The sequence below is a fragment of the Phalacrocorax aristotelis genome, chromosome 1, assembly GCF_949628215.1.
Source record: "Phalacrocorax aristotelis chromosome 1, bGulAri2.1, whole genome shotgun sequence".
Classification (NCBI taxonomy): domain Eukaryota; kingdom Metazoa; phylum Chordata; class Aves; order Suliformes; family Phalacrocoracidae; genus Phalacrocorax; species Phalacrocorax aristotelis.
Genome location: NC_134276.1, coordinates 76163014 through 76292436, shown reverse-complemented (window position 1 = coordinate 76292436; position 129423 = coordinate 76163014). Strand labels below are relative to the sequence as shown.

Here is a 129423-nt window from a genome sequence, read left to right as displayed (position 1 = left end):
ACCTCAGGAAGTAAGTGAAACTGCCAAAACAGAAGCAAAACGGCTTTCATGATGAGAGTTTTAGGTAAGGTACAAGATGGCACATCTTTCAGACCAACTAGCAGGTCTTACAGAAAACAAGAGTTTCAGCACTGTTTCTCTTTTACTGTTCTATAGTGCACAGAAAGGTAACCATCAGGTTGTGAAGTGTGCTTTTATATTATTATGTCCAGGTAGAACAAAAGCTTACTGGTGATCTTGGGACTAGTGTGCATTCTCTGTTTAGCTACTGAGGAAATCTCATTGCCGATGACATTTTGCAAAGACTAGAGAGAATCCAATCAAACCAACTCTGCCTTGGTAGCATGTGTGGCAAGATGCCAAGTTGGCACCAGGTGATCTGTAACACTTTGTAAGACAAGTGCTGTCATTGCAGTCCAGCATGCAAGTTACTCATGCTCTGTTTACTGATGAGATAAAGAAAAAAAAGCACAAGAATCAAGTGGTAGTCTACTTGTGCAAGGCAAAGCACCAATTTTATTACCTTTCTCTTTTGTATCAGCATTTCTGCATCATGAGCATGTGTGGGAAGCGCATGCTTTGGCAAGCAAGTACCCAGAATGGCCTCACTCAAAACCTCTTGCAAGGGTCCACAGAACAACACTCTTTCTTGAAGGATGCAGCTACTACAGGTATGTTTCATGTTACTAGTGTTTCTCCCACAAGCCAAGGAAAACTTAGGATACACTTACCTGTGATTTTCACCTTGAGCTCAGAACGCAGAATTGGTTGTGCCTGTCTTTCAGAGAGCTTCTGTGAATGTTGGGCTATGCACTTACCTTTTGTTGTTCTGATTGCTGCTCTGTAGAGGAATTGAAAGAGTCTTGCTAGAGGGTAATGCTGAGACTTTTGTGTCTACTCAGCTTCTGTAATTCTTGAAACTGGACCCTAGAAATTCTCAGAACAGAACTATTTTTGGAACCCCAAGTCCCAGCACTGGAGAAGCTGGGTGATGTTATAACTCTTCCAGTGAATTACGACACAGAAAACTGGGCTGGTATAAAAGCCTTAATTTATTGTCAAGTAAATTTCCTTAATTATGAAAATTTTTCATCTGGATTGGAAAAGTTAAAACCTTCATTATTTATACAGAGTAAACTATATGCTATCACTTTCAGATAGGCAATTTAACTAACTATATGGAATGTATAACTTAATGAAAGTTCACAAAATGCCCAAAATCACCTCTGCAGAGGATCTGGGATACTACATATGCATCCCAGTCTTGTCATTCAGAGTCTCATAACCAGGATTTGACCTAGACGAGGATGTTTTCACCAAACCAGTCAACTTGAAGATGAAATTCAAAGATTTGCATTTAGTCTTCTTCATAGCTAATGTTAAGAAAGAATATTGCTGTTATAGTCAAGAAATTGATAATCAAAACAATCTTTCATTAATTTTTATTTTAGTTTTTCTGGCTTAATCTATTTTAAATTTATCACCTATTGTGTGAGGTATCATAGAATGTCCTGAGTTGGAAGGGACCTGCAAGGATCATCGAGTACAACTCCTGTGTCTGCACAAGACAACCCCAAACTCACACCATATCTCTGAGGGCACTGTCCAAATGATTCTTCAATGCTGTCAGGCTTGGCACCATGACTGCCTCCCCAGGGAGCCTGTTCCAGTGCTCCACCACCCTCTGGGTGAAGAACCTTTTCCTAATATCCAACCTAAACCTCCCCTGGCACATCTTCCTGCCATTCCCTTGGGTCCTATCATTGGTCGCCAGAGAGAAGAGATCAGCACCTGCCCCTCCTCTTCCCCTTGTGAGGAAGCTGCAGACCGCGATTAGGTCTCCCCTCAGCCTCCTCTTCTCCAGGCTGAGCAAACCAAGGGACTTTAGCTGCTCCTTGTACATCTTTGCCTCTAAAGCCTTCACCAACTTCGTGCCCTCCTCTGGACACCCTCTAGTAGCTTTATATCCTTAATGTACTGTGGAGCCCAAAACTGCGCACAAGTACTCGAGGTGAGGCTGCACCAGCGCAGAGCAGAGTGGGACAATCCCCTCCCTTGACCAGCTGCAATGCAGTGCTTGATGCACCCCAGGACACGGTTGGCCCTTTTTGTTGCCAGGGCACACTGTTGGCTCATGTTCAACTTGCCGTCAATGAGAACCCCCAGATCCCTCCCCACGGGGCTGCTCTCCAGCCTCTCATTCCCCAGTCTGTATGTACCTCCAGTGTTGCTATGCCCCAGGTGAAAAATTCAGGACCTGCTCTTTTTAAACTTCATACATTTGGTGAGTACTGGCCCTAAGATAGATCCCTGTGGAACCCTGCTAGTGAGTGACCTCCAGCCTGCTGTAAACATGTTTACTATAACCCTTTGAGCCTGACTGGTCAGCCAATTGCTCACCCATTGTGAGCAGTTGTTTGTTCATGTGAGCATGTGTTTATCCAGCTGTTTGCTGGGCATTTTGTCCAGGAGGACACTGTGAGAGACAGTATCAAAAGCTTGGCTGAAATCCAAAAAGATCTCATCAACCGGCTTCCTTTGGTCAACCAGGTGGGAAACCTTGTCATAGAAAGGAATTAAGTTTGTTAAGCAGGACTTTCCCCTCATGAACCCGTGCTGGCTGGGACCAATGACTGTGTTGTCTTTCAGGTGTTTGTCAATAACTCCCAGAATAATCTTCTCCATAATTTTACCTGGCACAGAAGTGAGACTGATGGGCCTGCAGTTACTGGGGTCATCCCGGTTGCCCTCTTGAAGACTGGGACAATGTTTGCCAGCTTCCAGTCAACTGGGACCCCTCCAGATTCCCATGAGCATTGAAAAAATCAGAGGGAGAGGTCTCTCTATGACATCAGCCAGCTCTGTAAGTGCCCTTGGATGAATCCCATCAGGCCCTATTGATTTATAGGGAGACAGATGGAAGAGGAAGTCCCACACAAGGTCGGGGTTGATTGGGAGTTTATCATTCCCACAGTCATGGTGCTCTAGCCCAGGGCTCTGGGGGTCCCTGAGCCCACCATCGGTGTTGAAGACCAAGGTGAAGAAAGCATTAATGGTCTCTGCCTTGTTTGTGAGGTGCCCATGCTCATCAAGCAATGGACCAATGTTATTTCTGGCCTTCCTTTTGCCACTAACGTATTTTAAAAAGCCCTTTTTATTGTCCCTCACAGTACTGGCCAGCTTCAACCCTAATTGAGAGTTGGCCACACAAATTTCTACCCTGCAGTAGCGGACAGCATCTCTGTAGTCCTCCCATGTTGCCTGACCTTACTTCCACTGGCCATATGCTTTCCTTTTTAATCTTATCCTAGAAGACAACCCTTTGTCAGCCAAGCCAGACTTTGCCTCACCTGTTTGACTTCCTACACTTTGGGACTGCCCGCTCCTGCACTCTTAGGAAGTGGTACTTAAAAAGTGACCAGCGCTGATGGAGCAGAGCACCTTCAAAAGCTTTTCCCCAGGAGACCTTACAAAGCAGTTCCCTGAGCAACCTGAAGTCTGCTTTCCTCATGTCCAGAGTTGAGGACTTGCTGGCAGTTTTCCTCCTGTCACTATAGATTCTAAACTTGACTGTTTCATGGTCACTGTGGCCAAGGCAGCCACCAATCACCACCCATGAGACCCTCTCTGTTAATAAGCAAAAGATCAAAGAAGGCACCTTTCCTGGCTGGTTGCCTCAGTTTCTGTACCAAGAAGTTAATGTCCGTATAGTTTAGGAATTTTCTGGACCTGTTTGTCCCAGCTGCGTGGTATTCCCATTTGACATAGATGTCAGAGTTGGGGGTAGCCTTGGCTGCAGTGACCATGAGATGGTCAAGTTTAGGATACTGCGAGGTAGAAGCAGGGCTACAAGTCGGGTTACAACCTTGGACTTCAAGAGGGCCAGCTTTGGCCTCTTCAAAGACCTACTAGGAGGAATCCCATGGGTTAGGGCTCTGGAAGGCAGGGGGGGCCAAGAGAGCTGGACAGTATTCAAAGACCACTTCCTCCGAGCTCAAGATCGGTGCATCCCCAGGAGGAAGAAGTCAGGCAGAGGAGACAGGAGGCCCACAGGGATGAGCAAAGAGCTGCTAGAGAAACTCAAATGGAAGAGGGAGGTTCACAGTATGTGGAAAAAGGGACCGGCCACTTGGGAGGAATATAGGAACATTGTCAGGGTACGCAGAGATGCAACGAGGAAGGCCAAGGCCCACTTGGTATTAGATCTGGCAAGGCATGTCAAAGATAACAAGAAGGGCTTCTTTAAATGCATCAGCAGTAAAAGGAAGACTGGGGACACAGCGGTCCCACTGCTGAACAAGGAAGGGGCCCTAGTAATGCAGGATGCAGAGAAGGCAGAGTTACTGAACGCCTTCTTTGCCTCGGTCTTTACTGCTGAGGCTGGCCCTCAGGCATCTCAACACCCAGAGGAGAGAGGACAAATCTGGAGAAAGGAAGACTAACCATCGGTTGAGGAGGATTGGGTCAGAGGTCACCTATGTAAAGTGAATCCTTGCAAATGCATGGGCCCCGATGGGATGCACCCACGAGTGCTGAGGGAGCTGGCAGATGTTGTTGCTGAGCCACTCTCCATCATCTTTGAAAGGGCATGGAGGACAGGAGAGGTGCCGGAGGACTGGAGAAAGCAAATGTCACTCCAATCGTCAAAAAGGGCAAGAAGGAGGACCTGGGGAACTATAGACCAGTCAGCCTCACCTCCATCCCCGGAGAGGTGATGGAGCAGTTCATTCTGGAGCCATCTCCAGGCATGTAGAGGACAAGAAGGGTATCAGAAACAGTCAACATGGATTCACCAAGGGGAGATCGTGCTTGACCAACCTGATACCCTTCTATGATGGCATGGCTGGCTGGGTCGACGAAGGGAGAGCAGTGGATGTTGTCTACCTTGACTTCAGTAAGGCATTCAACACTGTCTCCCATAGCCTCCTCACAGGCAAGCTAAGGAAGTGTGGGGTGGATGAGGGGACAGTGAGGTGGGTAGAGAACTGGCTCAACAACAGAGCTCAGAGGGTCGTGATCAGTGGAGCAGAGTCTGGATGGAGGCCTGTCACTAGCGGTGCTCCCCAGGGGTCTGTGCTGGGTCCAGTCCTGTTCAACATATTCATCAATGACCTGCATGATGGGATAGAGTGTAACCTCAGCAAGTTTGCTGATTAAACGAAGCTGGGAGGAGTGGCTGATACACCAGAAGGCTGTGATGGCATCCAACGAGACCTGGACAGGCTGGAGAGCTGGGCTGAGGGGAACCTGATGAAATTCAACAAGAGCAAGTGTCCTGCACCTGGGGAGGAACAACCCTGGGCACCGGCACAGGCTGGGGGCTGAACTACTGGAAAGCGGCTCTGTTGAGAAGGACCTGGGAGTGCTGGTGGACAGCTGGCTGACCCTGAGCCAGCACTGTGCCCTTGTGGCCAACAAGGCCAATGGTATCCTGGGATGCATTAAAAGGAATGTGGCCAGCAGGTCGAGAGAGGTTGTCCTCCCCCTCTACTCTGCCCTAGTGAGACCACATTTGGAGTACTGTGTCCAGTTCTGGACCCCCAGTTTAAGGACAGTGAACTGCTTGAGCAAGTCCAGCAGAGAGCTACCAAGATGATTAGGGGACTGGAGCACCTCCCTTATGAGGAAAGGCTGAGAGGCTTGGTTTAGTTTAGCCTGGAGAAGAGAAGGCTGAGGGGAGATTTCATAAATACCTACAAATATCTAAAGGGTGGGTGTCAGGATGATGGGACTATGCTCTTTTCAATAGTGCCCAATGACAGGACAAGGGTGAATGGGCACAAGCTGGAACACAGGATGTTCCGCTTAAATTTGAGGAAAAAAATTCTTTACTCTGAGGGTGACAGAGCATTGGAACAGGCTGTCCAGAGAGGTTGGGGAGTCTCCTTCCTGGAGACATTCTAAACCCACCTGGATGCTGTCCTGTGCCCCCTGCTCTGGGTGTGCCTGCTCATGCAGGGGTGTTGGACAAGGTGATCTCCAGAGGTGCCTTCCAACTCCTGCCATTCTGTGATTCTGTGACATCTGGCAAGTTGAAGTCCCATATAATGACAATGGCAGATGATTTAGAGGCATACCTTAGTTCCATAAAGAATAACTCTTCAGTGTCATCATCCTTGCTGGGTGACCACCAATAGCAGATTTCCACGACCACACCCTCTTCATTTGTCTGTCCTTTAATCCTTACCCAGAAGATCTCAACTGTGCCATCACCAACTGCAAGGTATACGCATTCCAGCTCCTCCACTACATACAATGCCACCCCACCCCAGCCTCGCCTGCCTATTCCTCCTGAAGAGCCTGTAACATTCCAACATGTCAGACCAGTCGCAGGACTCATCCCACGAGGTTTCAGTTATGCCAATGATGTAATATCTCTGGGACTGCGCTAAGGTTTCTAGCTTCTCTTGCTTGTTCCTCATACTGCATGCATTTCTGTAGAAACACTTCAAGCGCAGTTCATTGTGCCCAGTGCCATGTGGAGCAGTCTGAAGAATCTCACTAACATGCAGCTCCTGAAACTTTGGCATGCCATCCCATTGTTCATCACTGACTAGCTTAGTATTGTCCCTTTCCCCCTTCCAATCCAGTTTAAAGCTGTCAATCAGCCCTGCTAACTCCTAAGCAAAATCTCTTTTCCCCTTCTGAGAAAGGTGTATCCTGTCAGATGACAGTAGACCTTCTGATTAATAGACCATCCCATGATAGAAAAACGCAAAGTTGCGCTGATGACACGAGCCTCAGAACCATGTGTTGATCAGCTGGACCTGCCTGTTCCATTCAGTATTCTTTCCTGCTACTGAAAGGATCAAAGAAAATACTACCTGAGCACCTGAACCTTCAACCAACCATGCCAAGGCTCTGAAATCTGTTTTGATTGCCTTTGGGCTTCTTTTTGCTACTTCTTCTCTGCTGACATGAAGAACCTATAGTGGGTAATAGTCTGAGGACCTTAGCAGACTAAGGAGTTTTCTAGTGAAATCTTTTACCCTGGCCCCAGGGAGGCATCAGACTTCCCTGTGGGATGCGTCCAGACAACATATCTGAGCCTCAGTTCCCCTCTGAAGGGAGTCACCTATGACAACTCCCCTTCTTTTTTTCTTAACATGAGTGGTTGTGAGATGGGGGTTGGCTGCCTAGACAACCCCTCCACATCATCACTTCTCTGCCTGTCCAGGGCCTCATACCTGTTGTGTACAGGCACTGGGGAAGGTAAGGCAGGCTGAGAGTGGATTCTTCTGCCGCCCTGAGCAGTAACCTGTTTCCATTCTCCCCCAGCCTCCTGGGTCTCCTCCTTCTGCCTGGTGGTGAGGGGGTAGGGGGTCCTTTGTCTCTTGTGCCACGGTTGGCTGGTGCACCTGTCTCAGGGATAGTAAAGTACTGTTCTACTAGTCAATCTCCTTCTCTGACTCCCTGATACTCCTCAGCCTGGACACCTCCTCCCAAAGCTCTGTCACCAGGCTGAGCATCTCCTTTACTTGGGCACATCTCCCACAGGTGAGCTCACTGCTGCCATCAGATACTGACCTGAAAGTCAGGCATGCCCTACAGCCTGGGACCTGTATGGCTGCATGTTCCCTTGCAAGCTCTGTTTGGGCGGCTGCATCAGTTCTTGCAGCTGGAGGGGCCACGAGGGATGCTGAGGGCACAGCATTTTGCAGGGCAGATACCATGGCTCCTGCTGTCCCTGCCTCCTTGCAAGTGTGTTGCAGTCTGTTTGAATTGGCAGGGCCCTCCCTGCGTGTCCTGCCTGCACAAACTGCCACAGCACGCCCTGGCTGATGCACCATCAGAAGAAGAAAGCAAGTGATATTAGCAACTTGGATATGGCTTAGAATTGATTTTTGTGTATTTGTTTTTTTTTTTTTTTTTAATTCAACCTACAAATATACAAGTCTGTGCAGTAAAGCTGCCTGAGCCTCAAGCTGGCTTCAGGGCCAGTCACGTTTTCTGTAGAACACAAGCACTGCCTTCACCTTTGTACCCAACTAAGCTACGCTTAATATCTTACAAGGAGAGTCTATACCCTTCCAAGAAACAGGGCTAGGAACCTATTGGTTGAATTTGGTTCAAATCTGCAAATACCACCAGGTTTCCTCAAACTAGAGAATTGGCTGTTTTTGTCCAAAACCCTTCTTTTCCTTTATTTGTGGCATACGGTCAAAGTTATTTTGTTTTCTAATGAATACGACACTCTAAGACTGTAGCAATGAGATTTGTTTAAACCTTTTACTCCTTCTGTTTTGCACCTTAGAAGGAAAGGGGAAATTGCAGACAAGTGCAGCTGATGATATGCTGACGTCACATGGCAAGGGAAGTGTAAGCATAAGTTTGCTACATATAAATTTGTCCATAACAGTGCAGAGCTCCCTACACCTAGCATATCTTGTGATAGGGCTATCCAGTATCTACATTAGATAACCCTATCATGGATATTACACAACTTGGAAGCTGAAAGCTCAGCTGGAAGCTGAAGCTCAGCTCCTCACTGTGCAGCGGTGACTGGTCCCAGCATTTGTTTTGATTTCAGTTTACAAGAAGAAGTAACTTTTCTCCCCATTTCCTTTACTTTTGTTATCTAGCTTGTCTCTGATACTAGGCTACCATCATGTGGCCACTTCGAGAACCTTCCCAAGTAACAGAAACGAAGACTCAGTTACTCAGTTACTCAGTCTGGAAAACAGCAAGGTACTGCCTGTGTACAAGACAAAGGCCACATGTAGCTTTCACAGGTCTTAATTTTTGCTTCTCAATTGCACTCAGCCATCCCTTACTTAGACACTCTGTCCTTTCATTTGTGTCTGTTTTTTCTGCTTTCATTCTTCCCCCTGGAATACTGAACAAAACATACCCTAATTTCAGAAGGAACAGGTGCAAATTCTTCTCTAAGTAGCAGCATTGGGCCACTCCATGCATTAAACTCTAAGATATAGGTTTATCTATACTGGGCATTTCTGCCCATGCATTCCAAAGTCAGAGTTTCAAATCAACCCTATATAAAACATTTCTGTAAAGCCTTTGATATGGTCCCCCACAACATTCTTGCCTCTATATTGGAGAGATATCGGTTTGACAGATGGACTGTTAGGTGGCTATGGAACTAGCTGGATAGGCACATTGAAAGACTTTCACTTTCAATGGCTCAATGTCCAAGTGGAAGCCAGTAATGAGTGTTCTCCCTTGAAGGGCCGTACTGGGACCAGTACTATCTGACATCTCCAGCAGAAGCATAGACAGTGGAATTGAGTGCACCGTCAGCAAGTTAGCAGATGACACCAAGCTGAGTGGTGCAGCTGATTCGCTTGAGGGAAGGGATGCCATCCAGAGGGACCTGACAGGCTTGAGGAGTGGACCCACGCGAACTTCATGAAGTTCAACAAGGCCAAGTACAGGTCCTGCACCTGGGCTGGGGCAATCCCCAGTCTTAATACAGAGATGGGGGATGAATGGATTGAAAGCAGCCTTGCAGAGAAGGACTTGAGAGCATTGGTGGATGAAAAATTGCACTTGAGCTGACGATGTGTGCTTGCAGCCCAGAAAGCGAACCGTATCCTGGGCTCTCATGAGATCCCACCTGGAGTACTCTGTCAAGCTCTGGGGTCCCCAGCACAAGAAAGTCATGGACCTGTTGGAGGGAGTGCAGAGGAGGACCACAGGAATGATCAGGGAGATGGAACACCTCTCCTCTGAGAAAGGCTGAGAGAGTAAGGGCTGTTCAGCCTGGAGAAGAGCAGGTTTTGGGGAGACCTTATTGCAGCCTTTCAATATATAAAGGGGGTTTACACAAAAGATGGAAAGAGACTTTTTACCAGGGCCTGTAGTGACAGGACAAGGGACACTGGTTTTACACTGAAAGACAGTAGATTTGTACTGTACGTAAGGAAGGAATTTTTTATGATGAGGGTGGTAGGACACTGGAGCAGGTTGCCCAGAGAAGGTGTGGATGCTCCTTCACTGGAAGTGTTCAAGGTGAAGCTGAATAGGTCTTTGAGCAACCTGATCTCATGAAAGATGTCCCTGCTCATGGCAGGGGGTTGGGACTAGATGATCTTTAAGGTCCCTTCCAACTCAAAGCATTCTGTGATTCTTTGATTGTAGTAAACACTCTCCAAAGCTCATGCTCCTGAGCTATTATTTCAGGCTGTGAATCAAAGCAGACAAGTATGGAAACACTTGATGCTATAGTTTTGCAGGTATCAGGGTAGGAACAGAGACCTCCAGGTCAAACACAAGACTATACTGTGGAGCGAAACTATGTACCAAATAACTGGACTAAATTTTTTCATGTAGTAATGGAAATAGTATTTAAAAAGAGACGACATACTTACTATATTCATTGCAAATGGACTTGGAGTCTGTTTGAGCTCTTCATCAGGAAATAACCTATGTGAGAGTCTACTACGTTTTAAATATAAATCCAGTCTCCAATAAAACGGGATGTTTATTGTGATGTTAAAATTTCACCTTAGCCTTTTTCTCCTTGTACAATGAATTTGTTAAAAAGTGGGAAAATTGAGATAGTTTAGACAAAGAATTTTAGCTACAGACATTGTTAACCCCTGGTCCTGTTTTGTTTTTTTTTTTTTTTTTTCTTTTTCTTTTTGCCAGAATTAAAGCTCTTAAACCTTTTTACCAAAACATAAGTTCTGTTAACAAAGTTTATATACTGACAAGGAATTCAGCAAATTCAATGCTGAATTTACAGGCAGGCTGACGGACCAGACTAAATTATGCTTTTGTTTACAGTCATTTTATGCATCGTAGCTCCATACAGTGAATGTTAAATAAGACTTCAAGGATGAGATTAATTTGTGAAATGTAGATTAAAAACTGCATATTGTAGTCATTTATGATTTAGTTACATAACTGTGCTCACTTCATGCTCTGTGAAGAGAAATGGATACTTTCTGGGTGAAAATGAACAGGGTGAGGGGAATGTTGTTTTGTCAGAGTATTTTTCTTTTCGTCAACAATAATGATAGCTGAACCTGATTTGTGCAGATATAAGTATCATCTGTACTGAAAAGACATTTCTTCATTTCAGAATTCCTTTGCCTTTTAAGTTGCAATGACAATCATCTGATTATTCCCAGAAAGATGATATGCATCAGTCTGAAACTGTGGTTATACAGCAATAACATAAGTACTTTCAGTTCTTTCCCATCTACTCATCATTACACTCTAACTCACAGAGAATTGTGCTCAGGTTCTTTGGTCATTTCCAGTCTAGGCTCTGCTGAGCATTGTGTGAAAAAATATTAAGGAAGCAAACTAATGGTGTTCTTCCTTTGCCTTTCTGTATTTCTTAATAAACATGGGCTTATCGTGTTCTAATCATTACTTTCTAGCGAGATTTTTCATTAAAGCAGTTTTCTTCTGAGAAGTACCTAATTCGTTATTCTGTTGTTCAAGTTTGTATGGTATACTATATAAGCTAGTTCTGCTTTTCTTTTTCCTTTCAAGTCTTTTAACATCTATGTACCTTCTATTTTTCAAGTTGGTGTAGTTTCTGCCTTTGAGGTATTCAGAAAAGGTACAGTATTTTTTAAAACCCTAAATATTAAATAGCTGTTAGTACCCTTTCCACGCATATGGGGTAGTCTCTCTGTTACAGCAACAGGTTTTAGCTGTAAAGCAGCACACACTGAGCTGTTGACCCAGTGAGAGTCCCTCAGCCTCTCTAATATGCACTTTGCTGTATCATCCATGGGATACTTTTTCAACAAGACATAAATGGGTACAGTGTAGGTAGTAAGTTCTTTAAGGAGACCTTGGTGGTTTCTATGGCACTTCAGTTCAGGGAGCTGTTGGGACCCATTCTGGTAGCCTAGTGTATGAGCATCTTTAACACACCTGGTGATGGTGATATGCTCAGCAGAGGCAGGATACCCATAGTGCTCTTCAAGACATAATTGCTCGGTGACTCTCCTGTGCTTCAAACTCCGACAATCCCCTCTTACCACACAGCCTTTGTTTTAGTGATAATGCTTATTTAGTCCAAATCACATGCAAAGACCAACTGAAAAGGCCTAGTGTCAAACCCCGACACCCTGAACACTTCTGGCAGTAGTCTCTACAGGAGGTGTGTCTGAATGTAATACTTGTATAGAAAAGTTGAAATGACCAGCCATGTGAAAAACAAAGACAACAAATCTCCTCCAAAGATTAGGTTACAATCTTAAAACAGTAAAGTGTTCTGCATTATCATTTCTAAACCCATAAATCTTCCCATAACATGTACAACGTTAAACATTCCCAGACTATTTTTTTAATAGAAAAGATCCTAGGCCTGGCTGCAGTCCATCTTCATCATAGTGACACATCTTTCTCAGACTTAACGACCTTCTCTACTGACCTGTTGATGATATTTTTTCTTGATTTGGCTAATCTTTCTGTTCAAACACGACATGTCAAAAACCCAGCCACGTAGTCATAGGTCTGATCTAATAGGAGATGATCAATGTTAGTCTTCCACCCAGCAGAAGGGCTGGATTTGGAAGAAAAGCACCTCTTCAGCAATTTCTCCTGCAGGTATTGAAAAGTCTAGGTGAGGTGAGGTGAGGTAAGGTAAAAGTATGTACACTGGCTGCAAACACCATCTGCTTCTGTAGCACTATATTGTCTAAATCAGTTAAAAGTTATATTTTGGTGCAATATTGTGGTGGGTTAGCTTTGGCTAACACTCCCCGTACTTAGTGGGACAGGGGGAGAAAATAGGACAAAACCAGCAATGAGAGCTCATGGGTTGAGATAAGGACAGGGAGATTGCTTACCATGTGCCGCTGGGGGCAAAATAGAATTTAATTTGGAAAATTAACCTGCATTTATTGCCAAATAAAATAGATACAGGTAGTGAGAAATAAAAAAAAAGACAAATATTAAGACAATACCTGCCACCCCTGCCCAGGCTTCACCTCACTTCTCCACTTTACACTTCTCTACCTTCCCAAGAGGCTCAGGGGGGATGGGGACTGGAGGGATATGATCAATACATGAATGGTTCATCTCCACTGCTCCTTCCTCCTCACGCTTGTTCCCTGTTCCAGTACAGGTCCTCCATGGGCTGCAATGAATCTTTGCTCCATGATGGAGCATCTCCAACTCCTCCTCCTCCAGCCTTCCTCAACTTTTCTCTTTTTGCTCCATCCCCCTCTCTCTTGACAGCATTTTTTCCACCTTTCTTCAATAAGTTTTTCCAGAGGTACCACCACCTTGGTTGCTGGGTTCAGCCGTGTCCTGCTGTGGGTCTGTTGGAGCTGGCTGGAATAGCAACCACACAGCCCCTGATGTCTTCTCACGGGGGCCACCCCTGCAGTCCTGGCCACACCTGTCACCATATCTGGCTACCTACACCCAATGCATATTAAAATAAGTTTCTAGTGCTTTCCTTTTTCTTCCTAAAATGAACAGAACAGTGAATTAAAATTGAGCTAGAGCTCAACAGCACTTTTTCTGGGGCATGTGCTGGTTTTGTCTGGGATGGAGTTAATTCTCTTCACTGTAGCTGGTAAAGTGCCGATGGTGCCATCAGCACCATCTGATGCTTCAGTTGGTGTTAAGTAGCGACTCAGTGTCACTAAGTCGTGCCTGTAGTAGTCAGGGTCCTTCCCAGCTTCTCGTGCTCTGCCAGGTGGGCAGGGGGCCAGGAGGGGCGGGGCCACAGCCAAGACAGCTGACCCTGACTGGCCAAGGGGATGTTCATTCCATACCAAGTGATGCCATGACCAGTACATTAACTGGGGCAGTCAGCATGTGGGGTGATGGTTATGACTCAGCGACTGGCAGTGTTGGAGTGGTGAGCAGCTGTGTAAAGTGCTGTTTGTTTTGGTTGTTCATTCCCCCTGTCCTGGGTTTTGCCTCTCTTTTGTTATTTTCCTTTTCATTGAATTATTGTTGTTGTTATTTTATTTTTATTATTAAACTGTTCTTATCTCAACCCATGAGCTTTCTCACTTTTACCCTTCTGATTCTCTCCCCCATCCTCCTGGTGGGGGAGTGAGTGAGCAGCTGGGTGGGGCTGAGCTGCTGGCTAAACCACAACAGATGTCACCTGTGTATAGTCATTCTCACCAGCAAAACAGTTACAGGTCAAAATATGCAGGGACATTTCTTGCTCCTTAACTTAAATACTATGCTTATCAGAAAAAGTGACCCAGTCAAGACAGGTTACTAGCAATTTCAGGAGAAGATGAAGTGTTGAACAGTCTTCATGTGATGTATCCAGAAGAGGGTTTGGTTTAAGCATGGGTCTATTTTCCCAAAGCTGAGATCCTAATAGATATCTACAGGTCAATTGTTATTAGAAAAGTTGTTCCAAGCCCATAGAGTGGGTGTAATCTCTAATGTTAACCATATAAAAATTGTATCAAAGTCTGATCCAGAGTCTCACCTAAGAGGGTGAAAGCCTGAATTATAAAGGGGAAAATTCATTTGCTCTGCCTTATGGGATGAGATTAAACCTGTAATAGGCACCTAAATCATGACAAGCTCATTAATCTTTAACCTCTGTGAGGGCAACCCAAGGTTATAGGCCCAAACTTGAGGATATTTGTCAGATACCTAAATAATGGCAGATTAATTCTTATCTTCGTGATGCTGAGATAGATCTCTGCACAGTGCTGCAGATGGATCCTCTGCTGGTACTGGTAGTTTCAGTGATGAGGTTACCTACTACAAGCTAGCTCTATCATGTTTGCTCAGTGTTTATTCATCTTCCCCTTAGGTTTTTTCCAGCTATTGGAACACTTACGGTGATTGTTCAGAAATAAACCTCTGCTGACCTAAGGAACAACTGCTTAAAAGGAAGAAACGCATTTAGCCACATACACTTGTCAGATGAAACGAAATGGAAGTGGCTAAATTAATGTGACTCAGCCTAACACAGGGAGCAGTTTAACAGAGTGATGACAACCCTAGCTCAGCTGGGCAAACTTTGAGTCCTCTTGTGTCAAGAGAGCTGATACTGCTTACGTGATCAAGTGCACTAGTAAGTGTTAGAAAAGGAAATAGTGCCTGAACTGAACAGGGATCTGACTGATTTACTGATCACTCAGTAAGCTCAGCTGGTCTGGTTGCACTAAGGGAGGCGAGATCTGGGGGAAAAGGACAAGTAACATCGGACTGAGTGCAGGAGAGGATTTGGAAACATTAGGCAAGCTTGATCAATAGTGGAAGCTAAAGCTTTGAGAGATCACCTCAGACTGAGAAGCATGTCTCTTTGGGACTCTCCAGCATGCTAAATGGGGAATTACCTAAGCTTCGCAGTTGGAAATAGCACCGTAGAGGACTATATCCTCTCATCTTCTCCGTCAGAAAAGTGTGTGCCTTTCCTGTAGGACTGAAGGAGTGAATTACAGGTGGACTGCAGCAGCTGTGAACCTCTGCAAAAGGTAGGTCCCAACACCGTTCCTTTTTTAAACTTCAGGCAAGGTTCATTCTCTCAAATTCTTCCCAGAGGCAGAAACCCTCAGCTCCTCCTCTGTCAAGGAAGTCAGGGCTGTGCTAGAGCAGCCCTCCTCTGACAGGTTTTAACCCAGCTTCTCTGCCACATCCTTTGTTTTCTATCCAGTAATCCTCAAGGAAAAAACTTATAGTTTAGTGAGAAAAATCAAGTACTCTCCAATGGGAAACGGCAAAAAAACCCTGAACTCTCAAATTTTTTTCAGGCTAAGTTGTAGATTTCAGAAGGCTCGTCTTATAAAACTTTCTAAAATTTAGAATACATCAGATTTGTTAAATATCTAATATTCTAAGATTTTATCAAAATATTTCCTGATTATTATTTTTTTTTTTACCAAAGACAAATAACAGTGCCTGTAGATAAGTCAATCTTTTTGGTGAAAATAGAGTTGTTTCAAAGAGCTTGTGTAATGGTTGCTCCAAGACGAGCTATGGCAGTGCTTCAGAAGTGTCATGATGAACAGATGCAGCTCACTGTCTTTCAGTGTGATTTCTTGCTTAGTGTGTTCTCACTGATATGAGACTGAGAGACCACAAGAATGCCGTAGAAAAATTTTTGTTGATGAGCTCCAGATTAGTAATAAGAATATAGAAGCCTGAACAAGCACAAATATCAATGTTGTTCAATATTTAAAAGTGCTGAGCAGAGTGCCTAGAAACATATCTTTACTACAGAATGAATTTTTGAAAATATCTCTAGGTGAAGTGACCAATGACAATGATTTTGTTAGACGGTTTAATTGTAAAGAGGTTGACGTGTTTGGAACCGAGATTAGCAAAAGCTATTTCACAAAAAAGATATTTATTTACTTGCATTTGGCAGATGGATAGACATTTTCCCTCTGCCTGTCTCTAGTGAATTTTATATCATCAGACTGTTCAGAAATACGTCAGTTTTCCCTCAGCTGAGTGGTAAATGCTGCTCTTCACTACTGAGATCTTGGGCAACTAGAGTCTGGTAGGGGTGGAGTGCCACAAGGGTGAGAAAGTTCTTCTAAAAATGATGTCTGTAACAGGTGGATAAACATTTTTCCCCTCCAGATTTGGCTGTGCAAAGGACATGGGTATGCTTGTCTTCACTGAGCATATCACTTGCACATATATCTTGTCTTTCTTGGCTAAGCAAAGACTGCCCCATGGCTGCACCAGAAGACTCCTTATCAGATACTGGTTTGTGAGTTGAAAGAATCAGGTAGAGGATGCAGAAGGCAGCACTTTACAAAATCTTCAGTGATGTAGACAGGAAGCAGTCTTTTAATAACAATTTGTGAATCAATAGAAGCTTTGCCAGAGCCAGTCCTAGCTCTTAATGGTGGAAGAATGAAAATTAAGACTTGAAGTTTAAAGATGTTTTAAGGCAAGGATTTTTTTTTTGAGCGCCTGAATTATTTTCTGCATACCAACTGGGAAGAAAAATTAAATTAACCATTTTGAAGGACATTCTTAAATGAATTGTGCAGAGGAAGCATGGAGAGAAATTAACGGTGCTCCATTAAAGGAATAAAAGAAATGGTTTTTATTCAGAGGCCATTGCTTTTTTCAATCTGCCCATTTTTAAAGGTTTTATCGAAACGGGGAGAAGGGATTGCATTTATAACAGTTTTAGGGGTCTGAAATTCAATTGTAATGACCAGAGATCTAACCAATGCAGCTAACAAATTGATTTATTAGATTTATTGTATGGGTCTACCTGAAGGTGAGATGAGTCTTCTCCTCCCTGCCCAGCCCCTTCTCTCTCTCTGCAGTTCCCTCATTACTTTAGCTTGATCTCCATTAGCTGTAATAGAAACCTGGACAACTACCTCCTTGTAGATGCCAGTTTGCAGGTGTCTGAATCCTAGTCCTATATTGTAGAAAACCAAACCAAGGATTAATCCCATCCCCAGACCTCTGACAGAGAAAAATAATAATTAAGCATGCATTTTAAGACCTTCCCCACCTGCCTCCTCCCAGCAGGATCTGTTCCCTCATTCGTTCTCTGTCCATACACACACCCATGGGAACGGAGTATGGGTCTAGCAGGAAGATACTCTAGATTGATGCAGTCGGTTAGTAGCTCAGTTTCATCCTGTTGGCTGGGAATGATGAGTGATAAACAGGATTAAAGAAGGAGGCAATGGAGGTGGTCTCTGCCTGCTTGAGATACACAATGATATACATGGATCTTAGTAGTTCCAATACAGAAATGGGCACATCACACACCTGTGACCACGCAGAGTTGCTGTTTAAAGCACAAGAGCCATCTAACGATTCAAACTGACTCTAAGAGCTAAGCATAAATAAAGCCTAACATGACATGAGTAGTTTGCCTCTTATTTGATTCCTTAAGTCTGTGGCTGATAAAGTATATACATTAAGTATTCCCTTGTCAGTGCTTGAATATCCAATCAGGAATATTTGCATAAATCATCAATCAGATGCCAATATATATGCTCTTGATTGCCTAGGAATTTTCCCTGTGTTAGGCTATGTTTCACCAGTTCCCTTGAAAGAAGGGTAATGATTATGAACTATAGCTTATCTTTTATAATGCAGCAGGCTCTCTTCCTAGAAATATTCAGTATGCATATCTATTGTTTTCATGCTGAAAGATAAATCATTATTTCAAGCCTTAGTCTCTTAGGCTGCTTGTCGTCACAATTATTATGATTCATCACTGATCTTACCATCACCCCAGAGGAATTTGTACGAGTAATGAGATATCAGCTTCTGATCAGTGTTCTGAATTTTTCTGTGTAGTTCACAAAGTTTAAAATGGAAATTTCTAGTGTTAATTCCTAGTAATTTCAGCTATTTGGTGTGATTTGGAAAACTTGTAAAATATCTTCATGCCTCAGTTCCTCTCTCAGAAAAGGTTAAGGCTCTGTTTTTTCCCATCTTTTCCCCTCCTTTCTCTCACCCGTTAAAAGTAGTTCATATCCTATGGTATGTGTTAAATAGGTCTGGTTTAGTCTAATGGACTTGGAATCACAATCCTATCAGCACTACCTTTTAAATTCAAACCTTTCACTGATTAGCTGAGAACAAGCATGTCTATATAGTGTTTATATGGCACTCCTTTATAGGCCTCATTCCCACCCTTGATGCAAAGTCAGCATACCCTACAGTATACCCCAAACCTGCACATTGTCATCTGATAAATCTCTGCATATAGGATTTGACTGTAATTGATATTAACCTCTACAGATGTAGAAAAACAGAGAAACTAGAACAGACATTGTATCTGAAATTTACTTGCACTGTCAACAGATGGCTATTTGTTTTAGCTGATAATTTTTGGAAAGTAAAGTGACATCTTCTCCAAGAAACTGCCTTCTCTGGCAAGCCTTTTTATATGCATACGTAAGCATCTATCTAGTTTGAAAAGTGTTACAAAAGTAATCCACAACAAAAAAAAAGTTATATTTTGAGACTGCAGGTGCAGAGTAGAAGGCCACCTGGACAAAAGTAATCCCTATCATGTGAAACAAAAACATGAGATCAGCTTCAAAACAGGATTAAGAGACCCAAATGGTGGTAATTTAGTCATTGCAGTAGAAAACTATGATGTCAAAGCTTCCTTCTGCTAACAAGCACACATCACTTTCAGGGCACTTTCTTTACCTTACTGATATCCTCCAAGCCTGCCTTACTACCCCTTTCCAGTGAAACATTTAATTTTAAGCAGACCAGATCTCTGAAACTTCATTTTGACATCAGTGCAAAGCAAAAGATGAGATTTTTCCACTCTTCCTCTCTTGATGTAAACAAAGGTGGAACTAAAGACCACCCCAAATGCCCCCAGCACATGATTACAAATACCGCTTGTGTTAACACAAAGACTTTGAGGGAATGTGGGAAGGGAAAACCTGTGTCCTTTAGTTACGTGCATGGGACTTCACTGGAACTAGCTGAACATAGGGTTCAGATGACTATGAAAAAAATGGCTGCTAAATACTGACCTTTGCTTAGTGTGCTGGTATTATGGAGTGCAAGCAGTCCTTTATTTTTACAGGCAACTAAACCCTGGGTGAAGTACTGCACAGTGTGATGGATTTGGGGATATTTTTAATTATGCGACACATCATTTTGATCAGTTCAAATCCATATGTTGTCCCAACACAGCACTTTGATAAACTGGAACCACTATTCAGTTCAGTGTGAGAGTTTACTAAGGATGTTGAAAAGTGTTGAATTCCTGCCATTCTTGCTTCTCTGAATAAATTTACAGTGTGTGGAAAAAAAATAGTCCTTGAAGTTGTAGCTTTTTTCTTTTTCTTCTTTAATTATTTTAAATTATAAGAAAACTGCAGAAAATGTACCACCAGGTAATGAATGGCTTTCCTCTCAGGTCAGCAATGGTAGTATTTTATTGAGGTATGAAAATAGGAACAAACATGCTGCAATTACTAATGTGCTACTATCAATTAAATGTAGAAACTGCTCTTAAACCAGAAAAATTTATATGTTTTGCTAATAAGCAGAAGATACAACGGGAAAATAAGTTTTCTACATTTTAAAAATGAATTACTGGGCCTGTGGTCAGGTTTGCTACGACTACCATCGGATTTGAGATTTTAAATCCCAACCTTCTCATTTAAATACAACATATTTCTTAATACAGTTGAAGTTCTCATGAATCATTAACCTCCCTCCATGTAGTCCATTGTTAAAAAACTACAGGGGTCTTGTACACACCCACCTTCAGCTAATGTCTGAACAACATTCAAAACAGAGGTAAAGGCTGTTGGTTAGGTTTTATATTATATAACTGCATTATGTAGTGCTATTGATAAATTAATACATGGACTAAAATACATGCTTTTTTTCTCATATTGAGGCGGAACATCCTGTGTTCCAGCTTGTGCCCATTCACCCTTGTCCTGTCATTGGGCACTATTGAAAAGAGCATAGTCCCATCATCCTGACACCCACCTTTTAGATATTTGTAGGTATTTATGAAATCTCCCCTCAGCCTTCTCTTCTCCAGGCTAAACTAAACCAAGCCTCTCAGCCTTTCCTCATAAGGGAGGTGCTCCAGTCCCCTAATCATCTTGGTAGCTCTCTGCTGGACTTGCTCAAGCAGTTCACTGTCCTTAAACTGGGGGTCCAGAACTGGACACAGTACTCCAAATGTGGTCTCACTAGGGCAGAGTAGAGGGGGAGGACAACCTCTCTCGACCTGCTGGCCACATTCCTTTTAATGCATCCCAGGATACCATTGGCCTTGTTGGCCACAAGGGCACAGTGCTGGCTCAGGGTCAGCCAGCTGTCCACCAGCACTCCCAGGTCCTTCTCAACAGAGCCGCTTTCCAGTAGTTCAGCCCCCAGCCTGTGCCGGTGCCCAGGGTTGTTCCTCCCCAGGTGCAGGACACTTGCTCTTGTTGAATTTCATCAGGTTCCCCTCAGCCCAGCTCTCCAGCCTGTCCAGGTCTCGTTGGATGCCATCACAGCCTTCTGGTGTATCAGCCACTCCTCCCAGCTTCGTTTAATCAGCAAACTTGCTGAGGTTACACTCTATCCCATCATGCAGGTCATTGATGAATATGTTGAACAGGACTGGACCCAGCACAGACCCCTGGGGAGCACCGCTAGTGACAGGCCTCCATCCAGACTCTGCTCCACTGATCACGACCCTCTGAGCTCTGTTGTTGAGCCAGTTCTCTACCCACCTCACTGTCCCCTCATCCACCCCACACTTCCTTAGCTTGCCTGTGAGGAGGCTATGGGAGACAGTGTTGAATGCCTTACTGAAGTCAAGGTAGACAACATCCACTGCTCTCCCTTCGTCGACCCAGCCAGCCATGCCATCATAGAAGGGTATCAGGTTGGTCAAGCACGATCTCCCCTTGGTGAATCCATGTTGACTGTTTCTGATACCCTTCTTGTCCTCTACATGCCTGGAGATGGCTCCAGAATGAACTGCTCCATCACCTCTCCGGGGATGGAGGTGAGGCTGACTGGTCTATAGTTCCCCAGGTCCTCCTTCTTGCCCTTTTTGACGATTGGAGTGACATTTGCTTTCTCCAGTCCTCCGGCACCTCTCCTGTCCTCCATGCCCTTTCAAAGATGATGGAGAGTGGCTCAGCAACAACATCTGCCAGCTCCCTCAGCACTCGTGGGTGCATCCCATCGGGGCCCATGCATTTGCAAGGATTCACTTTACATAGGTGACCTCTGACCCAATCCTCCTCAACCGATGGTTAGTCTTCCTTTCTCCAGATTTGTCCTCTCTCCTCTGGGTGTTGAGATGCCTGAGGGCCAGCCTCAGCAGTAAAGACCGAGGCAAAGAAGGCGTTCAGTAACTCTGCCTTCTCTGCATCCTGCATTACTAGGGCCCCTTCCTTGTTCAGCAGTGGGACCGCTGTGTCCCCAGTCTTCCTTTTACTGCTGATGCATTTAAAGAAGCCCTTCTTGTTATCTTTGACATGCCTTGCCAGATCTAATACCAAGTGGGCCTTGGCCTTCCTCGTTGCATCTCTGCGTACCCTGACAATGTTCCTATATTCCTCCCAAGTGGCCGGTCCCTTTTTCCACATACTGTGAACCTCCCTCTTCCATTTGAGTTTCTCTAGCAGCTCTTTGCTCATCCCTGTGGGCCTCCTGTCTCCTCTGCCTGACTTCTTCCTCCTGGGGATGCACCGATCTTGAGCTCGGAGGAAGTGGTCTTTGAATACTGTCCAGCTCTCTTGGCCCCCCCTGCCTTCCAGAGCCCTAACCCATGGGATTCCTCCTAGTAGGTCTTTGAAGAGGCCAAAGCTGGCCCTCTTGAAGTCCAAGGTTGTAACCCGACTTGTAGCCCTGCTTCTACCTCGCAGTATCCTAAACTTGACCATCTCATGGTCACTGCAGCCAAGGCTACCCACAAGATTAACTTATTGAATCTATGTATAAGGCAAATATGGATATGAAGCAGTCACCGTAATTCACAGCAAAAATATATTATTTAAAGAAAGGGGCACATGGTGTATACCCAAGATGAAAACCAGCAATTTTTAAGGCTTTAATAGTAAGAAGCTGAAACGTTCCATTGCGCTTTTGTATGACATCTTTTTGGTTGGGTTATTTTTTTAGTTGTTTGGGGGTTTTAACATGTACTTTTATCATACATACTGAAAGAATAAAAATGGTTCTATACTTAACTGTAACAACTCTGTCTGGGATGATGGTGAAGATCTTTACATCTCTGTCACTTCACCCAGGAAGCCATCAAAGCAAAGCAGGGAGGTGGGATCCATTCTTTGTTAGTATTTCTCTGCTCTGTGCCCAGTAGCTAAAGATGGAGAAAAGCAAAGCGAAGAGCTGGTTTCTATGCTCTAGGGAGGAGTGCACCAGTTAGTAAATGAAAGAAAACCATTACACAAGCTCTTTGAAACAACTCTATTTTCACCAAAAAGATTGACTTATCTACAGGCACTGTTATTTGTCTTTGGTAAAAAAAAAATAATAATCAGGAAATATTTTGATAAAATCTTAGAATATTAGATATTTAACAAATCTGATGTATTCTAAATTTTAGAAAGTTTTATAAGACGAGCCTTCTGAAATCTACAACTTAGCCTGAAAAAAATTTGAGAGTTCAGGGTTTTTTTGCCGTTTCCCATTGGAGAGTACTTGATTTTTCTCACTAAACTATAAGTTTTTTCCTTGAGGATTACTGGATAGAAAACAAAGGATGTGGCAGAGAAGCTGGGTTAAAACCTGTCAGAGGAGGGCTGCTCTAGCACAGCCCTGACTTCCTTGACAGAGGAGGAGCTGAGGGTTTCTGCCTCTGGGAAGAATTTGAGAGAATGAACCTTGCCTGAAGTTTAAAAAAGGAACGGTGTTGGGACCTACCTTTTGCAGAGGTTCACAGCTGCTGCAGTCCACCTGTAATTCACTCCTTCAGTCCTACAGGAAAGGCACACACTTTTCTGACGGAGAAGATGAGAGGATATAGTCCTCTACGGTGCTATTTCCAACTGCGAAGCTTAGGTAATTCCCCATTTAGCATGCTGGAGAGTCCCAAAGAGACATGCTTCTCAGTCTGAGGTGATCTCTCAAAGCTTTAGCTTCCACTATTGATCAAGCTTGCCTAATGTTTCCAAATCCTCTCCTGCACTCAGTCCGATGTTACTTGTCCTTTTCCCCCAGATCTCGCCTCCCTTAGTGCAACCAGACCAGCTGAGCTTACTGAGTGATCAGTAAATCAGTCAGATCCCTGTTCAGTTCAGGCACTATTTCCTTTTCTAACACTTACTAGTGCACTTGATCACGTAAGCAGTATCAGCTCTCTTGACACAAGAGGACTCAAAGTTTGCCCAGCTGAGCTAGGGTTGTCATCACTCTGTTAAACTGCTCCCTGTGTTAGGCTGAGTCACATTAATTTAGCCACTTCCATTTCGTTTCATCTGACAAGTGTATGTGGCTAAATGCGTTTCTTCCTTTTAAGCAGTTGTTCCTTAGGTCAGCAGAGGTTTATTTCTGAACAATCACCGTAAGTGTTCCAATAGCTGGAAAAAACCTAAGGGGAAGATGAATAAACACTGAGCAAACATGATAGAGCTAGCTTGTAGTAGGTAACCTCATCACTGAAACTACCAGTACCAGCAGAGGATCCATCTGCAGCACTGTGCAGAGATCTATCTCAGCATCACGAAGATAAGAATTAATCTGCCATTATTTAGGTATCTGACAAATATCCTCAAGTTTGGGCCTATAACCTTGGGTTGCCCTCACAGAGGTTAAAGATTAATGAGCTTGTCATGATTTAGGTGCCTATTACAGGTTTAATCTCATCCCATAAGGCAGAGCAAATGAATTTTCCCCTTTATAATTCAGGCTTTCACCCTCTTAGGTGAGACTCTGGATCAGACTTTGATACAATTTTTATATGGTTAACATTAGAGATTACACCCACTCTATGGGCTTGGAACAACTTTTCTAATAACAATTGACCTGTAGATATCTATTAGGATCTCAGCTTTGGGAAAATAGACCCATGCTTAAACCAAACCCTCTTCTGGATACATCACATGAAGACTGTTCAACACTTCATCTTCTCCTGAAATTGCTAGTAACCTGTCTTGACTGGGTCACTTTTTCTGATAAGCATAGTATTTAAGTTAAGGAGCAAGAAATGTCCCTGCATATTTTGACCTGTAACTGTTTTGCTGGTGAGAATGACTATACACAGGTGACATCTGTTGTGGTTTAGCCAGCAGCTCAGCCCCACCCAGCTGCTCACTCACTCCCCCACCAGGAGGATGGGGGAGAGAATCAGAAGGGTAAAAGTGAGAAAGCTCATGGGTTGAGATAAGAACAGTTTAATAATAAAAATAAAATAACAACAACAATAATTCAATGAAAAGGAAAATAACAAAAGAGAGGCAAAACCCAGGACAGGGGGAATGAACAACCAAAACAAACAGCACTTTACACAGCTGCTCACCACTCCAACACTGCCAGTCGCTGAGTCATAACCATCACCCCACATGCTGACTGCCCCAGTTAATGTACTGGTCATGGCATCACTTGGTATGGAATGAACATCCCCTTGGCCAGTCAGGGTCAGCTGTCTTGGCTGTGGCCCCGCCCCTCCTGGCCCCCTGCCCACCTGGCAGAGCACGAGAAGCTGGGAAGGACCCTGACTACTACAGGCACGACTTAGTGACACTGAGTCGCTACTTAACACCAACTGAAGCATCAGATGGTGCTGATGGCACCATCGGCACTTTACCAGCTACAGTGAAGAGAATTAACTCCATCCCAGACAAAACCAGCACATGCCCCAGAAAAAGTGCTGTTGAGCTCTAGCTCAATTTTAATTCACTGTTCTGTTCATTTTAGGAAGAAAAAGGAAAGCACTAGAAACTTATTTTAATATGCATTGGGTGTAGGTAGCCAGATATGGTGACAGGTGTGGCCAGGACTGCAGGGGTGGCCCCCGTGAGAAGACATCAGGGGCTGTGTGGTTGCTATTCCAGCCAGCTCCAACAGACCCACAGCAGGACACGGCTGAACCCAGCAACCAAGGTGGTGGTACCTCTGGAAAAACTTATTGAAGAAAGGTGGAAAAAATGCTGTCAAGAGAGAGGGGGATGGAGCAAAAAGAGAAAAGTTGAGGAAGGCTGGAGGAGGAGGAGTTGGAGATGCTCCATCATGGAGCAAAGATTCATTGCAGCCCATGGAGGACCTGTACTGGAACAGGGAACAAGCGTGAGGAGGAAGGAGCAGTGGAGATGAACCATTCATGTATTGATCATATCCCTCCAGTCCCCATCCCCCCTGACCCTCTTGGGAAGGTAGAGAAGTGTAAAGTGGAGAAGTGAGGTGAAGCCTGGGCAGGGGTGGCAGGTATTGTCTTAATATTTGTCTTTTTTTTTATTTCTCACTACCTGTATCTATTTTATTTGGCAATAAATGCAGGTTAATTTTCCAAATTAAATTCTATTTTGCCCCCAGCGGCACATGGTAAGCAATCTCCCTGTCCTTATCTCAACCCATGAGCTCTCATTGCTGGTTTTGTCCTATTTTCTCCCCCTGTCCCACTAAGTACGGGGAGTGTTAGCCAAAGCTAACCCACCACAATATTGCACCAAAATATAACTTTTAACTGATTTAGACAATATAGTGCTACAGAAGCAGATGGTGTTTGCAGCCAGTGTACATACTTTTACCTTACCTCACCTCACCTCACCTAGACTTTTCAATACCTGCAGGAGAAATTGCTGAAGAGGTGCTTTTCTTCCAAATCCAGCCCTTCTGCTGGGTGGAAGACTAACATTGATCATCTCCTATTAGATCAGACCTATGACTACGTGGCTGGGTTTTTGACATGTCGTGTTTGAACAGAAAGATTAGCCAAATCAAGAAAAAATATCATCAACAGGTCAGTAGAGAAGGTCGTTAAGTCTGAGAAAGATGTGTCACTATGATGAAGATGGACTGCAGCCAGGCCTAGGATCTTTTCTATTAAAAAAATAGTCTGGGAATGTTTAACGTTGTACATGTTATGGGAAGATTTATGGGTTTAGAAATGATAATGCAGAACACTTTACTGTTTTAAGATTGTAACCTAATCTTTGGAGGAGATTTGTTGTCTTTGTTTTTCACATGGCTGGTCATTTCAACTTTTCTATACAAGTATTACATTCAGACACACCTCCTGTAGAGACTACTGCCAGAAGTGTTCAGGGTGTCGGGGTTTGACACTAGGCCTTTTCAGTTGGTCTTTGCATGTGATTTGGACTAAATAAGCATTATCACTAAAACAAAGGCTGTGTGGTAAGAGGGGATTGTCGGAGTTTGAAGCACAGGAGAGTCACCGAGCAATTATGTCTTGAAGAGCACTATGGGTATCCTGCCTCTGCTGAGCATATCACCATCACCAGGTGTGTTAAAGATGCTCATACACTAGGCTACCAGAATGGGTCCCAACAGCTCCCTGAACTGAAGTGCCATAGAAACCACCAAGGTCTCCTTAAAGAACTTACTACCTACACTGTACCCATTTATGTCTTGTTGAAAAAGTATCCCATGGATGATACAGCAAAGTGCATATTAGAGAGGCTGAGGGACTCTCACTGGGTCAACAGCTCAGTGTGTGCTGCTTTACAGCTAAAACCTGTTGCTGTAACAGAGAGACTACCCCATATGCGTGGAAAGGGTACTAACAGCTATTTAATATTTAGGGTTTTAAAAAATACTGTACCTTTTCTGAATACCTCAAAGGCAGAAACTACACCAACTTGAAAAATAGAAGGTACATAGATGTTAAAAGACTTGAAAGGAAAAAGAAAAGCAGAACTAGCTTATATAGTATACCATACAAACTTGAACAACAGAATAACGAATTAGGTACTTCTCAGAAGAAAACTGCTTTAATGAAAAATCTCGCTAGAAAGTAATGATTAGAACACGATAAGCCCATGTTTATTAAGAAATACAGAAAGGCAAAGGAAGAACACCATTAGTTTGCTTCCTTAATATTTTTTCACACAATGCTCAGCAGAGCCTAGACTGGAAATGACCAAAGAACCTGAGCACAATTCTCTGTGAGTTAGAGTGTAATGATGAGTAGATGGGAAAGAACTGAAAGTACTTATGTTATTGCTGTATAACCACAGTTTCAGACTGATGCATATCATCTTTCTGGGAATAATCAGATGATTGTCATTGCAACTTAAAAGGCAAAGGAATTCTGAAATGAAGAAATGTCTTTTCAGTACAGATGATACTTATATCTGCACAAATCAGGTTCAGCTATCATTATTGTTGACGAAAAGAAAAATACTCTGACAAAACAACATTCCCCTCACCCTGTTCATTTTCACCCAGAAAGTATCCATTTCTCTTCACAGAGCATGAAGTGAGCACAGTTATGTAACTAAATCATAAATGACTACAATATGCAGTTTTTAATCTACATTTCACAAATTAATCTCATCCTTGAAGTCTTATTTAACATTCACTGTATGGAGCTACGATGCATAAAATGACTGTAAACAAAAGCATAATTTAGTCTGGTCCGTCAGCCTGCCTGTAAATTCAGCATTGAATTTGCTGAATTCCTTGTCAGTATATAAACTTTGTTAACAGAACTTATGTTTTGGTAAAAAGGTTTAAGAGCTTTAATTCTGGCAAAAAGAAAAAGAAAAAAAAAAAAAAAAAACAAAACAGGACCAGGGGTTAACAATGTCTGTAGCTAAAATTCTTTGTCTAAACTATCTCAATTTTCCCACTTTTTAACAAATTCATTGTACAAGGAGAAAAAGGCTAAGGTGAAATTTTAACATCACAATAAACATCCCGTTTTATTGGAGACTGGATTTATATTTAAAACGTAGTAGACTCTCACATAGGTTATTTCCTGATGAAGAGCTCAAACAGACTCCAAGTCCATTTGCAATGAATATAGTAAGTATGTCGTCTCTTTTTAAATACTATTTCCATTACTACATGAAAAAATTTAGTCCAGTTATTTGGTACATAGTTTCGCTCCACAGTATAGTCTTGTGTTTGACCTGGAGGTCTCTGTTCCTACCCTGATACCTGCAAAACTATAGCATCAAGTGTTTCCATACTTGTCTGCTTTGATTCACAGCCTGAAATAATAGCTCAGGAGCATGAGCTTTGGAGAGTGTTTACTACAATCAAAGAATCACAGAATGCTTTGAGTTGGAAGGGACCTTAAAGATCATCTAGTCCCAACCCCCTGCCATGAGCAGGGACATCTTTCATGAGATCAGGTTGCTCAAAGACCTATTCAGCTTCACCTTGAACACTTCCAGTGAAGGAGCATCCACACCTTCTCTGGGCAACCTGCTCCAGTGTCCTACCACCCTCATCATAAAAAATTCCTTCCTTACGTACAGTACAAATCTACTGTCTTTCAGTGTAAAACCAGTGTCCCTTGTCCTGTCACTACAGGCCCTGGTAAAAAGTCTCTTTCCATCTTTTGTGTAAACCCCCTTTATATATTGAAAGGCTGCAATAAGGTCTCCCCAAAACCTGCTCTTCTCCAGGCTGAACAGCCCTTACTCTCTCAGCCTTTCTCAGAGGAGAGGTGTTCCATCTCCCTGATCATTCCTGTGGTCCTCCTCTGCACTCCCTCCAACAGGTCCATGACTTTCTTGTGCTGGGGACCCCAGAGCTTGACAGAGTACTCCAGGTGGGATCTCATGAGAGCCCAGGATACGGTTCGCTTTCTGGGCTGCAAGCACACATCGTCAGCTCAAGTGCAATTTTTCATCCACCAATGCTCTCAAGTCCTTCTCTGCAAGGCTGCTTTCAATCCATTCATCCCCCATCTCTGTATTAAGACTGGGGATTGCCCCAGCCCAGGTGCAGGACCTGTACTTGGCCTTGTTGAACTTCATGAAGTTCGCGTGGGTCCACTCCTCAAGCCTGTCAGGTCCCTCTGGATGGCATCCCTTCCCTCAAGCGAATCAGCTGCACCACTCAGCTTGGTGTCATCTGCTAACTTGCTGACGGTGCACTCAATTCCACTGTCTATGCTTCTGCTGGAGATGTCAGATAGTACTGGTCCCAGTACGGCCCTTCAAGGGAGAACACTCATTACTGGCTTCCACTTGGACATTGAGCCATTGAAAGTGAAAGTCTTTCAATGTGCCTATCCAGCTAGTTCCATAGCCACCTAACAGTCCATCTGTCAAACCGATATCTCTCCAATATAGAGGCAAGAATGTTGTGGGGGACCATATCAAAGGCTTTACAGAAATGTTTTATATAGGGTTGATTTGAAACTCTGACTTTGGAATGCATGGGCAGAAATGCCCAGTATAGATAAACCTATATCTTAGAGTTTAATGCATGGAGTGGCCCAATGCTGCTACTTAGAGAAGAATTTGCACCTGTTCCTTCTGAAATTAGGGTATGTTTTGTTCAGTATTCCAGGGGGAAGAATGAAAGCAGAAAAAACAGACACAAATGAAAGGACAGAGTGTCTAAGTAAGGGATGGCTGAGTGCAATTGAGAAGCAAAAATTAAGACCTGTGAAAGCTACATGTGGCCTTTGTCTTGTACACAGGCAGTACCTTGCTGTTTTCCAGACTGAGTAACTGAGTAACTGAGTCTTCGTTTCTGTTACTTGGGAAGGTTCTCGAAGTGGCCACATGATGGTAGCCTAGTATCAGAGACAAGCTAGATAACAAAAGTAAAGGAAATGGGGAGAAAAGTTACTTCTTCTTGTAAACTGAAATCAAAACAAATGCTGGGACCAGTCACCGCTGCACAGTGAGGAGCTGAGCTTCAGCTTCCAGCTGAGCTTTCAGCTTCCAAGTTGTGTAATATCCATGATAGGGTTATCTAATGTAGATACTGGATAGCCCTATCACAAGATATGCTAGGTGTAGGGAGCTCTGCACTGTTATGGACAAATTTATATGTAGCAAACTTATGCTTACACTTCCCTTGCCATGTGACGTCAGCATATCATCAGCTGCACTTGTCTGCAATTTCCCCTTTCCTTCTAAGGTGCAAAACAGAAGGAGTAAAAGGTTTAAACAAATCTCATTGCTACAGTCTTAGAGTGTCGTATTCATTAGAAAACAAAATAACTTTGACCGTATGCCACAAATAAAGGAAAAGAAGGGTTTTGGACAAAAACAGCCAATTCTCTAGTTTGAGGAAACCTGGTGGTATTTGCAGATTTGAACCAAATTCAACCAATAGGTTCCTAGCCCTGTTTCTTGGAAGGGTATAGACTCTCCTTGTAAGATATTAAGCGTAGCTTAGTTGGGTACAAAGGTGAAGGCAGTGCTTGTGTTCTACAGAAAACGTGACTGGCCCTGAAGCCAGCTTGAGGCTCAGGCAGCTTTACTGCACAGACTTGTATATTTGTAGGTTGAATTAAAAAAAAAAAAAAAAACAAATACACAAAAATCAATTCTAAGCCATATCCAAGTTGCTAATATCACTTGCTTTCTTCTTCTGATGGTGCATCAGCCAGGGCGTGCTGTGGCAGTTTGTGCAGGCAGGACACGCAGGGAGGGCCCTGCCAATTCAAACAGACTGCAACACACTTGCAAGGAGGCAGGGACAGCAGGAGCCATGGTATCTGCCCTGCAAAATGCTGTGCCCTCAGCATCCCTCGTGGCCCCTCCAGCTGCAAGAACTGATGCAGCCGCCCAAACAGAGCTTGCAAGGGAACATGCAGCCATACAGGTCCCAGGCTGTAGGGCATGCCTGACTTTCAGGTCAGTATCTGATGGCAGCAGTGAGCTCACCTGTGGGAGATGTGCCCAAGTAAAGGAGATGCTCAGCCTGGTGACAGAGCTTTGGGAGGAGGTGTCCAGGCTGAGGAGTATCAGGGAGTCAGAGAAGGAGATTGACTAGTAGAACAGTACTTTACTATCCCTGAGACAGGTGCACCAGCCAACCGTGGCACAAGAGACAAAGGACCCCCTACCCCCTCACCACCAGGCAGAAGGAGGAGACCCAGGAGGCTGGGGGAGAATGGAAACAGGTTACTGCTCAGGGCGGCAGAAGAATCCACTCTCAGCCTGCCTTACCTTCCCCAGTGCCTGTACACAACAGGTATGAGGCCCTGGACAGGCAGAGAAGTGATGATGTGGAGGGGTTGTCTAGGCAGCCAACCCCCATCTCACAACCACTCATGTTAAGAAAAAAAGAAGGGGAGTTGTCATAGGTGACTCCCTTCAGAGGGGAACTGAGGCTCAGATATGTTGTCTGGACGCATCCCACAGGGAAGTCTGATGCCTCCCTGGGGCCAGGGTAAAAGATTTCACTAGAAAACTCCTTAGTCTGCTAAGGTCCTCAGACTATTACCCACTATAGGTTCTTCATGTCAGCAGAGAAGAAGTAGCAAAAAGAAGCCCAAAGGCAATCAAAACAGATTTCAGAGCCTTGGCATGGTTGGTTGAAGGTTCAGGTGCTCAGGTAGTATTTTCTTTGATCCTTTCAGTAGCAGGAAAGAATACTGAATGGAACAGGCAGGTCCAGCTGATCAACACATGGTTCTGAGGCTCGTGTCATCAGCGCAACTTTGCGTTTTTCTATCATGGGATGGTCTATTAATCAGAAGGTCTACTGTCATCTGACAGGATACACCTTTCTCAGAAGGGGAAAAGAGATTTTGCTTAGGAGTTAGCAGGGCTGATTGACAGCTTTAAACTGGATTGGAAGGGGGAAAGGGACAATACTAAGCTAGTCAGTGATGAACAATGGGATGGCATGCCAAAGTTTCAGGAGCTGCATGTTAGTGAGATTCTTCAGACTGCTCCACATGGCACTGGGCACAATGAACTGCGCTTGAAGTGTTTCTACAGAAATGCATGCAGTATGAGGAACAAGCAAGAGAAGCTAGAAACCTTAGCGCAGTCCCAGAGATATTACATCATTGGCATAACTGAAACCTCGTGGGATGAGTCCTGCGACTGGTCTGACATGTTGGAATGTTACAGGCTCTTCAGGAGGAATAGGCAGGCGAGGCTGGGGTGGGGTGGCATTGTATGTAGTGGAGGAGCTGGAATGCGTATACCTTGCAGTTGGTGATGGCACAGTTGAGATCTTCTGGGTAAGGATTAAAGGACAGACAAATGAAGAGGGTGTGGTCGTGGAAATCTGCTATTGGTGGTCACCCAGCAAGGATGATGACACTGAAGAGTTATTCTTTATGGAACTAAGGTATGCCTCTAAATCATCTGCCATTGTCATTATATGGGACTTCAACTTGCCAGATGTCACAGAATCACAGAATGGCAGGAGTTGGAAGGCACCTCTGGAGATCACCTTGTCCAACACCCCTGCATGAGCAGGCACACCCAGAGCAGGGGGCACAGGACAGCATCCAGGTGGGTTTAGAATGTCTCCAGGAAGGAGACTCCCCAACCTCTCTGGACAGCCTGTTCCAATGCTCTGTCACCCTCAGAGTAAAGAATTTTTTTCCTCAAATTTAAGCGGAACATCCTGTGTTCCAGCTTGTGCCCATTCACCCTTGTCCTGTCATTGGGCACTATTGAAAAGAGCATAGTCCCATCATCCTGACACCCACCCTTTAGATATTTGTAGGTATTTATGAAATCTCCCCTCAGCCTTCTCTTCTCCAGGCTAAACTAAACCAAGCCTCTCAGCCTTTCCTCATAAGGGAGGTGCTCCAGTCCCCTAATCATCTTGGTAGCTCTCTGCTGGACTTGCTCAAGCAGTTCACTGTCCTTAAACTGGGGGTCCAGAACTGGACACAGTACTCCAAATGTGGTCTCACTAGGGCAGAGTAGAGGGGGAGGACAACCTCTCTCGACCTGCTGGCCACATTCCTTTTAATGCATCCCAGGATACCATTGGCCTTGTTGGCCACAAGGGCACAGTGCTGGCTCAGGGTCAGCCAGCTGTCCACCAGCACTCCCAGGTCCTTCTCAACAGAGCCGCTTTCCAGTAGTTCAGCCCCCAGCCTGTGCCGGTGCCCAGGGTTGTTCCTCCCCAGGTGCAGGACACTTGCTCTTGTTGAATTTCATCAGGTTCCCCTCAGCCCAGCTCTCCAGCCTGTCCAGGTCTCGTTGGATGCCATCACAGCCTTCTGGTGTATCAGCCACTCCTCCCAGCTTCGTTTAATCAGCAAACTTGCTGAGGTTACACTCTATCCCATCATGCAGGTCATTGATGAATATGTTGAACAGGACTGGACCCAGCACAGACCCCTGGGGAGCACCGCTAGTGACAGGCCTCCATCCAGACTCTGCTCCACTGATCACGACCCTCTGAGCTCTGTTGTTGAGCCAGTTCTCTACCCACCTCACTGTCCCCTCATCCACCCCACACTTCCTTAGCTTGCCTGTGAGGAGGCTATGGGAGACAGTGTTGAATGCCTTACTGAAGTCAAGGTAGACAACATCCACTGCTCTCCCTTCGTCGACCCAGCCAGCCATGCCATCATAGAAGGGTATCAGGTTGGTCAAGCACGATCTCCCCTTGGTGAATCCATGTTGACTGTTTCTGATACCCTTCTTGTCCTCTACATGCCTGGAGATGGCTCCAGAATGAACTGCTCCATCACCTCTCCGGGGATGGAGGTGAGGCTGACTGGTCTATAGTTCCCCAGGTCCTCCTTCTTGCCCTTTTTGACGATTGGAGTGACATTTGCTTTCTCCAGTCCTCCGGCACCTCTCCTGTCCTCCATGCCCTTTCAAAGATGATGGAGAGTGGCTCAGCAACAACATCTGCCAGCTCCCTCAGCACTCGTGGGTGCATCCCATCGGGGCCCATGCATTTGCAAGGATTCACTTTACATAGGTGACCTCTGACCCAATCCTCCTCAACCGATGGTTAGTCTTCCTTTCTCCAGATTTGTCCTCTCTCCTCTGGGTGTTGAGATGCCTGAGGGCCAGCCTCAGCAGTAAAGACCGAGGCAAAGAAGGCGTTCAGTAACTCTGCCTTCTCTGCATCCTGCATTACTAGGGCCCCTTCCTTGTTCAGCAGTGGGACCGCTGTGTCCCCAGTCTTCCTTTTACTGCTGATGCATTTAAAGAAGCCCTTCTTGTTATCTTTGACATGCCTTGCCAGATCTAATACCAAGTGGGCCTTGGCCTTCCTCGTTGCATCTCTGCGTACCCTGACAATGTTCCTATATTCCTCCCAAGTGGCCGGTCCCTTTTTCCACATACTGTGAACCTCCCTCTTCCATTTGAGTTTCTCTAGCAGCTCTTTGCTCATCCCTGTGGGCCTCCTGTCTCCTCTGCCTGACTTCTTCCTCCTGGGGATGCACCGATCTTGAGCTCGGAGGAAGTGGTCTTTGAATACTGTCCAGCTCTCTTGGCCCCCCCTGCCTTCCAGAGCCCTAACCCATGGGATTCCTCCTAGTAGGTCTTTGAAGAGGCCAAAGCTGGCCCTCTTGAAGTCCAAGGTTGTAACCCGACTTGTAGCCCTGCTTCTACCTCGCAGTATCCTAAACTTGACCATCTCATGGTCACTGCAGCCAAGGCTACCCACAAGATTAACTTATTGAATCTATGTATAAGGCAAATATGGATATGAAGCAGTCACCGTAATTCACAGCAAAAATATATTATTTAAAGAAAGGGGCACATGGTGTATACCCAAGATGAAAACCAGCAATTTTTAAGGCTTTAATAGTAAGAAGCTGAAACGTTCCATTGCGCTTTTGTATGACATCTTTTTGGTTGGGTTATTTTTTTAGTTGTTTGGGGGTTTTAACATGTACTTTTATCATACATACTGAAAGAATAAAAATGGTTCTATACTTAACTGTAACAACTCTGTCTGGGATGATGGTGAAGATCTTTACATCTCTGTCACTTCACCCAGGAAGCCATCAAAGCAAAGCAGGGAGGTGGGATCCATTCTTTGTTAGTATTTCTCTGCTCTGTGCCCAGTAGCTAAAGATGGAGAAAAGCAAAGCGAAGAGCTGGTTTCTATGCTCTAGGGAGGAGTGCACCAGTTAGTAAATGAAAGAAAATATATTCCTTGATCTCTTCAGCTCTTTGTAGCACTGTTTGTGAAATGAGACATTTAAGATGATAATAGCTTGTTCAAATTTGGGAATGCAATTTTCACACTTTAGGGTCATTTTTGCACCAAAACGTGGGGTCAGATTCTCAGCAAATATACCTTTTAATGAGAATGAAGAGGCATATATGCTCCGAATCACATTCCCAGAAAAAAAATGAACAATTTTATCCATTACAACTCTCCAAATTCAGCTTAAGGTGGAAAGCTGGAAGCACAATATGAGCTTTTATCAATAAAGTGTTAAGTTGATTTCAAACCCACTTATTATCAATGCAGTCAAACCCCCCAGAATGCCACTTATAGCATGCCAGTATGGCTTGCAATTCTGTATGTGATAACTGCAAACTAACCCCATTTACAAAGTAAATGAGCTGAAAGTAGGACAGTTTCAGAGGCTAGGCTGGGCAAAGCTTCAGATATAGAGAGTAAAACAGACATGATACCTGTTCAAAAAGTATTTGTTCTTGTTCCTCCATTAGTTCTAGGATTTTTGCTTATCTGTCTAGTTTGTGGTTTGTTTTTTAAATTTTTTTTAATTTGCTGTGCAGTGAAAGACTAACATATTTTTTCACCAAAAAATCAGGAGAGCAACGGCAGGTAGGGTATGATCTTTTTGAGATTTTTAATCTCATAGTCACCACTTGCACTACATGATTTAATTTGTCTTATGAACTGCCTTTTTCTTAAAAGATAAAAGCTCATTACAATATGTAAAATGTTTTTCTTTTCTGTATGAAGACAGAAAATATAGTAACAGCTCTGACCACTGAGTTAGTCATCCAGAGATGCGCCTCTTTCAAGGTATTTTGAAGAACTTGGCTAAAGTTCCAGTTAGTGTTTGCGTATTCAGAGGTGTGCTTCGGTCCCATAGCAGGAAGTGGCAGTGGAAATGGGCTTTTCTGTGGTGGTGTCTTGCGAAAAGGGAAGTCTCTCGAATCGTTTTCTCATTGTAGTCTTAAATCAAGGCATTCTCCAGTGCTGACTTCTCCTGCTTCTCAGCCCAAATGATGCATAGGTATCCAGGATTTAACATGCATTAAAATGAAGGTAAGTTTTGCAGAAAGAATGTAAATGGTACCGCTGTTTTGACTTTTCAGCTACCCAGACCTTTAAAATTTATTTGACTTACATTGTTTATTTCACTATTCCTTAACCAATTTCAACATTGTCTATTATCAAATATGTGGACTTTGAAAAAATATGAATTGATAATCTTAAATGAAGCATAAGTTTTAGGTAGTCTTAGTTGAACAAACGATCCTAGTGATTCCGCTTAGGTAAGGCTGAGCATTAGGGCCACGAATAAAATATTTCATTGCTTAGTGATTGACTTTACCCTCTAAATTAGGCACAATATATTTTCCAAGAGCACTTAAAATTATCTTTTTGGACAATTTTACTATTTTTTCAAAGAAAATATTAAAAAATATTGTTTCTTGAAATGGTGACTTTTGTATTTAGGAAGATATAATAATCAGCCCCACAAACTTTTCAAAAATTACTTTATTCAGACACATGGACAGTGAACAGATCTACACTGCAGGAAACTCTCAGGTCTCTTGAATTTTTAAAATGAAATGTTTAATTTTCCCCACACTCAAAGTAACTGCTCTAAGTTTTGTGAAGATTGGTTTCATTACTTTAATTTTTCTTGCCCTGGTTGTCTACTTCCCAGATTCAGCAGGTGGGTTTTGCATGAGCCCTTACAATCTCTGCAGCTGCCGTGGTATACGGGCTGGCAGCTCCCTTTATGTTACCTCCCCTTTTTCCTACTCCAGCAACCCACTGTTGTAAAACCGACATAGCTGGGCAGCAACCAACAGGCACTGGTTGTGGTTGAAGCTCAGCAATGAAGGCAAAGGGATAAACGAAATACCAAAACCAAAGCAAAATAGAAGTGTAGCACTGTTTTTAAATGTTAAGAATACTTTGTTACTAAAAAAAATATTTTTTGACAGTGCACTGTTTGGAAAGAAATAATATTTTTTAATTTGGTTTTTAAAAATTATTATTATTATTATTTAGATTATTGAGATAATTTATGTACCATTAGGTTAACTGGACTGTCTGTAAGTACATTTGGCTAGTGGGCATTTCACCAGAGACAAAAGGACTAGAGGGCCTTTTTAAAAAAATTGTGCGGCAGTGAATTTTATTTTGCACTTTACAGACTCAATTTCAGCACCATATGCTAACATAAAGCTCTTTGTAACACAGGATAAGAAACACACAGTCCTGTCTGCATATGTTTGTGATGAAATGTTCTGTCTTTCTTCTCAGCTCTGCTGGCATAAATGGAAATATGCATTATTTGACAAGTTGTGGCTCAAAAGCCTTTTGCATAAGGACAGCTTTTCATTTCCTCCTGATCACCTTCGGTGTCCTTATCTTGCAGTGCTTTCACTTTACTGTTTTCTGTGGACCAATTAATTGTGTATAAACATAAGTAATACCCTATGGGGTCAGCCCAGCAGTCTGTCTGCTGTTCTGTCTGACAACTTTGGCCACCTCCTGCAACCCTTTCTCCAAGTATTCCCCCAGCATCTACAGCTGCTGAATTACAGTTGTTAGAGGGTACATCTATCTATAACACTTTTTAGTAGCTTTTCATAGACCTGTTTTCCATTAATTTGTCTAGTCCTATTCTCAGCCTGCTGACACTGCCTGCCATCACAGCACCTGTGGGAGCAAGGTGCAGGAGTTCATTGCACTCTGAGTGGGGAAGTGCCTCTTAGTGCTGTACAGAAGGTACTCCTAGGAAAAAGTCAGCTCTAGGAAACAGCAATGATCTCTCCTGAAATGCCTTTCTTTGACTCAAGCTGGTTGTTCTTTTTGTAAGTTTCATAGAATCTTAGAATCATTAAGGTTGGAAAAGACCTCTGGGATCATCAAGTCCAACTGTCAACCCAACACTACCATGTCTCCTAAACCATGCCCTGAAGTGCCACATCTACGCGTTTATTCAGACTTTAAAAATCTTCCTACTCTGTCTCTCTGTTTCCTTTCTCCAACTGAATGCATTTTTGTTACCTCACAGATTATTTTTATTTTTGTTTCTAGTACCAAAAGTTGTTACAACTCTAAGATTTATTTTGTTCCTTTTCCTGTTTCAGGTTCCCTTTTGACTTGTGTTTTCCACAAAAGTAGTCATGTTACTAACAGCCACAAGTATTTTAATTTGCTTAGTGTTATCCATCCTCATTTTTTCCCTTTCTCCAAATGTAAATATACATGTTCCTAGGACTACTTTTGATTGCACCATTTCATGGGAATGGATGAGCCCTTTACAGCCACTGCATGTTGAATTGCAAACCCTTGAAAGCTCCTTGGTTTCATTTTATGTTTTCCCTAATTTTTGCCTCACACCCTACCATTCCAGGGGCATCATTAATGAGAAGTGAGGGCAAGAACAGCTCACCCCTTCCCCCTCCAGGCAATTAGAATTTACTTCTTTCCCAGACACACCAAGCAGAATTTACTCACTTTTTTTGTTTGCCATGTGCATGGTGTGGCACGCATACTACAGCTGCTGCTGCTGCTACAGCTGAGATCAGTACCAGAACAAACCAGGTGCAGGAATCTCTGCCTTAAAGCATTTTGTTATAATTTTTCATAGCACTTTATAAACAATGACAGCATTCATTAAAACACCTCTTGTTCATTACTTTATACCAAAATAGCATTATAAATGAAAGTGTATGCAAATTTTTTTTCCAGGTAACCTCACTGTAGAGTTTTTGAATGTGATCAACATTCACACATTTTCCTCTATGTGACCAATCCTCTTGTTAGTCAATGTATTGTGAACATTTTGATATGGCTTCATGGGTCCTTTTGCTGATCCCTGGGTAACACACATAGAGTGTGTGTGAGGATTTAGTATTGAAAACGATCAGAGTCAAAATAAATAAGTTAGTTTGTGAGTGAGAGACCCCAGACACAGAGGTGTATTAATTCTGTGGAGAACTGATAAGGTCTTAGAGGTTGTTTTACATTAAAGCCATCAAAAAGCAATTATGTTTTTCTAAACCCAACTTTGACCAGCACAGAGCCTGTTTTCTCACTGTATCCCATATATAGCAAATACCTGATATACTCTTGCTGATAGTCGCTTTTGCAAATGGCAAGATTTATCTCTCCTCAGACAGTTACAGTTCATATGCTCTTAAAGCAGATACCTAAATCAGGTAAAACGATTCAGAACCTAGAAGTGACAGTTGCTCTGCTACCACTTAAGGTTAGGTAACACACAATTCCAGTTGCTGGTTTTGTGCCTAGCCAAAGTTATGTCAGGTGGCTCCTACCCAAACTGTCTTCTTTCAGTATCAGTAGTGTCATTTCTGTGGTCTTGCCTTGCAATCTAGCAGAACAGCCATTCAAAATCAGCTCAGCACAGCGCATCTGTCGTCTTTGGCCCTGGTACCCAGTTAAAGAGTGCGCTTAAATACAAACACCCTGGGAACAGAAGGCACCTATCAACAAAACCCATTAAACATATGTCATTTCATATTTACTTCTTATGCTTCAGACATTACTTAAGTGGTTAAGTGACTGTTTCATATTATTTCACAGATGCAAAACGAAAACATCGTGTTCTAAGTGCTTTTTCAACGAAACTTGGAACTAGAGTCTCAGTTTCTGCAGACTGGTGGCCCAAAGCGATTGCTATGGCACGTGTTACAGTCATTCCTGTCATGCTGATATTAAGTTTTTTCCAGCGTAAGACACTATTTTCCACTAGCCTGGCAAGTGGACAACCAGATGTAATGGGTAAGTAAAATATTAAGCAACAGTTCTTGTTGTCAAAGCACTTTCTACAGCCCATTGAGAGAAATAGAGAATTGTGCTAGGAGAGGTGTCCAAGACAGGTAAAAGTGAATCACCTAATATTTTGGGAGCTTCAGATAGGTAAACATGAATCCCACTGCTAAAGTCAGTCATATTCAACAGAGCTCAGCAACCACCTACTCCAGGTAAGAATAGTGCTCCTAGGGGAGCTGCTGGGTATGCAAGCCTTACTGAGAGCCAAACCCTTTATGTGGTGGGCCCTCTCTTCCTTTATATAATTTCATTGTAATTGCAGGTGCTTTTGGTCTACATAATGTTCTGCAGATTACCAAGCATGAGTCGAGAGTTATTCTGTCCTGGAACAATAACCTGACACAAGAAGAAATTGAGAACTACACTGTGAAGTATATTTTGAGTTATAAATTCTTCAATACCACTCATGAAAGGGAAGTAAGTTGTTCACTGGTTACACCTAGTTTAAAGTGAAATCATGTATTACTTTATTCACTAGATGAATTTGCAAAATTTCAATTTCAATACTTAGTACCATCTACCTTCATTCAATTCCTTCTTCCTCCTCTTAGGAAAGACTGCAGGGGAAGGAAAAGATAATACGTCTTGGGTTACATTCTGGTTTTAATGCTAAAGTTAAAACACAACTTCTTGCAAAAGAAACAGAAGATGTAATTAAGGAGAGTGGCTGGACGGAATTTACTTACAAAGCACCTCCAGGTCAGCTATTTCCTCATGTTGTTAAGACATCCAAGCGTTCATAATAATGTACTATCTTACTTGGAGACTTGCCATTTCTGAAAGCTCATTATTATCTTATGCTACTCTTTTGGTTCGTATTTTTTAAGAAGACGACACATCACACCTTGGAATATTGCAGAATTATTTCCTTTATTAGACATGTTCAGATTCAGAAAACGCCAGCTCTGCTGAGCAAGGTGTCAGAACAACCCAACCACTCTCTCCATTTTCCCTACCAACTCATGTCTCTTAAAGATTGCCTTCTGTATCACCTGGTTTCAGGATATCTTAAAAGAGCTGAGCTTTTCAACTACTACTCCAGACACTTTTTTTTCTTTAAGTGGTTAGTAAGGCTTTTGGTGGTAGTAGCAGATGTGCCTCTCTGTTGTCATTTTCCAAAAAGCTGAAAGACCCGTTTGTTCTCACCTACTGCTTACTCACGCTTCTAGAAATAAGGCTACATAATGGGTTTGTAAAGACAACTATAGTGTTGTTATTAGAACATCCATGTAAAATAAACATCACACTTTCTTTTTTCCCCTTTCTTTATTGCAGTATATATTCAGAATCTTTCATGCATCATATATAACATTTCTTTTTTCAACTGCACCTGGCATATTAAAGCAGAAGCTCCTGAAGATATCCAGATCTTTGTTTCATACAGGTAAGGATCTTGTGCAAAATAATTATGAAACCATGTTTTTGTATCTAAGTCCTTGATTTACAAGACTCATAATTCCTTCTCACAGACACGTAGGAAAAGATTTTGAATGCCAGCAATATATAAAAAATACAAGGAAGAAAAATATTGGATGCCATATGAAAGAGATATATTTCCAACCATCGCGAAAATTCAATTTAAACATAACTGTAAGAGATCTGAAAAATAATTCAAGACGACTGTCTTATTACAAAGCTTTTACACCTCAGGCAATAGGTAAGTATTGTCTATTATTACCTATTATGAAAATTTAATTTGTTGGTTATTTCATTGATTTGGAAAACAAAGAAAGGAAAGAGGGAAGTGTGACAAAGTCAGAAGATGAATTCTAAATTTTATGTATTCATCTCTGGGAATTTTACACAAAAATTAAACAAAATGGATTATTGCTCAAAGGTTTTTCTTTTTTTCTGCGATGTAAAGTTATTGTTTGTCTATAACTGGCATTTTAAAAAATTGATAGGCTATGTGAGAAAATGCAATTTGAAAAGCATTATACCCTTCTTTTCTCCAGTTTTTCTGTTTCCTATATTTTTCTTTTTTAGTGGTGAAGAAAATATGATAAAAAAGGGATATGAAGTGATACAAGTCTCATTCATAACTGAATTTAAGAATACAAATGTTTTCAAACATTAGCAACATTTCTATTTATTTGTTATGCCATTTTTCAGTTAAAATACTCTGACAGTTATTTTTATTTATTGACAGTTTTGAATGATCATATAAAATTGTTTTTCCTTACTTTTCTGGGAAGTTTGAATTAATCTTATAAGTAAGAAATTAATCTGAGTTTTAGCACAGACCTCAGATTCAAATATCTTTAAAATTCTGAACATGTTGATCATACTCTAGACCTGTAACACAGGAATCAGTCATAACTCAAAGGATAGAAAAAAGTAATTCAAAACTATCAAAACTTATTCTGAGTTAGATCTCATTTATTCTGTTCTAATACATTAGAATTATTGGCTTTACCCAAAGACTTACACTTCAGTCAGAGCCAGCTATAAGCAAGATGGTCTGTTTAGCAAACTTAAACATTTTTGATGAAATCAGATTTTCCTCAAAAGATTAAAAAAAAGAAAAAAAGAGGGTGAAACTAATCTGCAGGAAGACTGTATTAGGTGTTGTCATAGTTGACTGGGAAGATGCTCACTTCCAGACTGGCTGCCTGGGTCTGATCCCACCCACAAACTCCAGAGCAGAGAGCTGCCATAGTACATATGTACATAGTACACAGTACATAGTACATAGTCTTAGGATCAAATGCTTCACACAGCAAGAAAAGATTTCCTGTAATGTTCAGAGGTGATACCCAAACTACTCTAATCTGCCTGACAGCCTGTTGAGGGCTTGTCCAGACCCACCTTGGCAGTTTCATGCCTTCTCCCACCCCTCTGCTACTCCTGGGACAACCTTCCCACCCAGGGCCTCCCTGGGGAGCACAGGGCTGGGGTGGGCAGAAGCAAGCTGGGGATAAGTAGGAGGGAGCAGGCTGCCTCTTCCCTGCTTCTCTCTTCATCCACTTGATCTCCTCCCTCCTGCTCAAAACAACTGCCACCTCCTCTTTGCACAGGTAAGACTGCCAGCATTTCCTCCCTGACCTTCATCCCTTCCGTCTTTGCCATCTTTAGCCATCAGCAGGGTGCACACCAGTGACAGCTGGCTCAGCAACAGCTTCCCCTCCTGTCTCAGTGTCAGCCACAAACCCTGTTAGCTCCCCTTGCCTCTAAAACCCATTGCCAAGCCTTGGTAGGGCACAGCAGAATCTGAGTGAGCTTCCAGGGGACTTTGTTCACATTATAAGTAGTGAAAGTACTCTTGCAAGGCTCCAGCATTACCAGGGCTCTCTCCTCCCTCCTGAGAAGGCAGTTGTACCTTAGCGGTTAAGAGGCATCAAAAAGGCTTCGTCGTATCTAGGCTCCCTTTCTTCAACAGGAAAGCCTCCAGCTGGGCTTTAGCCAGCCTAACCCTTGCACAGTCCTGGAGGTCCACTGTCCTGCTGAGAGTTACCAGCCCCTGCAATCCAAGCCTTCCTCTAGTAACATGATGTACAGCCTGACAAAACAGGACGCATGCATGCCCTGTGTTGCAGGCAGCCCACAAATAACTCAGTCACACAGAATCACACAGGTTGGAAGGGACCTCAGGGAGCATCTAGCCAAACACTTCTGGGAAGAGCACAGTCGAGACAAGATGGCCCAGCACCCTGTCCAGACGACTCTTGAAGGTGTCCAATGTGGCCGAGTCAACCACTTCCCTGGGGAGATTATTCCAATGGGTGACTGTCCTCAGTGTGAAAAATTTTCCTCTGGTGTCCAATCGGAATCTCCCCAAGAGCAACTTGTGTCCATTCCCCCTTGTCCTCTCCATGTGACTCCGTGTCAAAAGGGAGTCTCCATCTTCTCTGTAGCTACCCCTTAGGTACTGGTACATGGTGATGGGATCCCCTCTGAGCCTCCTTTTGTCAAGGCTGAACAAACCCAGTTCTCCCAGCCTATCCTCGTATGGCAGGCTTCCCCGTCCTCTGATCATCTTGGTGGCCCTTCTCTGGACCCCTTCCAGCCTGACCACATCCTTTTTGTATAGACGGGACAAGAACTGCACACAGTCCTCCAGGTGTGACCTGACAAACGCTGAGTAGAGCAGGATGATGACTTCTTTCTCTCTGCTGGTGATGCCCTTTTTGATGCAACCCAGCATCGTGTTGGCCTTCTTGGCTGCAGCAGCACACTGTTCACTCATGTTGAGCTTCCTGTCCACCAGGACCCCCAGGTCCCTTTCCACTGAGCTGCTCTCCACCCAGGTGGATCCCAGTCTGTGCTTCACTCCCGGATTATGTTTTCCCAGGTGCACGGCCTTACACTTCTCCTTGTTGAACTTCATAAGGTTCTTGCTGGCCCACTCCTCCAGCCTATCCAGATCTCCCTGCAGAGTAGCTCTCCCTTCTGGAGTGTCTACTTCCCCACTCAACTTGGTGTCATCTGAAAACTTCATCAGGCTACACTTGATCCCGTTATCCAGATCACTTATAAAGATATTGAATAACATTGGGCCCAATATCGATCCCTGGGGGACTCCACTATTGACAGGTTGCCAGTTTGAGAAAGAGCTATTTACCACCACCCTTTGGGTGCGGCCTGTCAGCCAGTTCCCCACCCACTGCACAGACCACTTGTCTAGGCCATAACACATCAATTTCTTCAGGAGGAGACTGTGGGGGACTGTATCAAAGGCCTTGGAGAAGTCCAGGTAGACAATGTCCACTGCCCGCCCCATGTCAACCAGGCAAGTCACTTTGTCATAGAAGGCCACCAGGTTTGTCAAGCACATTCTGCCTTTAGTGAAGCCATGTTGGCTTTTCCCAATCATGCGCTTCATTTGACTTGTGACGGCCCTCAGGAGGATTCATTCCATAACTTTCCCAGGGATTGAGGTAAGGCTGATGGGCCTATAGTTACCCGGATCCTCCCTCGAGCCCTTCTTGTAGACAGGGGTAACATTTGCCTTCCTCCAATCCTCAGGGACATCCCCTGTTCTCCATGACTTCTCCAAGATTATGGAGAGTGGCCTTGTGATGATGTCAGCAAGCTCTCTCAACACCCTCGGGAAGGTGGCATCACGGCCCATTGATTTGTGGGGGTCAAGCTCCTGTAGTAGTTCATATACTAACTCTTCCTTCACTGATGGTGGATCAGTGTTTGGTTCAATTGCCAATTTTGTTCCCAAAGCCTGGGACCCTACAGTGCTGGTAAAGACAGAGGTGAAGGAGGTGTTGAGGACCTCTGCCTTTTCTGCATCATTTGTGATTGATTCTCATTTTCCATTTAACGGTGGGCCTATGTTTTCCTTCTTTTTCTGCTTATGGTTGACATGTCTGAAGAACCCTTTCTTGTTATTTTTTATGTCTACAGACAGTTTCAATTCAAGTTAGGGAGGGCGGGGGGGGGGAGCTGAAGAAGTTTGAAGATGACAAGTGACTAAAGGGTGAAAAAAAATTATCCCCTACTCTTGGTATACTCAAAGAAGGGTGAGATGCTCTGCAAATATTTCAGAGATGAAAAATATGTCTTTTCTACTACAGAGACTAAACAAAAAAATGCTGCTGCTTACTCTCCTCACCTTTCATAGCTCATGGTGTGCCTCCACCCTCAAAGGCAGGTGTTGGTCACTGCCAACACCTTCAGGGACAGGCGGAAGTGAACAATTTTACAAGCCCGAGGTAGCTTTTGGAGAATGTTTTTGCTAACTTTATGGAGGAGAAGGAAAACTTCAAGGAGGAGAAGGAAAAAGATAAGCCAGCAAGGAAACCCCGGTGTGACATACACCCCCGTGGAGAGGCACAGGGTCATGCAGCAACAGCTGCTAGGGCAAGCACAATGGTTTCATGGACAGTAATGCTGCCACTCACTCTCTCTGTCTCTCTGTCTTTTTTCTCTGGCACCGCATTGCAGCCATGTCAGCCACAGACCTTGTTGTCCCTGTCCATGGAGTCTTGCCATGCACTTCTGCCTCTGCAATTAGGTCTTTTCTGGAAAGATCCAGCTGCAGTTCCTCCCTTCACAGCAATGCAACAGCAGCTGGAGAGGGCTCAGGCTGCTTGGGTGGTCCAGCACACCTAAGGCCAGTACCCCGATAGTCATCATGCTATAAAGTAACTGTAGACTTGCTTACCTATACCAAAAGCTAAAATCCTGGGAATCCAAATGTTCCTTGCTTCCAACCCTGTACCCCAGCCCTCCCTGAAAAAAAATGTTGCCATCACACTCCTTGCACTTCATGTCTGGAGCACAGTGGCAGGAGGGGTATTTTTTGTTTGTTTGTTTACATCTCCTAAACATATCTTGCTTCCATAGCAAGTGCTCACCAGCTCATTTACAGAAGAAATAGAAAGATTTCTAAAGTGTGTGTAGAAAACCTCATATATGGCATAAGACCTGCAGGGAGCTGGTGTGCTGTCAGTAATGCCTCAGTGAAAGACAGAGTTCCATTTTTTCAAAGTTATACTACCAGAGTTGGGCATCCCACAAGACACAATGGAAACAATCTGACATGGCAGGGAGCCTGTAGCAGCTCTGAGGTCTCCTCAACACCCACCCGGACTCTGAAGCGTGAACTCAAAGGGTCTGCTCCTCCTGCCCACCCTTGCTACCTTCACTGGAGAGATATGTGAAAAAACCCTAGACTCCCTCTCTTTATTTTGAGGAAATGGATGCCACTTAGTGAGCAATACTTTTTAAAGAAAATGTGTCAGTCATTGAATGCCCTCTTTGGGTGTGATACACTCCAAAATAGCCAACTGTGTATTTTAGTGACTAATGAACTGTGTTTGTTTTACATCAGCATAAATATGAGAAAGAGTGTGAGGTACAGAAGGTCTCTCTGTGCTCTTTTTTCAGAGAAACTGAACCCGCCGATTAACGTCTCAGTTTCCCTTGAAAACAGAAGTATTAAAATTCACTGGAAACCCCCGCCTACTATTGGTTCTGCAAAAAGCAAGTGTTTTTTGTATCAAGTGAAAATAACAGATCGTAAGGTAATCAGTTTTTGGTAATGAACCTCATCTGTATAGCATAACTTCCGTAAAGCCTAGGCATCCCTTGAATGTAACAGAATTAAAACTCAAACCGACTGTAAAGAAATTCCATAGTCTTTCACAAAGAATCCAACTTCTCTTGTCTGTTTGGTCAGAAATGGAAAATCAACACATTTCATGAAGTCTTTCAGAGTCGTGCTTGCAGTGAGGTGGACTGATTGGGTTTTTGTTTTCATCTTGAATTTTAATTGTACATTAGCATCACATGGATTGTTGTCATAGAAAAAGGAGTATTGATGAAAAGTTTAGCAGCTACTTTGGTAATATTTTTAAGAAAAAAAGTGTTACATGTTATTGTTGTTATTTCTACACACAACTAAAAGAATAACCTCTGTTGTTTGCATACATTATATATATTTTAAAATCTTTCATGGTGTATCAGCAGCTTCTCTCAGTCTTACCAGTAGGAAAGAGAACAGTGTTATAGTTTAGGTTATGCCATATGGTGACTAAATGCCACCTGTCATTACCAGGTGGCATTTTTAAATGACCTGGAAATAAGAGCTGAAAGGTGTTCATGCAGATTCTCTTTTTTAACTCCCAAAGAGTAGAAAGCCAAGCGCTTAATTCAGAATAAAATAGGTATGGAATTCAGATGCGTAGTAGAAAGTGAATGTTCTGAATCTTTGGTGTTTTCATTCAAGCTGTCTTTGAAGCTGCGTTTTTCTTTAAGAACCTTAAACTTAGCTAGCACACACCTCAGTCAGCACACAGGACTATAACAAGGAAAGCTTTATCTGTTCTGGCTGCAAACTTTTAAGAGAGAGTTAAAGCCTGGAAGAACGTATGACTAAATTCATATGCACCCACTCTTTGTTAGACACAGTAGAAAGGAGAAGTGCAATGAGGTAGACACATTATTGATCACATAATGTTACCTTCATAAATTACAGCAGGGTTTATTAATTCAGATGCAGTCTTAGTACTGCTAGGCAGCTTCCAGAGCAGGGCTGGATCTTTCCACATTCCCTCCTTGCAGCTCATGGAAAAGGAGCTCAGGTTGGTACATGGACATGCTAAAGCTTCCCAGTCCTCTGGGTTTTTCCAGAAGAAAGACAGACAGCCTCCTTCTAGCCACCTCTGCAAATAGTTATCATCCCCTTAACCATTCCCAAGTCTAATACTTCAAACCCCCTGCCGGAGACATCTGAGGGTTTGCTCCTGTCCATTCACAAATCACCAAATGCTGTGAGCAGAGGGAGCGAAGGAGGTTCATGCTGGATCCTTGGTATCCTGTTCAGACACATGCTGGGGCCCTTCTGATCCCTTCCTGCCCACGCACGCAGATTTCCTTCCTGTTTCAAGACTCAGAGCAAGGGAGGTGGAAGTGGAAGGGCTGGGAGTAAGGGGTCCATTCTCACTGCAGGGCTAGGATGTGCCTAAGGTGAGCAGGGGGATCCTGCAATGCACAGTGTTCATGTGGCCACTGCAGCTCCTGTTTCCAGCTTCCTAACACCTTCTACCCTCTGGAAGGAAAGGTCAAATACATAAAATCATCCAGCATCCTTACTTAAATGGAATAAATCTATTTTATTTTTCGTCTTAGCTGCTCCTCGGCTTTGTACACATCTGCAGGATATAAACATAGGAGAGGAAAGCAAAGAAAAATCATTTGGGCATGGAAGTGAATACAGCAGTGGAACATCATGTGGGTTTTTGTTTTTTTTTTTCCACAGATGGGTTTGGGAAAGCTGGAGAGAGGCCGCTGCAATAACAACAAAAATAGACATATAAGGGCAGGAGATAAACGAAGGGTCTTTAAGATAGATTTTTGGACAATCAGTATCAAAGTCAGTAATGACAAAAATGGTAGTTACCTAGCCAATGAGTGAAAAAAAAAGGAGAGCAGTGTGTGTGCAAAGTTAAAGAAGAAAACTGCAGCAGTAGTACAGGAGACACAGGAGGGAGAATAATGGAGGAAGCCTGAGATTCTGTTTTCTAGTCAAAGCAAGGTCTTAACTGCTGTCACAGAGACTTAATGAATTGAGGTATTAGGGTGTCCCTAAGCAGGCTTGTAGATATTTGTTGAAGAACAGGTAAGAGTATAGTGATTCAAGTATACAAATCTATATTTGTTCTGAATACCTGAAGAGATTACTTGGTGAAAACTTACGGCACAAATAATAATGCTCTGTTAGAGATTTATAAAGCTTGAAAATAGGGAGTTGAGTCTGCAGGTGATGGGAAGGGTGGGCATGTACTATGGGAAATAAGATTCGAATCTGAAATGTTGGTTAAGTCTGAAATCAGCAAGCCAAAATTCAGTAATAAGGAAAATGCTATGATCAGGAAGTACGGTTCAAATATGAAAATGCAAAATAAGGAATTAACATGCGGGCAGCAATGCAGAAGAAAAAAAGGCCTGTGGATTGCACTGAACCACAAACTGAGTCAATCATTCCGTCTTATTACATAAAGGTCAAATGTTATTCAAGTATATATGACAGGCATGTCTCATGTAAGGTGGAGGCTGTGACTAATTTGACCTTCTAGCTACTGAATTTCACCTTAAGTTTCAAACTGTGCTTTGGGCACCACCACAAAATATAAATATGATGAAAAAAAGTTCAGAGAACATCAGTGAGACTTATCAAAATTAGTATAAGCTTTGAAAACGTGCTCTAGGAGTGGAAGACTGAGGGACATAGTCCAGAGTAAAGCAGTGTAACTTGTGTTAACAATCTTCTGATAAATAAAAGAGCACAGAGATTACACTTACCCATGCCAACATGTGAGTAGGATAAAAAGTGACTGGCTAAATTCAAAGCAAGGAAAACATAGGCTAAAAGTTGAAAAAAGTGTCCTAATTCTAAGGAAAGTCTGGCAGGGGAACAGGTTTCTGCTTGGGGCTGGCTCTGTATAGAGTTATCAACAACAGATTAGGCAAATGTGCTCCAAAAGTGCTCTGGGTAGATGTGACTGAAAGTTGCCACACATCATGACTACCAAAAGGTAATTTTACAAGAAGTCTTTCAGTCCTGCATTTTCGTAATTTCCTATGATGACATAAGCTTATTATTGGCTCCTTAGGAGGAAATGTTCAGGCACAGCATTTTGTTAGCGCTTAACCCTCTTAGTCACTTGCAGTTTGCATTTGAAAGCCCAAGAACTTTCCCACATTTTTGCTTACTTTTGAAAAACCTAGCATGTGAAATTTGGGACCTATTTTTGGCATCAAATCTGGAAAGATCTTAAAGAGTGTGAAGGAAGAGGAAGAAATGGCATTGTACACAGGGCCAAATCCACACCACACCTGCCAGTATGAGGAGAGCAGGAGATCACATTTTCTTAAAGGGGGACTTATAGTACTACCTCATCATGCTTTCCTAAAACCGAAGGTGCAAAGATGCTGGACCCCTCTGTGTCTGAGATGCATACTTTCTACTTCGTCTTTGCAACTTCCTAAGATTATTGTTAATTTTTATAAGCAGGGAGTTTCATCTCCTGGCTTCTTAGTAATGTTTATTTACAGCAGTTGGCTTCATTTTGCAAAAGTGATGAATGATTTAGAGATCCCTCTGTTCTGAACTCTGACACTCCTTGTGTGGGCTTGATCTTTAGAAATGACGTGCTTTCTTTTATAAGCACAATTAAAGATATTTCAGATTAGTCACTAAAATAGTGGGCATCCCTCACCACCAGTCAGCTGAAAAATACAAGCTTTTATTCTACCAGACAACCAAGTATAGCACACTACCCACACCAAAACCTTGAGACTTGCAGTTTCATACTTACTGTATTCATCCTACACTTGATGTGTTATAAAAATGAAGGGGGAATTGGTGTTTCAAATTCTTACTGTCCTACTATAGGTGATGCCTGCTTCCATCTTATCAGCTCTCATTCATTTTCAGTCCTGAGTTTTAACACATGGCAGGTAGGAGTCAGACTGTGTCTGGACATAAACACTGGTTCTCAAAATCTCTTCCTACTAGGTTTGAGGTGTAAATAATAGTATTTAACATCCCTAGATTTATATCGGTTTGAACTGCAATGTGAAATCACCTCAAATAACCCCCTAAACCTATCTTGATAGATTGTAAATGTCACTCAAGAGAAATATGAGTACCCGTTTCATAAGCCAGCAAAAGAATGTGCAGCACAAGTGAGGGTAAAGAAAGAGAAATGCATAACAAACAAGATTTGGAGTGAATGGAGTGAACCAGTGTTTATTCATGGTGGTAAGTTATCATGTATATTCATAACACTTATCATTATATATGTTATTATCATTCAACATATTGACTTCGTTATTGCGTCTGTTCTTCTCCTTGCTGTATTATCGTACCCTAACAGTACCTAGAGGTCTATGGCATGCACCAGGCTCACACAGCTCTAGGTGCTGTAGGAAAAAGCAGTCCTTGGTCTAATGAGTTGTACTTCCTTGGTCCTAAGGCAGTCTAGCACAGGGCTGTTCTCCTGAGGCAAATTACACCTGACTCTTGGCAGCCTTTAGAAAACAATAATGGTCAGCAGCCGAGAAGCTCACAACATCCCCCGGACTGCCCTGCAATGGACAGCCCAAGCGTCTCTACAAGTGCTTTCAACTGGACTTAGTAAGCCGAGAAACCCACAGAAGTAGTAACATTAATCAAATCACATAGTCCCTAAGGACTAAGTCTAACATTTCTTTACTACATCAGGGGAATAATTTCTTATCTGATGGAGGCAGAAAATGGTTTAGCTCTCATTTAGATATATGTGTTCTGGCCCCAAAACTATCTTCAGCACAAATTAAAAAAGAGCCTTGTAATACTTTTCCTTCACCTCCTATGACTACATTTTAACATTTGCATGCTAACAAGGGAAACTTGTGCTTTCCATGATGAAAATACCTCCACATGCAGCAGCTTCCTGATGTCAAGTTAGGTATAGCAGAAGTAGTATAATGGAGTGATGCTATATTTATGGAGAAATACTGGTGCATAGCCTAGTCTCTGTACACTGATATGCAAAAAAAAAAAAAGAAGTACAATACTATTGGTAGTAAGAAAACCCAAGATAATTATCTTTATTTCATGCAACAGACTGTGTGTTTTGAAATATGTCTTTTTGATCTATTGAGCTTCAAGTACATATTTATCTGAAGGCACAGGAAATACAAGGCCAGACATTATTATTTTTTGCAATGAATTGAGTATAAATTCAGTTATAGCATTTATAGGATGTTGCCTGCCTACTCTATCAAATGCCTCACCACATCCTGGTCTGCTGGCACCTCTCTGCTGCCACCTTTTTTGCCCCATATTAATTATTTTAATTTCAAAAGCATTTAACTTGTGAAATTCTTGGAGAGAGAAACCTAGTTGCTCCACACGCTCACTGTGGTGAAGGAGAGAACATGTTTCAGGCCATCAGAGACTAGAATTGTCCTTTGGAGATGCTTCTGTCTTCTCACTGAAGACAGAGAATGCTTAGGACCATAGCACGACCAGCAGAGAGGTCTGCCTGGCGTCAGGCCGGACACATCTGATGTGTAGACAGTGGAGGGAGGAGAAATTAGAAGGGTTTCTCCTGGTGGGGGATTGTAGATTTACTCTGTCCCTGCCAACCTCTCACCAGAAGGAGGAAATGAAGTTGAATAGTCACCCATGCTGGTTCCAGCCTACCAAACTTTGCTCTCAGTAGCTGCAACTCTCCTTCAAGTGTTTTCAACACTGCTGCTTTCCCAGCTTCAGCTACGGCTGTTGTTGAGGCTGAACAATCACAGCATGTTCCCTCCACTTCAGAAAAGTTTAAGCTGGAAAGACTGCCATTGCACGTAAGCTGTAATATCCGCATATGTTCAGTACAGCATGTTGATTTACCCCTGGAGCATACTGAACAAGTTCATGTGATGCAGCGATTTCCCTTCTTCCTTCCCATACTCAGAGAGGATCGGTGGCTTTTATAAAATGAGTCTATAAGTATATCACATCGACGGGTCACATGATCAGGCAAACCTCTTTAAATTTCTCCTTTGATGTCTAGAGAAAGTTTTCTGTCCATTTTGCTTTGTATTCTGTTTAATTTTTTTTGTCTGCTTCTAATCGGGAACATATATAAGTGGTCATCATGAAGTGCATTTTAATACTGCCTAGACTGAAAAAAGTCCCTGGCATTAGTGGTATCTTTCATGGTAACTCCATGAAAGTCATGTACTTAATTTCACAGGCACAGTGAATTGAAAAAATTGAATCTTTCTGTGAAGTAACCTGAAAGGAAAAGTGTCCATTTGGTATTTTTGTTTTGGAATGTGTCCATTTTTCTGCTGAAAGCCTTGACAGAGTGTGCAATGGCCTGCTTTTTGTTTGCTTCTACATGACATTCCAATGTTTCATCTAGGAAATGTGCAACATTTCTTTAAGAATTAAAGAGGTTTAATTTAAGAGGTTTTCAGCCTCCATTTAAAAAAACTGAAACATCAAAATGAAATAACATAATTCAAAACATAACTAAAATATTTGTTCTGAAATGTTCCTTTGACATGAAAAGAATTTGTTAATTTTCTCATGGGAAACACACTCATTTTCCACTAGAATTAGCATATGTCCTTGAAAAAACCCTGCGATTTAAACTGAACTGAGCTGTTTAGTACAGAAACTTTCTGCTAAAAAAAGAAATGTTTGATCAGCTTTATTCATATATAGAAACATGAAATAATTGGTCTAATTTTTAGAACTGCTGAGCATTCATAGATCACTTTGAAGTTAATAGTAATTCAGAGGTGTTCTGTATTTTTGCAAATCAAGCCACTTGTTTTGGTTTTAAAGTACTGTTATCTGTGACTAAGTTTAAGCATTTGCATCTGAGAAAAAACCACCATAAAATGGTCTACCTAGAAGAATATATATGCTTCTTTTTCTTCCTCCTGTCCAAAATGCACGAGGGAGGTAAGAAGAAAGAGAACCAAACCTCTTTGTGGTTTGGCTGACGTAAAGACCACTGCTTCCTCTCCTCTCAGGTGTGTACGTGATGCGGGGTTAGCAGAACAATGCAGAACATTTACCTCAAACAAAACAGTCCCTACTACACAGTCCAGAGGTTGTTCAGGATGTATTTTCCAAGCCTTCATCTCAGAAGACCAGAAAGGAAAATCTCCCTTCTCATCTTAAAGTGAATAAAGAATAGTTCTGTATTTTAGTAGTACATAAATATTGCTCTTATTCACAGTTCTGCCCAGAGGTTTGTGAGGTTTTTTGTGGTTTCATATCAAATTTGTGGAAATTCCTAATGTCCTTGGTTTAAACTACAGATGGGTTTAAACTAGGAACTTTTGTACAATTCTTTTGTTCTTTGAATTTGATCTAGATTGATCCTAAAACCATTGTGCAAAACTGGCCTCGGACTATTAACATTTAAGAGCTGTTCCTGCCTGTTTTTCTTCAAAGTACTTAGTTCAAAGGAGCCCAAACTAGTTCTGGTTTTAAAGCTAGGTATTAAAAAACATAAAATTTGCCAAAAATACAACTTTGAGTCAACCAAAAACATTGCTTTTTGCTATTCGAGGTATTTTGGAGGAAGGATTGCAAGGTACAGAGCAGTAGCATTTGTTGAACAATATAAATATGTATTGCTGGCATTTCTTTAGGACTATGCCTAGCAGGCTTGCAAAAGCTAAATGTAATGAAAAGCAAATGTTGCTTCTTGAGCCAAAGTGAATATTTTGCTTGACAAAAAGCTTTTATTTTCATTTTACCTTAAACCAGTTACAGCTGTGAAGGGGTGAGGCAGCAGTGGCAGGGGGTTCATGGTGCATGGAGATGGGAGGTGGCAACTGCAGGAACCTAGAAACAGCTGGGGCAGCAGCAGGAGTGTCAATAGGAGATGGACAGAGGCTTTGATATCCAGAGGAATCAAGGCTGGATGGAAGTATCCAGTGGCAGGAAAGGCCATGCCCATCATGTGAGAGCAGAAATCCAGGGAAAGGAGGGGATGGAGTCTACTGGAGCAGAGGAAGCCAGGGAGAGTGTTGAATTAAGGCAGCAGCAAGGCTGAGAGTTCAGAGGAGAAAGGAACAGTGCTGAAGTCAGAAGACCCTGTTTCCCCTAAAAAAGCTCCAGGATATGTTTCTTTAAATCTGTGGCAGTTCAGGAATAGGGCAGTATTTATGAGTCAATATATAATTCATTCATTTATGAACTACCTCTTCCCACATCATTAACATTACCTTTCCCTCTTCTTTTTAAGAAAAGACAGTGGACGTCATGCTGCTAAACCTTGTGTTGTTTTGTCTCCTGATTTTCCTTGGAGGTTTGCTGATATGTGCATGTAGAAGGTAATGTACATTTCTGGAAGGCAGCATGAAATCCTGGTGGAAGAGAGGTCAGGGCTACAGTAAACAAACCATAAAACAGCTTAAAGTCAAACAAGGATCTCACATAAATTGTGTTTACGAAAAGCAGTTAATTGTGCATTTCCAACTATTGTTCTAACAAAGTAGTGCTAGGTGGCTAGGTGTTAAGACCTAGTGTAAGATACTGAGCCTTATCACTGTCAACTCACAGCTCCCATCACAGTCCTTGGAGCTCCAGTCTCACACCCTACTCTCGCATGTCTTTCTGCCACTACAAATTACAATTTTTCACCTTACCCTGCCTGCTGCCTCTCTACCCTCAGTGTGACTTTGCCCCATACTTTTGCAGGTTCTGCATTTAGGTCCACCAACGTTAGTCATGCCAAAGATGAACTGCATTTGCCACATTGCCCAGTTTCATTTCATAATCCATTACTGAGAGCAGTCTTTTACTCTAAGCTGGACGGTTTACAAGAAATAAATAAAAAAAGGAAAGTCAGGCTGATGGCAGGAATTTGCTTTGCTGTAATATTAGCACAGCACTATTCGGTGGGTCCTACACCAACCAATTAATGCAGCCAGCTGCCTCCATGCCACTGCTTTTCTGGCTGGTTACAAACTTTCCTATTGACATGGCAGAGAAGGCTTTCTTGAACAGAAAAATAAACTTGTTCAGGATAGAATGGTTAGCCAAGATGCCTTAATATTTGGAGGGTGCAGTATGTAAGTGGAACATCTGTTAAAAGTAAATTCATTATTTAATTAATGACTAAATATTATTCCTGATTAAGATAAAAGCACTAATCATGTGCTCTATCTTCTTTCAGTAAATAAAGGCTCAAGGAACTATAGATATGAAAGCTAATAGAAAAATAGAAAATAAAAAGTTTCCCCTGGGGCAAACAAAACATGTAATTGAAAGCCATCTGCATCTAAACATAAAAGAGTATTCTGTTGAAATAATGAGGAGTGACTCTGGCCTCAAGAGAGCAATTCAGCTGGTAGATATTTTCAGTGGAAAATTTACAGAGGTCCTCAAAACCAACAGATAATCCTTCATGATAAAATGAAATGTTTTAATGAGTCTGTGCAGACACAGCTCACACTCAAACCCAAATTCTGCAAGTCCTTAGCAGTGTTAAAGATGTTTCTGATGCTATGTTTGCTCTCTGTCATCTGACATTTCTTCCTTCAATTATTGCACTTTACAGTGATACCTTTAATATGAAAAGAAAAATGTAGGAGTAATTTTTTAGCTATAGACATAGTAAGATGCCACAAGCTCTTGCTTTGCTTGGAAATCATATGTTTGTGCATATCTATGCAGGTCTTAAATCTAGCAGGCTAAAAACCAGTCAGGCTGAAGAAAAGCTGGGAAAAATGTTGGGAAAAATGTTGAGAAAAATGTCTGCAGTGAAACAAAAAAGGGTAGAATGGCTTTAGAAATGGTAGAAGTCTGTCTAATTGGCATATCTATTACAAAGCATTATTGACTGATCTGTTCCTGAAGACATTTGAGAGCCATGTGTCTGTGTCACTTTCTTGTAGGTATAGATGCCTGGAAGTTATAACCATGCCTGTTCCACATCCTTCAGATAACATCAGAACTTGGTTGGCTGCAGATGAGACTCACCACCAGGTACAGCTTGTCTGTCTTTTTTCTGTCTCGTCACTACATTGATGTGTACAGTATTACTTGTGATCGGAATGGTACAACACTACCTTTAGAGACGAAGGTCATTTTTAAGAAAAACTGGGAAAAAGGTATGCACAGTGTTAGTAGTGAAGCCAGAAGAGAACAGAAAACTTGTGGAGGTTGTAGGACAATGATCTCAGAGGCAGGATAGAGGAAATCCTCAGGGGACTATTATCTCAAGTATGCCTCAAAGTGTTTCAGCATACCCATGGGCCAACATTTTAAGGAGTGATCACCCTGGCTCCCTGCAGAATAGTCAGTTAGGGGATACTACATGTATAAGCATGGGGGAAAGTTATCAAAGGGCAACTTTTTGTGGATATCTGCATGTCAATGGCTATGTTGTAGCAAATGCACATTCTTACAGCAAATAAGAGGAGGCTCCAGAATGCGCACAACATAACCCACCCCTACTGTGCATCTGCTGTGGGACAAACCCATATGCAGAGGTGTTTCCTTTGGAAGAGCTGATGTGCTGTAAGTTCAGATGCTAGGTTATCTCATGGCAAGTTAGAAGTCTTTAGTCAACTGGGCAAAACGGGAAATAAATATTTGCAATATTTATGTGGCTATCGTTAATGATGCTCCTTGGTTAGCACATTCAATGCTTCTTATCACTGCCTGCCAGTATGTGAGTTAGAGAAAAAAAGTGTTAGTTAGGCAGTGGTCTAGATCCCTATAACTCCAGTGAAGCTACACAGTGAACTGTGCTCTAGGTGGCATGGTAAGATTGCCTTTTACCTGGCTCTCCTGCAACACATCATGAGAAAGTGCAGGTGTGCCAAACTATGCTTTTTTGGGGGGGAAACATCATTAGAATAGAAAACTGGAAAGAGTATTTTCTCTGTCCTATGTACTCAAACGTTTGTTCAGAGCCTCTGCAGGATTTCTGCTAATTTTACTCTGTCCTACTTTATTATTGTGCTTAAAACGCAATATAGTAATGTCTTCTAGTAGCGCATTCAGCAACGTAACTAACAATTGCCAATGTGTGCCATCTTCTCTCCCAGGGGAAAAATGTATGCCTTGCAATATTATGTTCGGTTTTTTGTATAAATATACCTACATGATTGCAAGCTTTGACAGAAACAATGGGCCATCTCAATTCATGAATCAGAACTTGAATTCTCTAAGACAAATGTATGGAAAAACTGCATATAGCATGTGTTATATAACCATATGACAAATGACAAGACTGAAGTGTTTTGAACTTGCGCCTGGAGTTCATTCCACCCACAAGCCTTGGGCTGGATCCCCAGAGCAGTCTGTGCTCCTCTGCTTCTTTACAGTTATCTTCTCAGAAAAGAAAAGCTGAAGAGCTCCAGAACTGGACTGAAGACAAGCCTCTTATTCTCAAGATTCAAAGTAATTTCTATGACATTTCTGGCCAAAATTATTTGACCAAATTTGATCCAAAAGGAGCCACGTTTATCACCTTTTCTGTGTAAAAATCCTTGGGCACCCTTTTCACCAGTAAAGTTGTGCAAATTAACTGATAATACACCTTGTGGCCATCACATATGGACTGGCAGAATATAAAGATAAAATTATCACCATCAAACTTATATTCTGTATCTCCCTCCACACTAGAATCACATACACTGCTATTTAAGGGTCTTAGTATTCAATATATAAATAAAAAGATCACAGCAATGATCACCAAAAATATACACAGTACCACTAACAGATGCAGAACTATTACAAACACTGAATATACCTTTGACAGGAAAAAGTCAGCATAACTGTGGAATTACTGCCTGGATGATTGCAACAGGTGGCTGAGGTGACTGTTGATGACAATTCTAGGAAAGATAAATTGAATAAAACATATCAGTATCCCAAATATTGCTGACATTGCAAAGACATTGGCTTTGGACATACTGTAAGAGCTAAGAAGGCTGTGGAGAATGATGCTGAGATAATCTGTTTTATCCAACAAATAAGTATAACCCCTGAAAACTGGACTGTGACTTTGACATAAACCTTAGGTATATAGTCACATCATCCCAGAGGGCCATAAGCAACAAAACTAGGGCTCAGAACAACAAAGCAAATTTACCTGTGAGCAAGTTTCAGACTGAGAAAGTGACTCTCATGATCTCTGTATTCCAGTTATATGACAAGTAAGTAATCTGTACTAATCCCAAATATACAAAATAAGCATCACGCTTGTAACAATATTACGAATTTGTAATACCATTGAATGCAGATGTTGTGTATAATGTAATTTTTATCCAACAGAAACAAATAACAATGCAAATGGAGGTGCACTCAGAAGTTACTATGGGAATACCAGAAGAGAATGGAGATGAGAACGCTCAACAACAGAAATGTTTGAAGGAATCTGGATTAGAAGACCTGTAGGGACAATATGTTTTTTTTTTATCTGCATGCAAGAGTTACCTTTCTGTGAGGTGGACAATATTTTGACAGATCTAAGAACAACTCATACTGGAGTTTGTCTCAGCCCAATAACTTGAAGTATTTTGAGGTCTGATATTGCGAAATGCTTATAATGAGCTTCGGATCACAAAGGCAAAGGAGTACCTTGAAGTTTGTTTCTAACTACTACTGATCTTCAGCCCAGTAAAACTGCAGCACCTCAGACAATATGATCTAACACTGAGGTCCACTTGGGTTAAAATTGAATTAGACAGTGTGTTTCATAATGCTGCAATAGCTTCCAAACACTGTCTGATAGATTAATGCCTTTGAAGACTGGCTGTTCACACAAATCTCATACTAGGTATTCAACATCTGATTGGTGATGAGAAATGATGGAAACAATGAATGTTTCTGGAAACAGCAACAGAATCTCACAAGGGTTCTCTAAAGCTCCAAAAACCCATGACTTCCTGAGGCACTGCATTGTGTAAGCAGACATCAACCAGGAAGAAGAGTCATGTGTGAAGACATAAGGTCTTTTCATGTGATGGACTTATTCCTTTGCAGTTAGTAGAAGGAAAAATCTTCAGACAAGGCAAAGAAAACAAAGGTTTACACTGTATTGTGATTGTTTAAATAAGTATAACTCAGAGAAGTTAAAGTTCAGAACTGACCAACTATTGCTATTTATTTTTTCCAGTCCTTTTAAAGAAAACTTTCTTTCCATTTCCATGAGGTGGTGAGCCATGACAGTTTGTTTTGAGGTACACAACTAGGGCAGACTATTTTCACTCTTAGATGCAACAGTATTTATTTGACTACAAGAGAAGGAATATAGGGCCTTGATTTTGCAAGAATGATGTTTCTGTGGACTTTTTTTGTAGGTGGGAGATACAAATAAATGATGGACCTGATTTTCTGGTAGGCTTGGAAGCTACATAAAAAATTCTTGCTTTCATCTCTGGTAAAATTTCTCCATGTTCAAAATAATCCTGGTTGAAGGAAATATTTGATTACACTTGAAATAACATCTTGTGTATTATTGTATGGGACAATATAAAACTATTGTTTACACTTTTTGGAAACATTTGGTTTATAAGATACACTTCTGTCCAGAGTTTTTCTTCACCTGAATATGTTTTTTTTTTATAAAATGTCTCCCTCACCACAGTGGAGAAGACTACTGCATTCTTTCTCCTTTGCTGTTAAGAATGGCTAGTTACATCTCAAAAGCTCAAGCTGGAAATCCTTGAAAACAAACAGGCTATCATTGACTTTGTTTACAACAAGATCAAGTTCACGACCTCAGGAAAAAACAATCAACTTTACTAGATAGTGTTAGCTTTCCTGTTTCATTGTATTTTCTGCCGAAAGTAAGGGTGGTCTTGCCTTTGAACATCAGTGCTCTTCCCCCAGTATCTGTCAGCCTGATGCCTACTCAAATCCTCACGGAGAAGATGAATAGTAGATATCAAGTACTGAATCAAGTTTCAGTAGTGACAACTCCTGTAATACCTCCTTCTCTGTCTGGAGTGGAGATGGTAAAACCAGCGATCAACATACTCATTTTTTTCTTGGATGATCGGACACCATCTCTGAGGGTAGACAAGATAGTTTATCCCACCAACTATGGTCCAGACATGTTTTCTCAAGAAGAGGGGGAAAGAATTGCTACTTCAGTTAAAAATCATTACAGGAGGCATTTAGAAAACAAGTGTCATGAATTTACAGATTCCTTTCTTGGTGAGGATATAGAACTGATATAATGAAAGAATCAAAACACATGTGAGCTAAGTGGGGTAGAGAAGTACCACACATTGGCCAAACACATCTGGAATCCAGACTGCATATAGTAAAATCAGGCCACAATGAATATTATATCGTTCCTTAAAATATATTTTATCCATGTATATTTTATATAGTTTTGGCTTGCAGTGCTAGAAGCCCACAACCTGTGCCAGGATTTAAAATAAGGCAGAGAACCTATAGATTAAAGCATTTTTACTATTTTGCATGAAAATAGAATAATTCCTTTAGATTAAAATTTCTTTGCTTTCAAGAGCCTCAGTTTCAGTCAACACATGCAGTTTACCCACATGCACATGGCAACCTCCAGAGACACAGCACATAAAACAAAATATTATAGTAGTGGTTGTATAGAAAATTAATAATAAAGTGCAAATTTGATATTAAAAAAATCTGTATCTGTACCCTTCTGAGAAACACTTGACCAATTTTTTACACAATGGTATAATTTTCCTTAAAATAAGAATATTATTCTTATTATAACCTCTCCTAGACCTCTTCTCCAATAGTGATTAATGTGCAATATATACATGAAGAAATGTAATTATATGAAAACAAAACTGTACTATCCTCAGTATGGGAATAAACACTTAAGTGTATACAAAATCTTACTCATCTCAGCTCACTTGTTCCTGTGAATGAAGTACTTGCCTTGACCTTACCTGTGACTGAAGCTCCTGTGAATAAGATTTCACCTGGTATTCAAGTGGCAGAACCCGATGAGGCACTGGGAGGTGCATTGCACATAGAGATATTGCTCTTTCTCTGCACTTATGCACGTGCAGAGGGCTCTGGAGTCAAAATCCATTTGCCTGGATTATAAAGCCTTGTGATATATCATGATTAGCTACTTTTATGCTTTAAAAGCTAGGTCCCCACTTCTGCCAAGTACATATAGCACACAGTGACTTAGGGGTATTACCCAACGTTTGTGTTTTTTCCTGAACATCATTGCCTACATAGATATCAGGCATACCTTATTCTAGTTTCTGAGCGCACAACAGCCGCCCTTCCCTTTGCTTTGAAAGGAAGATAATTGCTAGAGGATGAAGGGAAACAGCAAAGCAAACCCCAGGCTAGGGACTCTGCACGAAGGCTGGTCAGGTTGTCCATTGCTGCCACCTACTGTACAAACAACCTGTTTTTAATAAGAAATATTCCTCAAACTTTCAAACTAAAGCTTTCAACTTTAATTCAGGGCAGGTCTGCTGCCTTAAGCGCACTGGTACAGTTAAAGCAGAGCACCTTCCTCTCTGTCTTGAAGACTTGACCTTCATTAGGGACAGGTTCCATCTCCGCTAATTTTAGCCTTCTCAAAGTTGGGTGTCTAATCAAACATCACTGGCCAGAACCCTGGGATACTAGAGAAGACCTCCAGTGAACACTTTGTTCCAACCTAAAACAGGTGTCCAAGGCAGGATGACTGTCCCCTCTGGAGATGCCCATCTCTCTCTCATTAGACCCTAAATGATCAGACTCGGATTAGGTGCCTACATTGGTAAAACATACTTTTCTTGACCTTATTATAAGAATGATTCTGGCTTTCCCTACCCAAGTGAAAGGAGATACTTTGGCCAAAGAACAGCTTGGCAGGCTTAATCTTTGCCTCAGAGAGTTTTTTCCAGCACAGTTAAAGAAGTCACAATTCATATCTCATCATGTTTCAGACCAGTATTATTAAGCCAGCAACAGCAATTTTGATAAGTAACAGCCTTGATCAAGAGCAAAGGCAGAGAATCTCGGGCTGCAGTATTTAGTTTGAAGTCTGAGTTCACAGTTTTATTCTTCTCACTCTCAAGTGGAGATGCCGGAGGACACAAGCATCTAACTTACATGTAATTTTATACCGTTATAAGTTTCACCAAAGTGAAATATATCAAGCACACAAAGAAAGAGTGTGCAATTTTGGGGGGGTGTGTGTATGCACGTGGAAGGAACATGATCAAGGAAATGCTGTCTGTATGGAAAAAGGCACCAATATCTATCAGGGCCAAGTGTATGGTGAGTGTTGTGTTCTGAGCATACTGCCTGTATTTCTCTATTACAGCTGTATACGTTATCTGCTGGCATTAGAATAGCCAATGCTAGCTGACTGCTGCAGCTTGATCTACTTATATCTCAAGGAACCAGATGGCTCCTACAAAGTCACTCTAAAGATAAAGATGATGTTGAGAAGATAAAAATGCCTTGGTGGCTGGTGCAGCACTGGGTTGCACTAAAAGTTATATTACTGCATCTCATCAGCATATCCTCATGACAGTATATTTTTAGTAATTTCAGAAAAAAATCTTAGTCAGAGCTTTGATGCTAATCACATACAAAGCCTGTCACTGTGCTTCTGGTTCTCCTGAAACCTGGTGGGTGATCAAGCCCTTAACTGTTGGACAAATAATTAGACAATGTGATTTTGGTACTTAGTTCAGGAAAACATTTGGAGTGACATAGACCCAGTGAAGCAGTCAACACCTTTGAGTCAAAGCTACCATAGCTTTACTCATCTTTCTTATTATCATCCTCTAATTTTGCAAAATCTTCTAAAAAACCACAGTCATACTTACCTAGCTGCAGTAAATCCAAAGCATGTAAGTATAAAAAAATAAGTATATAATACCTAGGCAAAGCAAAGAGAAAGAAGTGGATGGAAAGAATGAAAGAATTAGTATTCCAGACTATACAACAATATTATTATGTTTCTATTACCTCACAAAATTAGTTTGGATCCAGCAAGCTGCCAATTTGCATTCATATGGTTGAAAAATAATTTTATCTTAAAGCTTGTTTTGGCTTTTGGCTATCATTTTTTTTCTTGACCAACAGAGAAGATGAGAAATGTGGTGATTATATAAATATTCTAGACCACAGTAGCTAACACTCATTTTGTCCTTGATTTTGTGTAAAAGGCTACTGTGTGGGGAAACTTTTTTCCAATTTTTAAACTATAGAGCTGCTTGCCACAGGATGTTGAAAATGTGCATCAGTTGAAAAAGAAACTGAACAAAAGCATGAAAAAATGCTATCAAACACTTGCTAGATACAAAGTCAACTCTTCTGTCTCATGTGGTCCTCCACTCATAAATTGCAAGACTCAGGGAGAATGCATCTGCCCTTTTATTTTCTCCCATAGGCAGATGCTACTGGCACTATTAGAGAGAAAGTGGACCACTGGTCTAGGTCAGCCTTTTGACTGATCAACTGCGCTGTATTTTTAGAGCTGTTGGAGGAACTGCTGAGGCATTTTATGTGTTTCCCAACTGAGGGACTAATGGGTTCATTACTAATGTTGAAACCAGGTGTATGACGTTTGTCTTCAGGGGAATAGCAAGGCATGCTGCTCAGCTAACATCTAAACCCAGCAAACCTCAGAACTGGGTGGCTTCATAAAGACACCCAGTTCATCTTCACTGTGTTAATGTGGGGAAACTTTATTAGCCTGGACTTCCAGTGATCGTATGGAGAGGGAATTTAGCCACTTACGTAATTTCATTAGCATCTCAAATCACAGAGTGGTTTTTATACAACAAAATGCTTTATTTAAAACACACAGGATGTGAAAGCTTTATCCAGATAACTTTTGGACATTTAATAAAAAGAAATAGTGATGCATATACCATAGACTGTTCCAACATTTGACAACGATAGAAAGATGGACACAAGCAAAATTGTGCCCACTTTCAGGAGGCTGAGGAGAATTTACATTTACGTATATTCATTATATTGTGAATATGTTCAGCTTTGATGCATTATAAACCTGCCCTACTTCACTAAAGAGTCAGTGAAGTATGAGGTATTGAGGGTTATATAAAAACTGTAAATTATTTGCATCCTTACATCTCTCAATTTATTTCCTCATGAAAACCAATAAAGAATAAAATAACAGAATACTTTTCCCATATGTAGCATATATTTTGGAATCCTTTAGATAGAAGACAGTGTATGTTAAAGGCAAAGGCTCTTCTGTGCCTGATGAGCAGCTGTTAGTCCTGGTAATTTGAAATTAAGAGGCTTCAAGATAACCTGTTTGGGGAATTTACATTGTTCATCTCCTGCCATATTCCTAGCATAGACTTGTACTAAACATGGTGAGGAACCGCTTTCCCAGCAGTGGAAACTGGGGCACCACTGGGCTTTGCAAGAGCACAGAGGGGTCAGGGACACCTCACTGGTGAGTGATAAGTCACTTTTGTCCTAGCTCTAGAGCCACAGGTTAGTCATAACGGCACAGGAAGGTTTGCGGTAGAGGCAGCACACTTCAGACAATTTAGTGAAATCATGGTGATTATCAGGCCGTGGTGATTATTGGTTTAGCAGCCCAGTGTATCCTGAGATCTCTGAAAATGTTACTTTTTTATGGCACCTCAGCCCTCAACTTGGAGCATTACTGATGGGTGGTACTTTGAAATAACTGGGAGCTCCTCTCACTAAAAATAGCCCTTTCTGGTTTTTTTAATGTACTTTTTTTTTTTCATGTGTGTAGATTTTAAACACTAGGTGTCAGTCAGTCACCTCAAAAGCAAGCTCTCAAGCCATAGCACATTTGTCTTTGGCAGCAAAAACTTTTAAAGGGAGCATGTACAATAATGTACACATTAAATAATAACTGCAGCAATGACAGAGCCAGCTGCAGCAATTATTCCACAGGGCTGTTCAGCAGCCACAGGGATCCCAGAGCCAGGGAATGAGGAGAAAACCCTTTTGTAGAAAGACCCTTGCACAGGCTGTGGTGAGTATTCACACTGTCTCTGTAACATCCTTGCTAATCTGTTGTCTAATGCTGCAGATGACTGGTAAATTCCTCTGGCAAACCACCCATGCTACTCCCGCTTCTGAAGCATTTGTAAAAAGTTCTGTTTCAAAACAAAGGATATCCATCAAATATCTTGAAAAACAGGAGTTCAAGCAGCACTCTTCTCTCCTACATTTCCTCCTAGCTAAGTTAGGACACTGCCAAGGGGTCATGTTACCTCATTTTAAGAAGTTACAGGCCCCTCTTGTTTTTCTGACCTTTGGAGGTTGCTCCCCACAGGTCATCACTGCCATACACAAACTTACGCCTGCAGCCAAGCTGGTGCAACAAGTGAGGGCTGTTTAAGCAAAATGCTTGCATTGACAATAGAGTTTGAGTATTGCTCCTTCTGCCAGTTCTCCAGCAAAGAGGCCAGTTGCCCGGTGGTGAACTGCAGGAAGAGTTGCTGGACTTCACAGGTCAGGACCCTCAGGCAGCGCTGCTCTGAGGGTCCTTTAGTTTTGTGGATCTGGCTTTTAGTGATCTGGTGCCACAAGAGATACTGATACCCGAGTTGTCTCCATAGAATAATGATACACAAGAGGAGCTGTTTGCTTAAGCACTGCTGTGTGACTACAGACATAATGCCTCAGGACCCAAACTAATATGTTCTCACTGAACTCCCAGCATGGACCTGAAGGGGAGCATCCTGCTGCCTCTCCACTGTGTGACTTGGGCACACAGCTTTCCCTTTGGACCTGCGTCAAATGCTTACAGCTCCACTAGGTGTCACGGCACATACATCCTCTGGATTGCCTAACCGATGTATGAAATTCAGCTTTGTAGTTACAGAGGTTTTTTATTATTCTCTTCAGCTACATTTTGATTCAGAAACCTCAATAATCCTCCAAAAATCTGTTACCTATTCTTGAAACACATTCAGACCGTCATTCTTTCCTGGAACCATGCATGTGTATAATTTCAAACACTCAACTACTTTTAAGAAAATGCCACTGTGTAGCTCAAAAGGAAACTTACTCTCGAGTGTACAAAGAAATGTATTTAACAATTCTGATCTCTACTCTTTCACACATACATTTAAAATTACTGCATCTCTGCTGTGAGACTCCGAGAAAAGTCTTTTATGACAGGCTGACCCCACAGTATATGCTTTTTTTTCGGCCAGCCTGTGAGATCCCAGCTTATGCTGCTCTCAACTATCTGTTGCTGGGGTACCAGAGATTGGGTTAGTGCGGCAATCTCTATGTGTCAGTTCACAGGATGAAGGACCACTTAGGACATGCTGTCAGAAGAGGCAGGTAACAGCTTGCAGGCTAAAAGAATAGAGCTGGATTTTTCACTGCTCTGTACTTTGTGAGGCAGAATACAGCCATGTGCAGGGCTACCCCGTGAGAGCAGTTGCATTTCTACCCTCTCTTCACTCATCCTGCCTGAGCATAGGTCACTGTAGAAGGCGAGGGGACTGGAGAACCAGTCCCTTTGATGTCTAGACGATCACTGTGTTTGGGTCTTTTTTATATTATTTAGTTTGTTTGATCTCACATCAGGGCTTTAGTACTTTTTTTCCTGGTGATGGGAAGAAACAGCAGTGAATTAGTTCCTCATCTATGTACCTGTCTTCCTGCTGTGATCACTTGGCCATCCATTTTTGTTCCCTTTACTTCAGGGTAGTTCTACACCTGCACATCATCATGATGGCCATGACAGCCCTTCAAATCAATAAAAACTAGATGTATTTGTATAGCAAGCCTTCTACCAAGACAAAGGCTGCCTTGTGTGGAACAATATGCAAACACCTATACCCAGATTCATCCCACTTAAGTGAGGTGCCTCTTTTAGAAAACCAGAACCCCTCTGTAGCCCATGGAGAAAGACACATCCAAAGGATAGTTCATTCCACCTGAGGATGTCTGTTCTGTTCTACTTTTCTCCCTGGGCTTGCAAGAACTCCCTCTTACTCTGCTTCTTTCTGCAAGAGCTCTAGTTCAGCACATAAAGTTAGTTGAAAATAAATAAAGGGAAAACGTCAGCTACATTAAGGATGTAGCAGCACAAATAGAAAACAGAGTTAAAAGCTAAAAAATGGAAAGATGGGGGAAAGCAATGTAATGGCAAATAAGAAAATGGCTCTCAGGTGCCCTGTGTCCTCAGACCTGTCATCAGAAGATGCTCTGTCTTGGTCATATACCCGTCAATTTGAAAGTTCTGTCATTTTCATAATTCTTCTTCTGAGCAGATGCAGGACTGATAACCGTCACTGAAAATGTCCTCCTGATTGCTTGAAATAGCAATTTATGACCCCATCTAAAGTCAGTTTAGAAAAGTGGGATGAATTTAGGACTTGTTATCTGCTTGAAGCCTAAGATTGACCTGGTGTAGTGAGCACTGGTTTTGCCTCACTCAGCTCAGAACATGAAGCATGTGATACTAAGCTGAATTGAATTGTAAGATACAGCCATAAATAAAACATTACATCATTCCAAATTATCATGTGTGTCTGTTGTTCCAAACTGGCTATATGAAGCTGAATTTGGTGTTTTACTGCTGAAGAAAAAAAAAAGAGCACTGTAACAAAAGAACTCTATGTCCTTTGCCTATGGGGATCCTTTCTTAGCCATGAAGGTTGAACGAATCAGCCTGACACAGACTGCCCTCTCCCTTGATGACTACTTCTTTAATGTTTGTGAACACTGAATGTTTATCGGTCTTCTATCTTCAGTCAAACTGTGGCTGAAGCTGGCTAGCAGGATTAAAAGGAAAAAAGAAGAGGTGACTAAGAGACCTGGGTCCATATACACACACAGCATGATCAGTCCAACCTCATTTATCTAATAAATCAAGCCCAAAGTTCTTAAAGACACACTACTACTATGAAAAGTGAAATTATCAAAATATTAATATACCATACATAAAATCTGAACTTTAATGAGGTTAGATAAATTTACTGAACTCAATTAAATTACTCTCACACATACTTAGAAAACTTTAGCAAATGAGCTGGTTTATATGGTTCATACTTAATAATAACTTTAAAGACTAGATTCTATTTTTGTAATCAATAAAGTGTAAAAGGATTCACAGGCTCAAAATGCTGAAGGCTTTTTTTTGCACCTGTAAAAGATCTTTTCTTAAGTGAAGCTGAGTGAAAGGGTTCTCTGAAAAAATCAGTTGTTTTACTATGCATGTAAAAGCAAGATATTGTCAGAGAAACCAAGCAAGATAAACACTGAGCTGTTTGGAAATAATATGGGTTTATTAAATATCTGTTTTAAAAAGCATATAAGTCATTATTGTGGTTACACGCATCCTAAAGATGTGTCCAGATCTCTCTGTCATTAAAATATAATTTTTGCACTTGCGGTGAATGCAAATCAAACTATCACACAAACTTTATGAGGGCGCACCAATCTTGCTTCCTAAGAAATTAATAGCACAATTCTCACTGACTATATGGAATTCCTTTATTCCATTGAAACACTAGGAAGTGGGCACAGCTCTTGCACAAAGCCTGGCTGTTCAGCACAGCAAGTTAGAGGTTGATTTGAGAGTCTAGTGTCATCCATAGAAGGAGGGAGAGGTAGATGCCACCTGAGTGTCACATCAGGATGAAGATATATTTTCCTTGGCTTAAAAAGCCAGTATAATTGTGCAAGCAGGAACTATTTCATAACATTTTTGAAGCTCCAGAAATAAGTGTTATTTCAATATTACAAAAATCACATAGGAGACAAGATTAAAAGATACTAGTTTTGGTTGCCTGGCTGGGGCTTGTTGTCTGGGGTTTTGTTTTGTTTCTGTTTTGTTTCATTTTTTTGCCAAAGCTAGATAATACTTGATATAAAGCAGCAATTTGATCTGTTGGATCGTAACACAAACATCCTGTCAAGACAAACTGATGGTCTATCTAGTTTTTTCCTAGGTAGTGTGTGGGTGTGCTTTTTATATATTTTTTTAATTGGTTTCAAGAATGTTTGGAATTAATAAGAAAGTAATAAAAAACAAAGCAGAAAATATTATAATGACCTTGTAAAAATTCAGGGTGTATCAGTGGTTCAAAAACTGCATGCAGGTCTGGTTGTCCAACCTAAAAAAATTACAATAAATCTAGATATCAAAGGACAACAGCAGTGAAAGGTGTGAAATAGTTTGCACCCTAGAAGGAACTTGGTGGTCTAAGGTCTTTCAGCCTACAACAGAGGTAAGTTAAGGGGAAGGATGGTTATACCAGCTAAAAACTAAATAACTGGCTATAAACTAAACAAATCAGATACATCTCTTCCAACAACATGCATTGTTAAGCTGTAAAAAACATTGCCAAGGAGTGCTGTGGATGCTGATGGTCAACATGGGTTCAAAAGGTGATTAAAAAATCTCTTACACTACCCCTTGATTCATCAAGAACTATTAAGCACACTTTTGTGACTGAGGGAGCCCCTAAGCTACAGCAGCCAGACAGGAGGAGGCTGCATGCTACACTTGTCCCCTTCTTACAGTATGCCAGCTGGAGGAGCAGATGGGTTGGCAGTGCCAGGTGCCCTCCCCACCTTCCCTGGGCCCTTGTCCTTGGCATGGAGTCCTTCAGACTGGATACCAAGGGGCTAAAGGACTGTCCTGTCTGCCTGGGGAGGAGTGGGTTTTTGGGAGACCAAGCCGTTCCATCCTTGGGAGGGGACACAAAGGAGGTTTAGAGCTGAGGTCCTTCCTCCTCTTTCTTGTGAACCCCTTGGTAAGGGGAAGAAAATATATAGTCTTTAAGGTGTAGATAAACTCATCACTTTTGATAGGGGTATGAATAGCTGTGGCCCATACCTTCTTCCCGGAATCTGTTCACTAAAAGGCTATAGAAAGTTCCTAAAAATGGTGAACAAGGATAGAATAAAACCTGGCAGAGTAACAATATCCTACAGAACAGCCACGCATGACTCTGGGCAGGGGCGCATGACCTTCTAGGGGCCCTTTTTAATAGCCATACTGGCAAGGCTGTTACTGCTGGATTGTGGGTGCAGGCACAGCACTGGCTATGGCAGCTCCCATCTCTGCATGAGGACACATGACATGCAGAAGTATGTAATCTACAACTGGTGGGCATGTTTCATGTTTTTGACTCCCTCTTCCATCTTCGTCCTCCCTTCTTGGAAAGAAAAATGCATGTCCAAAGATGCCACCTGAGCATGGATGTGGAGCAGAGAGAATCCATTTTGTTCAAAACAAAACTTTAAACTTGCTCACTGTGCTCTGCTATCTCTGCTTTGCTGCTTGATAAAGGAGATAATGAAATTGGAGATAAGAGAAAAAAGAAAAAAGGCCTATCTTGATCTGTTTGTTTTTTTCCCTGTAAGTACTGTGTGTTAGGTGTCACTAAACTTTATTTCTCTTGCTTAATGTGGGACTGACTTCAACAGAAACTATTAGTCACTTTTGTAATTTGTCCAGTTTGCATCCCTACTAATCTGAATTTATTCGTCCCTAATTTAAGTTTGTGTTTCAATGCAGAATTGGGACAGAGTGTGAGCCTGACTGACTGTTATTTGTTTCCCATAGTGAGAGATGGCAGAGATGGGCTGCAGCCTGGGCTGGCCCCACTGGCACAGCTGCACCTCTCCTTAAAACATAAGGTAGGCTTCTTCCTTCAGTGAAGGAGTAAGGAAAATATTGCTTTCATAGTTTCATGGTTGATTAATGATAGATGAGGTGAAAAACTGAAAAATTCCACTTCACAGACTTGAACTGAAGGCAGCAATTTACACCAGGGGAAAGCAAGATGAAACTGAGGCATTCTGTTATAGCTTTGTTTTACACCCATGCAGAAGAGCAGTGAACTAATGCATGCGTTAAAAGGCACCGAGCATTCAGGCTGACCCTTCCTGAGCTGAGAGTGAAGGTGTCCCAGTTTAGTCCTCTTGTCACATAAGTGAACCAAGAAATCTTATTCTCTGAAAGCTACTCAGTTAAAACAACATAAACGAGTTTATATGGAAGAGGGGCAGTGCAAAGGAGGAGCAGTGGAGGTGGGAAGCTTGTATTTATTGCTTCTAAATCACTTAATAATAGATTTTTTCCCTTTAGAAGTGCTTTTCATCAGCAATGCAAATTGATAGAGATGTGACATACCAATGTCTTGTGAGTGTATAATCCCAGGAAATCCTTTTTACTTAGGGGCTCCAAGACTAGTTTTTATGACTACTCCATATCACTGAAGCACCTTCTATTGTAAGGATGTAGCTGAGATTGGGCAAGGGGTTGGCTCAAACATTATTTGAATACAGTTATCAATGGATTGCTGAAATTCTCTGTAGCTAAATGGATTTCAGAAAATAAAAGCATGGAATATAACTATCTAGCTATGAAATGGCAATGTAGCATAAAAACTATTTTGCTTACATTCATAGGCACAGCGGCTTTGTAATACCCAAAAACCAAGACAAAGGAGAAAATTTTCAGGGAAAGCAGATACAACTTTTCAGCATGATTTTCCATAACAGTACCACAATTTAAACTGAAATACAGAGAAATGGTCATCTTGAAAAAGCCAAGTCCTCCTTTCCAGCCCCAGAGCAATATGATCTTTCTATGAGTCCTCCCAGTTTCTACTTGCCCTTTTCCAGATTGCCTTCTAAAAAACGCTAAGAAAAAAAGACCCTAAATACACATTCTTCCCCTTTAGATCTAATTTGATAAAAACTGCCAACCTCCATTCCCCATATGGCTGCTGGTCATGGCCATCACAAAGTTAATACTGTTACCAGAAATGAGCTTAACTTAACTCAAAACATGTGTTTGCCTGTTCAATGGCATTTTAGAAAACTTTGCTAATATTTCCCCATCCTCAACTTTTCTATGGTTTGTTTGTTTGAAAACAACATTTGAAATTCAATTACATTTACTGTAATTCTGAGAAGGGCCCCTGCTTCCTTTTTAAAACAACTCACAGAGAAAACAAAATGGGGACAGTCAAGAAAAAAACCAAGCTGCTGCCAGTGCAAAAGACTGTCTCTAGAGGCTGGCTTTCCCCTTCTTTCTTTAAGCAGATTTATCTATTTAATAATATTATCTAGTGCATATCTCACTTCCAATTAGTCTTGTACTGAAGGGTTCTCTCAGCATTCAGTAATAACTGCAGCTGGATCATATGGTAACAAAGCAAGAAGATGTCCTGGCTGAAGAGTACCCCCCCAGGCAAAAATAACTGATATCTCTGTGAAAAAAATACACAAAGATCCAAACTCTACCTAGACACAGTGCCCTAAGATATCGCACTACTTTTACCATACAGTCTTCTTGAGTATTTTTGTATGGTTGTCTTTCTAGATACAGGGAATCTTCAGTGTAATTAGTCATTAAAAGGCACAAGAACATTTTGTTATTAATAGCTCAGATAGTAAAAGATGAACAACATGAACCACATTCCCTGATGCAAAATCCTCTTCTCTGAGGGCAGAGGATTACCAGATCTCCAGAGTCTGGAACCGCATCTTCATCTCCTTTACTGAAGGAAGATCATCTACAGAGTATATAAACATGTCTCCTAACTCTCCCTTCCACACATGAGGAACTGTCCCCTCAAGACCTGCTTTAGTACTACTTGTGGCACAAATAACACTAACAGAAGAACTACCTTCTGAAATTTGAGATTCTGATACAATTTTCCAGAAATACAATTTGGGCCTGAGGGCGCAGAAACGTCCTTAGCTAGTTATATTATGGGCAGCCATTTGGTCAGTGTAAGGGAGTATCATTAAATGTCCATTTATCTCTCTACTAGTTTCTTTGCCACTATGAAGTCTTCCACGGTTGCAAAAAGCCCAAGTTCTCCCCAGACCATCATATCCCACTCCACTATACTGCACTAAGCTAATGGTAGGTCGGATAAAAAGCTCTCACAAAGTGTACATCACTGTCAGTTGAATATTGAGACAGCATCACTCGTAGGGACACCCCAAAATTTCAGATGGATGAGCATGGTATGGGAGTTCTTAGTAAATCATGGGGGGTAGATGTTAGGAGTTTCCACTATACTGGAAATTCACCTCTAATCTATATGGGAGAGGAAGCAAAAAAAAAGAAGTATTATTAAATAAAAGTATGTGGAAAAAAATGGAAATAATTAAAACTTCAGGCATAAAATACAAATACTTAATTCCAAGGTAGACTTTAAAAGGATATGTAGGATTTCTATCACTTTTTATTACAATGGAAACAAAAAATTTGTATAAGAAAAAAATTCCGGTGTTGAATTTTCATCACATCTTCTGAAAAAAGTTGAGTTTTACTATCATGGGCTAAAACAAAGAGGCAAATAGTTCAGTTTACAGTTGGTTGTTTATTTTCATTCAAAACTCAAACCAGAAGAAAGACTGAATGAGAGACGTTAACTTTTCTTTGCAATTTTATGTTCATAAACTCTTACATATATGGATTCACTTGAGAACAGATGAAAGAAGTCGTAAAACACCACAAGACTGACATGAATCAACATAATTCTGCATCAACTGGTAGTATGTAAAAGAGAAGTCTGGGGTTTGTGAAACCTCAAGACATGGATAAAAGTAAATTTCTTTAAGCATTTCAATTTTTGCTACTGTCTCTGTTACCCAAAATAGTACTTTTAAACAATTTAGAACTAATTAAAATATATGACTACAAATAAATAGGCAGCACTAACCAGATATCTTAATCAACCAAGAGACAGATGTTTACATGTAAACCCTGCATATCTTTAAGAAGACAGCACTGCTGGGTAAACATAGATGCCTGTACATCCCTAACCAGAACCCAGTCTGGAAAAGCTTCCGAATAACAAAGCCCAAAACTATACGCTGTATATATACACTTACCAGAGTGGAACTTTACAGGTGTTCAGAAGATTTACCTGAAATCAGATCTTTTACATTTAAATCAACTCTACCTTTGTGAAAAACACATGAATGCAAAATGTTGTCAAAAAAGAAAAAAACATTTTTAGATTTCATTTTTCATTTTTCTACAAGAAAACTAAAAAGCAGTTACCCATGGAAGAAAAATTTCTGTCTTACTCCTATTTTTAATAGGAACATTTTAACGTTAAAAATGCTTTGTTAGGAATATGCAGTGACACAAGGTTTGTCAGGAAAGACATTGTCTTTTATGAAAGCAACTCACAGACCTGGAAGAAACACAGAGAAGCTTTTAAGCACATAAACATTTTATAAGTATCAGAAAGTTGTAGTGAAAAGAGATGTACCACAGGATGAAGTGATAAGGTCTTAAACCTTGTCATAAAGAGAGGGTACTGATGTCAAATGTGAACTTGAATGAATAAAACAGATTGACTGTTGAAGAAACTCAGAATAGATGACTACACTTTTCTGAAACCACGGTAATCCAGGGTGATTCATTGTTTCCTTTAATTTGCATACAGATGAAATTAGGATTTGAGCTAATCAGACCCAAAGCGGTTTTCTTTGGGGATAGGGGAGGGGAGAGGAGGGGAAAGTAGAGGGGAAGGCAGAGTGTTTTGGGGGTGTTGTTTTGCTTTGCTTTGTTTTGTTTTTCAAGAAAAACTAGATTGTTTCCACATCTTTGGGAGCCCACCAGCATTCCAAATATAATTACACAACATGAATCTGAAGTGCTGAAATGCTGGAGAGTATGTTGTCAACACCTGGGGCAGAAAGGACAGCTTACGCAATATACTTCAGGCCTCCTCTGCTGAGCTTTCCATGGGGTCTAAAGGATAGATCCCAAGCCCTTCCACCTTGTTAGATATTCCAAGGAGTTAGTTTTTGCTAATATATTCTCTTGGTTTTACAAACATGAAAAAATATAAACGTCTAATAGCCCAAATAATTCAGCTATAATCAGGACCTCCAGGCAATTTCCTAAATACATGATTTATGCTCATGATTTGCGCACATAGCCTTACACATACAAGCAGTTCAATTGAAATGAAAGGTACACCCTCAGTGGGAAGAAACAAATCTGTGAGGGTGGGTCTGGAAGAGATATCTTGCCAGTTTGGTGGCCTTCATTTGAGAGTTCCTTAAAGAGTACTAAATTTTTTTGAATAGTTATAAATGTTTGTAAAATGTCTAGGTTATAATTTGAGATAATTATTAAATACTAATTTTTATAAACTACAACATATAAATAGGTCATAAGGTTATAAAATTAATTGGTCTGGATCTTCCTTTTGTATTGACATTTCTGTTTAAGAATTATCGATACCTGATTAGAATTGGGACTGTAGACAAAGCCACCACCGCGAAAAATTAAACAGAAGCTTTTGGTTTTCAAGTTGAAAAATGCGTATTATGGCTTCATTTGCAGCAAATGCTATAACAGAATGGAGGTTTTACATATGCATGCCTTTTTGAGACTTAGAAATCACCAATGAGTCCATCCTGTCCAGCCAGTGGTCAAAGCATGCTGAGATGATCCGGCAGCTATCACCACCGTGCTGCAGGTGGTGTCATGGCACTGCTTGACAGCCCTTCTCAGATTGGGCATAAAAATGCAGCCTACCACTCTAAGGCTGCCAAGCGTCTGAAGGTAGAATGCATCAGGCATCGCTCTGGCTAAAATTTCCATTTCATTGTGTTGGGTCTTCACTTTGCCTACAGTAGGTGGGATTGCTTAATCTGCTAGTGGGGCAACCAAAGTTCAGCAGAAAATTAAGAGGCCTCCACAGATAACTGTTTCCACAAGATTTGCACACAAAACTTGAGGAGTGCCAAAGTAATCAAAATGACCATTCATATGCTTAGCTAGGCACGTGTCTGATTTTACCGAGCTTATTTAATTTTCTAAATCATTTTGGGGCATAAGTTGGTATAAATGCAAGAAATTTATATAATGAAATTAGAATTTTATGCCTATGAAAAATGCCAAGATTCATAACTATTTCCCCAGCTAAATTCTACTTTGCCTGATTTTCTGAATTAAGTGGTGGTAATTATGTGCCTAATATGCATTCCTAGTTAACATGCTTGTCTCCATAAATTCAGTAATTGCTTATTCAAACAATGCAACAGGCATGTAACACATAATTGGCATGCACAATTACCTCATTTGCATCAGCAGTCACTGTAATTTCATGTCACGCTGATTATGCATGAAATCATGAGTGTATTTTGGAAGACATTTGAAACTCAAATGCAAAACAGAGACACAACATAGGTTTCTAAATCAATAATCTTTTCCCCCTCTTTTTAAAAATATTTTGCTTCCACAGTGTTTGTCTTCATTTTTGTGCATTTACTTGTGTTTATTTATTTATTTTTACTTCCCTTAGCTCAGTGTCCTGTAATCAGGTCTGTAGAAGTTTGTGAACAACTAGTCCCATGAGAGGGATAGAGCTCATAGTTTACCTGCATCAGCTAAATGGTGTTTATGTTCTTTCATGTATGTTCAAAGAGCCCTAAAATTTTCAATAAGCAAAAGCTGAAGCATTTTCATCCAGGCATGCCCACCTTCTCAAAAGGAAAATTTTCTCTAAGCATATGATAGAATAGATGACTATGTATTGGGACCTCCCAATTATTGATGTTCTTATTACTATTTTCTAATTTAAAACAATTTAAATATGTTATTGCAATCATTATTTAATTTTTCATTTAATGAAATTGGAACTTCGGAGAAATTACCATTTTCATTTCTGAAAGCTTTACAGTTGGTGATTTAAACACTAGTAATTTCAATAGGTTTAAGTTTAAGTAATGTTTTACATATGCATTTTGTTTGCTAATTGAATAAATATATTAAATTTTTTTTTTTTTAAAGACTGAACCCCTTACTGATGGAACAAGTTAAAGGAAGAAGCTGGGCTCCATTTTTCATTGTGAAACACAACACGGAGGGAAAGGAGAGCATTACAGTAATCTAGCAAGGTGAAACTGAGGTCTGGCTGGTGTCCCTAGGATGGAAGACCTGGAGCTGATTCAGCTTTTTTGATGCCTGTACCTGGCTGTATCACACTTCTTAGCTCAGCTCTGCATGATCTTAAATGTTCACTTTTAAGAGTTAGCTGGTTTTCAACTTTTTAGTTACTCAAGCATTCAAAGCCATTTTATTTCCCTGTATTCCACAAAGTAACCCCACTCGAGAGCCATGAAGCTGCTACTCATTAGTCCAACATCTTACCTTAAGTAGTGACAGCAGAGTATTATCTTAAACAGATGCTATTTTCTGGTAAGAAGTCTGTGAAGGACTTCATCCCCATGCAGTTCATCCCCAGTCTCACACTTGAAGATGTGTGTTCAGATGGCTGTGTCGTCCTGCAGAAGAGGCTGCTTGAAGCCTGAGCACAGAGCTGGATCTCTTGCCCTCCCAGAGCTGCTCCTGGACTCACACTGGGCAGAGGCTGGTGCCTGTGTACGCCAGTGTCTCCCAGGGAGCTCCCTGAGAGGCTGGGACTGTGCGGTCTGTAGGTCAGGACACTTACCAGCTAGCGCTAACCATCTGGTTAAACCTAAGGAAAAAATGTCAGATTTGGGCTCAATCTGCTTAAGATACGGAGTCAACCATGTGAAGGCACCTCTGCATAGACAGAAACTCCACTTGCTATGTAAGTTCTGACATTTTCTGTGTGTGTATCATTTATATGAAGTAAAACAACTCCAACAAGTGGGAGTGAGCAAGGAAAGCAGACTAACTGCTAGGATGGTCATCTAGAACAATAAAGAGTATTGATTATGAAATATTTTGAGGGCTTTTAAAATCTGTTTTCATTGGATCTAGAAATATGAATGATAAGTGTCTGATTCATTCCAGGGTAAAATAATAAAATATATATGAGTGTATATATGTGTGCTGGTTTCAGCTGGGATAGAGTTAAATTCCTTCGTAGTCACTAGTATGGGGCTAAGTTTTGGATTTTTGCTGGAAACAGCAGTGATAATGTGGAGATGTTTTAGTTGTTGCTAAGCAGCGCTTACACTGGTCAAGGACTTTTTCAACTCCCCGTGCTCTGCCGGGTGCACAAGAAGCTGGGAGGGGGCACAGCCGGGACAGCTGACCCCAACTGACCAATGGGATATTCCATACCATATGGCATCATGCTCAGTATATAAAGCTGGGTGAAGAAGAAGGAAGGGGGGACACTTGGAGTGATGGTGTTTGTCTTCCTAAGTAACTGTTACGCGTGATGGAGCCCTGCTTTCCTGGAGAGGGCCGAACACCTGCCTGCCCATGGGAAGGAGTGAATGAATTCCTTGTTTTGCTTTGCTTGTGCACAGCTTTTGCTTTACCTATTAAACTGTCTTTATCTCAACCCACAAGTTTTCTCACTTTTCCTCTTCCGATTCTCTCCCCCGTCCCACCAGGCGGGAGTGAGCAAGGGGCTGCGTGGTGCTTGGTTGCTGACTGGGGCTAAACCACGACAATATGTTCATTGCTGATCATTGGAAAGACATGATTACTCCTGATCCCTGCAGTGACAGCTCTCACGCCAGCCTTCTCCTATAGAAGAGCCTCTGCTCCTCCTTGCACAGCCTCAAGCAATGTTTCAGAGAGCTGGGCACTTGCTAGGGTGCCTCGTCTGCTCATGTTATAGCAGGCTTGTGTGAAAAGTACTTGTTATTAGTCAGATCGAAATCACCCTTCATTAAACACAGGATAAGTTAAAGTGAAATATGTCTATTCTGGAGGGTACATTCAAAATAGCTGATGCTTATAAAAAAATTTGGAGAAGTGAAGAAAAAAAACAATACAATCTTCCTAAAGTAAGTACAAAATTTAAAGGCCTTGTTTATCTCTCTTTTCAGGTGACATGCTGTAGGTGCTTTCCTGCCCTGCAAGATCAGGGATCTCTGCTTCCTTTTTGCTGCTCATGGCAGACAACAATCTTCAGAGCGAACCCTTTCCTGATAAAACACATTAACTTTTACAGCTAATCTATAGCTCTTCTCAGGGTCCTCCAAAGTTTAAGTATGATTCAGTTCCTCTTCCCAAAGCTAATACTCTAGCAAAACCCACTAGTTTTCAAAGTCCTGGAAAATAAAGGACTGTTGCTTTGTTGCAAATGCTACTAGTGCAGTACAAGTGCTATTTGCACAAAAGGATCTGTTTGTATTTCCTTGACTCATTGAGACATACAAGTCCACCACTGTGACCGAGGTGTATTTTTCTCTGGGTAGCAACATCAACATAAGGAGATTTTGTTCCTTACAGGTTTCCCCTTCATGGTCCCCTGCTCTCATATTCCAATTCCTGCACTGCCCTGTAACTGACCCAAATTCTGTGTTGATTTTAATCTTAATTTAAATTAACTCAATACCTGACTTCAAGGCCAAGGGAAAACTGTTCAAAATATCTCTGATGTTAACAGATTTTGTGCAAGATTTAAACTCAAGAGCACTAAAATATATTCAAACAATAACTGCACTCTATAATTTTTTAGGACAGTGTCAACAGCAATAGCGGAATGTGGGAATTTTCAGGAGTAGCAAGTTCAGTTGGTTCATGAGAGATTTAATCTCTTACGAAAACTAGGTTGAACTGTTCAGTGCATCACAAGTCCACAGGGCTCAATTCCAAGTACCAGCTTTGCACATCTTTCTGTGATTGTATTTAGGCATGTTAGAGGTGAAAATGCTGATTCTCAGTCAAACTCCAAATGGAAAAAGATATGTACTGATTTGAGAAAGCAAATAAAAATTTGCAAAAAGAAAGTACCAACAGAGATCAGTTCCACTGCTGAAAAAAAAATCCTATGTTCCTGAAAGTCCTTGCTCAGTAGTTTCGGCAGAATGAAATCATTATTATGCTTTAATTTTTGGACAGCTTATTCCTGTGAAGAGTCAATCTTATCTAAAAAAGGATAAAAGCCAATGCAATAAACTGCCTGATGAATGAAATGAGTGTGGTACCTGCATCTTTCAAAACAAATACCTGAGACAAGGATTAAAATGCTTTCCAGAGATAAGAATCGGCAGTCATCTCAGTACTTCATGACGTTACTGAATACTCAGTCTAGCATTATTTCACACTAATCAGTTGAATTCGTTTTTTTAAAATAAGTTTGGTTCCAGATACTACAAAGGTTTGCTGTCAACAGTTGAGCCCGGACAGTAAGTGTTGGAAAGCATTTAACCTGTTTCGACACACCCTCCACTGGTAAGCAGTTGCAACACCAACAGCATTTCAAATAAGCCACAGGTGAAACCTGGTGGGTTTTTTTTTTCAAGGTAACTCAGTGCATGTTGTAACTGGAGCCCAAATTCTTGAAATGAACTACTAGCTGCCCGGTTATAAGCACTGGTTTTGCTATTGCTGTAGCTTGCACCATTGCAGCCATAGAAGATGCAGCAGGAACTATCTGTCACTTCGCCTTTTCTAATGAAAAGCCCAAATGACTGTAAACAACAAAACAGTAACAACCATAATCAAAAAAACCAGATCTATTTCATTAATTTAATTTGACTCGGAATGTCAAATTTGGCATTCAGCAGCAAAAAATATCCAACAATTGCTTTTTGTCATAATGTATGAAAACAATTTCATTCATAAGAAGTTAAAAGTAGTATGGAAAAATTCATTCTTAATGTTCTTATCTTAGTTTCAGTATCTCCTATACAACTGCATGTGCAGATGCTTCTCCAGAAGAGCTCTTAAACTAAATCCTTATCTCCTCCTCATCAATGTTTGCAGCACTGGAGGGAGGCGGGGGCGGGAAACCAGCTGGAAATTCCAGGGTGCATTTCACAGAGTTTCCAAAGACCATTTGGGACTCACCAGTATGCACAGGAGCCTGCAACACCTAATGAGAACACCACCATGAAATCAGCACCTGCCTGATGCCTATCTCGTGCCCTCCTTCTTTGTGCCCTAGCAACCATCTGTATGTTGCAGGCAAAACCCTCTTGGCTGTCAAGCTGCTTTCCTAGCAGGCTCATCCCTCACACAGCACCCTGGGGGATGAGTAACTGTCTCTGGAAATGCAGAATCAAATCAAGACCAAATATCATTCTTTCCCTCCCTTACCCTTGCTAACATCTTAACTTCCATTAAAGTTAATTTTCACACGAGCTGGCTAAATGAGAACCGAATGCCATTATGGGCTCCAGAAGCTGAAATGATGACAGTGATAGTTATGAATCTCTGCGATAAATAGGTCAATGCACAGTTTTCTTGTGTGTGGGACATGAAAATTTATTTTCAGAAATGATGCTATTTCTCTCATGATTTGAAAGGCAGGCCAGGATTTCAGTTGTGCAGCCCCAGCCAGTGAGTAACTCATGGGACAGGCTATGAAGCAGCCTTGAAACAGTGGTTTAACCCCCAGGCCTTCTCCATTTATCCTACGATTTCTAAGAGGTGTATCACCACTTTGCCTTGCAAGTTTTGCTGAATGTATCCCAAAACAGTTAAAAATCTGAAAGACGAAATACTGCCCTGATGTATTCCCAGCGTGGTCTCTGGCCCACTGTGCACAGCAGTGAGGGCTCAGGGAGAAATGAGATAGACAGGATAAAATAGCTTTTTGGTGGGAGAAGGAAAGAGTGCTGGTTTCATATTGGCTCCATTACTTGCTCCTTCTTTGTAGAAGTGGAAACACTGGTAGCTAGTTTGAGGATACTTATTTTCTCCTCTGTTGTGTTTTTTTTTTTTTCAAACATGGGGGAGGTACACAGAGAGGATATACTCACTTTAATAAAACACTTTTCTTACAGGTTACGAATGATTATTTAGGTTTCCTTTCCTCTTCCATGTAATCCATGATATTTCCTACTTATTATTCTTTATGTATTTTTTTAATAAGTCAGATCTTTGTCCCATATATATGTGTAGACTGCCAGTTCAGGTTGCATTCCTCTCAGCTTCTTTACCCTTTCAGGAAACAGGAATAAAGTCCCTTGTCTGCAACTCAAAATTGTTCCAGGATGACAGGAGCTCTGCCTTTTACCAGCAAAAAGCAAAGGAATCTGTGTTGGGTATTTTGCAAAGGAATGTGCCAGAGGATTAGAAATTTCAAAAATAGGTCAAAATATTCAATGATGGGAGATGGAAAGAGCAGGCTTCTTCAAAGGAGAGTAACTGAAAGTCATAGAAATGGTTTTTAGCCTATAATCTTCTTTAGCATTACAGGACTGTAATGCTGTAATTACATAATTACAAATTCTTATTAATTATTATTGTTAAAGTATATTATTAGAATCTTAAGGATCTTAATCTTATGTAATCTTAAGGATTATGTAATTGAAAGAACATCATAAATGCACCTGTACACAACTATTCCTCCATCTTCTGTAGATTGGTTTATAGACCATATGATAAAATTTGCTTTGCCATTTTTACAGTATAGATGTGGGACTAGCGCAATATTTTGACTTGTAGTTGAAGGGCCCCACATGTGATATTAATGTACATAGATGGGAAAAGAGAGAGAACAGAAGTGTAACCGACTGTCAGATGTCCATTTGGTGCAAAATACTCCAAAAATTGAGGATGGCCCAAAAAGATAAATGGGTTCAGTTGAATTCCTGAATTTATAATTCTATTATTTTCTTCACCAGAAAATAAAAACAGAATACTAAGAACAAAAATGTAGTACTTATTACAAGTATTTTTAAGGATATACAAGGCAAGTATGAAATTTAGCAAAGCGATACGATGAAAAATTAAACATTAACTATTGACTGGAATAATGAAAAGACTTTCTAAATGCAACAGGTAACCCCTTCTAATATGCAAATTGTTGTATACTACCCATTTTCTTTTGCTTATAACGTTTCAGTACTTTATAACTTGAACTGTTAATTCTTAATTTTTATGTTCTATAAGGTGCTTGCTTGTGCCTGATTTTTTTTAAAGATGCTTAACTTCAGCCAAAATATGTTTTTTTTTCCTTAGGAGGTTCAGACTTGACATTGTGAAACGTTTCTTTACTGAGAGGGTGGTCAAACACTGGAACAGGCTTCCTGGAGAGGTGGTCGATGTCCCACGCCTGTCAGAGTTTAAGAGGCATTTGACAATGCCCTTAATAACATGCTTTGACTTTTGGTCAGCCCTGAAGTGGTCAGGCAGTTGGACTAGATGATGACTGCAGGACTGTTCCAACTGAAATTTCTATTCTATTCTATTCTATTCTATTCTATCCTATTTTTTAATGATTAACTTGTGTTATTTGCTGACATTGAAATATTTCTGCTGTTACATTTTTTGCAATGGCCAAGCATGCTTATTCTTTTACATAAGGACTTGAAATTTCATACCAGCTGTTAATGTCAGTAACAGACCTTATCAAAGTGTAGACAGATGCCCTGCACAGCATGTGACTATCCTTATCAGGACACCCTCTTCTTTATTTCTGTAGCACCCAGATTCATTCAGTGTATACCTTCCGTATTCTTTAGCACATCAAGCAGGGTCCTACACATAAAAGACACCTTCATGATCCCAGTGTGATCCATTCATAAAGCAGCATCTTTCTGCTTTCTGTGGTTAAGTTGTATGCAGTATGCAGAAAGAAGGAGCTGATTAAAGGTTTTAGCTCATACATCCCTCTTTATTCTGACTTTGGGATACTTCACTTTGCAGCTCTAATAACCACCTTCTGAAATAATTTTGTGTAAGACAGCTTTACCTACTGACGCAGTACATCTGGAGTCTGATTCAAAGTTAACCTTCCCTTGGCGTAGGTATTGTCACCGGTAGCAATTGAATACCAGGCAGGTATAGGACAGTGCTGTATGAGAATGGTGCTGGTACAAAAGACTGCAGATCGGGCTTTCACACACTGCTCTCTGCAGTATTTTTGGTGTGTTCACAGTTTTGAATGCTTGCTTATTGTGGCTACCACTAGATAACAGGCAATGCCTGAGAATGAATGAAAGCTCAAAGTTTCCAGTAAGTATTGCTGAGCAGATTGTAGTGATATCATGCAAACAAGTGCAAAGCAGTAGGAAACTTTCAGTCCTCTTCAATGATAAAACTCTGTAGTGCAATCATGTATGGGATCTATAATTAAGCTTACTTGCATTTTAGAGCTGGAAGGGCAATGTTCCTAAAAACACACACAAGTTAATCATTTCTTCATCTAGAACAACCCCTACTTTCCTACCTCAGGGCAAATTCCTACAGAAGAGAGATCAGCCTGCCAGTTTAAGACAGACCTTAATTTGACTCTCCACACACATTGCTTGGATGTAACTGTTGCAGATCTGTCCAGAGAAAGAGATACATGATTGTTTGTTGAGTTTTAGACACTGAACATGCCTGCATTGCCAGTCCAGGATTTATGAGATAAAATTGACTCTTTTTTCATACATAAGAAATCAGATCTCTTGGTCATAATATGATATTAAAATGTATGACTAGGTCCCACTTTCTGCAATTTGTTCCTTTTTCTTATCCGTACTGATTAAAATTCCAGGTTCCAGAGCATACCTCCTTTGATCATGTCAGCTTCTATTTCTTGTGAACAGGCAAGTGATATTTCTCTCTCTTTCCTCTTTCATCCACTATCTACTGACTCATTTCATGCTCAGTGGTGTTGGTCATGTCAGCATTCCTAAGTCTACCAAAAATATGGTATCAGTTGCCAAGCTGGAGCTTGCTCACTATGGAGCACACTCCACTCTTTGAAGATATATTTTCAGAAATAGTGTTATTTAATGTTTGTTCTAATCTTGCTGCCTCATAGCTTCATTTCTCAGGAAGTCCCATGTTGCGAGAAAAGGCAGTCACCCCTCAGTTACCATCTCATTACTCATTAATTTATAGACCTTTATCAATTCTCCACTCACTCATCTTTTCTCCAAGTTGCAAAGCACCATTCACTCAATTTTTTTCGTCTTACAAATATTTCTCCCTTCCCCTGGTTGACTTTGCAGCTCTTCTCTCTCTTTTCTAACTCTACCCTATCCTTGGGAAATGGGGGATAGGGAGGTACCAGAATTCCAATATTTCAGATATGTAAATGCAAAATGGTGTGACGTTTCCTGTGTTTTCACAACACCAGAGAATGGTTGAGGTTGGAAGGCACCTCTCAAAATCATTTAGTCCAATCTCTCTGCTAAATCAGGGTCAAATATATCCAATTGCCCAGGACTGTATGTGGTTGTGTTTTGAATATCTCCACACATGAAGGCTCTGCACCCTCCCTGGGCAACTTGTGCCAGTGCTCAGCCCTGCTCACAGTAGAATGTGCTTTCTTGTGTTCAGACTGATTTTAATATTTTTTTAATTTCTGCTCATTACCTCTTGTCCTGTCAGTGGGCATCACTGAGAAGAGTCTGGCTCCATCACCTTTAGTCCCTTCAGCTATTTATACACACAAATAAGATCTCCCTGAGCCTTCTCCAGGCTGTCAGCCCCTCCTTGTATGAAAGATGCTCCAGTCTCTTAATTATCATTGTGGCCCTGCATTGGGCTCACTCTACATCTTTCTTGTACTGGGGAGCCCAGCACAGGACCCACCACTCCAGATGTGTCTCATCAAGTCTGCGTAGAGAAGAAAACTCACCTCACTTGATTTGCTGGCAACACTGTGCCTAACGTACTTCATGAAGCTGTAGACCTTCTTTGCTGCTACAGTGCATTGTGGGCTCATGTTCATTTTGTTTTCCATCGGGAAACCAAGGTTCTTTCCTGCAGAGCTGTTTTCCAGCCAATAAACCCTCAGCATGTACTGGAACTGAGCATTTTATACCTACCCAAATACAGGACTTTGCATTTCCTCTTACTGAGTTCCTCTCTGCCCTACTCTCCAGCCTGGTGAGGTCCCACTGAACAGCTGCACAACTATCTGGTGTACCAGCCACTCCTCCCAGTCTTTTATCATCTATGAATTTGCTAAGAGTGCACTTTGTCCCAGCCTCCAGGTCATTAATGAAGATTTCAATCTGTATTGGCCACAGTATCAACCCCTACAGTACACCACTAGCTGCCAGCCTCCAACTGGACTTCATGCCATGGACCACAATACCTTGGCCCTGGTAGTTCAGCCAGTTTTCAATCCACCTCAACTCTTATCTAACCTGTACTTTGTCAACTTGTCTATGAGGATATTGTGGGAGACTATGCCAAAGGCCTTACTAAATTCAAAGTAAACAGTATCCAATGCTTTCCCGCCATCCACCAAGATAGTCATCTTGTTGCAGTATGCTATCAGGTTGGCTGAGCATGATTTCATCTATTTGGAAATGGTTTCCAGGCTTAGTTTCTCCGTCACCTTCCCAGGGATTTAGGGTAAGGCTGATCAGCCTGTAATTCCCTGATCCTCCTTCTTCCCTTTTTTGATGACAGAAGTGATGCTTGCTTTCTTTCAGTTCTCAGGAATGTCTCCCACCTGCCAGCTCCATCAGCATTCATGGATGTACTCTGTGAGGCCCAATGGATTTATGCATGTCCAATTTGTTAAAGTGCTCACTAACCTGGTCCATCTCTGCTAAAGGTGAGTTTTCTTTGCTCCAGACTTCTTTTTTGGTCTCAGGGGTCTGGGATTTCTAAAGGCTGGTCTTGCTAGTAAAGGCTGAAGCAAAGAAGGTATTGACTACCTCAGCACTTTCTGTGTCATTTGTCACCAACTCCCCTGCTTGATTCAGCAGCAGACCCATGTTTCCTTTAGTCTTCCTTTTAGTGTTTATGTGCATGTAGATCCTTTTTTGCTGCCCTTCACATCCCTTAACAGAGTCAGCTCCGGGTTGGCCTTGACTTTTCTAACCATGTCCCTGAAAGATTCGAAAGCAGCTTTATACTGCTAGGTCACCAGCCCCTGCTTCCCCCTTTTGGACACTTCCTTTTCATTTCTGATTTCAGTTAGATGCTCCTTGCTCATCCAGCTCATCCATAGGAGGATGCATAGGAGCATGAGTTTTAAGGGCATGGTTTTAAGAATACCAGGGACCCTTGAGGATTAATCCCCTAAGCTTTGCCCATGTGTGGAAGATGGGCCCAAAAAGTACAGTAGAGATCTTTACACATGCACTTTGCAGCACATTACACAACGGAACCAGTTCTGTCAGAACAGGCTGCACTGACTCAAGTTGGCTAAGCTAATTTGTCATGGAGTGATGGGACCCACCATTTTCTATAAATGGGTCATTGTTCCCTTTATCCCACTGATCAACGCACACTGAAATCACTTCTTGTTAATGCTAAAAATTAAGGGATCATCATTGTAAAAACAGATATAATCTCTGCTATTTCGCAGGGCTCTTTCTGGAGTCTATTACCAAGATTATGAGGAAGTAAAATAACATTAAATGAAAGTTACTCACAGTCTATTGATTGTTTAGGTTCTAAGTGAAGGAAAAAATAAACTGAGACAATTTGCTTTGCTGAACTATGTGGTGATCAAAGACCCATTTTACACCGCTGATGAAATAATAGGAAGGGGAATAAAAAGAGAGGAAGGAAGCTGATGAAAGTTGGTAAGGGTGCTAGGGGTTGCAGCTGGCAAGTGAACCTACCTCTGAGAGCTGCTGTCATGGGTGGAGGAGTTGGCAAAGGGCCAAGGGCTGTTTGTGCGGTTTGATCCAAAGTGCAAAATGAAGTCAAAAGGCCTTCTTTTGATTTACTTGCTTTACTTGCATTGCCCTCATCCTCTGGGTATCTTGTTAAGAGTTTTCTCTGCTGGCAGTCAAAATGACAAGCCCTGACTGCTAATTTTCGACTCACCCTCACTCTTTGCTTTCCTGTTCCTGTGTGAAGTTGCAATATTAGGATGGATCTTGTTTTCTCAGGACAGACATGCCGATGCTGCACTGTGTGTGAGTCCCAAAGAGGGGGCACGGGGTGACAATGCTCTGTCCTTGCCCTCATGGGAGTAATGACCTGGAGGACATGGGCAATTTAATCAATTACACTCCTGCAGGTAGGCAAAAAAAGACCTGGGGGAGAACAGATCCCATGGCTCACAGGAGGCTTTTCAATTCATGGACTGCGATCATCAACATTTGAAAAAATCAAACCAGGTAATCAGAGCTGGCTTTCAGAAAGCAGAACCTGAGGCAGGTGGTTGGGCCAGTGTCTGCCTTCACAGGGAGGAGATGGAAGGTGTCCAGGCCCTACATCCCTCAAGTGCCAAATCTGATGTTTCTTTCAGCAGCAGCAAAAATAGCTTGACAGCACATCAGTTTTATGCAAGTAGTCTGTTTGACCCAGTTGTGGTTTTTTATTCCCCAGGACCTCAGCCCTACGCTTGGTTTCAAAAGTAGTAAAAGGAGTAATTTTGTTTGACTTCAAGAGTTCCTCAGTGTCTTAAAAGGAAGTAGAGGCTGGTGGAAGGGACAATTACTTAAGGTACCAAAATACCTGGTAGGAAGAAATGGTCAGTGAAAATGAGATGTTGTCACTTGAGAATTAGACTTTGTTTTAGATGTTGTCTCAGAATCAGAATAATGATGTCAGAAGGCATTTTAGGTACCTTTTCTTTGCATGTTGTCTCCCCATACCCCTTTCCCCCAGAGAATGTTCTGTCACAAGAGGTCTGCGGTCCAGTGTGTTTTACCTCTATGAAGAGCGGACAGGGACAAATTTGGCTCCATCACACTCAAGACACGTGCTCTGGAAGGAAAGGCAAGATGCGTGTTCTGGAAAGAAAATGTGTTTTTAATTCAAATGGGGACATGTGGGAGTTGCCATGTCCTGGGGAACCAGAGACTTTTGGATCTCTGTCTTCATTTGTTTATTTCACTGCCTTCTGCAATGCTTACTGTGGAAACAGTGAGTGATTTCAGCTTTCCATTAACTATCACCTATGATCTAGTTTAGTATTTTAGTTCTGTGTTGCTTGTTATTTTAGTTCCAGGAATTAGTGCATCCCTGGAGGAACTTGATCAAAGCAGGGGCTAGACAGTTAACAGAGTACTGTATGTGTGTCAGACAGTTGTGCTGGGGTTTCCAAAAGTCACTGAGATTTGAATAGGTCTTCCTGGGACATGCAATGGATAAGCCAGTGAAAATACCCAACCCAAGAAAAGTAAATAGCCAGATCAAAGCTGGTATCACACCTGCCTGGAGTCTCTGATGTTGTGATAAAGCTGATGAAGGTCTCTTTTGACAAACAGTACTGTTGGGTTAAAAAGGATAGTGAACATGTTAAGGAAGGCTCTGAGAGGAATGAAAATAAGCCTAAACAGAAATCATGGCAGAACTTCTAGGTATATTCCCAGCCACAAGCCAGCTGTCTACCTAGTACCATGTGTGGCAGACAAACTTCCACTCTCCTTTCTTGGGAAACTGGAGGCAAAAAATAGTCTAGGGGATGAGGTGTCCAGAAGGCAGGTTGGTGTGCGTGCCCAGGCCACTTTGGATGCAGCATGACTGAGTCATTCATCTGCCCAAGCATGCCCCTACATGGGGAGAAAGTTCCAGTATTTTTTCTGACACAAGCACAGAAGAAGCTTGAGACCAGTTAGGAAACAGCAATAAGAATTGAGGTCTACTATTTCTATTTTTACCAGTTGATTTCTTGGAGCAGCTATTCAGTGTGATGCTTAATGAAGGGAGAGACTGGATTTGAAGGGAGTTAGTGTACTCGCCTGTTTCACATGTCCCTGGAAAAGTAAATGGTAAGCCTTTTTCAGAATGTGAAGGGAGCAGCCAGCGTACACAGAGAAGCCCTTTGTCACTCAGGGCTGTCTTCCTGAGCTCTTGCTGGACAAGAGCAACAGGCTAGGGTCACACTGACTTTTCAGTTCAGATTAGGACTGTCCTTGTGAAGTGAATCTCCCAAACATTCCATGCTTTTGTTCACACAGTGGAGCATTGTGTTCCTCTTGCATGATCCTACCCCTGAAGATGTGCTCCAGGAGGGTGTCTAGCAGCCTAACAGGCATTCAGCCCATGGAGCCGGACTGGTGCTAGGCTAGGGAAGACTCCCCATCGTCCCCATGCACACTGTGTGGCTCCTGAATCCTCAGCACCAACTGCTTCACCCCACTGCTTCACTGCTACTGCTTGCTGCACTACTATGCTGTCCTAGCCTAAGCCCAGATTACTGCAGACCTACAGATAATAGGTCTTTTAAAACATGATAATTGTGATTATTATCAGACTTTAAGTTCTGTTGTTTCTAAAATATGTTTCATCTCAGACAAATTACTGTTCTGTTTTCCACTTTCTGTGTATAATTTTAGGTATATGGATATATAAGATATAGGTAGTGTGTATATATATATACAAATGTTAAATATATGGATATATTTGGAAGCTATAACAGCATATATGTATCCAGGTAACACAGGAGGAAATTCATCCTAGTGCTACCTCTTGTGTAATAGCCTCCCCACCCCTAGAAGCTCAGCTCTGTCTGTCACAAAAAGGCCCACAACTTCTGCCTCTGATTTAGGAACAGAAGTAGCTCAAGACGGCTGAGATGCACCAGGCATGTGGAGTGGCAGTATAAACATCTGCTAGCAGGAACAACTCCTGATTTGTAAGTGGGAAAGCAGGTTGTTTGTACTTCTCTTACTCTCAGGTCACTGGGCACTTTGAGGTCACAGTCTTCATTCATGGTATGATGTGGCCACAGCTCTGCGCAGCTACCTCAGCCTCATTTGGATCAGGGCTACGGTCACCCCTGATTGATTCAGCTGTGGAAAGATAAAGCGAAGTGCTGACAAAAGAGATACACATATTCTGAGAATTTAATTTTATATTCTTTAACATAGTATGTAGAAGGTGTGCATTCCAAAGTCCTGCATGTCTGATTTTTTTATAGCTAGAGATATGTCAATTTCATATTTCCTGTAGTCATTTCCTCCAGTTCCCTCCAGCCTCTGGTATAAAGTGATGAAATAGTAAAATCCAGAGATTACGATTACTCATCTCTTCACAGTCTGTTGTGTCATTCCAACCATGAGACTCATCTTTCAAGCATGTTCAATCATCTTCACACTGGGCAACCTGATGGCTTCTCAGTCACAATCTCCTGGTAAGTTCAAATCCACAAATAATCATTTAAGAAATTTATATATTAGCTAGCAATATTTCTGTACATACTTTACCACTTGTGGTACAATAGTCGGGTGTTTTGTTTTGGTTTTTTTTTGTGAAAAGAATCAATGAAAAATAAACTGATATCCATCAGAGATGAAAGTGGATTCTTAAAAAAAACCCAACAATAATGATGATAATACCAGATTTCTATGAACATTTTCTAATTAAAAATCAAGGCAGAACTTGCAAAGTTTGTATCTGTTCTTTAAGCAGGACTATTTATTGACTAAGGCATAGTTTATGACAGAGTAGACTGCAACCAAAAAAGACTAGCCTTCACATTGAACAGAGATGGATAAACCAGATTCCAGGTAAGGCTTCAGTGCTTAGTATTCTGGGAGAATGGACACAATAGGAAAATATCCAGCAATATCTTGTGCTTGAGAAAGCGTCAAGGTAAGAATACTACTAAACAACAAAATTAATAAAGACATTAAAGACTAGTGATTTGGCTACTTAAATATAAGAACATCTCTATTTCCTGTGTTTGTCTGCAATGCCATTACTTATAGGTTGCCAAAGATAAGTGGGTTCTTACAGAAAGCAGACATAAACCCCAACACATAGACTGATAAGCTAATCTTCACTTTTGTTAATTTATCACAAGTTGCCTGTCATTCATTTTATAAGGAGAAATAAATGCTCTCTCTTTATCAACCCATAAATCAGCTCTCTGTTCTGCAGTACACACAGTAAGTTCCATTTTCAGCAATGCAGCACCATCTGATTCTCCAGTGTTAATTTCTCCTGTGAGTCATGGGATTTCCTGTGAGGGGACATGATTCTTCCCTGTCCTGAGATGACAACTACCTATAGCCGTGCTGTACTGGTAGCATGAATTTCTGAAATAAAAGTTGAAAATTACAGTTCTGGTGCTTATTTGATGCAAAGTGTTGTGATGCCTAACAACGGTTGGCAATCTTCTCAAAAAAACCCGACTCAGTTTGACGCGTTATAAGAATTATGCTATAAGGATTATGACTTGCTGCAAAATGTTTATAAAAAAACTCCCTCTTGCTCTCTTGTTCCTTTTCTTGAAAAGATGTTTTCTGTTCAGTCTCTGTCCTGTGCATTCAGTTCAGCAGTGTTCTGCACAAGGAGTTGTACTTTCACTTACATGTGTTCCTATTAATGAAAGGAAACTGTTCTTATAGATCAGTAGTATTAAGGGTAACTAAAGACTGTAATCTCAGATCTAGGTCTCACTTTCCAGTAGTTTCTATACAGCGTGCTGCAATATGTGGAAGTTCAACATGTGGTTACTTATCAGGTTTCATCAGTGTGAGGAAATCAAAAGTGGTTTTTCTTCTTTATTATGTTTCAATGAGGTTGCAGCTGTTCCAGTACATGCATGTTCCATTCCGTTATCTTTGCAGATTGTCATTCTGCATGTCCTTTTTCTCTTTTTTGATCTGTTCCATGACTTTCAGCCTTTTTACTATGTTCCCCTTCAATAGTATTTTTTCTTGGTAATAAACTTTGAAAAGTGGCTTGGAGGTGGAATGTACTTACTCATATTCTTGCTCATGGTTGAGTCTGCATAATTTATTGCTCAAGGAAATTTCTTTTTTTTCCCTTCTAAAAGTACATTTTCTGCACACCATAGCGGTATTTTCCACGCTTCTCTATCCTGAGAAGAGCTAGGTGCCCAGCAGTGCCTGTGCCTGTGAGGTTAAAGACTTTCATGGAGCCCTAACAGTCCCTGTCTGGTTTTACTGAAGATGTAGACTTGCATAATTCTCTCTGAAGCTTGTGCTCTAGGGTGCCGGTATGTGTCCTACAGCACTGCAACATACTGCATACCTAGCTAGACCAGAACGTCATCCTCAGACTGCCACCCATCTTTAGCCCAGGGCCTGCTAATTCACAATATTTTTGACCTTTCCATCTACCCATTATCATAATACAAAGAATAATGATAAATGTGTTGCTTTGGTCTATTGTGTGCCTTTAGGATCATAAATAGAAGAATGGTTTGGATAGTAAGAGTTACTGTGGAAAAGCTAGCATATTAACTGAGAGTGATCCATGGTGTTACAGGTGGATTCATAAAAATTCCATCATAAAGAAAGGAAAAGAAATTATCCCCTCTATTCTCTTTCTCTCTATCTCTTTCCATTAACAAAATATATGAATGATTCTGCCCTCAGAAGCATAGGTGTATAGGTGCTTCAAGAAAAAAAAAAAAAACACAACAGGAAATTAAACACCTTTTCAGCCAAATGCAAAGGAAAGATCATCAGAAGGAAACACCATATTTCAGATAACTTCTACATATTCTCAGAGGATTTGATGTCAATTTAATCCAAACTTTAAAAACCTCACTTAGGGTATGCATCTTTGTTTTCATGTTGAAATGTGAATTATGGAACATATACGTGCTATAATTTGAAAAGATGCATGTAAATATTTACTGAACATATACACAAAACTAAAAATCATGAAATGAGAAAGCACAGTAGAAAATTGCCCTGACTAGAGCTCTACAAACAGAGCCTTTAATAATATAAGATTCGTAAAGCCTTTGCTGTCCTACATAGCTAGTTACTTATGTTAAGACTGATTTGTTAGGAAGCTCTTAAAAACTAGAGCACAGGAAAGGATATGTATATATCACCAGGCAGTTTATTACAATTTCTGCTCCATTTCTATTAAACATTTCTATTTATTGTTAAACTATTTAATGACATATTCCCTTCCATTTTAGTACATAAATAATAGCAGTTGCTGGAGTTTATATTTAAATGTTAAAATCCCAGAGTTTCAATTCATAACATGTAGATTTTTTACAGAAACAGGTTTTGATCCTAGATTTATATGTGTTGTTAAGTTGATGCGCTCTAAGTAATCCTGCTGAAGTCAAGTGGACTACTCAGAGTGTGCAAAGTTAAATCCATCAATAAATCACTGCAGGACTGGAGCCAAACTGATATTCTTCTCTGTCATCCAAAAAAAAATGTGTTGCCAAACCCCAGATTTAGTGTGCAACTCCGAGTTGCAGCCTCTAATAAGTAGTATAGAGCTATCATAACTGAAAAGAAAGAATAATGAGTTTTGTCCAAGGTTCAGAATGAATTGGTGACTTTTGTTGCCTTCCAACAGGCCAGTCAGACCAGACCCTCAGGTTTTATTAGTGTCTACCCCTTAGTATGTGGAAATCCTTTGTGGTTCCTCTGGTTTCCTTATTATCGATCTCTAGAGCCAACTACACCTCGACTCACCCACTGTGAGTTTGAAGAGATTGGACACCCCATTAAAGGAACTTCATGGGATTCAGAGTTTTGATGCTGGTGTTCTTTTCGTGTTGAAATTGAGGGAAAATGTGGCACCCTGAAAAAGGATTTAAAGAGTTGGCCTGTACAGAAAGGGTACAGTGGGTTACTATTTTACCAAAATCTTTATCTTTATTTCTCTGCTGGCAGTGTCAGGGTTGTGGGATACATAGTCACAGGTTCAAGAAGCTTCCCAAGCACACATCACCTATTCAATCCAAATATTGGGACCATAGTTTTTCTCTGGTGTATAAAAAATTTTGTATGAGTGAATACTGTGTTTTGCCAACTTAGGTTATGCTCTTTTTTTACCTCTTCTTCCATTTTTTCTGTACCTGTATAACCCTTGTAACCAAACTGACTGAACACCTCAGAGTGATTAAAGCCATTTTTCATAGCAAATTCTACAAGATCCCCCCAAAACCTTTGATCATTTGACATCTGCAAGCACCTACTTTTCACCTGTAAAGTTACTTCTTCGCTTTACAGTTCCCTTCAGACTTCAGATACTGGCAGCTCCATGGCACTGAGCAACCTGAGACCAGTCTCATATATAAATCAATCTGTACCATTTACTTAAGACTAGAAATCAATGCAAGATTTTCAATCAACCTCACAGCTGGAGAACAATGGGGTTAATGCTGGGTGTTGGCCCCACCCTCCAAATGGTGGAAACATCACTGCTGTGTTTTTCAGTGGCGCAACCCATGTGCCCAAGTCCAGGTGAGGCTTTTGAGCTGGCATCCGTTGTCTGGTAAGGGTCCTGGCACAGCCTGGATTAGTTGGCTATGCCCCAGATAGGGCTCTCAGGTACCCACTCCCTGTTACGTCCTGCTGGTGAGACTGCATGCCTCTCTGCTTTGCATGCCTCTCTGCTTAGCACATAGCCTATTTGAAATCTTTGTGTCAAGTGCAGGAAGATGTGTGTGCACAGCTCTCTGCAGAGTTGTTAAGCCACCTTCTGAGATTAAACTGAAGAATTTAGTTCATGTTTGGCTTAAAAATTGATTCAAAAGCATGCCCTACAAACAGCATTTTTTCATTATGCCAAGCTATTTTGCATATAGAAACACCATCATAAATGAATTTTGAAATTAATTATCCCTGAAAACATGTGATTAAGAAAGCAAGTACTCTTCCTGGTTTTATTTTCATAATTGAAGCATGGACATTAGCAGTTCTTTCTCAAAGAGAAACTATCTGCAATCAGACTAATTAGCAAAAAATGGAAAGTACGTATTTTGTTGCTTCTAAAAAGAATTGAAATGATTCGTTCTATTCTCATACAAATGATCTCGGGACAGTACAGTATTCTTCATTCACTACCATTTATATTCTTTTTCATAATGTTAATTTTATGTAATTATACACTCAAATATACATGAAATATATGTTTAACTATATCAAAAATCTAAGTCCAAGTAGTCACAGTTGCAGTAAGCGTAACACTAGATACTGCACAGCACAACCATGCTAGAATTTAGTCCATAAAAATTAAAATGTATTAGTACAATTGCAGATCAAGAATCCACTGTTAGGCGCTTTGCCATTGTATTTCTCAGAGGCTTTAGTTAAGACAAGATCATCTCTTAGACTTGCTGAGGGGACTTTCAAAGGGCTTGAGGAGTTAGGAAACCAGGGCTAGGTAGTCTCTTGTAACAGAGATAGTACTGGCTGAATAAATTCCATTTTATTATAGCTTTTGTGGTTTTGAAATCCTATTTTTGCTTCAGGGTGTAATAGTACTGACTTCTTTATTCTTCAGAAAAACACATGAGATTTTCAGTTTGAGAAAACAATACAGAACAAGCCTGCAGGCATTAGTTATGAGATGGAGGAGTTAGTTTCAAGTCCTTCTCTTGAGTAAGAGCAGAATATTTTTTACCAGAACTCCATGAATCACGTAGCAGGGAGACCTGCAACTACATCTACCCAGTGTCTCTTGGATTTCTGTCATAACTGTCTCTTGAATGATTTTGACAAAACAGCATGTTACAACACAATTACACCTATACAAAAATGTTTTGACTAACTAATTACAGAAGTCATGAATGCCTAGACACAGAGATATCAGCATGAAAATAGGCAAAATGATTCCTTGAACCCCCATGCTTTTCTCACATTCTTAGTGTTGATTATGGAGCAAAAGATAGCAAACATAAGAATAGTAAGGCCTGATTCCCATGAACATTCAGGTTCACTTTATGTGATAAAAAGCTCATAAGAAATGTTTTTAAAGTTTTCTACTTTAATCCCCTTCAGAAGTACAGAGTGGCATAAAATGTAGACAGCAATCAAAGCTAAAATTCTCTATTCTCCTGCTAGGCAGGAATATTCCGGCAGAAGTTTTTAGTTGTAGTCACTCTGTGTCTGGAGACAGCAGTCTGCAAATTTTATCCTCAAGTGCTTTATTGCTGATATTCAAGATACATTTTCTTCCTCTTTGCTCGTTCAAGTAAATATCATATCTTATAGAATGCAGAACCAATAATTTGTCCTTCTCCTTGATACAGAATGGATTTCTAATCCTTCTGCCTTCTTAATTTCTCCATTTTTCATTGTCAATTTATCTTCAGCGTATGATTGTGGAATCCTGATGGACGCAGAATTAAAATACCTGTGTCCCTAGCAAGATCTATAACAAGGAAGAGGTCAGGAGAGGAAATAATGCAGTCAGAGGACATTAACTGATCCTGCTTGTCTGTAAGGTGGAATTGGCCAGAACCACATATATCAAATATGCAGTACACCTACTTGTGCTGATCTGCTCTGGGTTCCTATGGGTCTTGACCTCTGGTGTTAGCTCCTTGTTTCTTACAGTAAACATTTGTTGGTTTACACACTGGTTCTATGAGGCATTAGTTCCCAAATAGTTTTCCTTATCAGGAAAACCTTAGCAGGTAGTGTGAGGGAAAGTTGGACTCAGTGTATAGGCCCTACGCATTGCATACATGTGAAGCAGTGTATACCTTTTTGGTCCAGGGACCGTGGGGTGCTCTCTGGTGTTGCTGTGCATGTGTTCATTTTGCTGTTTTTAAATTCTAATTTCAGCCTCTCTAGGTTATTTTACTCTGTTTCCTTGCATTTTAGATATTCTTTTTTCTTATTATTTTATGATCATCTGAGTCTATTGCATACGTGTCTTTGAAATACTGATTGTCTACCAATGTCAAGGGATGTTTTTCATATTCACTGCTGAAATCATATTCTCTGCCAATATCCTGGGCAGGCTGGAAAGATGCCATCAGCACCACAATAATCAATTTCAATAATGAGAAGATGCAGGTCACATGGGCAGCAAGAGAACTGTTTCCCAGCGAGAATGTGTCATTTTCTTATACGTGAGTATTGACAATGCCTATTCTTCCCTTCTTAAAGGATTTATTTTGGGAGGCTGAATTATCTATGTCCATTTGAGTGTTCTGTGAACTGTACCTGGAAATGCTTTTAACATTTGTTAATCATCCAGTATGAAACCTGTTTATATTCGCAACCTGCTACAGAAGCTTACAAATCAATAGGCCTCCCAAAGTCAGTCACAACAGACATTATATGAAAGATTTGCCCTTCTTCTGCCATTCTGCTAAATGCTAATTACACGAATGAAAGTGTTTTTCCACATATGTGTGCATATTTTCCTTATTAACTGGTGTCATTAATGACTAGCAGAAATTTAATGTTTTGGTTAGACAGTCATAGCACTTGATCTTCCCTTTTCTTTCTGGGTGGTATATGTGAAAGAACTTTTAGCAGTAGAATGTTGCAAACAGGTTCATGAAAATATCTGCTTGAGCAAGTCATTCTCTTATTAGAAAACAACAACATCGAAACCTGATAATTTCAGACTGCGTCAAAACCCAGGGCTGGAAAGTCAGTGAGGTTTGCATAATTAATTCCCTCACACCTCTGAAATTTGCTGCTTCAAGAAATTCTATCCGCAGACTTCCATTGGTAGGAGTATTTAAAAAAGAACAACAACAAAAAAAAGAAATAGTAACAAAAAGGAATTAATTTGTGTTAACTGATAAGAGTGTTCCGCTCACCAACATAATTTCATTTATAGATTTGATGAAGGCAAGCACAAAGTTTGGAAGCCATGTCCCACTTATTTACTGGATCAACATTATAATTCTGGATGTCTTTTTAAGACAGAAGGACCCACCCTTGCCATCTCTATCAGGAACAGCAATGGAAGTGAAGAGCTTTTTTTTAAAAGACTAAAATCTGATTTTTATAGTGAGTATATAAAATCACAACTGCTTTGGTAGTCCTAATGTCTTCACTGATTCTCTAGTTGTCCTTAATTTGAGAAGAAAACAGTTATATTAGTGCATAAAATGTTATTAGTATGTGTGCCAAAACCAAACTATAGTTATTTCTTGTTGATTTTCATCCCTTGCTATCATCAGTAGTTACACAGGCCTGTGTGCAGCTGCAGCTAAATGGGATCACATGGGACAGTCAGATTTGTCCCAAAACACAGCTTCAAAGTTAGAATGAAAATACTAAAGTATAGGGGTGTGCTTAGTCTAGTGCAGGCCTGCTCAGTATTCATTTCAGGAAAATGATTAAAAGTTGATAGTTTCTTGTCTTAGTTCTGGCTGTATGATCTTTCTCATGTTTTCTACCTTCCATTCTTTTACCATCTTCCATGGGATGTGAGGCAGCAAACTACTTTTTATCAAAACGGCTGTCATAAAACCATCATCAGATGTCAATAGAAATTAGTTGAATGGCTCTGGTACAGTCTGACAGCATAAAAGAGACATCCTCCTACTAGTAAAGAGACAACGTTCCTGTTTTTATTAATTCCCTCTTGCGCCCAAATGCATATTTCACATCTCGTGTGAGATTAGTTTATAAAAATCTTATGGAATTTAAAGTGGAGGGACTTTTTCTGATAAAAACCATGCAGAAAATATACAACACAGAATTGTCTGAAAAAAAAACCATATCCCAAATACATTATTAGCATTTATTAATACTGTTTTAGCAAAAGGAATTAAACAAAAAACTGTCAAGACATCTAACTTTGAGAATACTTTTATATCTCATACCAATATATGGTAAATTTTGGAAAGCTGCAGCCTGATCCTCGAAATTTGGCTCTTAAACACCCACTGATAGTAAAATGAATTTCAAAAGGGTTAGGTAACAAAGCACAAATATAAAGTATCAGACTTAAGTCTTTAAATTAGGAAGGCAGAATTTTCGTAATACGAAAAGGCAACTAGAAGGACTGAGAAATCAGGTAACCCTCTTCTCACCCCTTTATTTCTCACTACTGAAGACTAACCAGCCACATAGATCAACCCACTGCGTGCTCTTCAAACCATCTGGAAACGGCGAGGGGTAGATTCAGCTGTGCACAGCTAGGCACCCAGTGCTTTTTGCAGATGTCTCACCATATCCCACAGAGCGCCAGCAGCTACACAAGTTTGTCTTGTAGGTTTTCTGGTATGGAATTTGTCAGTCCCTTTCCAATGAAGAAGCCTCGTTCTCTTGATTGCAGGGAGTATGAAGAGACTCGAGTCCTCCCTTAAGTTCTTGCAATAGGTTCCTGGCATGAGATAGTATCTACCTTTGAATGTAGCACCTCAAATGTTGAGTGCTGTCATGGTGTCAAGCTCAGTTTTTTATGTTTAATAGGGAGGTCAGCTATAAAAATGCATCCTCCAAGAAGAAAGTCCACCTTCTTCACTTGCTACTCAGAGAAACATTGAGACAAGGAAGGAATAACAATAATTTTAACTGCAAAGTACTTCTTTTAAGAGACTATATCATAATTTGTTTCTCCTGTTCTTAGTAAAGCCCAATCGCCCAGAAAATGTGACCTTCTTATGGAAAGAGGACACTGTTACTGTAAGCTGTAATAAACCAGAGCGAGCTGTGAAGTGTTTGAAACTTGAGCTTCAATACAAAAGCAAGTTTGACAAAGACTGGCAAGTGAGTTGGACATTACATTTTTAATGAACGTTGGAAGGAACTGGAAGTAGCATCTCCGTATAATGTAAAATAAAGTTGTTTTCAAACTGTTCTCCCATTCTGTATTTTCAACTACAGCTTGTAGCAGAAAACAGTTAGATTTTTAGGATTCTGGATCCCTGCCATGCCAGAAATAATTTAATTTTTGAGTTATATCTAGTTGCCACCCAAAAAGTAGAGAACCATCTAAGGGAAAAACCATACATTCAGAACAGAGGGGTTTTGGATGAGAAAAGAGGAAAGCAGAGTAAAGTTAAAAGAAGAGAGAAAAAGGGAGAATGAAAGAAAAGAGATGACACAGGATTTTTATTTATTCTAAAGTTAGCTGTTAAGTATTTCTAAATATTATTTCATTGACTCAAACCTTTCCAGTCTCAACTTGTCAATATTTTGTGGATTGAAATGTCTGTACATATTGTAAATATGCAACTGTAACATAGCACACTAATGATTGTTATAACCTTCAACTCAATATCAGACAACAAGAAATGGCTATGAATAGTGAAGAGTCAGTCAAGAAACAGAATTCCTCAAAACTCAGAGAAGTTAAAATGCAGTTCTGAGGTTTTGTGTTGGCCTATCCCTTGTCCTAATTGTGACCATGACAGAGAGTAGCATTCTGAAGCACTGTCTTGAAAACCAGAATTAATGATTATACACCTTCCTTCTCAGTCCAGAACTTCTAAGTGTTGCAGTGTTGGAGAGCAAGGCTTTGATCCAAGAAAATGCTATTCTTTCCGGGTCAGACTGAAGAGGCTAGTACCCTACTGCAACGTAGTTAATTACAGCAGTGACTGGGAAGCAGAAACATTTTGGATGAATGGCACATTATTAGGTAACAGCTGTGCTATATTAATATATTGTCTAAGTACAAATGGGGAAGGGGTGACTGCAAAAAAGGCTGGGATTATGCAGCAAATTATTGTTGCACTGTTGTGCTCTGTCTTCTGTTATCAAAGAAAGTGCATGTGGATCTCTAATTTCTCATGTTTAATTCCTGCCCTGATGGCCCATAACACTATCAATTTATGCCATAATCAGCAAAGTTAAGTGTGTCCTTATTATTTGTGTTACACTAGTGTCTAGGGTCCACCAATGACGATGATGTCATGCATAGTGTGTGCATGTGTGTGTCTGTCCGCATGTGATATGTGGACATCAAACCCGAACGCTAAGAAAATCCTTGATGCTCCATTTTTGAAGGTAGTTTGCTTTGAAAGTACATCCAATTGAACTACAGGACCAGAGATCATAACAGTCTGATGGTCATATGTGCTGGATTGATCAAAACAGGGAGGATGGGGGAAGGGATTAAATCGAAGCAAAGTCAGTATCAACACTGCTTTCCCGCCAGAAAGACACATTTAACTGAGTGCGATTGACCATCTTTAATGGAAACAGTATTTCTACTGGCTATCAAAACCAAAAAAACAGATTTTCTGTAGTAAAGACTGTACACCATCCCAGGACATGCATATCGTATTATATCAGCTGAGCACAAAATGCCACCCACTTGGCTTTATCAGAACTACGAGACACCCAGGCGTGCAGTGTACGCAGATCTGAGTTATCTAAAATGCAGTGGGCTATTAGCTCACCTAAAGAAAATCTGTATACACAAAGCTGGGATGAAATCCTGGAGCACAGGTATATGTAGCCTGTGCACTAGTAGTAGCCGCAGTGCTGACCTCCAGAGAAGCCTCCTCCACCATGCAAACTGTGAGCCTGCAAGCATGTCCTCAGGTGTGGCTGGCAAATGCCCTTAAGGAAACACAGAGGACAACATCTCCTTGTGCACCTCTGAGAGGTGAGCACATAACAGCCCTCTGTGGACCATTTGACCAGAGGCTGCCAGCAGGAAAGCACAGAGGAGGCAGACTAATGGTTTGGTTGCTCTGGGTCCCCCTGGATCAGGAGTGACATTGGCACAGCCCCTTCATTGCGGCAAGCATTTCACTTCAGGACTTTAATGACTTATTATTGACTCCGGACCTAATATCAGAAGGAGGCACAAACAAAGCTGTGCTCAAGAAGTTTCATAGACTCTGGACACCTTACTTGGGGGTCACAACTTTTTTGTGGCTTTCTGGCAAGCTGAACAAAGCAGGCAGGTGGAACAGAATGGACAGCTGCTCTTATAAGAATAACCAGTTTAGTTTTTACAGTATTTATGTGGAGAGCAGAAGGTCAGTAGCAGAAGGCAGAGTTTTGAGGCAGAATTACAAAAGCTGGAGGAAAAACACTGAGGATGCCAAAAAGTGAACAAATGCGTTAGTTTTATACACCTCTGTGTTAGATGATATCCTACCACTAATTACTTTCTAGGAATCAGCACTTGCGGTTCCCTAGCTTTTTGTTTGCTGAGATGGGGGAGATGTGTGTTTGTTTTATCCTCAGAAATATGACACTGAGGCTATATGCAAAATTGCACTTGTAGCTTTAGCGATTGTAAGTAGCTGTAAGGAATATAGATCTCAGCAAACAGTTGCTGTATCACTGTCAATGCAATGTGACAAAGATGAGAAGAAATACTTAATTCATTCATGATGCCTCTATTTTTTGCCTGTAAGCCTGTTCCTTTGTCCTGTACCGGGTCAATTTAGAGAAATAAAAGTATAATTTTCTTTTGTTTGGGGAATGATGGTTTTTCTTTTCAGTTTCAATTCAACAGTTGAAGTTGTCTTATTTGTTCTTAAAAACTTTTTGGGGTTTCTTTGTTTGTTTTTTAGAAAAATCAATGATCTAGTGTGATTAGGAATGTTAACTGTTAAAGAAAAAAAAATTTTTTCACATACTTTTATTTCTGTTTATTCCTAGATTCATGTGATGATGGTATAAAGTCTCAGTCAAACACAGTAATTGTTTTAAGTTGTTTGCTGGCAGTACTTCTAATGATTTTTATCCTCTTGATTATTCTGTGTAAATGGCAGAGGTAAATTTAACTTTATTACTATTACTACTAAATAACCATGTCATGAAAATAGAGCTATCATTCAGGATCAATCTCTTAGCACTCAAAATTCTTATCTGATGAATGAAGTAATGAGGATGTAGAAGTCAGTAGCTTAATTACTGTTTGAGGGATGATGCATCCTGATCTTCCAAACACCAAAGCCTTTAATTTTCAAAACCAGAACAATTCTGGTAAAAGACATTATTTCAGGATAAAATTCTGTCTTCTCCACTTAATTTCTTCTCTTTTTTAGAAATCTAGTTAAACCCTGAGAAGCCATATTTTTTGGTTATTTCTTCTGAACTGACATTCTTTTGTGCAACTTTCATCTGACTCAATGTCTGTTTGCAGTAAGTTGTGCATTCAACTTTAATAAAACTATATCAATATTTGGATTTTCAGTTGAATGATTCTGTTAATGTTTAGAATCTACAATTTAAAAAAAAACAAATGATTGAACAACAAAAACACCCTGCAAAAGCCCCGAATTTTGGCTTTTTTTTTTTTTTTTAAAAAAAGCACCAAAAATGAAATATTCCAGAAATTGAGCTGAAAGTATATGGAACTCTGATAACCTTTATAGATCATAAATTGATTTTTTCCTTTATACGTTTATGTTTCAAGTTTATATTTGTGTTCACTAAGTCAGCCAGTACAGCTGGATGCTGCACCATCTTCCTTGTCTAAAGCTCTGACTACTGCATGGAGCAGAATGGCACTTGCCAACTAGCTGGAAGTTTGTATAAAATCCAGATTTTACCAGGATGGTGTTGGTTGAAAATCCAGCAGAAAACTCACTCTTAGCCTGATGGAATTATCATACTCTTATAACTGTTTTTGACTTTAGAACACATTTAAAAGAAATCAAACCTAGAGTACTGTCATGTAAAATATATTTGTGCCTACAGAACTGTGCTGAAGTAGATTTTTGAATGAATGACTACACTATAACAAAACATTAATTTGTATTTTTCTTTCAGGCTTCAAAAGTCAGTAATGCCTGCTATACCAGATCCAAAATACATATTTGCTGATCTCTTCAATGATCATAATGGAAACTTACAGGTAAACAGTCCCTTCCTATCAAGGCTGAGAACTCTACAGTGTTGAGAATAATTTGAAAGTAGCTACTGATGCTTGCTTTCCACAGACATTACCACAAGCGCTCTCTGATCCAAAAGAAAAGCCCTTCCCCTTGTGCAACATCACACAAGAGGATCCACAGAGCAAACACCAGAGCTCATACGATCAGTGTAGTGCTACTTTGGCACTGTGAAAAGGCAGTTGCTATAGGAAGAGACAGACAAATTGCTGGAGAAAAATTTAAGAGTTTCCAGAGGCACAGTATCCAGTGAGATGCCATTGTGGTGTTTGCACCCATTCCTGCACATGATAGCTCAGGGAACTTGCTTCAACCTGATCTCGTCCTTTAGGTCTGTGAAGTGCTGTGAGACTTAGTACTGAGCCAGTGAAGGCACTCATGTCTTTGGAGGCATCAGTCACAGTAGGAAGCATCCTTTTTTAGCTGCAGAGGTGTACGGTCACTAAACCTTTAGAAATGAAATGGCTGTCACATGAATAGACAACAGCTTTTGCTTTTGTTTTCTTACTGCTGCTTGAGTGCATGACATTACATATGTGATGTATTTTTTTGTATTAATTGGGCTGTCTTTAAATTCATTACTACTAAGTTTCCCCTGAGTGGAGGTAGGGCAAATATTTACATTTTCAAACCCAATGACAATATCAAAGAGTAGTAATAGTGTTTCAGTGACAAACTGAAAGCTTTCTATATATAAGATAGCTTTAAACTGAAACCAAAGAAGAAAGATATAAATGCAAACTAATACCGAAGGTTTAATACAGAAATGCTATGTTGTGTAAATCTCCATGTAAACTCAGTCTCAATTTAGATTAAGTCAGGGCTTGGGTCAAAGACTGCATGAGTCTATTAAGGAGGCAACACCAGGTATTTTACACATCCAAGGTTTTGTAAAGGCCCTGATTGAATACGAGGGTGTATTTAATGTGGTCTTGGTAATAAGTGGGAGTTTGTATGCATTTGGGGAATCCTGTTTGCCTTTCCGCCATCCTGCCTTTCTTCCATCCTGCTTGCCTACATTACTTCCTTTTCATCTTCTCCATTGTGGCTTATCCTGGAAAGACACCATTACTAAAGGAGAATCAGTATCTGTACAGCCAGGTTTCTTTTGATTGATATCTCAGTCCCTGCCAACATTAACACTTCCATTCTCCTAGGAATGGATGGACAAAACTGATCATGCAATGGTACAAACCAAGTTAGAATATGAAGATCCAGAGTGCATCACTGAGGCTGAAAGCCAGCAAGAAGACGAGAAAAATAGTGATGAACAAGGGCCTCAAGAAAAAATCCTCAGTTTTTCAAAAGCAACTGAAAATAATGACCCCAAAGCAGCTCAGATTGCCTGCCTGATGCCAACATCCAACACTATAGCTTCTTTTGCTGGCTTCCAGATTGTAATGAATGATGACATGTATGTGATGTTATAAAATTTCTATAATGCAGAAGGTGTGAGGAAATTACATTAAAGATCTGGATGAGTTTAGGAGGGTTTAGGAGGGCTGAATAGAAAAGTTTGTCATGAGTAGACTTACATCAAGAAAGACACTAGGCTGTGTTATCTGGTTCCAGGACTGATCTTTCCTAGCACTTATGACCACTTGAGCAGGCTCAGTGTTTGAAATAAACACCTGCTAATTTATAGAGTTAGGATTTGTTGTTCTAGTTGGGGTTTATCTCTAAGACTAAACTGAGCTCCATTTTCCTGCTACGGACAAGAAAGAACAAGAGCTCCTCCATAATACATGTTCACAGAGCCAAGACTTGGTCCTTGTACTCCTTATGGAGTATGTAGAGCAGTGCAAATTACACTGTTATTCTTCCCAAATGAAGAGAGAAAAGGAAGGGAAGTTTCCACTAACGGTCTTTGTCTCAAAAAGACCAGACCATATACCGCTCATTTTCACAGGGATAGGATACTGCTTTGCAAGCCCTCCTTGGACTGGAAGTGCTTGCTTTTGTAAGCTGCTTCTCCCATTGTGAAACTTTGTGCTGTATGGCATGCATCAAAGCTTTTATAAAGAGAAAGAATAAGCCTATGCCTAAGAGCAGAAGAGTGAGGATGTACAGTATTGAGTCATGGTTTATCCTGCAAGTAGTGCTGTGTAGGCAGCGTTCTCCAGAACAGTGGGGCTTCATGGGCTTCCTCTGAGGTCAGGTCCTCAGTGTCTTTGTATGACTAAGAGGCTTCTTCTACACAGGTGAGGTTCATTTTGAACAATATTTATCTGAGTTGCATGTACTTCAAACTGTTTTTCAGTGTAATCAGCAGCTGTAGACCCAAATTAGGACTTTTTATTTGTATTACATATACCAGCCTCTTGTTATCAAACTATGTTCTAAAGTTTTCTAAACGCACCATCTTTTAAAATATGTTTCATTTTAAATTTAAAATGCAATATAATATGCAATTAAACCTCAGAAAAAAATCTTTACTATTCTGAGTTTCCTTGTATCATTTAAGTTACATGTTATTTGAAAGCAAATTTTGTAAAGAAGTTACTATGGGTAAGGTCTTGTAAGAATATACTGTGATTGTATCTTGAATGAGAGCTGGTTATTTACTTGGATATCAGTCAATCATTAAATGACTTTACCAGTTGACTAAACTTTGCCAATTGCACCCTTTCATTGACTACTTTATAGTGTAACTTGGAAATTGCACACATCAGAAAATTACAGTGATTAGTAAAATATTTTTAATTCAGTGCTTAAAAAACTTCATCTCCACACCTCCTTGGGAATATTAAACTGTAATAGGGATCATTAGGTCTCAAAATCTCTTTCTAGGTGACCCAGTTTGCTGTACAAGGAAAAATCCAGAAATTTTCTGGCCAATAACTGGGAAACTTAATTGGAAGGGTAGTTCCGGCACATTCCCCAAGGTTTTCTTGACATTACCCCTTATTTGTTTGTTCGTTAACAAGATTAACATGTCAACAAAGGATTACCCATAGTCCTGAAAACATTTCTGCCTTTTCTTATCAAAAACAGATGTGTGCAAGCTTTTAAGGCCCTTTTGTACACCCCACATATCTGGAAAATTTTTACAAAAGTAACGATGCAAAGTTTCAATAGCACTGTAAGAACGCAATGGATTTTGAACTAGCGCAAGCTGCATGTAATTTGATGAGTAGAATCTAGCTCAGCTCAGATCTTCTCATCTGATATAAATTGGCATTATTGCATGAGAACCAAAGACGTTACAGCAGTTTACAATAGATAAGAACTTGTTCCAGTAATGATTCAACAATAAAGTGGGAAGTAAAGCCCAGATCATCTTGCTTAGTTACTTAATGTTTGACCCACGCATGCATATGGTTGTCTACAAAGCTAGCTAGATACCTTAATTAAACAACTTTCTGTTGAGCAGATACTTTTCTGTCTGAATTCAAAATGTTTCAGTATGTTTTCTTGAAATTTTACTGTGGAAAAACAAAAGAAGTCATCTAGAAATGTGCTGTTTAAGCAGTGTTCTTGAACTGAAATGTTATAGTCTTTTAAGATTTTAGTATTATATTTTATAGACATAAAGGTTCTTTTTGTGAATGTATACAACCATATTCACATTGTATATAACAAACTAGAAATAAATAAAACACCCACATATCTCAAATATTTATTTTAAAAACATCCCCTTATGAAGAAAGTAAAACATAGGGAATTATTCACATTCGAAACAAAACATTTTTATCAAAAAAAATTCCATTATTGGGCAACTCTAGAAGAATGTCTACAGAATGATGAAGAACATGATTTAAGCCACAGGAAAGGTTATTTTCCAAATATTGATGATGATTCTATCAAACACGGTACAACAAGACACATGAGATCATCAACACTCATTTCTTGTGGGTGTTGCGGCACTGGGGGAACCCAAGGCTGTCCCTGAGCTCTGCTCTCCTGGCGCCTACCATAGCCCATCTCTGATGAGACACAGACCCTGGTAGCCCTCAGTCACACCAGGCAATGCTTCCCCGGGAAGGCTGCCTGGTGCCGATGGCACCCTCTGCTCCAGCTGCTGGCATGAAGAGCTGGGAGCCAGCACTCCTGGTCACACTGTGGCTTCAGGCTGAACCACTGTTTAGTGAAAGATCAATGACAAGATCAGTTAGGGTATGAGAAGCTGGACCTAAATACAAGGTGTCTGGAGGGTGGAACAAAATGTCTTTATGAAAATATGATTGCATGTTTTCTACACCAAATCTAAGAGGGTTTGTTTCCACTTCAGAGAGGAATATTAGCAATCCAGATACGTCCGAGAACACAATCTCCTTTCAGCTATGCTCTATAACCAATCACCCCATCTTCATATCAGGATTGGTTTCAACTTTATGACATATTGACTTAAATAATACCTCTGTTTTACATGGGTTATGGACTTGCAAGGGCATCACTTTGGTCCCAAGCCCTTAAGGAGAGACAGCTGTCTCCAACAAAACTCTTAATCTTCTAAGACTCTGGCAGTGCTGTATATTACCTTTCTGTTCAAATAACAGTCACTTTATTTACATTATAAAAATGAAGCTTTCTCATGCATCTGCTTGTTGGCCTAATGCTGTTTTTGCAGGACAGTGCTGGGCAGCTCTGTAGTGAAATTCAAGAGCTTTTCCTCCACATGGCTTACTGAACACAATAACAGGTTGGCTTGCTGCTTTCAACTACTGTCACAAACAGTGGCTAGTTGGAAGGACAGTAACATGAAACTTCTCTAATAGCTCATCTGTCATTTTCCATCATTTTTTCACCACTTTTTCTTCTGTTCACTCTCCTCTCCTCCCCTCTCCTCTCCTCTCCTCTCCTCTCCTCTCCTCTCCTCTCCTCTCCTCTCCTCTCCTCTCCTCTCCTCTCCTCTCCTCTCCTCTCCTCTCCTCTCCTCTCCTCTCCTCTCCTCTCCTCCCTTCCCATTTCCCTAACAGACACACAGCCCATCTCTCAGAGCAGGCTTGCAGTGATTCACACAAGCCTAGCTACAAATGAGCAAATTAGATGGCCAGACAGGAAAAGGCCTGTTCAGCTCCCCACAGTGAGGAGATGGGTACATGGCAACTTTCACATCTTCCTTCTTATTTATTCAAAAGTTGTCATGTTCTTCAAAGGCATGAGTCCCTCAGTTGCTACATCTTGTTCCTAATTATATCCCACAGAAAGGGAGAAACTGTGTATCATACGGTAGTCCAGACTAATTGAACTGTATTCTCTCAACAACAGAACAAACAGACTGTATATTTATTCCTCACGCAATTTATGTGCTAGCTATATCAGCGCTGAAACCAATTTACATTGATAGATTGAACATCTATACTGTTTGCTTTGCTTTTGATGTTTGAGTTTCAGTGAGAGGAAGAATAAGAGGAAATCACATGGTGCTTTTTAAACAAGTAACAGGACTTGTTGAAGCCAGTCTTGCAAATTCTGCTTTCCCTTATTTTTGTTGTTTATTTTTTAAATTACATTTGTGTTTTTCAATTGATTTAGAAATATGTTTTGCACAATTATCCAGTGCATAATTTTGAGCATTAAATGGCTGCTTCTTTTGCAACGAACCTAGAAGTTTCTTCTTCTAGGTGTATTCATAAAAGCTTTCAAAACCGTCCTTGCTCTTTTGGTGGTTTACATTTTTACAGTCACTAAACTCAGCCATGCAAAACTGTTGTTTTTTCTTTTCCCTTTTCCTGAAAACAACATGATATGCAAAGGCAAAAATGAAAGGTCACACTCACTGAATGCTTGAAAGACTGGACTAGATACAATCTTTTTCTTTTTTTTCTTGGAAAAGCCACGCAGGTCTAAACTTGTCAAAATACCAAGGGCAAATAGCTAGCATTTTCCGTGGGAAAAGAAAACATGGCCCTAACTGACCTTTTGTCACTGAGTATCTAAGTAGACATCTATCACTGACTAATTTAGTGGCCAAAAGAGCAGTATTATGCAATGAGAGAAGAAATGCAATAATAATTCATCCTCTCCTGGAGATTTCTTGTAACCCTTATGATTAGTGAGCTGAACCAGTGTCACCAGCAGGGCTTGCTTCTACTCGGTTTCCTGCTGGCAACTGCTGGCACAAGGTTTTTTGGATGGGAAATAGCATGTCCCTGTGTGCATCCGTGCTTGCCAGGTGGCAAGCCTGTAAAGAAGCCCCAGACTTGCAAAAGGAGAAGATGCAGCTGCTTGGGGTTCCTCTCTCCTCCTCACCTGGGTGCTGCAGGGCCACGGGAGCAGGCAGAGGCAGAACCTGGCTTCCCTCCGTGCCCTGCAGCCACACAGGGGATGCTCTATCACTGGCTGCAGACGAAGGAGCCTGTGTCTGTTTCCTAGTGGAATATCACCATTTCTTTCCCAGATTAAAATCCCTGGGTTTAGTGATAGGATTCATGTCTACCTGCTCTGTGTGTGGCTGGAGCTTCTGGTTTCCTAGTCTTAGAGGATAAGTGGGAGAAAGAAACAGTGTGCACCATATTAAAAAAACCTCCCTGTATATATCTAGGCAGACTGAAAATGTTACCAGAAAAGGGACCAAAGGAATAGCTTTACCTTTCTGAATTATATAATATCATAATTATACAGAGAAAGAGAGGAGCAAATATTCTCTCACAGCTCTATTTTGCTTTCTTCCTCTCTGTTTTTCCTTTTATCAATATGCCCAAGGGTAACCATACTTTTGATAAATGCTTTCCTGCTCTATATTGCTCTTCAGAGTACTTCTATTAAAAAGTAACCACTATTGCTGTGTTCTTGGAAGGTTATTAAAGGGAAGAATATAATCAGTTTCAGCTTTTTGATAAGAAAATAAGATGGGTTGATAAACTGTAGGCAATAGGTCTTGTAAGGTCAAGAGACAGAGCAAGCTATATCCTAACATCAGTTCTGTGCACTGCTAGATAATTATATAAATAAGAGGAAACATTTTAGCACAATCACCTTAAAGGATGAGATACCCCTAATACCTGTCATTTGAACAGAATCTTGGTTATCCAGACAAGGCATATGACTCCCTTACAAAGTGTCTTTAGGACACCTCTTAACTGGAGAAGAACTTTAAGTGGCCCATAGTAAGATGGAGTGTATTACTTACACTGCTGTACCTCAGCAGAAACAGCTCTGCTTTGTCCAGTGAGTCTTTACTGTGATGAGGTCCGTGGAAAAAGGTTCAGCCCCACTTTTGGTGGGCGCCTGCATCTCTGTGCTGCAGAACCATATATCCTTTTACCCCTATTAGTCAGCCAGGCTGGAAGAGTTTTATTTTTGTGAAAGAGCCGAGCTTCAAAACAGGGGTGAGAACAGCATACACAAACGCACCATAATTTTTAATGAGCATAGAAGGTCCTTCTTACTAAAAAGAAGAGCAGTAAGATCCTGACTTCCAAATGTCCTGTGAGTACTCTAACTGCTGACCTATAAGGTTAAGCAGGGGAGCATGAGGGAAGGGTCATTCCCTCCCCCTGGTAAAGTGAAGGGACAATTTCAATTTTACATGCACAAGGAGGCCTAAACTTCAAAGATATATTTGGACAAAAATAACAGTAAATAGTGCTTTACACCTGAAATTCTTAAACAGTCTATTTTCAAACATTAATTCTACTGCTATTTGAATGCCTTCATAGAGGCAGTGGGACACCACAGCCACTTACCAGGTCACACAGGTGTTGTCCAGCATTTCTTGGATATCCAAGCAAAACACAGACCAGGACAGCAGAACAAGGCACATTGGTCTGCTAGGCAAACAGCCCCACTTCCAGTGCATTAAATTGTCATAGACCAGGTGATACTAATAGATAAAGACAAAAGTCTGCCTCTACTTTACAGTAAATCTTGCCATATGCAATGATGTTACCACTAGAAAATGGATGTGTTTGGAGATTTCTCTCTCACTAGGTAGCCAAGACCTCAATCTTCATTTCCATCTGAAAGATTCTTCATCCAGAAGTTGTGAAGCTGATGCAGGCTTACTATGGGCCTACTAATACCAGCTCCAACTCTGAGTATCTTACCTTTGTGTAGTGAGTTTGCCCAGAGCTTTATACTTAACAAAAAAGGAGAGAACGCCCCAAACAGCCTGGCTTCAGGTTTGCGTATGAATCATTAGAAAGGCGCAATACAGCAAAGCCACTGGAAACAGATGTTTTTGTTTCCTATCATATTCTGCACATGTTGTTCATAAAAAAACTAAAGCTGAGTTGGGGGGCTTCTTGTGCAATTTTCCCTCCACTCATTCCAAAATATTTGAACTTCAGTACAAAGAGCAGCAGTAAACAAAGGGTCTAGCAGATGGCTGAGAGTAAAGTTATCACTCATGGTATCTCAATGCGTGCAAATGTCTCTTGTCTCTTGCGTGTTGTTTTGCAGAAGGTGTTAGATCACAATCAACAATACAAAGGATTTGAACACCCAGGTACTGGAGAAGATCTCCACATCAGAAAAGTCTCAGTGGGTTACCAGCCCCCGGACTAAGACAGGTAGCACAGCTAATATGTTGTAGATTAAAAACAAGAGGAAAAAGAGGCAGTCAGAAGAGAGTCTGTACTTCCTCTTAATTTTGATTAAACCCACAACTGTGAAGTTATTCCACATCTTGGGTTGAAATCAGTCAAATCAGAATTGTTTTCAAAGTTTACATCCTGGCTGAGGTGCTGCTTCTGCTACCACGGGACTTAGTGGGATGACTGTCCTCAGCAGTGAACTCAAGGGAATGGGGAGAAAGTGGGAGCATGTAGGTGTCATAGTTTTAAGAGACGAAGTTCAGACAACGGCATGATGTGTTTGAACAGTACAATTTTACCTCAAATGTTGTATATTAGCCTTTTACAGGACCATTTGGCTTGATGTGAACGTGCCTTTAAGGAAACCACGCAAAAAAAATTTTGCAACATATCCATAAAGCTACCTCAGTATTAACAGGTTCTGTTATATGTCAAGGAGGAATTTGGCAACATTTCCACATATTCTTCTGGGCAGTTGGCAGAATGTGCTATCAGCTGAATGCTGAAAGAAAATCAAGTTGGTGTTTGTTCTGTTGCAAGATATTTTGACGTGGCTCTTTGAAGTTGAGAAACCAAAGGAGTTGAAAGACTGAGAACTTATGCAACCTTTTGTTCCAGCGCTGCTTATGCAGCAACGGGGAGATTCATACAAGAGTTAAATGACTCTTTTAAGAAAAGGAAGACTAGAAGGATGCTTTTGAAAGTGATGACTAAAAGTCTTGCTTATGTAAACCTCTATGCGATTTTTGTACTGCAAGTATGTTAACTGTACCGCAGAGTCAGAAAATGTATAACCAGTGTAATACAGACATCTTCCTTTAGCTGTTAAAATTTAAATTTTATTCCAGACTTCCAGGTATTGTTCAGGAAAGACACTTAGTCATTCCTAGAGAATAATAAAACCTGAAAAAAGAGTAAAGTCAGAGGGTAAGTTCCTCTTCCTTTCTTTCTCCCGCTTCAAAATGACAGTCATTTGTTTTCAAACTTATGTCCTTGCTTAGCTAGAAGAGAAATCACGGATCCACACAGAATCATGGAAGGGTTGAGGCTGGAAAGCATCTCCAGAGTTCATCTAGTCCAAACACCTGCTCAGAGCAGGGTCAGCCACAGCTGGTTGCCCAGGACCATGTCCAGCTGGATTTTTAGTATCTCCAAGGATAGAGATGTCATAATCCCTCAGGGAAACCTGTTCTGTGTTTGACTACCCTCACAGTAAAAAGTGCTTGTGTTCAGACTGAATTTAATATTTTTTTGTATGTGCCCATTGTCTCTTGTCCTGTCATTGGGCACAACTGAGCAGACACCAATTCTGTCTTCTTTACTGCCCCCATTTGAGCCTTTAGACACATGAACAAGACTCACCCAGAGCCTTCTCCTCAGAACAGTCTGAACAGTCTCCTCTGAACAGTCCCAGCTCTTTTAGCCTTTCCTTGCATGAAAGGTACTCCAGTCCCTTAAGCATCTTGTGGCCCCGCACTAAACTCAGTCCAGTATGGCCATGTGTCTCTTTTACTGGGGAGCCCAGGACTGGACCCAGCACTACAGATGTGCTTCACCAGTGCTGAGCAGAGGGGAAGGATCACCTGCCACTCCGCGCTGGCAAAGCTCTGCCTAATGCAACCCAGTATGCCATTGGCCGCCTTTGCTGCAGGGGTGCATTGCTGGTTCATAGTCAACCTGTCTACTGGCTTTGCTTTCCCTGCCAAGCTGCTTCCCCGCTGGTCAGCTCCAAGCCTATTGCTGGTGCCTGGGGTTGTTCCTCCCCAGGTGCAGGACTTCCCACTTCTCTTTGCTGAACTAGAGAAACCCTGTTTCTCTAGCTTTTCAAGATCTAAATATAAGCAAATTTTGCCCAGGTGACATTTCTGCATAAATACAAAATGCATGGTTCATCTGCTCTTTTGACCTGCACCGGTGTAAGAAATAGTACATTGTGGAGGGTGGCAGTTGATAACACCCATTGACTGTAACAATAGCATAATAAATTACTGCTTATCATGTTTAGTAAGGTAATATTTAAGAGAAAACTTAGTGTGGGACACTGTTGTACTAGAAATGATGCAAAGAGTGCACAGAATTATAGGCAACATTTACAGAGAGCAAAAAAGCTGAACTAAAAAGGAAGCAGGGAGGTAGGTGGGCGAGGAAGGGAGAGCATACCTGCTGTAGTAAATCTAGCTCTCAAACAGTAGAAAACAAACCCTTTTGATGTCTTGATGTGATTTTACTCCCAGGGCTCTAAAAGAAGCAAGAGTTGAAGATGGAATACAAATGCTCTGACGCCATTCACACATTCTGTCAGCATTTACATAGGCGTTTGCAGCTCAGTCTTTGAAGACAAGGAAGAAACTTTGCAAACAAAGTCAGCCTGAAGGGCAAAATGATTTAGCAAATCTAATAAAAATATGTCCTCTAAGATACAGATAAGCTGTTGGACCACACACCAATGTAGAAAACATCTTAGTAGTATCAGATGTATTTCTGTTCTTGTAGTACTCTGGCAAAATAGTCAGCTGCCTCCAGGTATTTTGGAAAAATATCATTATCGCAGCATCCTATGTTATTTTGCATAGAAGTTCAGTTTATTGCTTCAGTGCATTAACTTTTTAAGTGCGAGAAGCATTAACGGGTCTTATAGACTAGAAAACACGAACATGCACCTCATACCAAGGAGGGCTATAAAAAGTGCTAGGCAGCTGAAGACAAAGAATAACCTTGCTGGTCAGAAGAACTGATGCTGCAGGTTACAAGGTTTGATGAAGGTAAAGACGTAGGTTGATTTCTGTAGGTTTCCAGTGAACACTACCAATTGCCTTAAACAATTCAGTAACCACCATGCACACCACATATTCTCAAAATAGAATATTGTTTTCTCTTTGGTTACATGATGAGAATAGCTTGAAGCAGTCTGTATTTCTTCCACCAAACACAACCTGAAAAATCACCCAGGACACTTTCCCTCGGAACATCCTCCAAACAGGTGGTTCTCCCTGGTGCGACAATCCCATCAAGTGCAATGAAATATTCAGGGATAAAATCTTTCATGCTGCTTATGTTTATAGTCCACTGGGACATGTACACAAGAGTACTATCTTTCAGTTTCTGTCTGGATTAATATTATATACAAGCTATATAATCATGTGAAACAAGGTTTCAAGTACAAAAAGCATCACAGTGCTTTCTCTGGACAAATACTGAAAAAATAAGGCCGAAATAATATTTCAGATGTTTACAAGTAAGAGAAAATGAGCTCTCCATTTTGTCTAGTATTACTTCTGACTTTCTCAAAAAGTGAGAACCATGTTTGCTTGCTATTCCTTTATATTGTATTCCAGGAGAATATTTTTTGCTTCTGGATCCCTAGTACTTATCTTCTTTTCAAAGTCTCCAGTAACGATGTCTCACTGATATCATCATCGTATCTGGAAATAGAATAGTTAGTTTAAGAAATTGAAAAACTGTATAAAACTAAATTCACACTTCTTATTCTAAATTCAGATTAAAGCATGAGTGTTAACAGAGTACTCCTTCAGGCTGCTTGGAAGAATTTTTACCTATCTGTGTAAATTATATACTAGTAACAGTGGAAGAGGTTAGTAAAATTTCTTGTTTAATTCAGTATGATAATTCCTGTATTCTTGTTTGTCTTTAAACACTGGAGTGTTCAAGTAGTTTTCCATATACTGTGGTGAAGCATTCACCAGTCTCACAGGACCCCATACAATGAGGAACCAGCTTTCTTGCTCATTAGAAACTGCCATCATCTGAACAAAGTTTAAAAAATCTGATTGAGAAAAACTACATAAAGGTTCTCTGGGATTCTCTTACTTACACTGGTGAGCCCATACACAACCGAGGCAGAGAGAGGCAGCTTCCTGAATAAGTAGTGACAAAAGGTAGCAGTTGTTACTTGAAGTAGACCCTACAATTTCCTCCTTGAAGAGACTAAGGACTGGGTAAATACCGTAAACTCAGCTTTTCTGCTGAGCTGATATTGTAACATTTAACTGCAGAGAGATGGCAGCTGTCATAGTCTCCCTCCACCATTTTCAGGATTAGCAACGCCTCTGTAAAGCATACTTTGTTTCAGAAACCCTTTGCAGAGTGCTGCTGCATGGATGGTGGTCAGAGCAGGTGTGATTTGTACCATCAGATATGGCCAGCTCTAATGCAGATGTTAGCTCAGACCTAGTCACCCTTCACCCCCTTCACAGTTAGGACAGAAAAAACCAGCACTTTCAGAGAACTATTTATTTAATCCTAAAGAAAACATTAAAAGTAGGTCAGATTAATTATTCCCCAGAGTCCTCCCTCTCTCTGTTGACGTTAACATAAGCTCAGGACAGTTAACTCAGATGTGAGAATGCATGCTGTAACCATTTAATGAGTTAGGATGAGTGCTACCTGAGGTCCCTTTTTATGTAGCATCCTTTCTCAGTGACCCCTGGGCATTTCAGAGGGCATATACACCTCCAGAATCAACTAGTAAATGACAGACAAAGGAAGTTTCTTCTTAATGCCAGGTGGGCAATGCAGGTCAGATCAAGCACCAAGCTGCAGGTATCTAAATGTAAGTTTCTGAATGCAGGGACTGGATTTAGTTGTACACACATAGGTATCTGGCATCACCTGAGCTGCCTGCCTGGCTCCAACTGTCACACCAGACTTCAAAGTCCTTTGTCAGGGAGGAAATAATCTGCCTAAAGTCTAAGGGTAAATGTCAGTAACAGCCCATGAGCTGAAGGAGGATGGCTCTTTGAGTAGTACTTTGCTCCTTGATGTCTAGGAATGATGTCCTAAACAAACACTGTGACACTGCAGCAGTCTCTCCAAAAGCAAATTGGTATGAAAGCATGGCATTTAGCTTGCTGAGTTGACCAAGTGTTAGCTGTCTCACATCCACTCAAGGAAATCGTCTAGCATCTTCCCTATGGAAAGTAACAGGTATCTCTAGAGAGTAGTTCACCCCATCTAGGATATCTGGGTCAGTTTGGATAACCTTGTGGGGTTCCATTGACTAGAGTGCAGTTAAGAGAGCCAGCTCAGACTAGTCCATTAACTTTTACATGAGTGAGTCTGAAAGAGATAAATCCTACCTGAAAGTGCAAGAATGCAGCTGTCACTGTGGTTATTGAGTCCTGGTTTTTATACAGGAGGGACTGGAACCCTACCTTATCACATTAAATACATATTGAAAATAGTCGCATATAAACTAAGAGGTTATCAGGGACTTTTAAGTAATACGTACAATGAACATCAGTAGCTGTTGCACAAGTCTTTCAAAAAAGAGATTCCTGTATACAACAGCTACTCATTAAAGAGCCTTTCAAAACATGCCTACACTCATAGGCAAAACAGCAAAAAAAGCATATGGAAATGTCAGATTTCCCCAGGTCTGTCATTAGGTTTGTCCATTAGAAACAAAACTTCTTCCAAGTAGTCTCATGAAAGAAGTTCCTAAGTAATCATTCACACATAGTGTATGTTTTGCCTCCATCCCATCTTCAAAGCATCCCTTGGTGGTCCATTCATAGGTATGAGATAGTCTTTTTCTCCCCCCCCACATAAAAGTCAGTCCTGAATCTCAACCAATAGCTTCCATGTGAACATGGGATCTGCCCAGGGGGGTACTAGCAGAAATCTAAAACAAGCTTTGATGTTCCAATAGGATAATATGAGACCACACGGACAATTGCCCCTATGAAATATTAAATGCAGAGTCTTTTGATCTCAAGAAATAAGATACTATTATAATTTAATACAATTCTCCAAAAGATGAAAATAAATAATAGTAAATGAAAACATACCAAATATGAATATTTTTAATGTGGGTAGAGACATTCCACATTATTTTAACTTGTACGCATTTGAGGCAGGAGTTTTCTTGTCTGGGTTATTCAAAAAATATTTTTATCTGAATAATTTATTCTTTCAAAGCTTTTATAACCATTCAGAAATTTTTCAAAGCTGAGTATCTACTTTTATGAGTCTCTCTCCATATCTGGCCATCTAAAACCAGGTCCATGGCATCAGAGCTGGGATATCTTTCAAGCTTATTAAAAAAGTTGCTGGCCAGAAATAAGATCAATAAGTCTATAAAACATTCCGTGTAACTGGTGTGACAGATCTCACTCTTACAGAAGCATATCCTGGTTATAAGTGACATATTCATATGTTGCTTATATGACTTCCTTTATCATGTTGCTGTGACAGAGGAACCCATGTAGTTTACTATGATGAGGGCATGGAGCATTTTGCCAAACCCAGTTTTAAACATAGGAATCAAGAACATGCCATCAATGGACAGGTCTTCACTGTGTAACTGTTTAAGCAAACATCTGTCACTGATGTTATTTCATGCTTTGCGGTAACTGTGCAAAATATGATTGAAAATTCTTTAGTTTCTAATGGAGCTCTGGTAACGTTTAGGGTGGGTTTATGGTGCAGGAGGTATGCAACAGATACGATGTTAACTAAAATTCACATCACTACACAGTTTAAAAATCACTAGCTGTTTATAGCTTGGCAAACTTCAACTGTAGATCTGAAAAACCCCATCACATAGGACTGCTGAAGGAAGGTTTTGGTTTTGTTATGCTTTTTGTTTTTAAGGTTTTTTAGTAACAGAGGTTACTTTGCTGTTTCCCATAAATGCTGTAGCTACTTCTGAGAATGATGCTACGTAAAATATTCTTTACATCATATTACAAACAGAAGAGTAAAATAGAAAATTGTGCCTTGGAAATGTTCTGGCTCCTCCAAATTTTGGTATAAAGGTCATATTCATATAAGGACTGTGCCTTGTACTGTGTAAATTTGCCCAAGTGTGGCCAAGTTATAAACTTGTGAAAAATCATACACTCCCTACCTCTCTGAAACCTGATACACACTTTGTAAAGTCACACTTTGTAAAGTCTTGCCAGTCTCAGAACTAAATGAGATGCTGCTTGACCACGTGGCTGCCACTTTTTGGGCAGCTTCATCCCAAGTGCAGAAAAGCATGCTCTACTAGCATTGGTCATGCATGCCATGTGCACCCACTCTGCCCCCACGCCATGTTCTTCCACCCCTGCGGCACACTGTTGGGAGACCTGCATTTGGAAGTGGAGTAGGAAATGAGGAGAGGGGTGGGAAGGTGGGATGGAGGAGTGAGGGGTAGGGGTTTGAAAGAGATGTGGTGAAAAAGAGGGTGTCAGGAGCTGAACAGAGCTGACAGATGGAAAATCCATCCCTGAGACAGGGAAAATTGTTAAGGAGGAGCATTAAGAGCAGGTAATGAGAGTGAGCATGAAGTGGTGAAGCAAGAGACCAGAGGGAAAAATTGAAGAAAAGAAGACCTGGAGCTAAGGAGGAGCAGGAACACATAATATATTGTATCCATTAGGACATATTTGCCTTAGGACCTGGGTACACCTATATCCAGTGAAGGAATGATGAAGCTACCACACAGTTGTCCTGTGCTCAAGAACATATAGTACATGTGTATAGGAAAAGGGGAAAATAAGAGTGCTGCAGCTTTCCTACTGCTCTTCCGATACATCCATAACCCTTGAAAATTCCACCTGTGTAAAATCAACAGCTTTTGAACCTCAACATTTCTGCTTTGTTATGAGGCTCCAAAGTCACTGGTCAAACGTGTTCTTCCACCCCCCTCTAGTGGGAGGTCCACACAGCAAGTCTTTCCTCCCTTTTCTAGTTTCCACCACACTTTGAAGAATAAAGGGCTGCTCTGCACAGAATACGACTCCGTTTCTGCTTCAGTGAGTTTGCTTGTGTGGACACACATTCATACATGTGTGCTGTTCAAATTTTTTCCCCCCACATCCTCTGTGTTCAAATTGATTAGTTCTAAGCCACAAGGCTACATTGGAAGAGTCTTTAAACTGCAAAATTGCCTAGTAGTCCAACATCAGAAAATGTCCAACTAAAGTTTATTTCATCACTATATGAATATGTGCTATGCCTGAGGATTGAAATTAAAGATCATAAGACTCCCACTTCATTAAAAATATAGCATGAACAGTGCTTAGGCATGAATCAATTTTGTGTCATGACTGAAGATCACTTGATGCTTTGGAGATGGGCACTGCATGAGGCAGATGAACAAAAAGGATTGCAATAAAAGTCACTGAGTGTTCCTGGAAAATCAAATTCAATTCCATCTTTGTCAGAGATTTTCCATGAAAATCATATAAATTCTCGCTTCTCACATTTTGGACATACAAGTTGTGATCCTGCAATCTGTTTCGAAGAATTGCTAAGCTTTTGCAGCAGTCACTAGGATAAATAGGAGCACTACTCTGAGCGTACATACTGCTACATACTCTGAGAAATCAGACCTCAGGCATCTCAAATTACCACCCCAAATTAGCTGGCACTTTTGACAATTCCCTATCTGTAAAATGGGGAGAATGATACTACAGGGACATTATGAAGATAAATTCATTAATTTCTGTTAATAAGTAGGATACTATGAAAAAAAGCACCAGGGAAAAGCCCATTAGGAAATGAATAATTATGTATTCAATGCAAGGTTTGGATGGTGTGCAGGAAATTAGGCATGGGGACACATATTAAATGATAAGAAGAAAAATAAACACTGCATGGCTGCTCATTTTGTGAGCACAGTCTGCTGTGTGCACTGAATGAGGTGGGGTCCTGGGGGTGGACATAGCTGTGTAATTAAAGACTGCATCATAATGCATGCACACAGGCTGCTGTAATTCTCTTATTTCTCTCTTTGAGTTGTGACTTTGCAATAGTAACATTGCTTTACTAAGTATAATGTGGTGTGATAAACATATATTTAGAATATGAAATAAATTGCTTAATATCACAGATGGAAAATTGCTAGCTCCCAGCTTAAGAAATGCTAGTGATGCCTTCATTTCTTTATCCAGTATAACCTGGTAAGTTTGTGGGAGAGCCAGAAGGACTACTACTTTGGACACCACTGAAAATCCTATGATTTTGCATGAACATTAATCCTTTTCTTGCATGAGTATCGTTTGCTTTGTGAGTGAAACAAAGTGCAGGTCAGCCTGTATGCAACTGTGGAGCCCAAGAAATTTTTATATTCCTCAGAAGCTGAGCAAGGTGAGCAGAGCTGGCATGCAGAAAGTGCCACTGCAGGCATTGAGCATACTCTGTGGAAAACAAAGGTAAAGAGTTCTTTGAGGCTGGAGTTTGTATAAGCCTTAGTTTCATAAGCATGTGCACATGGTTACTCAGAGATTAGAGGAGCCAACCTCTTAAGAAGTTCTGAAGAGGTGATTGCTAGAGTTTTATAGCTTGAGCATATATGTATTAACTTTCTTCTTTCCCCAAAGAAAATAATTATTATTTCTTAGGTATAGTTATATTTTCTTTAGATTTTCAAGCCATTTTCACAGACTAGAAGTGGGAAAGATAGCTTTATTTTCTTTCTAAATCTTTGAAAAAAACTTTTTACAGCCATTTTCATGCTGAGCTGTCTCCATCAGACTTCACCAAATTTCTGACTGAAGGGGTGTGAAAGCTTGGGCAGCAAGCAGTGAGAAAAAGGTTTGCAAAGTTCAGAGTGGCTGAAAGCACAAGCTTCCAGGGAAAGGTAGTAGAAGTCTTTAACTGTGTTACTGCCAGTGCCACCTGTGATCCAACTGTTGTGAAACATCACAGAAGCTTTCAGACATGTTGTGTAATGACCATCAGGCAGCTCTGAGATCTTCCCAGTAAATGTGGTTATTCTGCCAGCATCTCCGTGGTTGATTGCTTTGCCAAGCTACCTTATGACTACACTTCTCCACTAGGATAACTGTTTTTCAAAGTCTGCCTTAAAGTTGTCAAACAAGTTGGTTCAAAGCTCACTATAATCAGTAAAAAGAAGTTAAGAATGGCTTCACTGAAGATAGTATCAGTTGGCACTGATCTGTTCAACCACAGGAGCTCATCAGCCGATCCTGCATCAAGCTGGCAATGTCTGGGTGGTGTCTGGCTATTTACTTTCACAGTAGTTGGAAGAGACAAGGTTAAGGTCAGAAGGTCATCTTACCTTCTGAATAAGAGTTAGATTAAATTGCCAGACAAATCATAATATTTCTCAACTGAATACAAATTTCAGGTAGAAGAGAGTGTACAAGAGGGTCATTGTGCAAGTGAGTTCATGGTAGATTTTCAGCCCTAAATGTTGTGGTTTGATTCTCCTTTTTTTTCTTTTTTTTTTTTTTTTTTTTGCCACTTCTGAGGTGCTGCCCACTGTCAGTCTGCATAATACTCTCTCCAAAATGCGGTTGGGACAAATTTTCTAATATAAGGAAGTATCTAAACATGAGGTAGTCACCTCCTGGGTGTAACAAAAGCCCTTTAGAGAATGAAGGTGGTTAAACACTTCTGAAAGTCCTCCTTGAGGTCTACTCACACCTTTAGGTGCCTGAAGCAATTGGGAAATCCAGTTGTTAAAATATTCCTCATATGTATGCTCTTCTGGAATTGTTTACACTTGAATTCCTCATGGTGCTGAAAAGGCAACTGATTTCTCTGCTAACCTAATATAGTCCTTTCTAGAAAAATTATTTGGCATGAGTTCTGTATTTTCTTGGGAGGAAATGAATATACTTTTGTCTACAAGTTAATGTGTGTATGAATGTATGTTTGAATATGTGTGTGTGTGTGTGTGTACACATTATCTATAAAAAGCTTAATTTCATCTAGTAACATACTGGTTAGTCATCAAGCTTAATAAAGACTGAGCAGTCCATGCTGAAGAACAGCCTTTATTATTCTGGGTATTAGTAGCCAAGTTAAGTACCTCTGGAAGCTTGGACAGCACTAGTCTTCATCAAAATAAATTCAAGATTATATAAGCCTGACAAAGGCCAGTGTTGGCTGAAATGTGGAAAGGTTGCAACATGGAATGACAGACATGCTGATTTTCCAACATAAAATTAACATTTTTTAATTGAGCTTCGTGATTAAGCAAGTTAGCACCAAAGCAAATTGCCAGCTTTGTTTTGTTTTTAAGTTTATTTTTGTTATTGCTTTATATCTGGCAAAATAGGGACCTCTGCTTTATATGAGGTTTCACCCTGTAAACAAGTCCATTTAACAATTCTCAGCTGAGTGGTGTATTTTCCTTGAATGATCTCCATTTCTAATGTGACATGGTGTAAGTGATTATTTTCCGCTTTGTCAGGAGGCTACATAGTGACAGTCATTGGTGCTTGGTCATAAAATGCTAATTCAGCAAACAGCAAATAAGACAAAACTTTTGCTGTGTGTACAAGGCCACATAATTAGCTGAACTGCTGCATTGAATGTAACCAAATCACAGGAACAGGCTAAAACCAATGGCTGTGATGGATGGTGTGAGAAAAGAATCTAAGTAAGGGGTCTGTTCAGGAAAAATTAGGCTCCAGTGCTACTAATGTTTATTAGGCTTGGATTGGCGTCTCCAACCTCAGTAAAAATCACTGTTGTGGAGGAGGGAAGGAGGAAGAAATTGGGTTCTGTTACTTTAGGGTGAGGGAAACTGAGTTAGCTATCCTAATGGATATATTTGTCTGCACAGGAACCCCAATTTGATGGGGGAAGAGTAAGAAGATGCTTGATACCCTGCTGTAAACTTACATGGTGAGTTACACCTGAGAGATAAAGACCAGTGGCAGCTTTCTATTGCTGCCCATGAAGAACCACTCAGAGATGCTCTGAAATGCCTGCTAAGGCTGCGCTGGCATGTGTTATATCAGAAAGGGGAAAGTGGGGGTGAGAAAATGACAAGTGACTGAATGGGACCCATGATGCCTGTGTGAAGCAGATGTGGCCGTGTAGCCTTCCCTGCCATTGCTACTGCAGCACTTGGTGTGTTAGACCAGCATTCAGAAAGGACCACTGGAGGAAAGGTGTGCTTTCTAGGAAAGCTATAGCGGTACCTGCTACAGACGAGAAATGGGATATTTAAGTCCCAGTAGTCAAACAAGAGCTTAACATTTCCACATCGATCAAAAAAACCCACCAACCCTGGCCCTTCTGAATATCTATTTCAGTGTTACCATTTTCTGTTAAATTTGACACTACCTGAAGCCTGGTCTGCTACTCTCTTTGTTCTAGAGCGCATTTCTCAGTGCTCTGGACATTGTGTTGTCTCCTGGAGATAATTTTTTATTTCCTACAAGAAGTGCCTCATGATTTTGTTACAGCTGTGAACACTGAGAATCATCAAGCATTGCATGTACATTTAAATAAATGCAGCAGAGGTGGTTTTAATGTCTTCTGTATATTTCTGAAGAGGGAAGAGAGAGGTAAATAATTCCTTGAAACGGCACTAATGAAAATTGCAGTAGTTGTATTCTAATATTGCAATATTAATAATGAATGCATTTTTTCCTCAAAAGTATACAATTCACAACAGACTGTTGAGGGAGCTGGGGCTGTTTAGCCTGGAGAAGAGGAGGCTGAGGGGAGATCTTATAGCTGTCTACAGCTACCTGAAAGGATGTTGTAGCGAGGTGGGTGTTGGTCTCTTCTCCCAGGTCAGTAGTGATAGAACAAGAGGAAATGGCTTCAAGCAGCATCAGGGGAGGTTTAGATTGGATATTAGGAAAAATTTATTTACTGAAAGAGTGGTCAGGCATTGGAACAGGCTGCCCAGAGAGGTGGTGGAGTCGCCATCCTTCGAGGTATTTAAAAGACATGTAGACATGGCACTTCAGGGCATGGTTTAGGAGACATAGTATTGTTAGGTTGACAGTTGGACTTGATGACCCTAGAGGTCTTTTCCAACCTTAATGATTCTACGATTCTAAGATTCTAAGATATATAAATTCAGAATATATCTATTTTCTCTAATTTAATATTAGCCCAACACTCACCCTTTTTTCCCCTCCATATCATTTGGTCTTTCAGGTTTCTTTTCCAGATTTGGGGAATAGAAGCTGCCTGTTGTGATGACTTGGAGTTATTTAGCAAAATGTGACATCAGTAAAAACACTTTTCATTGAGGTGGTGGCCTGTCACTGGCACAGGCTCCCCAGGGAACTGGTCATGGCACCAAGCCTGTCAGAGTTCAAGGAGCATCTGGACAATACTCTTAGTCATATGGTACGGTTTTGGGTAATCCTGCGAGGAGCAGGGAGTTGGACTCAATGACCCTTACGCGTCCCTTCCCACTTGAGATATTCGATGATACTATGATTCTATGAACGTGCATGAATTCCACAAGGATACAACAAATATGTACTCTCTTTCCAGAACAAAGAAATAGGAAAAGTGTTTGCTATCCTCTTAGAGGCTAGCAGGTCAGAAAAGAGCGAATTCCTATTTGGGACTGCCTTATGGCAGAGTGAGAGAGCAGCTACAGAGTGAAACTAAGGACACCCACCTCATCCCTATTGCACAGTCACAAGTTTCGTAAGGAACACAGTCAGGAGTGGTGCACGCATCTCTCGGGAAGAGCTCAATGACCTTTTTTATTCAGGCAACTCAAGAAAGAGCAGCGAGTAATCCTACAAACACATCAGATAGCTAGACAACTGCCTAAGGCTGAAGTTATTATAACTTTACAGAAGAAATCATTGATCACAAGTTTTCTGAAGTATGAGTCCACTCCACCATCTAGGGAAATTTTATATTGCCCAATATTACTATTAGTATTCAAAGTATCTGATTTGGAATTTAGGTTTACTGAATCTGTAGTAGATCTTGTGCATCCTACAACAAACATTCCATATTTCTAGATATTTGTGCCTCTTTTGTCTCTTCTTTAAAATTTGCCTTGACAGACTCATTCCTTGATATCCCATATTATATTTTCATGACTAACAGGAGAGAGAGAGGGATGAAAATATCCTTCCACATTTGAGCAGCACCTTTACCAGAAGTTATACACTGGAATGATACCTGATTTCTGTTTGTTTGTTTGTTTGTTTTCTTTTCTAGTCTGCACAAAGTGGATTTCCGTATATGAGAACTTAGGAGGCCTGTAATGATATTGCTATCTACTACAATGGTAATTTCTCTCCAGCACATTCGTACTTGTGAGAATAACCACCAGAGACAGAAAAAGGAGCTTCTTTCTCTACAGTTGCTCCAGAAAATTGCACTGCTGATATGAAATTTATTGAGCCTAACTAGACACAGCTTCTATTGACATATTTTTTCATACTCTTTTCTCTGTGTAAAACAAGTTGAAAATATACAGTCTTACTCCAGTTCCATCTCAGTATCTTTCCTAAGGTCCTCTGCAAAGCCATCTCTCTCCTTTTTCTTTATTCTTTTCTTTTAAAAATAATTATTTTCCTCTTGAGTTATTGGTATAGTTCAATACAGGTACTTCACTGAGAATTTCAATATGTTTATTTTGATCTTTAAAATTATTATTTGAAAGGAGATTTTTTTTTTTCTCTCCAAGGAGCCATCAGAATTTTCTTGGTAAGAATTCATTATTTTCAATGAAGTTAGTATACATGAGAAAGAAAATTCTAGTATTTATTCAGCAATATTCAAATAACTTAACTAAATTAGTATCTTTTACTTTTTACTAATCAGAATTTTTTTCTCACAGCAAACATTTAAGAAACTAAATTTCTCATGTCATTCTGCTCCTGTCCATACCATGAATAAAGTTTGATCAATCAATACGTGGATTGATGTCATTCTTCAGCTGAGATGTGTGAAAGAAAGGCTCACTGGGCTGGGAAATCTGTGAAAATGCTCTTCTTTGAACATCAGTATAATGCAGTATTCACATGCTTGGTCATATTTGGTCAATCTTCCAGGTGACATTCATACCCACCCTTTAAAGACCCACTTATTATACTTAAGATCAACATAAAAATGGAAAAGGAAATTTAAGAAATACATTTCCTGTAGTGGTAACTGCTCTTTCCCCTTGAAAAGATCTTTCTTCTTTCCCATTACTTAAGGCCTTTCTTTATTTTAAACCTGCACAAGGTATTGGAAGAACTAGTTTGTCAAATTATCTCATTTCCAATGTTACTGTTGTATCATGGTTAGTGTTTATTTATCACTAAGAACAATATGTTTGCAGTTCTAATGAAAGATTTTATTTTTTCATAATATAACAAGTAAGGGTTAACAAGTGCCTCTTCAGAAGGCTGCAACAGATAAATGAGGAACTTAACATGCTGCCAGATTTTCCTGTTAGGTTTATATTTAGGCATCTTATTACATTTTAAACTCAACTGAAACTGTAGTTTTTTCTTATATTTTTCCCCATTTTAGTTAAATTTCCTTTAAAATGCAGCCATCTAAATTTTCTGGATTGTCATTGTTTATTTTATATTGAGAAGCACAGATAAATCTACATGTCTACAGAACTAGAACTATTACTTTCAAAGAAGAAGTTGGCTTTGTACAGAGAATTGCATGACCTGTGCAAATTGAACTATCTTCACATTCCCTGACAGATATATAACGTATCGTTTTTGTGTGAAAATTACTAAAGCTGAGGATTCCACGGGCTGCGCAAACAATGGTGGTGAAAATGTGCACTACCCTTATTAAATCTGAGAATTATTCTATTCCCTAC

The 129423-nt window shown here is 40.8% G+C and overlaps 2 protein-coding genes and 1 long non-coding RNA gene across 5 annotated transcripts; 2 read left to right on the top strand and 1 right to left on the bottom strand.

Moving 5' to 3' along the window:
• The first annotated feature begins 14722 nt into the window (after positions 1 to 14722).
• LOC142057737 (interleukin-5 receptor subunit alpha-like) lies at positions 14723 to 62057 on the top strand. The gene is made up of 11 exons (XM_075094330.1): positions 14723 to 15389; positions 39997 to 40194; positions 40508 to 40662; positions 40797 to 40944; positions 41521 to 41629; positions 41715 to 41902; positions 47086 to 47222; positions 51319 to 51463; positions 55452 to 55539; positions 57106 to 57196; positions 59495 to 62057. Exons 2-11 carry the CDS (start codon positions 40092 to 40094, stop codon positions 59615 to 59617), a joined length of 1287 nt encoding a protein of 428 aa, XP_074950431.1. The 5' UTR covers positions 14723 to 15389; positions 39997 to 40091; the 3' UTR covers positions 59618 to 62057.
• Positions 61123 to 88873, bottom strand: LOC142057749 (uncharacterized). The gene is made up of 3 exons (XR_012660733.1): positions 88577 to 88873; positions 78306 to 78633; positions 61123 to 61233 (listed from the first exon to the last, which is right to left on the bottom strand). It is a non-coding gene; the product is annotated as an uncharacterized LOC142057749 (long non-coding RNA).
• On the top strand, positions 87090 to 108027 carry CRLF2 (cytokine receptor like factor 2). 3 transcript variants are annotated; one of them, XM_075094342.1, is made up of 10 exons: positions 87090 to 87353; positions 87434 to 87558; positions 91948 to 92043; positions 98610 to 98721; positions 99444 to 99616; positions 101187 to 101326; positions 102038 to 102200; positions 104183 to 104297; positions 105299 to 105383; positions 106578 to 108027. In XM_075094342.1, the coding sequence occupies exons 2-10, from the start codon at positions 87498 to 87500 to the stop codon at positions 106848 to 106850; spliced, it is 1218 nt and encodes a 405-aa protein (XP_074950443.1). In that variant the 5' UTR covers positions 87090 to 87353; positions 87434 to 87497; the 3' UTR covers positions 106851 to 108027. The 3 variants fall into 3 exon arrangements, with proteins under 3 accessions (XP_074950443.1, XP_074950462.1, XP_074950451.1); XM_075094361.1 differs by lacking the exons at positions 87090 to 87353; positions 87434 to 87558 and adding an exon at positions 88972 to 89080; XM_075094350.1 differs by lacking the exons at positions 87090 to 87353; positions 87434 to 87558 and adding an exon at positions 91455 to 91545.
• The last annotated feature ends 21396 nt before the right edge of the window (positions 108028 to 129423 follow it).

What these genes read in the sequence shown, in the direction of transcription:
- LOC142057737 (XM_075094330.1), top strand. Translation starts at nt 40,092, where the DNA reads ATGGCACGTGTTACAGTCATTCCTGTCATGCTGATATTAAGTTTTTTC. An exon ending in CAGATCTTTGTTTCATACAG is followed by an intron (nt 41,630 to 41,714) that starts GTAAGGATCTTG and finishes TCCTTCTCACAG; the next exon opens with ACACGTAGGAAAAGATTTTG. An exon ending in TTTTACACCTCAGGCAATAG is followed by an intron (nt 41,903 to 47,085) that starts GTAAGTATTGTC and finishes CTCTTTTTTCAG; the next exon opens with AGAAACTGAACCCGCCGATT.
- CRLF2 (XM_075094342.1), top strand. Translation starts at nt 87,498, where the DNA reads ATGGATTTATGCATGTCCAATTTGTTAAAGTGCTCACTAACCTGGTCC. An exon ending in AATGTGTCATTTTCTTATAC is followed by an intron (nt 98,722 to 99,443) that starts GTGAGTATTGAC and finishes TTTCATTTATAG; the next exon opens with ATTTGATGAAGGCAAGCACA. An exon ending in ATTCTGTGTAAATGGCAGAG is followed by an intron (nt 104,298 to 105,298) that starts GTAAATTTAACT and finishes TTTTTCTTTCAG; the next exon opens with GCTTCAAAAGTCAGTAATGC.